This window comes from Molothrus aeneus, unplaced genomic scaffold (genome assembly GCF_037042795.1).
Source record: "Molothrus aeneus isolate 106 unplaced genomic scaffold, BPBGC_Maene_1.0 scaffold_265, whole genome shotgun sequence".
Classification (NCBI taxonomy): Eukaryota; Metazoa; Chordata; class Aves; order Passeriformes; family Icteridae; genus Molothrus; species Molothrus aeneus.
In genome coordinates this window covers 1-137,925 of record NW_027098929.1, presented here as the reverse complement: position 1 = coordinate 137,925, position 137,925 = coordinate 1, and the positions used below count along the sequence as shown (strand labels likewise).

The following is a 137,925-nucleotide window of genomic DNA, read 5'->3' as shown; positions in this document are numbered from 1 at the left end:
GGTTTTTTGGGATTTTGGGGAAAAAAAATGAAAATTCTGGGAGAAAACCCCAAAATCCTGGAAAAAACCCAGGGAAATTGGACAAAAACCACCCAAATGAGAGGGAAAAACGGGAATTTTTGGGGATTTTGGGGAAAGATCAGCAGCTCCTTCCAGCCTGGAATGGGGCAAAATTTGGGGTTTTTTGGGAAAAAATGAAAATTCTGGAGAAAACCCCAAAATCCTGCAAAAACCCCGCGAAAATCGGAGGAAAAACAACCAAATTTGAGCAAAAAATCTGAATTTTTGGGGTGGGAGAACAACGCGATCAGCAGCTCCTTCCAGCCCAGAACGGGGCCAAATTCGGGGATTTTGGGATTTTCGGGGGAAAAAAATGAAAATTCTGGGAGAAAACCCCAAAATCCTGGAAAAAACCCCGCGAAAATCGGAGGAAAAACACCCAAATGAGAGGGAAAAATGGGAATTTTTGGGGATTTTGGGGAAAGATCAGCAGCTCCTTCCAGCCTGGAATGGGGCAAAATTTGGGGTTTTTTGGGATTTTGGGAAAAAAAAAATCAAAATTCTGGGAGAAAACCCCAAATCCTGGAAAAAACCCAGGGAAAATCGGAGGAAAAACACCCAAATGAGAGGGAAAATGGGAATTTTTGGGGTGGGAGAACAACGCGATCAGCAGCTCCTTCCAGCCTGGAGGACCCAAAATTTGGGGTTTTTTGGGATTTTGGGGGAAAAAATCAAAATTCTGGGAGAAAACCCCAAAATCCTGGAAAAAACCCCGCGAAAATCGGACAAAAAACACCCAAATTTGAGCGAAAAATGGGAATTTTTGGGGATTTTGGGGAAAGATCAGCAGCTCCTTCCAGCCTGGAATGGGGCAAAATTTGGGTTTTTTGGGAAAAAATGAAAATTCTGGGAGAAAACCCCAAAATCCTGCAAAAAACCCCGCGAAAATCGGAGGAAAAACAACCAAATTTGAGCAAAAAATCTGAATTTTTGGGGTGGGAGAACAACGCGATCAGCAGCTCCTTCCAGCCCAGAACGGGGCAAAATTCGGGGATTTTGGGAAAAAAATCAAAATTCTGGGAGAAAAACCCCAAAATCCGGCAAAAAACCCCGCGAAAATCGGACAAAAAACACCCAAATGAGAGGGAAAAATCTGAATTTTTGGGGATTTTGGGGGAAAAAAATCTGAAAATCCCATTGAAAACCCCAAAATCCCAGAGAAAATCCATTGAATTTAAGGGGAAAAACCCAAATTTGAGGGGAAAATCGGAATTTTTGAGTTATGATTGGATGAGCAGCCTGGGATTCCCAAATTTCCTGGGATTTTGGGATTTTTGGGCAAAAAACCCTCAAAATTCAGGGAAAAAACCCCAAAATTCCTGAGAAAATCCATTGAATTTAAGGGAAAAAACCCAAATTTGAGAGGAAAAATCCGAATTTTTGGGGTGGGAGAGAGAGGGATGAGCAGCTCCTGCCAGGCTGGAAGGACCCAAAATTTGGGGTTTTTTGGGATTTTGGGGGGAAAAAATGAAAATTCTGGGAGAAAACCCCAAAAATCCTGGAAAAACCCCACGAAAATCGGACAAAAACCCACCCAAATGAGAGGGAAAATCTGAATTTTTGGGGATTTTGGGGAAAGATCAGCAGCTCCTTCCAGCCTGGAATGGGGCAAAATTTGGGGTTTTTTGGGAAAAAATGAAAATTCTGGGAGAAAACCCCAAAATCCTGCAAAAAACCCCGCAAAAATCGGAGGAAAAACAACCAAATTTGAGCAAAAATCTGAATTTTTGGGGTGGGAGAACAACGCGATCAGCAGCTCCTTCCAGCCCAGAACGGGGCAAAATTCGGGGATTTTGGGAAAAAAATGAAAATTCTGGGAGAAAAACCCCAAAATCCGGCAAAAAACCCCGCGAAAATTGGACAAAAAACACCCAAATGAGAGGGAAAATGGGAATTTTTGGGGATTTTGGGGAAAGATCAGCAGCTCCTTCCAGCCTGGAATGGGGCAAAATTCACAAAAAATTTGGGGATTTTGGGATTTTGGGGGGAAAAAAAATCAAAATTCTGGGAGAAAACCCCAAAATCCTGGAAAAAACCCAGGGAAATTGGACAAAAAACACCCAAATGAGAGGGAAAAATCTGAATTTTTGGGGATTTTGGGGGAAAAAAATCTGAAAATCCCATTAAAAACCCCAAAATCCCAGAGAAAATCCATTGAATTTACGGGAAAAAACCCAAATTTGAGGGGAAAATCAGAATTTCTGGGGTGGGAGAGAGAGGATGAGCAGCTCCTGCCAGGCTGGAAGGACCCAAAATTTGGGTTTTTTTCGGATTTTGGGAAAAAAAAATCAAAATTCTGGGAGAAAACCCCAAAATCTGGGAAAAAACCCCGCGAAAATCGGAGGAAAAACAACCAAATTTGAGCAAAAAATCTGAATTTTTGGGATGGGAGAGAGAGGATCAGCAGCTCCTTCCAGCCTGGAGGGACCCAAAATTTGGGGTTTTTTGGGGATTTTGGGGAAAAAAAATCAAAATTCTGGGAGAAAACCCCCAAAATCCTGAAAAAACCCCACGAAAATTGGACAAAAAACACCCAAATTTGAGCGAAAAATGGGAATTTTTGGGGATTTTGGGGAAAGATCAGCAGCGCGTTCCAGGCTGGAATTTTCCAGGAATTTTTGGGAATCCCTTCCAGACCCTCCCAAAAACCCCCAAACCCCCCAAATTCCATTAGAACCCCTCAAAACCACCCCAAAGTGGCCCAAAAGCCTCCACATTCTTCCCAAATTCCTCCAAATTCCCAAATCCAGCCCAAAATTCCCAAATCCCACCCCAAAATTCTCAAATCCACCCCCAAATCCCCTCCAAAGCCCCCTAAATCCCCATTATACCACCCCAAAATTGCCCCAAACCCCCTCGAATCCACACCAAAAAATCCCAAATTTTGGCCCAAAATCCCCCAAATTTTCCCCCCAAAATTCCCAAATCCACCCCAAAATTCCCAAATTCCCAAATCCACCCCCAAATCCCCTCCAAAAATCCCCTAAATCCCCTTTATACCACCCCAAAACTGCCCCAAACCCCCTCGAATCCACACCAAAAAATCCCAAATTTTGGCCCAAAATCCCCCAAATTTTCCCCCAAATCCCCCAAATTCTTCCCCCAAAATTTCCAAATTCCCTCCAACCCCTCCAAGCCCCCCATTCCAACCCCCTCAAACCACCCAAAACTTGCTCCAAACTCCCTCAAGTCCACCCCAAAAAGCCCCAAATTTTGCCAAAAATCCCCCAATTTTTGCCCAAAATCCCCCAAATTTTTCCCAAATTTCCCAAATCCACCCCCAAATCCCCTCCAAAACCCCCTAAATCCCCTTTATGCCACCCCAAAACTGCCCCAAACACCGTCGAATCCACCCCAAAAAGCCCCAAATTTTGGCCCAAAAATTCCCAAATTTTTCCCCCAAAATCCCCCAAATTTCGGCCCAAAATCCCCAAATTTTTCCCAAATTTCCCAAATCCACCCCCAAATCCCCTCCAAAATCCCCTAAATCCCCTTTATGCCACCCCAAAACTGCCCCAAACCCCCTCGAATCCACACCAAAAATTCCCAAATTTTGGCCCAAAATCCCCCAAATTTTTGGCCCAAATCCCCCAAATTTTGCCCCAAATCCCCCAAATTTTCCCAAAATTCCAAATCCCCTCCAAACCCCAAACCCCCCATTCCAACCCCCTCAAACCACCCAAAACTTGCTCCAAACCCCCTCAAACCCAACCCAAAAAATCCCAAATTTTGCCCCAAATCCCCCAAATTTTGCCCCAAATCACCCAAATTCTTCCCCCAAAATTCCCAAATCCACCCCAAAATTCCCAAATCCCCTCCAACCCCTCCAAAATCTCCATTCCAACCCCCTCAAACCACCCAAAACTTGCTCCAAACCCCCTCAAACCCAACCCAAAAAAACCCAAATTTTGCCCCAAATCCCCCAAATCCACCCCAAAATTCCCAAATCCACCCCAAATCCCCTCCAAAACCCCCTAAATCCCCTTTATGCCACCCCAAAACTGCCCCAAACCCCCTCGAATCCACCCCGAAAAACCCCAAATTTCAGCCCAAAATCCCCCAAATTTTCCCCCAAATCCCCCAAATTTTGCCCAAAATTCCCAAATCCACCCCCAAATCCCCTCCAAGCCCCCCATTCCAAGCCCCTCAAACCACCCAAAACTTGCTCCAAACCCCCTCAAATCCACCCCGAAAACCCCCAAATTTTGCCCAAAATCCCCCAAATTTTGGCCCAAAATCCCCCAGATTTTGCCCCAAATCTCCCGAATTTTGCCCCAAATCCCCCAAATCCACCCCAAAACTCGCAAATCCATCCCCAAATCCCCTCCAAAATCCCCTAAATCCCCTTTATGCCACCCCAAAACTGCCCCAAAACCCCTCAAATCCACCCCCAAAATTCCCAAATTTTTCCCCCAAAATCCCCCAAATTTCGCCCAAAATCCCCCAAATTTTTCCCCAAATCCCCCAAATCCACCCCAAAATTCCCAAATCCACCCCCAAATCCCCTCCAAGCCCCCCATTCCAAGCCCCTCAAACCACCCAAAACCTGCTCCAAACTCCCTCAAACCCACCCCAAAAAACCCCAAATTTCGGCCCAAAATCCCCCAAATTTTGCCCCAAATCCCCCAAATTTTGCCCAAAATCGCCCAAATTTCCCCCAAATTTCGCCCCGAGTCCCGGCTGACCTGCCCTGAGCAGGATGACCTGGTCGTCCAAGGGGAGCCCCGAGAAGTGGGGGACCCTCTTGGCCCACTCCACCAGGGTGAAGAGCTGCTTGTCGGCCGCCTGGCAGATGTTGGTCACCGGGTCATTGGGCTGAATTTGGGGCGATTTCGGGGCAAATTGAGACCCCCCCCGAGACTCCCACCGTCCCAAACCCAGCCCACAGTTCCTGAAGGGGAGAATTCCGGAAAAAACCCGGCGGGAATCGGCCCAAAAATGGGGAAAAACGGCCCAAAAATGGGGAAAAACGGCCCAAAAATCGGACTGAAAATCGGCTCAGAAATGGGGAAAATTGGGGGGAAATCCCAAATTTTGGGGTAAATTGAGACCCCTCCTGACACTCCCACGATCCCAAACCCAGCCCACAGTTCCTAAAGGGGAAAATTCTGGAAAAAACCCGGCGGGAATCGGCCCAAAAATGGGGAAAAACGGCCCAAAAATGGGGAAAATCGGCCAAAAATTGGCCAAGACATGGGGAAAGAACAGCCCAGAAATGGGGAATATTGGGGAAAAATCCCAAATTTTGGGGTAAATTGAGACCCCCCCCGAGACTCCCACCATCCCAAACCCAGCCCACAGTTCCTGAAGGGGAGAATTCCGGAAAAAACCCGGCGGGAATCGGCCCAAAAATGGGGAAAAAACGGCCCAAAAATGGGGAAAAACGGCCCAAAAATCGGACTGAAAATCGGCTCAGAAATGGGGAAAATTGGGGGGAAATCCCAAATTTTGGGGTAAATTGAGACCCCCCCCTGACATTCCCAGAATTCCAAACCCAGCCCACAGTTCCTAAAGGGGAAAATTCTGGAAAAAACCCGGCGGGAATCGGCCCAAAAATGGGGAAAAACGGCCCAAAAATGGGGAAAATCGGCCAAAAATTGGCCAAGACATGGGGAAAGAACAGCCCAGAAATGGGGAAAATTGGGGAAAAATCCCAAATTTTGGGGTAAATTGAGACCCCCACCGAGACTCCCACCATCCCAAACCCAGCCCACAGTTCCTGAAGGGGAGAATTCCGGAAAAAACCCGGAGGGAATCGGCCCAAAAATGGGGAAAAAACGGCCCAAAAATGGGGAAAACCGGCCCAAAAATTGGCCAAGACATGGGGAAAGAACAGCCCAGAAATGGGGAATATTGGGGAAAAATCCCAAATTTTGGGGTAAATTGAGACCCCCCCCGAGACTCCCACCGTCCCAAACCCAGCCCACAGTTCCTGAAGGGGAAAATTCCGGAAAAAACCCGGCGGGAATTGGAGGAAAAATGGGGAAAAACGGCCCAAAAATGGGGAAAATCGGCCCAAAAATGGGGAAAATTGAGGGGAAAATCCCAAATTTTGGGGTAAATTGAGACCCCCCAACATTCCCAGAATTCCAAACCCAGCCCACAACTCCTACAGGGGAAAATTCCGGAAAAAACCCGGCGGGAATTGGAGGAAAAATGGGGAAAATCGGCCCAAAAATGGGGAAAAACGGCCTAAAAATTGGCCCAGAAATGGGGAAAAATCAGCCCAGAAATGGGGAAAATTGGGGGAAAATCCCAAATTTTGGGTAAATTGAGACCCCCCCCTGACATTCCCAGAATTCCAAACCCAGCCCAGAATTCCTAAGGGGAAAATTCCAGAAAAAACCCAGCGGGAATTGGCCCAAAAATGGGGAAAAACGGCCCAAAAATGGGGAAAATACACCCAAATATTGGTCAAGACATGGGTGAAAACTTGGGGGAAAATCCCAAATTTTGGGGTAAATTGAGACCCTCCGAGACTCCCACCATCCCAAACCCAGCCCAGAATTCCTAAGGGGAAAATTCCAGAAAAAACCCAGCGGGAATCGGCCCAAAAATGGGGAAAAACGGCCCAAAAATGGGGAAAATCGGCCCAAAAATGGGGAAAATTGAGGGGAAAATCCCAAATTTTGGGGTAAATTGAGACCCCCCCCCTGACATTCCCACCATCCCAAACCCAGCTCAGAATTCCTAAGGGGAAAATTCCAGAAAAAACCCGGCGGGAATCGGAGGAAAAATGGGGAAAAACGGCCCAAAAATGGGGAAAAATGGGAAAATCTGCACCAAAAACAGGGAAAATTCACCCAAAAATGGGGAAAATTGGGGTGAAATCCCAAATTTTGGGTTAATTGAGACCCCCCCCCGACATTCCCAGAATCCCAAACCCTGCCCAGAATTCCTAAGGGGAAAATTCCGGAAAAAACCCGGCGGGAATTGGAGGAAAAATGGGGAAAAACGGCCAAAAATTGGCCCAGAAATGGGGAAAAATCAGCCCAAAAATGGGGAAAATTGGAGAAAAAAAGGGGAAAATTGGGGGGAAATCCCAAATTTTGGGATCCTCTGAGAGGATTCAGGGAATTCCCAAAATTTTGGGACCCTCCGGAGGCCGAAATTAAAAAAAGAATCGCCCCAAAAAGTCCAAAAATTGGAATTCCCAAAAGATTTTGGCAAAATTTTCAAGGATTCGGGAGGAAATTTTTGAGGCTTTTTGGGAGAATTTTGAGAATTTGGGGAAGATTTTGGAGAAATTTCCAAATTTTCAGGGGATTTTTGGGATTTCAGTGGAAATTTGAGGGAATTTTTGCCAAAATTTTGAAATATTTTGGGGAAAATTTTCAAGGATTTTTTGCCAGAATTTTTTGGGAATTTTTGAGGATTTTTGGGGAATTTTGGAGGAAATTTTGGAGGAGTTTTCCCAGAATTTTCAAGGATTTTTTAGGGAATTTTCAAGGATTTTTTGCTGGAATTTTTGAGGGATTTTTGGGAAAATTTTCAAGGATTTTTGCCCAAATTTTTGAGGATTTGGGGGGATTTTTGGAGGAAATTTTTGAGGATTTTGGACAGAATTTTGAAGGATTTTTGGGGACTTTTTGAGGAATTTTTTGAGGATTTTTGCCGGAATTTTGGAGGATTTTTTGCCAGAATTTTGAGAGATTTTTGGGACAATTTTGCTGATTCTAATGGGAATTTTGGCTGATTTTACTGGGAATTTTCCCCAATTTCTGTGGGAATTCCTGGGGATTTGGGGATTCCCAAGCCCTCCTTTCACCCTGGGCTTCCTCCCCTCTCCCAAAATCCCCCAAAATGCCCCAAAATTCCCCAAATTTTGCACTCACGGAGGCTCCCCCGGGGCCGGCGCCGTCGTCGCTCTTGGGCTCCACGGCGAGCTCGGCTTCCAGAAGTTTCTCCACCGGCATCTCCTCGTTGGGGGCCACCCCGAAATCGGCGTCGCCCTCCTTGTCCTTGCCCCGCTGGCGCTCCTCCTGCACCGCTGGGGAGGGGAAATAATGGGGGAATGATGGGGGATAATGGGGGGGAATGGGGGAAATAATGGGGGAAAAATGGGGGAAATAATGGGGGAATGATGGGGGATAATGGGGAAATAATGGGGGGAATAAGGGGGGAATGATGGGGGAATGATGGGGAGAATGATGGGGGAAATAATGGGGGAATGATGGGGAATAATGGGGGAAATAATGGGGAATGATGGGGAAATAATGGGGGAATGATGGGGAATAATGGGGGAAATAATGGGGGAAATAATGGGGAAATAATGGGGGAAATAATGGGGAAATAATGGGGGAATGATGGGGGAATGATGGGGGAAATAATGGGGGAATAATGGGAAAATAATGGGGGAATGATGGGGAAATAATGGGGGAATGATGGGGAATAATGGGGGAATGATGGGGGAATAATGGGGGAATAATGGGGGATTGATGGGGAATAATGGGGGATAATGGGGGAATGATGGGGGAATAATGGGGAATGATGGGGGAATAATGGGGAAATAATGGGGGAATGATGGGGGAAATAAGGGGGGGAAATGGGGAATAATGGGGGAATGATGGGGGAATAATGGGGGAAATAATGGGGGAATAATGGGGGGGAAATGGGGAATAATGGGGGAATGATGGGGGAATAATGGGGGAAATAATGGAATAATGGGGAAAATGGGGGAAATAATGGGGGAATAATGGGGAAATAATGGGGGAAATAATGGGGGGAAATGGAGGAAATGATGGGGGGAATAATGGGGAAATAATGGGGGAAATAATGGGGGGAAATGGGGGAATGATGGGGGAATAATGGGGGAAATAATGGGGAAATAATGGGGGAAATAATGGGGGGGAAATTGGGAATAATGGGGTGAGATAATGGGGGAATAATGGGGGAATAATGGTGGAAATAATGGGGGATAATGGGGAAATAATGGGGGAAATGGGGAAGAATGGGGGAGAAATGGAGGGAAAAATGGGGGAAAATGGGGGGGAAATGGTGAGAAAATGGGGGGGAAATGGCAAAAAATGGGGGGTAAGGGTGAAAAAGTGGCCTCCCAGTTTATCCCAGTCCCTCCCAGTCCATCCCAGTATCCCCAAATCCCCATTTCCCACCCATTTCACCCCCAAAACCCCCAATTTTTGGCCGATTTTTTCCCCGTTTTTTGCCCTTTTCCCCCCGTTTTTTCGCCCAGACCCCTCTCCCAGTCCCTCCCAGTTTGCCCCAGTCCGTCCCAGTCTCACCCTCGCGCTTCATGCCCGTGGCCAGGCACTTCTGGTAGCGGCAGTACTGGCAGCGGTTGCGCTGCCGTTTGTCCACCACGCACTCGCGGTTGTCGCGGCACGTGTACGTCAGGTCCTTGCGGATCGTGCGCTTGAAGAAGCCCTTGCAGCCCTCACAGCTCGACACGCCGTAGTGCTTGCCTGCAATTGGGGAGTTTTGGGGGAATTTGGGGTGAAATCCAAAAAAAACGGGGTCAAAATCGGCCAAAAAATGGCGAAAAACGGCCCCAAAATGGCGAAAATCGGCCCCAAAATGGAGCAAGATCCACCCAAAAGGACCCAAAATTGCCTAAAGTGCCCTTGAAGAGCCCTTGCTGCGCTCACAGCTCAACACGCCGTAGTGCTTGCCTGAAATTGGGGAGTTGTGGGAATTTGGGGTGAAATCCAAAAAAAACGGGGTCAAAATCGGCCCAGAAACGGCGAAAATCGGCTCAAAATGGAGCAAGATCCACCCAAAAGGACCCAGAGTTGCCCAAAGTGCCCTTGAAGAGCCCTTGCTGCGCTCACAGCTCGACACGCCGTAGTGCTTGCCTGAAATTGGGGAGTTTTTAGGGAATTTGGGGTAAAATCCAAAAAAAACGGGGTCAAAATCGGCCCAGAAATGGAGAAAATCGGCCCCAAAATGGAGCAAGATCCACCCGAAATCCACCCAGAATTGCCCAAAGTGCCCTTGAAGAGCCCTTGCAGCCCTCACAGCTCGACACGCCGTAGTGCTTGCCTGAAATTGGGGATTTGGGGAAATTTGGGGTGAAATCCAAAAAAATCGGGGTCAAAATCGGCCAAAAAATGGCGAAAATCGGCCCCAAAATGGAGCAAGATCCACCCAAAAGGACCCAAAATTGCCCAAAGTGCCCTTGAAGAGCCCTTGCAGCCCTCACAGCTCGACACGCCGTAGTGCTTGCCTGAAATTGGGGAGTTTTTGGGGAATTTGGGGTGAAATTAAAAAAAAACGGGGTCAAAAACGGCCAAAAAATGGCGAAAAACGGCCCCAAAATGGCGAAAATCGGCTCAAAATGGAGCAAGATCCACCCAAAAGGACCCAGAGTTGCCCAAAGTGCCCTTGAAGAGCCCTTGCAGCCCTCACAGCTCGACACGCCGCAGTGCTTGCCTGAAATTGGGGAGTTTTTAGGGAATTTGGGGTGAAATCCAAAAAAAACGGGGTCAAAATCGACCCAGAAATGGCGAAAATCGGCCCCAAAATGGCCAAAATCGGCCCCAAAATGGAGCAAGATCCACCCAAAAGGACCCAGAATGGCCCAAAGTGCCCTTGAAGAGCCCTTGCTGCCCTCACAGCTCGACACGCCGCAGTGCTTGCCTGCAGTAGGGGAGTTGTGGGAATTTGGGGTGAAATCCAAAAAAATCGGGGTCAAAATCGGCCAAAAAATGGCGAAAAACGGCCCCAAAATGGCGAAAATCGGCCCCAAAATGGAGCAAGATCCACCCAAAAGGACCCAAAATTGCCCAAAGTGCCCTTGAAGAGCCCATGCTGCCCTCACAGCTCGACACGCCGTAGTGCTTGCCTGAAATTGGGGAGTTGTGGGAATTTGGGGTGAAATCCAAAAAAAACGGGGTCAAAATCGGCCCCAAAATGGTGAAAAACGGCCCCAAAATGGCGAAAATCGGCCCCAAAATGGAGCAAGAGCCACCCAAAAGGACCCAGAATGGCCCAAAGTGCCCTTGAAGAGCCCTTGCTGCGCTCACAGCTCGACACGCCGTAGTGCTTGCCTGAAATTGGGGAGTTTTGGGGGAATTTGGGGTGAAATCCAAAAAAAACGGGGTCAAAATCGGCCCAGAAATGGCGAAAATCGGCCCCAAAATGGCCAAAATCGGCCCCAAAATGGAGCAAGATCCACCCAAAATCCACCCAGAATGGCCCCAAAGTGCCCTTGAAGAGCCCTTGCAGCCCTCACAGCTCGACACGCCGCAGTGCTTGCCTGAAATTGGGGATTTGTGGGAATTTGGGGTGAAATTCAAAAAAAACGGGGTCAAAATCGGCCCCAAAATGGCGAAAATCGGCTCAAAATGGAGCAAGATCCACCCAAAAGGACCCAAAATGGCCCCAAAGTGCCCTTGAAGAGCCCATGCTGCCCTCACAGCTCGACACGCCGCAGTGCTTGCCTGCAGTTGGGGATTTGTGGGAATTTGGGGTGAAATCCAAAAAACCGGGGTCAAAATCGGCCCAGAAACGGCGAAAATCGGCCCAAAAATGGCGAAAATCGGCTCAAAATGGAGCAAGATCCACCCGAAATCCACCCAGAATTGCCCAAAGTGCTCTTGAAGAAGCCCTTGCAGCCCTCACAGCTCGACACGCCGTAGTGCTTGCCTGAAATTGGGGAGTTTTGGGAATTTGGGGTGAAATCCAAAAAAATCGGGGTCAAAATCGGCCCCAAAATGGCGAAAAACGGCTCAAAATGGAGCAAGATCCACCCAAAAGGACCCGGAATTGACCCAAAATCCACCTGGCCGAGCCCTCAGAGCCAAATCCCTGGAATGGTTTCCTGGAATTGGGAATTTTCATGGAATTTGTGGGAAATCCCAAAAAATTGGGGTGAAAATGGGAAAAATTGGCCAAAAGTTGGCCAAGAATGGACAAAAATCGGCCAAGAATGGAACAAAATCCACCCAAAATTGACCCAAAATCCACCTGACAAAGCCCTCACAGCCAAATCCCTGGAATGGTTTCCTGGAATTGGGAATTTTTAGGGAATTTGGGGTGAAATCCCAAAAAATCTGCACCAAAATTGGCCAAAAAATTGTGAAAATCTGCCCCAAAATGGCGAAAATCGGCCCCAAAATGGAGCAAGATCCACCCAAAATGACCCAGAATTGACCCAAAATCCACCTGGCCGAGCCCTCAGAGCTGGAAACCCTGGAATGGTTTCCTGGAATTGGGAATTTTCATGGAATCTGTGGGAAATCCCAAAAAATCAGAACGAAAATGGGAAAAATTGGCCAAAAATCGGCCAAGAATGGACAAAAATCGGCCAAGAATGGAACGAAATCCACCCAAAATGGACCCAAACTGAAGCTGAAGCTCAAAACTCTGGAATGTTTTCCTGGAATTGGGAATTCCGATGGGATTTGGGTGAAATCCCAAAAAATCAGGGGAAAATGGGAAAAATTGGGGTAAAAATGGCAAAAATCGGCCCAGAATCGACAGAATTTGGCCCAAAACCGACCCAGAGTTGACCCAAAATGCAGCTGCAGCTCAAAATCCCTGGAATGGTTTCCTGGAATTGGGAATTTTGATGGAATTTGTGGGAAATCCCAAAAAATTGGGACAAAAATGGGAAAAATTGGTCAAAAATCGGCCAAGAATGGACAAAAATCCACCCAAAATTGACCCAAAATTGACCCAAAATCCACCTGACAAAGCCCTCACAGCCAAATCCCTGGAATGGTTTCCTGGAACTGGGAATTTTCATGGAATTTGTGGGAAATCCCAAAAAATTGGGGTGAAAATGGGAAAAATTGGTCAAAAATCGGCCAAAAATGGACAAAAATCGGCCAAGAATGGAACAAAATCCACCCAAAATTGACCCAAAATCCACCTGACAAAGCCCTCACAGCCAAATCCCCGGAATGGTTTCCTGGAATTGGGAATTTTTAGGGAATTTGGGGTGAAATCCAAAAAAATCTGCACCAAAATTGGCCCAGAAATGGCGAAAATCGGCCCAAAAACGGCGAAAATCGGCCCCAAAATGGGGCAAAATCCACCCAAAAGGACCCAAAATTGACCCAAAATCCACCTGGCCGAGCCCTCAGAGCTGGAAACCCTGGAATGGTTTCCTGGAATTGGGAATTTTCATGGAATCTGTGGGAAATCCCAAAAAATTGGGGTGAAAATGGGAAAAATTGGCCAAAAGTTGGCCAAGAATGGAGAAAAATCGGCCAAGAATGGAACGAAATCCACCCAAAATGGACCCAAACTGAAGCTGAAGCTCAAAACTCTGGAATGTTTTCCTGGAATTGGGAATTCCGATGGGATTTGGGTGAAATCCCAAAAAATCAGGGGAAAATGGGAAAAATTGGGGTAAAAATGGCAAAAATCGGCCCAGAATCGACAGAATTTGGCCCAAAACCGACCCAGAGTTGACCCAAAATGCAGCTGCGGCTCAAAATCCCTGGAATGGTTTCCTGGAATTGGGAATTTTGATGGAATTTGTGGGAAATCCCAAAAAATTGGGACAAAAATGGGAAAAATTGGTCAAAAATCGGCCAAGAATGGACAAAAATCCACCCAAAATTGACCCAAAATTGACCCAAAATCCACCTGGCCGAGCCCTCAGAGCCAAAATCCCGGAATGGTTCCCTGGAATTGGGAATTTTCATGGAATTTGTGGGAAATCCCAAAAAATCAGAACGAAAATGGGAAAAATTGGCCAAAAATCGGCCAAGAATGGACAAAAATCGGCCAAGAATGGAACAAAATCCACCCAAAATGGACCCAAACTGAAGCTGAAGCTCAAAACTCTGGAATGTTTTCCTGGAATTGGGAATTCCGATGGGATTTGGGTGAAATCCCAAAAAATCAGGGGAAAATGGGAAAAATTGGGGTAAAAATGGCAAAAATCGGCCCAGAATCGACAGAATTTGGCCCAAAACCGACCCAGAGTTGACCCAAAATGCAGCTGCGGCTCAAAATCCCTGGAATGGTTTCCTGGAATTTGGAATTTTCATGGAATTTGTGGGAAATCCCAAAAAATTGGGACAAAAATGGGAAAAATTGGTCAAAAATCGGCCAAGAATGGACAAAAATCCACCCAAAATTGACCCAAAATTGACCCAAAATCCACCTGGCCGAGCCCTCAGAGCCAAAATCCCGGAATGGTTCCCTGGAATTGGGAATTTTCATGGAATTTGTGGGAAATCCCAAAAAATTGGGACAAAAATGCGAAAAATCGGCGCAAAAATAAAAAAAATGGCTGCAAAAATCGGCCCAAAATGGAGCAAAATCCACCCAAAAATGGACCCAGAATTGACTCCAAACCCACCTGGCCAAACCCTCACAGCCAAAAGCCCAAAATGTTTCCCTGGAATTTGGAATTCCCACAGGATTTGGGACAAAATCCCCAAAATTCGGCACCAAAATCAAAAAATTGGCACAAAAATGGGCCCAGGATGGAGCAAAATGCACCCAAAATTCCCCAAATTGACCCAAAATCCACCAGGCAAATCCCAGCTCTTCTCCCCACCTCCCATGCTTCACCCAAATTCTCTTTTTTATTCCTCAAATTCCCATTTTTCCACCAAAATTCCCATTTTTTTCACAAAAATTCCAATTTTTTCCCCGTTTTTGCCCAAAATCTCCATTTTTCTCCCCAAACCTGAGCTCCTGTCCCCGCAAATGGCCTCAGATGCTTCCTTTGCCTCAAATTCCCATTTTTACCCCCAAATTCCCTTTTTTTGCTCCATTTCCACCATTTTTTCCCATTTCTTCCCCATTTTTCCACCAAAATTCCCATTTTTTCCCCATTTTTGCCCAAAATCCGGGTTTTTCACCCCAAATTTCTGTCACCTGAGCTCCTGTCCCCGCAGATGTTGCACAGGCGTTTCCTTTACCCCAAATCCCCATTTCCCCCCCAAAATATTCCCATTTTTTCCCCATTTTTCCCCCAAATTCCCATTTTTTCCCCGTTTTTGCCCAAAATCCCGGTTTTTCTCCCCAAACCTGAGCTCCTGTCCCCGCAGATGGCTCACAGGCGTTTCCTTTACCCCAAATCCCCAATTTTTGCCCAATAAATCCCATTTTTCCCCATTTTTTCCCCATTTTTTGCTGTAAATTCCATTTTTTCCCCGTTTTTGCCCAAAATCCCGTGTTTTCTCCCCAAACCTGAGCTCCTGTCCCCGCAGATGGCTCACAGGCGTTTCCTTTACCCCAAATCCCCATTTTCCCCCCAAAAATTCCCATTTTTCCCCATTTTTTCCCCAAAATTTCCCATTTTTTCACCAAAATTGACGATTTTTTCCCGGTTTTTGCCCAAAATCCCGTGTTTTCACCCCAAATTTCTGTCACCTGAGCTCCTGTCCCCGCAGATGGCTCACAGGCGTTTCCTTTACCCCAAATCCCCATTTTCCCCATTTTTTCCCCATTTTTCCCCCATTTTCCCCCATTTTTTCCCCCAAAATCCCCATTTTTCCCCATTTTTTCCCGGTTTTTGCCCAAAATCCCCATTTTTCACCCCAAACCTGAGCTCCTGTCCCCGCAGATGGCGCACAGGCGTTTCCTTTGCCCCAAATCCCCATTTTCCCCAAAAAAATTCCCATTTTTTCCCCATTTTCCCCCATTTTTTCCCCCAAAATCCCCATTTTTCCCCATTTTTCCCCGTTTTTGCCCAAAATCCAGTGTTTTCTCCCCAAACCTGAGCTCCTGTCCCCGCAGATGGCGCACAAGCGTTTCCTTTACCCCAAATCCCCAATTTTTTCCCCATTTTTCCCCCAAAATCCCCATTTTTTTGCTGTAATTCCCATTTTTTCTTCATTTTTGCCCAAAATCCCGGTTTTTCCCCCCAAACCTGAGCTCCTGTCCCCGCAGATGTTGCACAGGCGTTTCCTTTGCCCTGAATCCCCATTTTTTCCCCAATAAATCCCATTTTTTCCCCATTTTCCCCCATTTTTTCCCCCAAATTCCCATTTTTTTCCCGGTTTTTGCCCAAAATCCCCATTTTTCTCCCCAAACCTGAGCTCCTGTCCCCGCAGATGTTGCACAGGCGTTTCCTTTACCCCATTTTCCCCATTTCCCCCCCCAAAATTCCCATTTTTCCCCAAAATCCCCATTTTTTTGCTGTAATTCCCATTTTTTCCCCGTTTTTGCCCAAAATCCCAGTTTTACACCCCAAATTTCTGTCACCTGAGCTCCTGTCCCTGCAGATGTTGCACAGGCGTTTCCTTTGCCCCAAATCCCCAATTTTTGCCCAATAAATCCCATTTTTCCCCATTTTTTCCCCCATTTTTTGCTGTAAATTCCATTTTTTCCCCGTTTTTGCCCAAAATCCCCATTTTTCTCCCCAAACCTGAGCTCCTGTCCCCGCAGATGGCGCACAGGCGTTTCCCGGCCCCAAATCCCCATTTTCCCCATTTTTCCCCCATTTTCCCCATTTTTTCCCCCATTTTTTTGCTGTAATTCCCATTTTTTCCCCGTTTTTGCCCAAAATCCCGTGTTTTCACCCCAAACCTGAGCTCCTGTCCCCGCAGATGGCGCACAGGCGTTTCCTTTGCCCTGAATCCCCATTTTTCCCCAATAAATCCCATTTTTCCCCATTTTTTCCCCCATTTTTTGCTGTAAATTCCATTTTTTCCCCGTTTTTGCCCAAAATCCGGGTTTTTCTCCCCAAACCTGAGCTCCTGTCCCCGCAGATGGCTCACAGGCGTTTCCTTTACCCCAAATCCCCATTTTCCCCAAAAAAATTCCCATTTTTTCCCCATTTTTCCCCATTTTTCCCCCAAAATCCCCATTTTTTTGCTGTAATTCCCATTTTTTCCCCGTTTTTGCCCAAAATCCCGTGTTTTCTCCCCAAACCTGAGCTCCTGTCCCCGCAGATGTTGCACATGCGTTTCCCAGCCCCAAATCCCCATTTTCCCCCAATAAATCCCATTTTTCCCCCATTTTTTCCCCCATTTTCCCCCATTTTTTTGCTGTAATTCCCATTTTTTCCCCGTTTTTGCCCAAAATCCCGGTTTTTCACCCCAAATTTCTGTCACCTGAGCTCCTGTCCCCGCAGATGTTGCACAGGCGTTTCCTTTACCCCAAATCCCCATTTTCCCCATTTTCCCCCATTTTTTCCCCCAAAATCCCCATTTTTCCCCATTTTTCCCCGTTTTTGCCCAAAATCCGGGTTTTTCACCCCAAACCTGAGCTCCTGTCCCCGCAGATGGCTCACAGGCGTTTCCTTTGCCCCAAATCCCCATTTTCCCCCAAAAAATTCCCATTTTTTCCCCATTTTCCCCCATTTTTTTGCTGTAATTCCCATTTTTTCCCCGTTTTTGCCCAAAATCCCAGTTTTACACCCCAAATTTCTGTCACCTGAGCTCCTGTCCCTGCAGATGGCGCGCAGGCGTTTCCTTTACCCCAAATCCCCAATTTTTGCCCAATAAATCCCATTTTTCCCCATTTTTCCCCATTTTCCCCCATTTTTTGCTGTAATTCCCATTTTTTCCCCGTTTTTGCCCAAAATCCCGTGTTTTCTCCCCAAACCTGAGCTCCTGTCCCCGCAGATGGCGCACAGGCGTTTCCTTTACCCCAAATCCCCATTTTCCCCATTTTTCCCCATTTTCCCCCCATTTTCCCCCATTTTTTCCCCCAAAATCCCCATTTTTCCCCATTTTTTCCCCGTTTTTGCCCAAAATCCCGTGTTTTCTCCCCAAACCTGAGCTCCTGTCCCCGCAGATGGCGCACAAGCGTTTCCTTTACCCCAAATCCCCAATTTTTTCCCCATTTTTCCCCCAAAATCCCCATTTTTTTGCTGTAATTCCCATTTTTCCCCATTTTTGCCCAAAATCCCGTGTTTTCTCCCCAAACCTGAGCTCCTGTCCCTGCAGATGGCGCGCAGGCGTTTCCCAGCCCCAAATCCCCATTTTCCCCCAATAAATCCCATTTTTCCCCCATTTTTTCCCCCATTTTCCCCCATTTTTTGCTGTAATTCCCATTTTTTCCCCGTTTTTGCCCAAAATCCCGGTTTTTCACCCCAAATTTCTGTCACCTGAGCTCCTGTCCCCGCAGATGTTGCACAGGCGTTTCCTTTGCCCCAAATCCCCAATTTTTGCCCAATAAATCCCATTTTTCCCCATTTTTTCCCCCATTTTTTGCTGTAAATTCCATTTTTTCCCCGTTTTTGCCCAAAATCCCGTGTTTTCTCCCCAAACCTGAGCTCCTGTCCCCGCAGATGGCTCACAGGCGTTTCCTTTACCCCAAATCCCCATTTTCCCCCCAAAAATTCCCATTTTTCCCCATTTTTTTCCCCAAAATTTCCCATTTTTTCACCAAAATTGACGATTTTTTCCCGGTTTTTGCCCAAAATCCCGTGTTTTCACCCCAAATTTCTGTCACCTGAGCTCCTGTCCCCGCAGATGGCTCACAGGCGTTTCCTTTACCCCAAATCCCCATTTTCCCCATTTTTTCCCCATTTTTCCCCCATTTTCCCCCATTTTTTCCCCCAAAATCCCCATTTTTCCCCATTTTTTCCCGGTTTTTGCCCAAAATCCCCATTTTTCACCCCAAACCTGAGCTCCTGTCCCCGCAGATGGCGCACAGGCGTTTCCTTTGCCCCAAATCCCCATTTTCCCCAAAAAAATTCCCATTTTTTCCCCATTTTCCCCCATTTTTTCCCCCAAAATCCCCATTTTTCCCCATTTTTCCCCGTTTTTGCCCAAAATCCAGTGTTTTCTCCCCAAACCTGAGCTCCTGTCCCCGCAGATGGCGCACAAGCGTTTCCTTTACCCCAAATCCCCAATTTTTTCCCCATTTTTCCCCCAAAATCCCCATTTTTTTGCTGTAATTCCCATTTTTTCTTCATTTTTGCCCAAAATCCCGGTTTTTCCCCCCAAACCTGAGCTCCTGTCCCCGCAGATGTTGCACAGGCGTTTCCTTTGCCCTGAATCCCCATTTTTTCCCCAATAAATCCCATTTTTTCCCCATTTTCCCCCATTTTTTCCCCCAAATTCCCATTTTTTTCCCGGTTTTTGCCCAAAATCCCCATTTTTCTCCCCAAACCTGAGCTCCTGTCCCCGCAGATGTTGCACAGGCGTTTCCTTTACCCCATTTTCCCCATTTCCCCCCCCAAAATTCCCATTTTTCCCCAAAATCCCCATTTTTTTGCTGTAATTCCCATTTTTTCCCCGTTTTTGCCCAAAATCCCAGTTTTACACCCCAAATTTCTGTCACCTGAGCTCCTGTCCCTGCAGATGTTGCACAGGCGTTTCCTTTGCCCCAAATCCCCAATTTTTGCCCAATAAATCCCATTTTTCCCCATTTTTTCCCCCATTTTTTGCTGTAAATTCCATTTTTTCCCCGTTTTTGCCCAAAATCCCGTGTTTTCTCCCCAAACCTGAGCTCCTGTCCCCGCAGATGGCGCACAGGCGTTTCCCGGCCCCAAATCCCCATTTTCCCCATTTTTCCCCCATTTTCCCCATTTTTTCCCCCATTTTTTTGCTGTAATTCCCATTTTTTCCCCGTTTTTGCCCAAAATCCCGTGTTTTCACCCCAAACCTGAGCTCCTGTCCCCGCAGATGGCGCACAGGCATTTCCTTTGCCCTGAATCCCCATTTTTCCCCAATAAATCCCATTTTTCCCCATTTTTTCCCCCATTTTTTGCTGTAAATTCCATTTTTTCCCCGTTTTTGCCCAAAATCCGGGTTTTTCTCCCCAAACCTGAGCTCCTGTCCCCGCAGATGGCTCACAGGCGTTTCCTTTACCCCAAATCCCCATTTTCCCCAAAAAAATTCCCATTTTTTCCCCATTTTTCCCCATTTTTCCCCCAAAATCCCCATTTTTTTGCTGTAATTCCCATTTTTTCCCCGTTTTTGCCCAAAATCCCGTGTTTTCTCCCCAAACCTGAGCTCCTGTCCCCGCAGATGTTGCACATGCGTTTCCCAGCCCCAAATCCCCATTTTCCCCCAATAAATCCCATTTTTCCCCCATTTTTTCCCCCATTTTCCCCCATTTTTTTGCTGTAATTCCCATTTTTTCCCCGTTTTTGCCCAAAATCCCGGTTTTTCACCCCAAATTTCTGTCACCTGAGCTCCTGTCCCCGCAGATGTTGCACAGGCGTTTCCTTTACCCCAAATCCCCATTTTCCCCATTTTCCCCCATTTTTTCCCCCAAAATCCCCATTTTTCCCCATTTTTCCCCGTTTTTGCCCAAAATCCGGGTTTTTCACCCCAAACCTGAGCTCCTGTCCCCGCAGATGGCTCACAGGCGTTTCCTTTGCCCCAAATCCCCATTTTCCCCCAAAAAATTCCCATTTTTTCCCCATTTTCCCCCATTTTTTTGCTGTAATTCCCATTTTTTCCCCGTTTTTGCCCAAAATCCCAGTTTTACACCCCAAATTTCTGTCACCTGAGCTCCTGTCCCTGCAGATGGCGCGCAGGCGTTTCCTTTACCCCAAATCCCCAATTTTTGCCCAATAAATCCCATTTTTCCCCATTTTTCCCCATTTTCCCCCATTTTTTGCTGTAATTCCCATTTTTTCCCCGTTTTTGCCCAAAATCCCGTGTTTTCTCCCCAAACCTGAGCTCCTGTCCCCGCAGATGGCGCACAGGCGTTTCCTTTACCCCAAATCCCCATTTTCCCCATTTTTCCCCATTTTCCCCCCATTTTCCCCCATTTTTTCCCCCAAAATCCCCATTTTTCCCCATTTTTTCCCCGTTTTTGCCCAAAATCCCGTGTTTTCTCCCCAAACCTGAGCTCCTGTCCCCGCAGATGGCGCACAAGCGTTTCCTTTACCCCAAATCCCCAATTTTTTCCCCATTTTTCCCCCAAAATCCCCATTTTTTTGCTGTAATTCCCATTTTTCCCCATTTTTGCCCAAAATCCCGTGTTTTCTCCCCAAACCTGAGCTCCTGTCCCTGCAGATGGCGCGCAGGCGTTTCCCAGCCCCAAATCCCCATTTTCCCCCAATAAATCCCATTTTTCCCCCATTTTTTCCCCCATTTTCCCCCATTTTTTGCTGTAATTCCCATTTTTTCCCCGTTTTTGCCCAAAATCCCGGTTTTTCACCCCAAATTTCTGTCACCTGAGCTCCTGTCCCCGCAGATGTTGCACAGGCGTTTCCTTTGCCCCAAATCCCCAATTTTTGCCCAATAAATCCCATTTTTCCCCATTTTTTCCCCCATTTTTTGCTGTAAATTCCATTTTTCCCCGTTTTTGCCCAAAATCCCGTGTTTTCTCCCCAAACCTGAGCTCCTGTCCCCGCAGATGGCGCACAGGTGTTTCCTTTACCCCAAATCCCCATTTTCCCCCAAAAATTCCCATTTTTCCCCATTTTTTTCCCCAAAATTTCCCATTTTTTCACCAAAATTGACGATTTTTTCCCGGTTTTTGCCCAAAATCCCGTGTTTTCACCCCAAATTTCTGTCACCTGAGCTCCTGTCCCCGCAGATGGCTCACAGGCGTTTCCTTTGCCCCAAATCCCCATTTTCCCCATTTTTTCCCCATTTTTCCCCCATTTTTTCCCCCAAAATCCCCATTTTTCCCCATTTTTTCCCGGTTTTTGCCCAAAATCCCCATTTTTCACCCCAAACCTGAGCTCCTGTCCCCGCAGATGGCTCACAGGCGTTTCCTTTGCCCCAAATCCCCATTTTCCCCCAAAAAATTCCCATTTTTTCCCCATTTTCCCCCATTTTTTTCCCCAAATTCCCATTTTTCCCCGTTTTTGCCCAAAATCCCCATTTTTCTCCCCAAACCTGAGCTCCTGTCCCCGCAGATGGCGCACAGGCGTTTCCTTTGCCCCAAATCCCCAATTTTTCCCCAATAAATCCCATTTTTTCCCCATTTTTTCCCCCATTTTTTGCTGTAAATTCCATTTTTTCCCCGTTTTTGCCCAAAATCCCCATTTTTCTCCCCAAACCTGAGCTCCTGTCCCCGCAGATGGCTCACAGGCGTTTCCTTTACCCCAAATCCCCATTTTTTCCCCATTTTCCCCATTTTTTCCCCCATTTTTTTGCTGTAATTCCCATTTTTTCCCCGTTTTTGCCCAAAATCCGGGTTTTTCACCCCAAACCTGAGCTCCTGTCCCCGCAGATGTTGCACAGGTGTTTCCTTTGCCCCAAATCCCCATTTTCCCCCCAAAATTCCCATTTTTTCCCCATTTTTCCCCATTTTTTCCCCATTTTTTTGCTGTAATTCCCATTTTTCCCCCGTTTTTGCCCAAAATCCCGGTTTTTCTCCCCAAACCTGAGCTCCTGTCCCCGCAGATGGCGCACAGGCGTTTCCCGGCCCCGTGGGGGTTGCAGTTTTGGCCTCCCCGGATTCCCAGCGGGGGCTTCACGTCCTCGGGGCCGCCCCCGGGGGGCAGCGCCAGCCCCACGGCCGGGGGCAGCTGGGGAGGGGGGGAAACACCAAATTTAGGGCAAAAAACACCGAGTTTGGGCAAAACCCACAAACAGCACTTTTCATCCAAAGCCCCGGGGGTTTTCCCCCTGAAATCCCCAATTTTCCCCCCAAAATCCACTTTTTTCACCCCCCAAAAAAATCTTATTTTTCTCCCCCCCAAAAAATCCCATTTCCACCCAAAATCCCCAGCGTTTGCCCCAAAATTCCCATTTTTCACCCAAACCCCCATTTCTCCATACAAATCCCATTATTTTCCACCCAAATCCTCCCATTTTTCCCTCCCCAAAACTCCTCAAAATCCCAATTTTCCCCCCAAACCCCTTTATTGCCCCCAATCCCCATTTTTTTCCCCCTTTTTCCCCCATTCCCCCCCAAATTCCCATTTTCCCCCACCCCCATTATTCCCCACCATTTCCCCATTTTCCCCATTATTTCCCCATTATTCCCCATTACTTCCCCATTATTCCCCATTATTTCCCCAATATTCCCACCATTATTTCCCCATTATTCCCCCTCAATCCCCATAATCTCCCCCATTAACCCCCATTATTTCCCTCATCATTCCCCCATTATCCCCCCATTATTTCCCCCATTATTCCCCCATCATTCCCCATTATTTCCCCATCATTCCCCATAATTTTCCCCCATAATTTTCCCCCATAATTTTTCCCCATTATTCCCCCATTATTTCCCCCATTATTTCCCCCATCATTCCCCCATCATTTCCCCCATCAATCCCCCATCATTCCCCCAGTAATTTCCCCCATTAATCCCCATTATTCCCCCATTATTCCCCCCATTATTTCCCCCATTATTCCCCATCAATCCCCCATTATCTCCCCCCATCATTCCCCCCATTAATCCCCCATTATTTCCCCCATCATTTCCCCCATCAATCCCCCATCATTCCCCATCATTCCCCCATTATTCCCCATTAATCCCCATTAATCCCCCATTAATCCCCATTATTTCCCCATTATCTCCCCCATATTTCCCCCATTATTTCCCCCATTTATCCCCCATCAATCCCCCATTATTTCCCCATTATTCCCCCATTAATCCCCATTATTTCCCCCATTATTCCCCCATTATTCCCCCATTATTTTCCCCATCATTCCCCCATCATTCCCCCATCATTCCCCCATTAATCCCCCATTATTCCCCCATCATTCCCCATCATTCCCCCATTATTCCCCCATCATTCCCCCATTATCTCCCCCATATTTCCCCCATCATTCCCCCATCATTCCCCCATCATTCCCCCATCATTCCCCCATCATTCCCCCATCATTCCCCCATCATTCCCCCCATTATTCCCCCATCATTCCCCCATTATTCCCCCATCATTCCCCCATCATTCCCCCATTATCTCCCCATTAATCCCCCCATCATCATTCTCACCTGTGCGCCGCTGCCGCTGCCGCTGCCGTAGCCGAGGCCCTGGGGGGACCCCATGGAGGAGCTGATCACGGGGAACGGGGACCCCAACCCCAACGCCCCCCCCAGGGCGGGGGAGGGGCCCAGGGGCGGGGACCCCATGGGGGGAGGGGCGGGGGGGGGAGGGGAGGCGGCGCTGGAGCTGTCGGGGCTGCGGCAGTCTGCAACGAGAGGGGGAGGGGAGGGACCCCAAAATGTCAGGGGGGACCCCGGGACCGGGACAGAGCTGCAGCACAGTGACCCAAATTGTGTCAAAATAACCCCAAGGGACAGCGAAACAGCCCCAAAACTGCATGGAAATAGCCCCAAACTGCGTGAAAATAGCCCAAAACTGCATGGAAATAGCCCAAAACTGCACCAAAATAGCCCAAAACTGCGTGAAAATAGCCCAAAACTGCAGCAAAATGACCCAAATTGTGTCACATCGACCCCAAGGGACAGCAAAATACCCAAAATTGCATGGAAATAGCCCAAAACTGCGTGAAAATAGCCCAAAACTGCATGGAAATACCCCAAAACTGCATGAAAATAGCCCAAAACTGTGACAGAGCTGCAGCAAAGTGGCCCCAAACTGCATCAAAACAACCCCAAGGGACAGCGAAACAGCCAAAATTGCATGGAAATAGCCCAAAATTGCGTGAAAATAGCCCAAAATGCATGAAAATAGCCCCAAACTGCAGCAAAATAGCCCAAAATTGCGACAGAGCTGCAGCAAAGTGACCCAAATTGTGTCAAAATAACCCCAAGGGACAGCGAAACAGCCCCAAAACTGCATGGAAATGGACCAAAACTGCACCAAATTAGCCCAAAACTGCGTGAAAATGGACCAAAACTGCACCAAATTAGCCGAAAACTGCAGCAAAATGGCCCAAATTCTGTCACATCGACCCCAGGGACAGCGAAACAGCCCCAAACTGCACCAAAATAGCCCAAAACTGCATGGAAATAGCCCAAAACTGCATGGAAATAGCCCAAAATGCATGGAAATAGCCCAAAACTGCATGAAAATGGACCAAAAATGCATGAAAATAGCCCAAAACTGCAGCAAACTGCCCCAAATTGTGTCACATCGACACCAGGGACAGCAAAATACCCAAAATTGCATGGAAATAGCCCAAAACTGTGACAGAACTGCAGCAAAGTGACCCAAATTGTGTCAAAATAACCCCAGGGGACAGCAAAACAGCCAAAATTGCATGGAAATGGACCAAAACTGCATCAAAATCACCCAAAATTGCAGCAAATCAGCCCAAAATTACAGCAAAACACAACAAAATTGCATCAAAATAGCCCAAAATGGAACCAAAATAATCCAAAATTGCAGCAAAATAGCCCAAAATTGAACCTAAATAGCCCAAAAATTACCTAAAAATAGCCCAAAATTGAATCAAAATAGCCCCAAAATTGCAGCAAAAAGCCCAAAATTGCACCCCTGAAATTGCACCAACTTATATCAAAATAGCCCAAAATTGCAGCAAAATCACCCAAAATTGCAGCAAATCAGCCCAAAATCACAGCAAAATAGCCCAAAATTGCAGCAAATCAGCCCAAAATTACAGCAAAACACAACAAAATTGCATCAAAATAGCCCAAAATGGAACCAAAATAATCCAAAATTGCAGCAAAATAGCCCAAAATTGAACCTAAATAGCCCAAAATTGCCTAAAAATAGCCCCAAATTGAACCTAAATACACCAAAATTACCTAAAAATAGCCCAAAATAGAATCAAATAGCCCAAAAATTACCTAAAAATAGCCCAAAATTGCACCAAAATAGCCCCAAAATTGCATTAAAATAGCCCAAAATTGCACCAAAATTGCACCAAAATAGCCCAAAATTACCTAAAAATAGCCCAAAATTGCACCAAAATAGCCCAAAATTGCATTAAAATAGCCCCAAATTGCTCCAAAATAGCCCAAAATTACAACAAAATAGCCCAAAATTACAGCAAAATAGCCCAAAAATTACCTGAAAATAGCCCAAAATTGCATTAAAATAGCCCAAAATTGCACCAAAAGAGCCCCAAAATTGCAGTAAAATACCCAAAATTGCACCAAAATAGCCCAAAATTGCAGCAAAATAGCCCCAAATTGCTCCAAAATAGCCCAAAATTGCATTAAAATAGCCCCAAATGGAATCAAATTGCCCCAAAATTGCATTAAAATAGCCCCAAAATTGCATCAAATTGCCCCAAAATTGCATTAAAATAGCCCAAAATCCCATCAGGGACCCCCAAATTACAACAAAATGCAGCGAAATTGCATCAAAATACCCCAAAATAGCCCCAAATATTGTCAGAGACCCCAAAATTACAAATAATTACATCAAAATGCCCCAAAATTGGACCAAAATACCCCAAAATTGCACCAAAACACCCCAAAATCCCATCATGGACCCCCAAAATCCTTTCAGGGACCCTGAAATTGCACTAAAATACCCCAAAATTGCAGCAAAATACCCCAAAAATCTCATCAGGAACCCCAAAATTGCACCAAAATACCCCAAAATTGCACCAAAATACCCCAAAATCTGCTCAGGGACCCCCGAAATCCCATCTGAGACCCCCAAATTACCCCAAAATCCCATCAGGAATCCTCAAAATCAGGGCAGGGACCCCAAAATTACCCAAAATCCCCAAAAAACCCAAACTCCAGTCAGGGACCCTGAAATGACCTGAAAATACCCCAAAAATACCCCAAAAATACCCCAAAAATACCCCAAAAATACCCAATAATCCCCCAAAATCAGGGCAGGGACCCCAAAATTACCCCAAAATCCCATCAGGGACCCCAAAATTACCCCAAATCCCCCAAAATCCAGTCGGGGACCCCAAAATGATCCCAAATCCCCCCAAAATCGCCTCAAATCCACTCAGGATGCCCCAAAATCCCCCCCAAAATTCAGTAACGAACCCACAAATCCAGCCAAGGGTCCCCCAAAATCCCATCAGGACCCCAGAAATCCCCTCAGGACTCCCCAAATCTGCTCAGGACCCCCCCAAATCCGCTCAGGATCCCCCAAATCTCCTCAGGACCCCCGAAATCCCCTCAGGACCCCCAAATCCCCTCAGGATTCCCCAGATCCCTTCAGGACCCCCCAAATCCCCTGAGGACCCCCAAATCCCCTCAGGAACCCCCAAATCCCCTCAGGACCCCCAAAATCCCCACAGGATCCCCGAAATCTCCTCTGGACCCCCCCAAATCCCCTCAGGACCCCCCAAATCCCCTCAGGACACCCAAAATCCCCACAGGATCCCCGAAATCTCCTCTGGACCCCCCAAATCCCCTCAGGACACCCCAAATCCCCTGAGGACCCCCAAAATCCCCTCAGGATCCCCGAAATCTCCTCTGGACCCCCCCAAATCTCCTCAGGACCGCCCCTAAATCCCCTCAGGACCCCTAAAATCCCCTGAGGACTCCCTAAATCCCCTCAGGATTCCCCAGATCCCCTCAGGACGCCCCCCCTAAATCCCCTCAGGACTCCCCCAAATCCCTTCAGGATTCCCCAAAATCCCCTCAGGACCCCCAAAATCCCCTCAGGATTCCCCAAATCCCCTCAGGACCCCCCCAAATCCCCCTCAGGATTCCCCAAATCCCCTCAGGATTCCCCAAAATCCCCTCAGGATTCCCCAAATCCCCTCAGGACCCCCAAAATCCCCTCAGGAGCTCCCCTAAACCCACTCAGGACACCCCAGTCCCCCTCAGGAACCCCCCAGATCCACTCAGGACGCCCCAAACCTCCTCAAGACTTCCAGTTCTCCCTCACAACCCCCCCAAACCCCCTCAGGACCCCCAGTTCTCCCTCAGTTCCCCCTCAGGAACCCCCAAAACCCCTCAGGATCCCCCACATCTCCTCATGACCCCTCACACCCACTCAGATCCCCCCAGATCCCCTCAGGGACCCCCAATTCTCCCACAGGACCCCCAGTTCTCCCTCACACCCGCCCGAACCCCCTCACGATCCCCCCCAAACCACCTCAGGAGCCTCAGTTCTCCCTCAGGAACCCCCCAAACCGCCTCAGGACCCTCCACATCCCCTCACGACCCCCAAACACCCTCAGGAGCCTCAGTTCCCCCTCAGGAACCCCCAAAACCCTTCAGGATTCCCCCAGTCCCCTCATGATCCCTCACACCCACTCAGAACCCCCCCAGACCCCCTCAGGACCCCCAGTTCTCCCTCACAACACCCCCAAACCCCTTCAGGACCATCCGCATCCCCTCAGAGCCCCCAAACCCCCTCAGGACCGCCAATTCTCCCTCACACCCCCCCAAACCCGCTCACGATCCCCCCAAACATCCTCAGGACCCTCAGTTCTCCCTCAGGAACCCCCCAAACCGCCGCAGGACCCCCCACATCCCCTCACGACCCCCAAACACCCTCAGGACCTTCAATTCTCCCTCACGAACCCCCCAAATCCCCTCACGACCCCCAGTTCCCCCTCAGGACGCTCAGTTCTCCCTCAGGACCCTCAGTTCCCCCTCAGGAACCCCGAAAACCCCTCATGACCCCTCACATCCCCTCATGACCCCTCACACCCACTCAAGACCCCCCAAACCTCCTCAGAACCCTCCAAAACCTCCCAAATCCTCTCAGGAGCTTCCCCAACCCCCTCCGCACCGCCCTCCCGCCCCTCCCCGCTCCCGGTGCTGACCGCGGTCGCTGTCGCCCATCCCGCGCTGCCGGGGGGGGTCCCGGGGCTCCCTCGGCGCCCCCAAATTCCCGCCCCGCCCCCCCCCGGGGCCGCGCCCCCCCCCCGCGGCCTCGGCCCCGCTCCGCCGCCGCTGGGCCCCACCGGGACCACAATGCACAGCGTTTCCTCCGGAAGCGGCCGCCGACGCCGCCGTGAGGGGAACTTCCGCCAGTACTTCTGCCAGGCGCGGCTTCTGATTGGTCCGCGCTGCAGGACAGGGCAGCTGAGCCGCCATCTTTCTTGAGGGCAATTCTGTGGGCTTCTCAGAGAGCTCCGCGTTCCCTCATAAATCCGGCCGGTAACAGCGGAATCCGCCTGGAAATGCCGGGACTGAGCCTAAATCGCCTGGGATTCAGCCAAAGCGCCCAAATCCACCCAGCAGCGTCCCCCAGGCTCAACCAGCGCAAACTGTCCGTCTCTGGTGTGAGGCGTCGCCGCCATCCTGGGTGAGGGCAGTTCTGCCCTCCCCTCAGAGCGCTCCACGTTCCCTCATAAATCCAACCAGGAACGGCGGAATCCGCCTGGGAATGGCGGGACTGAGCCTAAATCCCCTGGGATTCAACCAAAGCGCCCAAATCCACCCAGCAACGTCCCCCAGGAGCGCTTCCCAGGCTCAACCAGCGCAAATTGCCCGTCTCTGGCGTGAGGCATCGCCGCCATTTTGAGTGAGGGCACTTCCGTCCGGTCATGGATGTGCTCCCACAGGCGGGCGGAGCAACGGGGATTACAAATTAAGACTAAACCCCCCAAATTCAGCCTAAATCCCACCAAAATTCCGACGAAATCCCCCCCCAAACTCGACCTAAAACCCTGCAGGACCCCTGGGGCCTCTAAAGAGAGCCAGGACAGCTCCCGCTCTTTCCCTGAAGCAGCGCCGCCATCTTGCGTGAGGGCAGTTCCGCCCGCTCCTCAGAGCGCTCCAAGTTCCCTCATAAATCCTGCTGGGAACGGCGGAATCCGCCTGGAAATGGCGGGATGGGGCCTAAATCCCCTGGGATTCAATCAAAGCGCCCAAATCCACCCAGCAGCGTCCCCCAGGAGCGCTCCTTAGGCTCAACCAGCGCAAACTGTCCGTCTCCAGCGTGAGGCATCGCCGCCATCTTGCTTGAGGGCAATTCCGCCCGCTCCTCAGAGCGCGCCGCGTCCCCTCATAAATCCCGCCGGGAACAGCGGAATCCGCCTGGAAATGACGGGACTGAGCCTACATCCCCTGGGGATGGTTCCTAAACCCCCTGGGATGGAGCCTAAACCCCCTGGGATTCAGCCAAAGCGCCCAAATCTTGGAGCTTCCCATGGATAGGGGCGGTACTGGAAAGGCGGGCTGTGACGTCACGTCGCCCCGCCCCTTTCCAGCCCCTCCTGAGGCGGCTCCGCCATTTTCTCGGCGCCGTCCCCGGAGTCGGTTCTGGGCCGGGACCGGAGCCCGTCCCGGGGCTCCTTCGCCAGCGGAGCGCCCCTAAGGTGTCCCCAAGGTGTCACCAGTGACCATGGTGCCCAAAGAGGTGCGATGGGAAGGGAGAGGAAGGGGAAAATGGGAGGGAGACGGCGGGGGAGGGGACTCGGGGACTGGTTCGGGGTCGCAGAGGGGACAGCAGAGGGGACAGGAGGGTGGCAGAGGGAACTGCAGGGGGGTGGCAGAGTGTCGGAACTCAGGACATCCCTCTGGGTGTCCAGAACGGCTAAGACCCCTGCCAGGGCGCTCAGAAGCCCTGGCGCAGAGCCCAGAACTGTGGGAAATTAGGGACAGGCGATCGGAAGACAGCGCGTTGTACGGGCAGACAGAACCCCTCCCCTCAGCAGTTAAAGTCAGCAGTTAAAGCTGCTTAACCCGCAGCAATGCCCCGTCTGTGCCGTAAGCAGAGCTGAGGTTATATAACCCCATGTAACCGGTTAATAAACGCCATTTTGCCGTCCCCCACACCGGTGTCTGTGAGCTTATGGCCCGAGCGGCCGGGGATTGCTGCTGTGCCGTTCCTGAACCAGGTCACCACGCCTCAGCAGAGGCAGCAAAGCGGTGCCGAAACCCGGGACGCTGCCCGGGGAATGGGAATCGCCTGGACGGGTGAACGGCGGCCGAAGCGGCTGTGCCAGCTGGGCGGGGAGGATGGGAGCTCTCGCGGAGGTCGTATTTCAGATTCATAGGCAATGGGGCATTGATTGTAAACCCAAAGATTTTACCCTCGCAGCATCGAGGCTGTTGCAAACTGGGGTCATTGACCGGGCGGTGGACGTATCCACCCAGAAATATGGGACAAGTGTACCCAGGCTCTGGCCGAGGAAACAATGCCCTCAGGTTCAGGGAGGTATCTTAAATCATGGGGAAGAGTCATGCAGGCTCTGCAAAAGGCTCAGCAGGAGACCTGGAAAGCTGCACAAGACTGTCTAAGGGCAGTACCCGGCTGGGGTTGGGGCGACTACGCAGACTATGGATGATCTGGGTGATTGCAGCCTTGCTGAGTGCAAAGATTTGCAGCCACAGGACCCTGTGCACAGCCCCCGAGCCCAGACCCACCAAGTGAGGGCAAAGGGCACAATCATTTTGGGACGGGGGAGCAGAGGAGGCCAGGGGCGCTGCTGTTGATTCTGGGGGGGCCTGGGAGAGGCCTCTGCCCCATGCGCCACAAGATGGGGCTGAGCCCCGCAGAGATGGTGGGGACAGGGAAGCTCTGCTGGATAACGCGGGCGCGCACGAGCGGGAAAGAGAGGGGAGACCTGGAGGGGGAGTCAGGGCCAGCCAGAGCGCTTGTCCGAAAACAAATCCTCCTCAAAAAACAAGAGCCTCCCCCAGCAGGAGATGGGGCGAGCCGAGGGGGAAGGAGCGGCCCAATCCTAAGAGAAAGGGACGGGGTCGGAGCCTGCTGGATCGGCGGAAGAAATGCGGCGCACAATATGAGTGATCAGCAAGTCTCCAACTTTATTGATAGTCACACATATTTATATTGGTGTTAATGTGGCTTATACATATTGCAAAGCTGAGCTCATTATTGGTTAATTACTTATCGGCCAACCACGCCTACTTCTGTATTCTTATGGTTATTTTGTTACTACTTCTACATTCTTGTGGTTATTCTGCTGAAACTATCCTCATATTTTTGGCAAGAGATCCTCTCCTCTATCCTGTTGTTGCACCGAGGGCACAATGTCCTTGTCAGTGGTTGGACACTGACTGCTGAATCCTAGACTTGCCTCCTTCTAACTCAACCAACGCTATTATGTCGACGTGACCATCGAGTATCCAGTCAGTCGACTTCCGGACCCGAGCCAGACTCGAGCTGGGATCGAGTGGTTTGACGACTCCGACTCCGACAAAGGGGAAGCGAGGGAATACAAGATCAGTAATCACAACGCTCCTGCTTGGGTCAAGGGGAAGTTAGGAAAGGAACGAACCCCGCTCACAGACTGGAGGAGAATAAAAATAGCATGCGCCAATTGGGCCCCATCAGCCACGCCGGCGTTCCCGGTCCGAGCGGGAGGGCAGGGCGGAAACCAGAGAACCCACTCGCCGGTAAACCCCAAGGATGTGCAAACAATTGTTAAAGCAGTCGTGGACAGAGGGATTAATTCAGCTATGGTTTCCACCCTCATTGGTAGCGTTTTTGGAGGAGATGACACGCTCCCGTTTGACATCAACCAAACCTGCAGATTAACCAAACCAGTGTCGTGGTTTAGGGCAAATTTGGAGGAGAATTTCCAAATTAGGGCCCCTCCATTAAGCAAACCCACACGGCCCCTCCCCTCAACCGGTTTGGGAAGGATTCCTCGGAGAGGAGTGGAAAGAACCTGTTTATTTAACAGGCACAGCACCCCCAGCACACAGAATGAACAATACCGGATGACACCGCTCTGAAAAAGATGACAAATTCAGAAAGTCTCTCTTGGGGGTGGTCACTCTGTTCTCAGTCCCTCCGGCGCTGGGGCAGCTGCTGCAGGCCAGAAGGTGCAAACTCTCAGTGTTCCCAGGTCCCAGTCCGGAGCAGGCTCCAAATGGTCAGAAAAAGGAAAGGAGAAACAGTCCAGGAAGAAATTGGACAGTTTAGCTAAACTAGCTAATGAGCAAAGCAAGCAGAAGCGTAGCAAGCAAGAGCGAGAGAGAGCAAAGCGAAAAGCAAAAGCCGAAAAAGCAAAAGCTGCAGTCTCTGTGCCCCGCCAGGCTGATAAGAAAACCAAAACAAAACTTTCCCTCTTCAGAGCCGGTCTTAAAGGCCCAGAACATAATATCCAGCATTAACAGAACAGGTGGATGGGGATACAAGCATCATAACGTCACCCTGGGACATTTTACGGTCATTACCGCCCGGGTCTGGCATCGCGGGCGTGGTCGGGCGTGTCACAAAAGAAGAGCATGCAGCCCCGATCCAGGCAGCTGCTCACACTGCAGTAACCAGTGTGATAGAGCATGCTTTACGTGTGGCCAGCCCACGTTGGAATGAGCTGCCCCCAGCCAGGGCATCCACCAACAGCCGCTCCCCCGTGCCAGACGAGACCACGGGGGCCACGCTGGGCGTGTGGCAAAAAGGGACATTTCACCAAAGAGCGCAGATCTAAACATCAGGGAAACGGGAAGGGGAGTGTTAAATATTAAGCCGCGAATGTTTCGGGGTGTGTCCTGCCTGGCTTCGTCTGGCCTCGCTGCTGGACCAAAGGCGGCAGCTGTGGCGTTTTTCACCCCAGAGATGCCTTTGGCTGGCTGGGTGCTGCAGCTGGGCGCTCAGGACAAGTCCAGGCAAAATAGGAACTCAGTTACCTTTGGTGGAAAAGATTCAGACGACGGTGAAGAGAAAAGGAAAAGGTTCAGATGACAGTGAAAAGGAGCAGGTTCTGCCGTGTAGCTTAGATCCAGAGTTTTATTGTAGCATGGTAGATTTCTGAATGTGGTAACAGCTCCAGACAGGCAGACAGAGACCAAACCACGGCAGAGACCCCGGCCGCATGGTCTCGTGTCCTTTTAAGCCCCGGGGACAGCGGGAGGGGAGGGACAGGTGAGGGCCAACCAGGTGTGAGCAGGGGAAGGGTCAGGGGATGTGGACGCCAGGACAAACCAATGAGCCCAGGCCTGGGGGGGTCTGCCAATCACACGACGCCTTGCTGGAAGGTGCCAGGCAGGAGGGCACAGGGGGAGGGGGAAAGGTTGGCACACCTGAGGGGGATGGCATAGGTGAGACAGGAAATGGCGACACACTGCAACAGGGGAGGGGGCTGTGCCCGGGCTGCTCACAGCTCCCTCCCACCTGGGACATGAAACGGCCCAGTTGTGCCAGTTCTCAATGGGCGCGGAGCTCCCGCACCTATAGTAGAGGAAATGTATTTGAGTTTCTGTCTAGAGGCTTTGCCCCAGAGGTCCCGGTTGCCCTTGATGGGCTGCAGCTGCCATGTCCTTAATTGGGCTGCAGCTGTGACCAATGAAGATGACTGGGATAAAAGGGGGCGGGTCAGCCAGTCAGGAGAGCCTTGGAGGAGCCCTGACCTGGGAGAGAACAGCGTGCAGAAGAAAGCGTCTGCGCTGTGAAGATCTGCAGCCACGAGAACACGCCGGGCAGGTGGGGACTTTAGAGATCTGATAACAGCAGCAGTATGGGACTGTTAGAAATAAAACAGCAACACGCACCCACTGCCCCCTCCAATGACCAGTTTAGCAACTCAACCAACGGCCCAGCCAAACCCATCGACACCCCAGGAATGCCAGGAACGGCTCCCCGGGGGCGAGGCCCCTGCGTGGCCCTGGCCATGAAGGCGTGGGGGCGGGACCCCTGGGTGGCCTTTGCCGTGGAGGTGGGCAGGCACCGGCTGATAGCGAGGGCAGTTTGCCGTCTCTATAACACCCCTGATGACTCTGCTGTCTGCCTCCCCGTTTGGGTCGATACGGGATCAGACATTACCATCATCCCCAGCATACGCTGGCCTTCACAGTGGAAACTGGAAGAAGCCCCCATGGTGGGCAGGGCTGGGGGGCCGTCCCGGGCCTGAAAAAGCACCCAACCGGTAGCGATAACGCTCTGCACCGAAAGAGGACTGGGGAGAACTATCACCCCTTCCCCATATGTCAGAATGCCCACCCTTGCTGGGGAGGGATGCCCTAGCCCTGCTGGATGTCAGGGTGATAAATTTATGCTAAGGGCCACTGCTGCATACCCGCTGCTACCTATCAAACTCACATGGAAATCAGCGGACCCAGTGTGGGTGGAGCTGTGGCCCTTGCCAAAGCCTCGAATGATTGCCCTTCTTGAGCTAATGGGCCATGAGCTACAGCAGAACCACGTAGAGCCCTCCGCAAGCCCGTGGAACGTCCCAATCTTTGTGATACCCAAACGATCCGGTGAGGGCTTCCGCCTCCTGCATGACCTGCGAGAGGTGAACAAAAGAATTCAACCAATGGGTCCCGTACAAACTTTGCTGCCCGTGAACTTGGTGATGCCAAGAACAGCCCTGTGCAGTGCTCGACATCAAAGACTGCTTCTTTTCCACTCCCCTGCACGATGAAGACAAAGAGCAGCTTGCCTTTTCCGTCACCTTCCCGAGCAGCCAGCGGCCCAACCTGTGCTTCCAGTGGAGAGTTTGCCCCAGGGAACGGTCAACTCCCCAACCATTTGTCAAATCACGGTGTGTCGGGTCCGGCTGTCTGTCTCTGCCCGGACACGGGTAGGGTGGTTCTTGGGTGGCACGCGTTTCAAAGGACGAGTCTGGACTCTTCAGCTTTTCGGTCTTCAGATTGTTTATTGTTTCTTATCTACAAAATGTTCTGTCTGCCCAACAGAGGTCTGATCTGCAAGGCAGCCAAGGGCACTCGTGACCACCCACGGGGCGGTCATGTCTTTTTATACTAAAATCTACGTACATGATATTTACCTTTATTTTCCAATGCTTTTCACCCGTGTTGGCAAGTGCACCTTCACCATGAACCAATCCCCAAGTGCCAACATCACCACAGGAGATGGAGGACAAGAAGAAAGAAGAAGGACGAGACACGCCCTGATCCCTCCATCTTGTCTCCATAACCCCCCTGTACCAAAAACCTTAAAGTCTATATTTCACCCTCTAAATGTGTCCCTTTTGCACCCTTCACTCTAAAGTGATTCTCATGTCCTCAAACTGCTGTCACTTCTGTGGATGGATCAAAATCAAGCCACCAAGCACTCTTGGCAACATTCCAGGGTTTCCGAGACCCCCGAGGGTTCTCCTGGCATCTCTGGACATCGGGAGCGATGTGCTGAGTTCCCACAACAGTGGACCGAGCACTAGCGCCAGCCCGGCAGAGCGATCCGACCGTGACCACCATTCAGTACATGGATGACATCAGGATCATGACTCTACTTCGAGCCAGGTAGACCAGCTAGTGTCGACAGTCTTGGAGACCTTGAAAATAAATGGGTTCAGAATCGCGAGTGCAAAAATAAAAAGGGACCGTGCGTCACCTTTTTAGGGGTGGGAATTTCGAACTCCTATATAACCCCTCCCCAAATAAAAATTCAATGAGACATCAAGGCACTCCATGGCATGCAGCAGCTGGTGGGATCCCTACAATGGCTCCGCAGCATCATCCTGATCCCTCCCGAGGTCATGGACCCCCCAAACGACCTCCTGAGAGGGAGAAACCCATGGGAGCAGAAAACTCTGACACCGAAGCGATGAGCTCGCTCAGTTTTATCGAACATCAGATGCCGCTGATCACACTCACCAGATGGGAGTCGGGAGCACCGATTGACCTGTATGTCCACTTCACAAAGAAAGGGGAGTAGGAGCGCTAGCCCAAGGCCCCCCGACAAAGCCCAACCAATACAATGGGTGGTGTTGGGAAAACCATCACACGTTCACACATAGGAGCCCTAGCCCAAGGGCTCCCGACAAAGCCCAACCATACAATGGGTACTCTTAGGAAAACCATCACACGTAGGAGCCCTAGCCCAAGGGCTCCCGACAAAGCCCAACCATACAATGGGTGGTGTTGGGAAAACCATCACATATAGGAGCCCTAGCCCAAGGGCTCCTGACAAAGCCCAACCATACAATGGGTGGTGTTGGGAAAACCATCACACGTAGGAGCCCTAGCCCAAGGGCTCCCGACAAAGCCCAGCCATACAATGGGTACTCTTAGGAAAACCATCACACGTAGGAGCACTAGCCCAAGGGCTCCTGACAAAGCCCAACCGATACAATGGGTACTCTTAGGAAAACCATCACGCATAGGAGCCCTAGCCCAAGGGCTCCCGACAAAGCCCAACCAATACAATGGGTGGTGTTGGGAAAACCATCACACGTTCACACGTAGGAGCCCTAGCCCAAGGGCTCCCGACAAAGCCCAACCATACAATGGGTACTCTTAGGAAAACCATCACGCGCTTTTTCCCCAGGAGTTGAGCGTTTTAGCACCCTTACCATGAAAGGCAGGAAGCTCGCCCTAAGGCATTTGGGCATTGAACGCGCCAGGATAGATCTGCCCATCCGCACGCAGCTTTCCACGCAGTCAGCGCCAATATCAGAGCATCCAGCCATAGCCCTCGCTGGGTTTGGAGGAGAGATTCGCTACGCAGCAAAACCCGCTTGGACTCGGCTGCTCGCGATTGATCTCCCGCCAAAAATAATGGATCGGCCGCGAGCAGGACCCACGGCCTTCACAGACGCATCTTGGCCAACCTCCACTGCAGCAGCGGGATGGCAGTCAGGAGAGCAGTGGCAATGCATCAAACACCGACCCCACGCTTCCAGTCCAGCAGCTCGAATGCCAGGGGCAATGCATCAAACACCAACCCTACACTTTCAGTCCAGCAGCTCGAATGCCAGGGGCAATGCATCAAACACCGACCCCACGCTTTCAGTCCAGCAGCTCGAATGCCAGTGGCAGTGCATCAAACACCGACCCCACGCTTTCAGTCCAGCAGCTCGAATGCCAGTGGCAGTGCATCAAAACAACCAATCCTACGCTTCCAGTCCAGCAGCTCGAATGCCAGGGGCAATGCATCAAACACCGACCCTACACTTCCAGTCCAGCAGCTCGAATGCCAGTGGCAGTGCATCAAACACCGACCCCACACTTTCAGTCCAGCAGCTCGAATGCCAGTGGCAATGCATCAAACACTGACCCCACACTTCCAGTCCAGCAGCTCGAATGCCAGGGGCAGTGCATCAAACACCGACCCCACGCTTTCAGTCCAGCAGCTCGAATGCCAGTGGCAATGCATCAAAACAACCAATCCTATGCTTCCAGTCCAGCAGCTCGAATGCCAGTGGCAGTGCATCAAAACAACCAATCCAATGCTTTCAGTCCAGCAGCTCGAATGCCAGTGGCAATGCATCAAAACACCGACTCCACACCTCCAGTCCAGCAGCTCGAATGCCAGGGGCAATGCATCAAAACAACCAATCCTGTGCTTCCAGTCCAGCAGCTCGAATGCCAGTGGCAATGCATCAAACACCGACCCTATGCTTTCAGTCCAGCAGCTCGAATGCCAGTGGCAATGCATCAAACACCGACCCCACGCTTTCGGTCCAGCAGCTCGAATGCCAGGGGCAATGCATCAAACACCGACCCCACGCTTCCAGTCCAGCAGCTCGAATGCCAGGGGCAGTGCATCAAAACAACCAATCCTGTGCTTCCAGTCCAGCAGCTCGAATGCCAGGGGCAGTGCATCAAAACACCGACCCCACGCTTTCAGTCCAGCAGCTCGAATGCCAGTGGCAATGCATCAAACACCGACCCCACGCTTCCAGTCCAGCAGCTCGAATGCCAGTGGCAATGCATCAAACACCGACCCCACGCTTCCGGTCCAGCAGCTCGAATGCCAGGGGCAATGCATCAAAACAACCAATCCTACGCTTCCAGTCCAGCAGCTCGAATGCCAGTGGCAATGCATCAAAACCACCAATCCTGTGCTTCCAGTCCAGCAGCTCGAATGCCAGGGGCAATGCATCAAACACCAACCCTACACTTCCAGTCCAGCAGCTCGAATGCCAGGGGCAATGCATCAAACACCGACCCCACGCTTCCGGTCCAGCAGCTCAAAGCAGCCGCTGTGGCCCTAGCTTGTGGGCTGTTCCCAGAAGAGCACCTCAGCGTCGTAACCAACTCTGTGTTTGTGGCTAAACTCTGCCTTAGCCATGGCTGGACCTGGCGTGGCAGTGTCCACAGTGGCGATGATGCTGGAAGAGGCGCTTTTTTCACAAAAAGGCACCGTGTCTATCATCCACGTTAACTGTGGAGAGCTTTGTGGACAGCTGGCCAGCTGAGAAAGGTCACGTCGACATAATAGCGTTGGTTGAGTTAGAAGGAGACAAGTCTAGGATTCAGCAGTCAGTGTCCAACCACTGACAAGGACATTGTGCCCTTGGTGCAACAACAGGATAGAGGAGAGGAACTCTTGCCAAAAATATGAGGATAGTTTCAGCAGAATAACCACAAGAATGTAGAAGCAGTAACAAAATAACCATAAGAATACAGAAGTAGGCGTGGTTGGCCGATAAGTAATTAACCAATAATGAGCTCAGCTTTGCAATATGTATAAGCCACATTAACACCAATATATATATGTGTGAACTGTCAATAACATTTGAGATTTGCTGATTGCTCATATTGAGCGCTGCATTTCTTCCGCCGATCCAGCCGTTAACAGCCATAATCCAGTTATGGGATTCTCTCAAATCAGCAACGGCGACAAGGCAGACGCTGCCCCAAGAGGGCTCTGGGCGCTGAGAGGTGCCCGTCAACCACACGAGTCCCTTCATCATAGGGGAGCTAAAGCACTCGTGAAAAAACGCAGGATTTGGGCCGCTGGCGTGAAACACGTCACCATCGCCACTGCCAGAAATCACCACTGTGCGCCAGCAGAGTCAACCCCAGAGGCCTCAAAGCCGCAGAGATACGGCAGACAGACTTTGGATAAAACAGACTTTTATGTAAATAAAACACGACGTATTATGTCGACGTGTCAGCTGCTAAGGGCCCGAGCGTCACAGAATCACAGTCACAGAATCACAGTCACAGAATCACAGAATCACAGACTCACAGAATCACAGAGTCACAGAGTCACAGAATCACAGAATCACAGAGTCACAGAGTCACAGAATCACAGTCACAGAATCACATAATCACAGAGTCACAGAGTCACAGAATCACAGAGTCACAGAGTCACAGAGTCACAGAATCACAGAATCACAGAGTCACAGAATCACATAATCACAGTCACAGAGTCACAGAATCACAGAATCACAGAGTCACAGAGTCACAGAGTCAGAGAATCACAGTCACAGAATCACGGAGTCACAGAGTCACAGAATCACAGAATCACAGAGTCACAGAGTCACAGAATCACAGAGTCACAGAGTCACAGAGTCACAGAATCACAGAGTCACAGAGTCACAGAGTCACATAATCACATAATCACAGTCACAGAGTCACAGAGTCACAGAATCACATAATCACAGTCACAGAGTCACAGAGTCAGAGAATCACAGAATCACAGTCACAGAATCACAGTCACAGAGTCACGGAGTCACAGAGTCAGAGAATCACAGAGTCACAGAGTCACAGAGTCACAGTCACAGAATCACAGAATCACAGAGTCACAGAGTCACAGAGTCAGAGAATCACAGTCACAGAATCACGGAGTCACAGAGTCACAGAATCACAGAATCACAGAGTCACAGAGTCACAGAATCACAGTCACAGAGTCACAGAGTCACAGAATCACATAATCACAGTCACAGAGTCACAGAGTCAGAGAATCACAGTCACAGAATCACAGAGTCACAGAGTCACAGAGTCACAGAGTCACAGAGTCACAGAATCACAGTCACAGAGTCACGGAGTCACAGAGTCAGAGAATCACAGAGTCACAGAGTCACAGAGTCACAGAATCACAGTCACAGAATCACAGAGTCACAGAATCACAGAGTCATAGAGTCACAGAATCACAGTCACAGAGTCACGGAGTCACAGAGTCAGAGAATCACAGAATCACAGAATCACAGTCACAGAGTCACAGTCACAGAATCACGGAGTCACAGAATCACGGAGTCACAGAATCACAGAGTCACAGAATCACAGAGTCAGAGAATCACAGAATCACAGAGTCACAGAGTCACAGTCACAGAGTCACAGAGTCACAGAATCACAGTCACACAGTCACAGAGTCACAGTCACAGAGTCACAGAGTCACAGTCACAGAATCACAGAGTCACAGAGTCACAGAATCACAGAGTCACAGAATCACAGAGTCACAGAGTCACAGAGTCACAGTCACAGAGTCACAGAATCACAGAATCACATAATCACAGAGTCACAGAATCACAGAGTCACAGAATCACAGAGTCACAGAGTCACAGAGTCACAGAGTCACAGTCACAGAGTCACGGAGTCACAGAGTCACAGAATCACAGTCACAGAGTCACAGAGTCACAGTCACAGAATCACATAATCACAGAATCACAGAGTCACAGAATCACGGAGTCACAGAATCACAGAGTCACAGAGTCACAGAATCACAGAATCAGAGTCACAGAATCAGAGAATCACAGAGTCACAGTCACAGAATCACAGAATCACAGAGTCACAGAATCACAGAGTCACAGAATCACAGAATCACAGAGTCACAGAATCACAGAATTACTGAATCAGAATCACAGAATCACAGAATTTCTAGGTTGGAAGAGCCCTTCAAGATCATCGAGTCCAACCCATGTTCAAGCACCTCTGCTAGATCATGGCACCCAGTGCCACATCCAGTCTGTTTTTAAGCACATCGAGGGATGGTGACTCCACCGCCTCCCTGGGTAGATGATTCCAGTATTTGGTCACTCTTTCTGTGAAAAACTTCCTCCTCAATTCCAGCCTGTGTCTCCCTTGGCGCAGCTCGTGTCCTCTTGTTCTGTCTGTTGTTTCCTGGAGAAAGAGACCGACCCCAGCTCAGCACAGCCACCCTTCAGGACGCTGAGGAGCGTGATGAGGTCACGTCTGAGCCTCCTTTCCTCCAGGCTGAGCAGCCCCAGCTCCCTCGGTCGTTCCTCACAGGGTTTGTGTCCAAGCCCCTCACCAACCTCATCGCTCTCCTCTGGACACGCTCAAGCCTCTCAATGTCCCTCCTGACCTGAGGGGCCAGAACCGTGGCCACAGGGGTTTTGAGGATGAAGAAGAGACGAGAATGTTGACTCCATGATCACAAGGCTTGATTTATTATTTTATGATATATGTTACGTTAAGACTATACTAAAAAGCAATAGAAAGGAAAAGGCTTCTTCAGCAGCTAGCTAAGCTAAGAATAGAAAAGAATGAATAACAAAGATCTGTGTCTCAGACAGAGAGCAAGAGCCAGCTCTGCCATGAGTGGTCAGTAAATCCAAACACCCACAGGAGACCAATCACGGCTCTGCCTGTTGCATTCCACAGCAGCAGATAACCACTGTTTACTTTTGGTTGCTGAAACTGCAGCTTCTCACAAGGAAAAATCCTAAGGGAGGATTTTTCATGGAAGATGTCTGCGACAGTGGGCAATAATCAGGGGGCCGAATCAGCCCAGGAACTCTCTCAGTGATATTTTGTACCCGGGCCCCAGGGAGGCAACAGGCCTGGTCCACATGTGGGGCCCTCGGTTCCCTTCAGAAGGGAAGCACCTTCCACGATCACCCTACCACGATTGCCCTACCACGATTATTACCCTACCACAATTACCCTACCACAATCACCCTACCACGATCGCCCTACCACGATTATTACCCTACCACAATTACCCTACCACGATTACCCTACCACGATAACCCTACCACGATCACCCTACCACGATCACCCTACCACGATCACCCTACCACGATTGCCCTACCACAATTACCACGATTACCACGATCACCCTACCACGATAACCCTACCACGATCGCCCTACCACGATCACCCTACCACGATTACCCTACCACGATTACCACGATTACCCTTCCACGATTGCCCTACCACGATTACCACGATAACCCTACCACGATCACCCTACCACGATTATTACCCTACCACGATTATTACCCTACCACGATTGCCCTACCACGATTGCTCTACCACGATAACCCTACCACGATCACCCTACCACGATCACCCTACCACGATCGCCCTACCACGATTGCCCTACCACGATTGCCCTACCACGATTACCACGATAACCCTACCACGATCACCCTACCACGATCGCCCTACCACAATCACCCTACCACGATTGCCCTACCACAATTGCCCTACCACGATTGCCCTACCACGATTGCCCTACCACGATTACCCTACCACGATCGCCCTACCACGATCACCCTACCACGATAACCCTACCACGATCACCCTACCACGATTGCCCTCCTTCTCCTCTTGCTGTTGGCGGCAGTGACCCATCTGACAGACGAATCACACCTGGGGCGTTCGGGGCAGGCAATTTTCCCCTAAACCGTCCAGCTGGGTCTCTAGACCCAGGACCTCGTACCCGTTCTGGAGCGGCCCCTGGCTGCCTGACGGGGATGGGGAGGAGTTTTTGTTGTTGCCTCCCCGAACGGGGACCCATCCCCGCTCCCGCTCCCCTCCCGGGTGCCCTCCCACTGCCTGGGAGCGGGAGGCGCGCGAGCGCTGAGCCTCGGGTCAGGGGCGCCCTTGAGGGTGGGAGGGCTGAGCTCCAACAGTCGATTCCCCTTTCATTTCCCTTTCACTTTCTATTTCCCTTTTCCCCTTTCTATTTCCCTTTCATTTCCCTTTCCCTTTCTATTTCCCTTTCACTTTCTATTCACCTTTCATTTCCCTTTCACTTTCTATTTCCCTTTCACTTTCTATTCCCCTTTCATTTCCCTTTCACTTTCTATTTCCCTTTTTCCCTTTCTATTTCCCTTTCTATTTCACTCTCACTTTTCCCTTTCACTTTCTATTTCCCTTTCACTTTCTATTTCCCTTTCATTTCCCTTTCACTTTCTATTTCCCTTTCACTTTCTATTTCCCTTTCACTTTCTATTTCCCTTTCTATTTCCCTTTCACTTTCTCTTTCCCTTTCACTTTCTATTTCCCTTTCCCCCTTTCTATTTCCCTTTCTATTTCCCTTTCACTTTCTCTTTCCCTTTCACTTTCTATTTCCCTTTCATTTCCCTTTCACTTTCTATTTCCCTTTTCCCCTTTCTATTTCCCTTTCTATTTCCCTTTCACTTTCTCTTTCCCTTTCACTTTCTATTTCACTTTCATTTCCCTTTTCCCCTTTCTATTTCCCTTTCATTTCCCTTTCACTTTCTATTTCCCTTTCACCTTCTATTTCCCTTTCACCTTCTATTTCCCTTTCACTTTCTATTTCACTTTCTATTTCCCTTTCACTTTTCCCCTTTCCCTTTCTATTCCACTTTCATTTCCCCCTTTCACTTTCTATCTCCCATTCACTTTTCCCCTTTCAGTTTCTATTTCCCTTTCACTTTTCCTTTTCACTTTTCCCCTATTTCCCTTTCACTTTTCCCTTTCACTTTCTATTTCACTTTCATTTTTCCCCTTTCAATTTCTATTTCCCTTTCATTTCCCTTTCACTTTCTATTCCCCTTTCATTTCTCTTTCACTTTCTATTCCACTTTCATTTTTCCCTTTCACTTTCTATTCCCATTTCTATTTCCCTTTCACTTTCCCTTTCTATTCCCTTTCACTTCCCCTGATACTCCTTAACCTTTCCACTTCCTCCCGAAGCCACCAGTGAAAGGAGGTCGTTCACTGTGACCCGTGGCCACAGGGGTTTTGAGGATGAGGAAGAGACGAGAATGTTGACTCCATGATCACAAGGCTTGATTTATTATTTTATGATATATGTTACATGAAGACTATACTAAAAAGAAATAGAAAGGAAAAGGTTTCTTGAGAAGCTAGCTAAGCTAAGAATAGAAAAGAATGAAGAACAAAGGTCTGTGTCTCAGACAGAGCAAGAGCCAGCTCTGCCATGAGTGGTCAGGAAATCCAAACACCCACAGGAGACCAATCACGGCTCTGCCTGTTGCATTCCACAGCAGCAGATAACCATTGTTCACTTTTGGTTGCTGAAACTGCAGCTTCTCACAAGGAAAAATCCTAAGGGAGGATTTTTCATGGAAGATGTCTGCGACAAGCACTAACGAAGAAACCAGCGAGGACGGGACAGCGGCAGCGCAGCTCTGAGCAGGGCAGGGAGAGGCGAAGCTCAGGATTCCCAAGGCACAAGGAAGTTCAGGATTCCCAGGGCACAAGGAAGTTCAGGATTCCCAGGGCACAAGGAAGTTCAGGATTCCCAGGGCACAAGGAAGTTCAGGATTCCCGGTCCACACGAGGTTCAGGATTCCCAAGTCCCATGGAAGTTCAGGATTCCTGGCGCACACAAAGTTCAGAATTCCCAGGGCACATGAAATTCAGGATTCCTGGCGCACACAAAGTTCAGGATTCCTGGGATATGCAAAGCTCAGAATTCCCAGAGCAAAGGAAGCTCAGGATTCCCAGAGCACAGGAGATTCAGGATTCCAAGAGCACACAAACAGATCAATTCCCAGGGCACACGAAATTCAGGATTCCCAGGGCACACGAAATTCAGGATTCCCAGGGCACACAACATTCAGGATTCCTGGGGCACGCGAAGCTCACGGTTCCCGGAGCACATGAGGTTCAGGATTCCCAATCAAGCGCCTTAAACCTTCATGCAAATGAAGGATCCCAAAAGAATCCAATCCCAAGGGACAAGAAACAGGATAGAGAGGGGATTCTGACCCTCTGGATCTGCGCTGCCCCACCCGGGCCCGCGGGGCCATGGCTGCTGAGCAGCCCCCGCGCCGGCGCTGCTCCATCCCCGACGGGAACGCCCCTGCTGGGCTGGGGCCCTGCTTTGGGCCTTGCTTTTGTTGGAATAAACGCTGAAATCGCTTCAGCACCGGGAGCCTGCTCCAGTGTTTAACAACGGGGAATTCAGGATTCCCGGGGCACACGGAATTCAGGATTCCCGGAGCACACGGAATTCAGGATTCCAGGGGCACACGGAATTCAGGATTCCCAGGGCACACGGAATTCAGGATTCCTGGGCACACAGAATTCAGGATTCCTGGAGCACACAGAATTCAGGATTCCAGGGCACACGGAATTCAGGATTCCTGGAGCACAGGGAATTCAGGATTCCCTGGGTACACGAAGTTCAGGATTCCAGGGGCACACGGAATTCGGGATTCCCAGAGCACACGGAATTCGGGATTCCCAGGGCACAGGAAATTCAGGATTCCCTGGGTACACGAAATTCAGGATTCCCGGGGCACACGGAATTCAGGATTCCCAAAGCACACCAAGTTCAGGATTCCCGGGGCACACGGAATTCAGGAATCCCAGGGCACACGAAGTTCAGGATTTCCAGTGCGCACAAAATTCAGGATTCCCGGGGCACAGGAAATTCAGGATTCCCAGAGCACACGGAATTCAGGATTCCCAGAGCACACAGAATTCAGGATTCCCGGGGCACAGGAAGTTCAGGATTCCCAGAGCACAGGAAATTCAGGATTCCCGGGGCACACGGAATTCCAGATTCCCGGGGCACACGGAATTCAGGATTCCTGGGGTACACCGAATTCAGGATTCCCAGAGCACAGGAAGTTCAGGATTCCCAGGGCACACGGAATTCAGGATTCCCAGAATTTCAGAAACAAGATTCAGGATTCAGAAACAGGATTCCCAGAATTTCCAGAACAAGAAATTCAAGATTCCGGGGGCACAGGAAATTCAGGATTCCCCGGGCACACGGAATTCAGGATTCCCAGAGCACAGGAAATTCAGGATTCCCGGGCCACACAAAATTCAGAATTCGCAGAGCACAAAAAGTTCAGGACTCCCGCGGCACACAGAATTCAGGATTCCCAGGGCACACGGAATTCAGGATTCCCGGGGCACACAAAGTTCAGGACTCCCAGAGCACACGAAGTTCAGGATTCCCAGGGCACACGGAATTCAGGATTCCCGGGGCACAGGAAATTCAGTACTCCCGGGACACACGAAGTTCAGGATTCCCAGAGCACACGGAATTCAGGATTCCCAGAGCACACAGAATTCAGGATTCCCAGGGCACAGGAAATTCAGGATTCCCGGGGCACAGGAAATTCAGGATTGCTGGGGCACACGGAATTCAGGATTGCCGGGGCACAGGAAGTTCAGGATTCCCGGGGCACAGGAAATTCAGGATTGCCGGGGCACAGGAAGTTCAGGATTCCTGGGGCACACAAAGTTCAGGATTCCCGGAGCACAGGAAATTCAGGTTTCCCGGGGCACAGGAAGTTCAGGATTCCCGGGGCACAGGAAGTTCAGGACTCCCGGGGCACAGGAGCGGACGGTGATCGGTCCCTCAGGGCTGAGCTCCAGCGGTGCCAGTGAATTCTCTCTGCAGTGACAGCCCGGCCGCCCTCCTCCCATGCCCAAAGCCACAGAGAGACGCTGCCCCCAACCCCTGCCCCCCATCCTCCCGCTGTCTCTGCTCCCCCCTCCCGGAGAAACTCCCAAAAACCAGAGGAGTTCCCCCTCCCCGCCTTCTCAGCCATCAGAGCCTCTCAGCAACGCAATGGGGAAAAAACCCCACAAGTAACAAGGAGAGAACAGAAAATCCCAACCCCCATCAGGGCGGGGGTGGCTGCGGTTTTTGGGGGTCCCAGCGACGCCCGGGGCGGGCTCAGTGCTCAGCACCCCCCGAACCACAGCCGGGTGTGAGAAACAAAGTTCACTCCTCGGAAATTGCCAGCGTTTAATGGGGGCTATAAAAGGACTTCAGCAAAAGAAGTCGCCTCTGACTTAACCCATCGTTCTCCAGAGCCGGTCCCGCGGCGGGGCTGCAAACACATTCCTGAGTCCGGACATTGCGCAAACATTCCCGGGAGGTTTGGATGCTCCGGGAGCTCCTGTTGGCTTTGAACCTCTGGCCTGTCTGCAGGACACTCTGTGGATTGGGTCCATGTATTTGATTTCTTCTCCTGGTTCCATCCTGTTGTCTCGCACCCCCTGATTGATTCATGAATTCTCCTCAGGTTTGTGTCGCTGCTGTCATCACCTGGAGAGGCCGGGTCCAGGTGTGAGAAACAAGGGAATTGTTTTACACCACTGAGTCAGTTACACAAAAGCATTTTAACATGTACAGTCCCTATTTCAATATTTATTATTTGTCTATTTAATTTTTTTAAAATATTTTAATGCCTGTGGTATATTGATTCATTACTTTTATTTATTATTTATTATTTTTACATGTAAAAATATGTTACTGCAGAAGTGACTGCGCGAGTTGGGATTTTCAACAACCAAATTGTGAAATTGCAGCTCTCAACCCTTCTGAAATCTTCCGGTGGAAAGGTTCCCAAACTCTCCCAGCAGCCTCGGTCACCACGGGAAAAGCCCCTGCATCATTTCAGAGAAAAGTCCCTTCCCCAGCAGCTTCCGTAATAACTCCCTTCCACTTTCGTTTCTGAGCTGCTTCTGTTTCAGGGCCTCATTCCAGCTCCGATTCCTCATTCTCTACAGCCTGAGAGGGAGGGTTTCGTTCAGCCGGCTCCGGCGCTGGCTCAGAGACAAACTGAGAGGGCGCTGGCCGCTTTCCTGGCTCTCTGTCTGAGCCCACTGTCACTGGCAAGCCCGTTTTCTCAAAAGAAAAGTCTCTTTTGGGGACAGCCGAATCCTTTTGTCGAATTCCCAGTTTTTGCAAATTGTCCACCAAAGATTTTAAACCCTCTTCGATAGCAGTATTGTTCACAATAACATCTCCTTCCTTATCCTTTTCACTTACAGCAGGTTTAGTTTCTAAATTACTGTCACCGACAGTTTCTTCACTCCGAGTGCAACTGTGCTGTGTCTGACAGCCCAATCCCCAGAGAGGTTTTTCACTCCCATTACAGCTTTGTCCTGTGCTCTGCAGCCCAATCCCCAGAGAGGTTTTTCACTCCGATTACAGCTTTGTCCTGTGTCCTGCACACCAATCCCCAGAGAGGTTTTTCACTCCCATTACAGCTGCCCTGTGCTCTGCAGCCCAATCCCCAGAGAGGTTTTTCACTCCCATTACAGCTGTGCTGTGTCCTGCACACCAATCCCCAGAGAGGTTTTTTATTCCGATTACAGCTTTGTCCTGTGCTCTGCACACCAATCCCCAGAGAGGTTTTTCGCTCCCATTACAGCTTTGCCCTGTGTCTGACAGCCCAGAGAGGTTTTTCACTCCCATTACAGCTTTGTCCTGTGTCTGACAGCCCAATCCCCAGAGAGGTTTTTCGCTCCCATTACAGCTTTGCCCTGTGTCTGACAGCCCGGCCCCCCCAAGGGGCAGCAGCTTCCTCATTCCCGCTCGGAGCTGGAGGAGCTCTCGGCCCAACGCTCGATTCTGAGCTCAGGGGCCCTGGGCTGCCTGCGGGGATATCTGAGGCGGCAGGAAACAGCTGCTGAGCTGAAGTTGCTGGGAATGCCTGAGGCTGTTCTGACTCGGAGGCAAGGGCTGCACGAGCCCCAGCAGCAGCAGCAGCTGCTTTCCTCTCTGCCTTTAGGGCTTGCAGCACCTCTATGCTAATTTCCCACAAAGCAGCAGATTTAGGCGCCTCTTTGGCCTCACTCCGGCCAGATGCAACAGAGTCCCACACCATCCGCCCCACAGCTTCCCACGCTGAAATCTCAAAGGCGACCGCTGCTCCTGCTGTGAGATCGCGGTGCCAAGCCCAATAGTCCCTTCCCGCTGGAAGCATCGCACTTTTGTTCTCTCTTGGAGAGGATGTGTTGGAGGAGTTTCTGAACACCTTCCCTTCCATGTCCAGACCCCATCTCCTGCCCGGCCGCTCACCTTGATCAGGGTGAGATTCAAGTCGTTTACGATTGGGGCTCCAGGACCCTTTCCCTCTCCCCAGGGCAGTGAGGAGACTTTAGAGCGGTTTCTCCGCTCCTCGAGGGTTGGCTCCGATGCCCTGCGCAGCAGCCGAATCGCCGACCTCGAGTCCCTTTCGTGCTACGACCTTGGGCCTGCCCGCGTTCCCCACCAGAAACGCGGGGCGCGGAGGTTCAGGGCCATCACCCCGTGACCACCAGGATCCAGTGGAGCCAAATTTCTCATCCCTAAAAGGACCTTATTGATCACAAATCCCCGCTGTCCGCGCGTCTCTGGCTAACACACGATTGGTCAATCCCAGCTGTTCATGCGTCTAAGTTAGAATGCTGATGGGATCTCCTGATTTTTCGTGTCTTGCTGTGGTCGTCTGGCCCACCCGTGGCTCACTTTTTTCTCACTTTCCCAAGCCTGCTGAGTCCTGATTGTTCTTCTTCTTGTCTCTCTTTCCAGGCTACGCCGACCCCATTTCTGACCACGTCCATTATTCATTGCTGGTGCCCGTTGTCCATTGGTCCCAGCAGGCTGGATTGTGCATCGGCTGAGTGCGGCCATCGTCCGGCAAGAACTCCTCTGTCTGCAAAAGACTCCCAACATGGATCAGTGAAAATTCCCAGAAAATTCCCCAGATTCGTCTCAAATCCCATGTGGGGAGGGGACAGGTGACAGCAGTGATGTCCCTGATGCTGTCATGGCCCTCAATGATGTCACAGCGGTGACATCACTGACCCCGCAGCAGCCTCAGGATGTCCTCGATTGCTTTTTGGCACCGCTCGGCCACCGTGCGGCCATCGGAGCCACCAGGGCCCCCAGAGCCGTCAGGGCCCTTTGTGAGGAGCCTGCAGATGTCCCCAAGTGTCCCCAGCAGGTGACGCGTGGCCAGGCGGGCGCTGGCCTCCCACAGCCGCTCAGCCTCGGCCACCGTGGCCACCGAGGCCTCGGGGACACCAGGGGACGCCTCCTTTGTCCCCTGCAGGGTGGCCTCGATGGCCTCGAGCGGGTGCCACCTCTCAAAGACGAAACACCCGGCTCTTGGACACGCGGCCGCCACCAAGCGCTCCAGCGGCCCCAGGGCCACCGGCCAGCGCTGTCCCCTCCTGGTGGCCGCCTCCTCCTCTCTGGCTGCCTCTTCCTCCTCTCTGGCAGCCTCTTCCTCCTCTCTGGCTGCCTCCGCCTCCTCTTCCTCCTCCTCTGTGGCTGCCTCCTCCTCCTCTTCTCTGGCAGCCTCTTCCTCCTCTCTGGCTGCCTCTTCCTCCTCTCTGGCAGCCTCTTCCTCCTCTCTGGCAGCCTCCTCCTCTTCTCTGGCAGCCTCTTCTTCCTCACTGGCTGCCTCCTCCTCCTCCTCACTGGCTGCCTCCTCCTCCTCTTCCTCCTCCTCTGTGGCTGCCTCCTCCTCCTCTTCTCTGGCTGCCTCCTCCTCCTCTTCCTCCTCCTCTCTGGCTGCCTCCTCCTCCTCTTCCTCCTCCTCTCTGGCTGCCTCTTCCTCCTCTTCTCTGGCAGCCTCTTCCTCCTCTCTGGCAGCCTCTTCTTCCTCTCTGGCTGCCTCTTCCTCCTCCTCACTGGCAGCCTCTTCCCTGGCAGCCTCTTCCTCCTCTCTGGCTGCCTCCTCCTCCTCTTCCTCCTCCTCTGTGGCTGCCTCCTCCTCCTCTTTGGCTGCCTCTTCCTCCTCACTGGCTGCCTCTTCCTCCTGCTCCTCCTCCTCAGTGCCCAGTACCCGGGCTTTGAGCACGGTCCCGGCCGAGGCCACCTCCTCCCTGTCCAGGGCCACCGGTGGCTGCTGGGCCATGGCCGCCGTGTTGTCCCCACCGTGTCCCTGCGGGTGGCCTCACCCTGCAGGTCCCCAGCCCGGGCGGTGGCCTTGGTGGTGGCCTCGGTGGTGGCCTCGGTGGTGGCCTCAGTGGTGGCCTCGGTGGTGGCCTCAGTGGTGGCCTCATCCTCACTGGCCTCATCCCCACGGGCCCCGCAGAGCTCGGAGGTGCCCCGGGCCAGCTGGTACCGGCTCTGGGCCAGCACCTGCCAGGCCCAGGCTGAGGCTCCCACCTTGGCCCAGCTGGCCCAGGGTGGGCCTGAGGGTGGCCAGGGCCTGGCGCAGGGAGGGGACATTGCCCTGGAGGGGACAAAGGAGGCGTCCCCTGATGTCCCCGAGGCCTCGGTGGCCGCGGTGGCCAAGGCTGAGCGGCTGTGGGAGGCCGGCGCCCGCCTGTTCAAGCGTCACCTGCTGGGGACACTTGGGGACATCCACGACCTCCTCTTGAGTCCCTATGATGGTCGCGGTGGCCCTGGCAGCCGCGCGGTGGCCGAGCGGTGCCAAAAAGCCATCGAGGCCATCCCAAGGCTGCTTCAGGACAGTGACGTCACTGCTGCGACGTCATCACGGCAGTGACATCATTGGGGACATCGCTGCTGTCACCAGTGCCCTCCCCGTGCAGTCTTTGAGGCAGATTTGGGGAATTTCCTGGGAATTTTCAATGATACTGTCCCAAATCCTGCTGGGAATCACTGGGGTGACGTCACTGGGGACACTCAGGGGGGACACTCGGGGACAGGGGTGAATGAGTCCCCTCAAGAGCGTCCAGCTTTCCACTGCACAGCAGAGCCAGGCCAGGAATTGCAGTTTTATAATTGGCTTCTGCAATTCTGCATTGGCTTCTGCAATTCTGCCTTGCCTTTTGCACTTTTGTGTTGCATTTTGCACTTTTGTGTTGCATTTTGCACATTGTTATTGATCACCAGCGATTTGGCACGGTATCTGATACTGATATTGGTTATCGATGATTCCTTGTAGCTGCTGGTTGGTGCAATACAATCTCTCCGTTCACGTGTGCACCGTGCAGCCTATTAATTAATTAAGGATCTTGTCAGATTCTTAATTAATTAATTAAAGATCTGGCAGCTCTTGTCCTCTGGGAACCAGGGCTGCCTGTTCTGTGCCAAAGCCCAGGTGATATCCAGGTGGGAGTGCTCAGCTCCTCCCCCTGGGCGGGGCATCTCCCAATGGCTGATGTGGTTCTGAGTCATGATTGGTCCCTGATTGCCCATCAAACGGAAATGGCCGCTGGTGGGAGTCATCTCTGAGTCATGGGCAAGGCATTGATGGGCCCATTAAAAGGACATAAGGAAGATACAATGCACTATCACCCTGATTTTTTAAGTTTTTCTCAGCCTTCTGATGTTTACATTCTTGTTAGGAACTTTCTCACACACTTTATGTAAATAACTTTTTGTTTTGCATTCTTTTGAGGAGGAGGAGGAGAAATTTGATGGACTGCTGGATTGCCCGGTGCCATTGGAGAGGCAGCACTGTCACCCTCCAATCCACCGTGACTTCCAGAAATCTATAAACGTTGGAGTCGGAAATTAAAAGTGCTCTTTTTTAGTCAGAAATTAAAAGTGTTCTTTTTTAGTCGGAAATTAAAAGTGTTCTTTTTTACCTTGGGAGCGTTATCATCGTGTTATTTCCCGTCCCGTAGCAACATCTGGCGGCCGCCATGCGTGGAACAGCCATGGGTGAGGTCCAATGGTTTAACTCCCCCTCCTTGTTTTGGCGCGGTGACTCTGAGCCCTTTGGCACTTCGGCTGCCGCTCTTGTGATAATGGCAAATCCCGGGGGGTTCATGGAGGAGTCTCTGGTTTTGGGCCTCTGGAAGGGTCTCCTGGAGCGGAAACGGGTTTCCGTTTCCTGGAGTGATTTTGAGAGATTGTTTCTGTGGGCCAGAGAGCGAGGGGGTTTTTTCCAACCCTGCAGAGCCATTCCCTAGGGAGGCGTGGCCTCTCCTGGGAGGCCAAGCTCTTTTTGATGATTGCACGATGGACGTGGGATCACTGCTGGTGCAGTGGAAAACGTTTCACGCGATTTGGTGCAGGTCTGGGTTTTGTGGCTCTCGGCGTTCCCAGGGGGACCCTTCTGTCTCAGATGTGGATGAGGGCGTGTAAGAGCCTAAATGAGAGATGCGGGACTCCAGGCGGCTCTACAAAATGCAGTTTATTACATCCAAGGTGTCACAGCTGCCCAGGGTCATGGCCGACAGAGGCTGCACCTACAGCTGTCAGCTCCAGCTGCGGGCAGGCCTGGACACCCGCATCCCTCACTCAGGCTCTTACTAATGGGGGTGCCCCACATTGGGCGCCACCGTAAGAGCGGAAATGAGGGACGTGGGACTCCCCATGTGCCTCTTCAAAGTGCAGTTCATGGTTTCCAAGGTGTCACAGCTGCCCAGGGTCATGGCCGACAGAGCTGTGCCCACATCTGTCAGCTCCAGCTGCAGGCAGCCCTGGAGTTCCACATCCCTCACTCAGGCTCTCAGTAATGGTGCCGCACGTTGGGCGCCACCGTAAGAGCCTGAATGAGGGATGTGGGATTCCATGTGCCTCTTCAAAGTGCAGTTCATTCCATCCAAGATGTTACAACTGCCCTGGGGTCATGGGTGACAGAGCTGTGCCCACAGCTGTCAGCTCCAGCTGCAGGCAGGCCTGGAGACCCGCATCCCTCACTCAGGCTCTCACTAACAGTGCCCCGTGTTGGGCGCCACCGTAAGAGCGGAAATGAGGGACGTGGGACTCCCCATGTGGCTCTTCAAAGTGCAGTTCATTGTTTCCAAGGTGTCACAGCTGCCCAGGGTCATGGGTGACAGAGCTGTGCCCACAGCTGTCAGCTCCAGCTGCAGGCAGCCCTGGCGTTCCACATCCCTCACTCAGACTCTGACTAACGGTGCCTCACGTTGGGCGCCACCGTAAGAGCCTGAATGAGGGATGTGGGATTCCATGTGCCTCTTCAAAGTGCAGTTTATTACATCCAAGAGGTTACAGCATTCCAGGGTTGTGGGCGACCGGAACCCACAGCTGTGTGCCCACAGCTGTCAGCTCCTGCTGCAGGCAGCCCTGGAGTTCCACATCCCTCACTCAGGGTCTGACTAACAGTGCCCCACGTTGGGCGCCACCGTAAGAGCCTGAATGAGGGATGTGGGATTCCATGTGGCTCTTCAAAGTGCAGTTCATTACATCCAAGGTGTCACAGCTGCCCAGGGTCATGGGTGACAGAGGCTGTGCCCACAGCTGTCAGCTCCAGCTGCGGGCAGGCCTGCAGACCCGCATCCCTCACTCAGGCTCTCACTAACAGTGCCCCGTGTTGGGCGCCACCATAAGAGCGGAAATGAGGGACGTGGGACTCCCCATGTGGCTCTTCAAAGTGCAGTTCATTGTTTCCAAGGTGTCACAGCTGCCCAGGGTCATGGGTGACAGAGCTGTGCCCACATCTGTCAGCTCCAGCTGCAGGCAGCCCTGGAGTTCCACATCCCTCACTCAGACTGTTACTAATGGTGGCGCCTCACGTTGGGCACCACTGTAAGAGCAGAAATGAGGGATGTGGGATTCCAGGCAGCTCTTCACAATGCAGTTTATTCCATCCAAGGTGTTACAGCAGTCCAGGGTCATGGCCGACAGAGCTGTGCCCACATCTGTCAGCTCCAGCTGCAGGCAGCCCTGCAGACCCGCATCCCTCACTCAGGCTCCCACAGGACCCCTTCTCTCTGGACAGAAATCCTGTCCTTGACCCCAGTTTCTGTCACGATCCCTGGGGCAGGTGGGGTTGTGATGGTTCAGTTTCCAGACCCCAGACGTGCAAAAGGCAAACAGCAGGGGCTCTCGGTTTAATCGCAAACCCCGGGCACCGCAGGGGATATTCCTGTGTCTGCTCCGGGGTGCCCTGGCCCCCAGGGCAGCACTGACTCTGACCCTCATGCGTGGAGGAATTTTCCCAGACTTCAGGATAGACCGGAACCCACAAAAGTGTGAAATAGGTTATAGAGAGCGGTGCAGGTGCATCACTGGGTGAGAAATTGAGGTTTTGGGATTTTTAGTGTGTTGTGGATGGCAGCAAGATGGAGGGCACAGGGTGTTGTCCTGGGTTTCTTCTTTGTGCTGCTTCTTCCCTCTTCTCCATGGGTTTGGGAGGCGTTTTGTAATTGGGCAGAGAATTCCCCGTTGGGGGCTCTGTGGGATCAGTGATTGGGTTAAAAGGGGAAATAACCCAGGTGTCAGCTCTCAGTTGGACACTTTAGTCTCAAAGGGCCTTGTGACGAGAGACTGTCGCCATTTTGTGCCTGGTCAATGACAGGCTGCGGATTGTAACGAAGATAAGAAGATAAGATAAGAAGATAAGATAAGAAATCATGAACACCGGACCCCAAACATGAGTTACCACCTCCAGTGCCTCCAGGCCACACCCACGCCCTTCCCATTGGCCACCGCCCCCTGGGCCCCGCCCATTTTCCCGCACATCATTCATTTCCCTCCAGACCCGACTCCTTTCCCACGCGTCATTCATTCATTCCCCTCCAGGCCCCGCCCCTCTCTCACACTTCATTCATTTCCCTCCAGGCCCCGCCCCTTTCCACACCCCATTCATTGCCCGCCCCTTCCTGCACTCCCAGGCCACTCCCCTCCTTTTCCTATTGGCCGCCAGTCCCTGGGCCCCACCCATTTTCCCCACACATCATTAATGTCCCCCAGACCACGCCCCTTTCTCCACACATCACTCATTCATTTCCCTCCAGGCCCCGCCCTTTTCCACACCCCATTCATTGCCCACCCCTTCCTGAACTCACAGACCACGCCCCTCCTCTCCCCATTGGCTGCCCCGCGGGGCCCCGCCCCACTGTGGGCGTGGCTACAAGTCTGATCGGCGTTGATTGACAGGCTCTGGGGGTGGAGCCAGCCTGGCCCCACAGGGAGGGGGAGGGGTGTCCCAGGGAAGAGGGGGAGGGGGAGGGGTCACAACGACCCTCCAGGTGTTGGTCCCCACCCCTTCAGGCCCCGCCCCTCCCAATTCCCAGTTCCGCCTTCTGGCCCCACCCCCTCCCGAAGCCCCACCCCAAATGAGCTTTGGCCACACCCTCTGTTTGATTTTTATCAATGGAAACCAAAAATCGTCACAAATTGTCCCAAAATTACAATGTCCCGAGGGGGGCGGGGCACGGACACACCTGTGGGGGCATGGACACACCTGTGACGTCACAGGGGAGGGGCCAGGTGGGATTTTGGGGGTCCCAGGTGGGGTCTGGGGTGTCCAGGTGTTCCTGGGTGGATCCAGGGGTTTTTTTGGGGGTCCCAGGTGGATTTTGGGGTGTCCAGGTGAGACTGGGGGGTCCCAGGTATATTTTGAGTGAGTCCGGGTGAGTTTTTGGGGTGTCCCAGGTGTTCCTGGGTGTGTCCAGGTTGTTTTTGGATGGTGCAGGTGAGTTTGGGGTGTCCCAGGTGTTTTTGGGGTGTCCCAGGTGTTCCTGAGGGCTCCAGGTGTGCTCAGGAGGCATCCAGGTGTTCCTGGGAGGGTTTCAGGTGTCCCTGGGGCAGTTCCAGGTGTTCCTGGGTGGGTCCAGGTGGGTTTTGGGGTGTCCCAGGTGTCCCTGTGGCGTTTCCAGGTGTTTTTGGGGGTGTCCCAGGTGTTTTTTGGAGGGTTCCAGGTATTTTGGGGGTGTCCCAGGTGTCCTTGAGGGAGGTTCAGGTGTCCCTGTGGCATTTCCAGGTGTTTTTGGGGGTGTCCCCAGAGCAGTTCCAGGGGTTCCTCTGTGGATCCAGGTGTTTTTGGGGTTCCAGGTGTTTTTGGGGTTCCAGGTGTTTTTGGGGTTCCAGGTGTGAGGGTTCCAGGTGCCCAGGTGTGGGTGGGACCCGGTTATCCAGGTGTGTCGTCACCTGGTTATGACATCACCCACCCATCCAGGTGTGACGTCACCAGCTCACCTAGGGATGACGTCACCTGCCCAGGTGTGACATCACCTCTCCACCACCCCCACCAGGTGTGACGTCACCTGGTTATGACATCACCCACCCACCCACCCAGGTGTGATGTCACCAGCTCACCTGGCCATGACGTCACCTGCCCACACCCCCCCTCCTGCCCTGGTGTGACGTGACCCCGCCTGGTGTGACATCACCCAGGTGTGTGACCGCCAGGCTCACCTGGGTGTGACATCACCGGCGTACCCAGCTGTCCCCGCCCCCCTCACCTGTCCAGCCCACCAGGTGTGATGTCACCAACCCCACCAGGTGTGACATCACCTGCCCCCAGGTGTGACTTCACCTGTCCAGGTGTGCCAGGTGTCCCTCAGGTGTCCCTCAGGTGTCACCCAGGTGTCCCTCAGGGGTCACTCAGGTGTCACAGGTGTCACTCAGGTGTGCCAAGTGTGACAGTATCTGTACCCAGGTGTCGCTCAGGTGTGCCAGGTGTGACCATACCTGTACCCAGGTGTCGCTCAGGTGTGCCAAGTGTCACTCAGGTGTCACTCAGGTGTGCCAGGTGTGACCATACCTGTACCCAGGTGTCGCTCAGGTGTCACAGGTGTGACAGTATCTGTGCCAGGTGTGACTGTACCTATGCCCAGGTGTCAGTCAGGTGTATCGGATGTCACAGGTGTGACAGTATCTGTATTCAGGTGTCACTCAGGTGTCACAGGGCTCACTCAGGTGTGCCAGGTGTGACAGAATCTGTACCCAGGTGTGACAGGTGTGACATTATCTGTGTCCAGGTGTCACTCAGGTGTCACAGGTGTCCCCGCACAGGTGCCCCAGTGCCTGACGAAGCTGTCCCTCCACATGAAGGACCTGTCGCAGGTATGGCAGGTGTCACTCAGGTGTCACAGGTGTGCCACTCAGGTGTGCCAGGTGTCACTCAGGTGTGGCAGGTGTCACAGGTGTCACTCAGGTATCACAGGTGTGTCACTCAGGTGTGTCACTCAGGTGTCACAGGTGTGGCAGGTGTCACAGGTGTGTCACTCGTGTCACAGGTGTGTCACTCAGGTGTCACAGGTGTGTAACATGTCACAGGTGTGTCACTCAGGTGTCGCAGGTGTGTCACTCAGGTGTCACAGGTGTGTCACTCAGGTGTCCCAGGTGCGTCACATGTCCCAGGTGCGTCACTCAGGTGTGCCAGGTGTCCCCGCACAGGCGCCCCGGTGCCTGACGAAGCTGTCCCTCCACATGAAGGACCTGTCGCAGGTGTGTCAGCTGTCACAGGTGTCACTCAGGTGTGCCAGGTGTCACTCAGGTGTCACTCAGGTGTCGCAGGTGTGTCACATGTCCCAGGTGCGTCACTCAGGTGTCGCGGGTGTGTCAGGTGTCACAGGTGTGTCACTCAGGTGTCGCAGGTGTGTCATTCAGGTGTGGCAGGTGTCCCCGCACAGGTGCCCCAGTGTCACGAAGCTGTCCCTCCACATGAAGGACCTGTCACAGGTATGGCAGGTGTCACATGTATGTCACTCAGGTGTCGCAGGTGTATCACTCAGGTGTCCCAGATGTGTCACTCAGGTGTCGCAGGTGTCACTCAGGTGTCACAGGTGTCACTCAGGTGTGGCAGGTGTCCCCGCACAGGCGCCCCGGTGCCTGACGAAGCTGTCCCTCCACATGAAGGACCTGTGGCAGGTGTGGCAGGTGTCACTCAGGTGTGTCACTCAGGTGTCACAGGTGTGTCACTCACATGTCCCAGGTGTGTCACATGTCCCAGGTGTGTCACTCAGGTGTGGCAGGTGTCACTCAGGTGTCACTCAGGTGTGGCAGGTGTCACTCAGGTGTCCCAGGTGTGTCACTCAGGTGTGGCAGGTGTCCCTGCACAGGCGCCCCGGTGCCTGACGAAGCTGTCCCTCCACATGAAGGACCTGTGGCAGGTGTGGCAGGTGTCACAGGTGTGTCACTCAGGTGTGTCACATGTCCCAGGTGTGTCACTCAGGTGTGGCAGGTGTCCCAGGTGTGTCACTCAGGTGTTGCAGGTGTCACTCAGGTGTCACTCAGGTGTCCCAGGTGTGTCACATGTCCCAGGTGCGTCACTCAGGTGTGTCACATGTCCCAGGTGTGTCACTCAGGTGTTGCAGGTGTCACTCAGGTGTCCCAGGTGTGTCACTCAGGTGTGCCAGGTGTCCCCGCACAGGCGCCCCGGTGCCTGACGAAGCTGTCCCTCCACATGAAGGACCTGTGGCAGGTGTGGCAGGTGTCACAGGTGTGTCACTCAGGTGTCACAGGTGTGTCACTCACATGTCCCAGGTGTGTCACTCAGGTGTGGCAGGTGTCACTCAGGTGTCACTCAGGTGTCCCAGGTGTGTCACATGTCCCAGGTGTGTCACTCAGGTGTCACAGGTGTGTCACTCAGGTGTGGCAGGTGTCACAGGTGTGTCAGCTGTCACAGGTGTGTCACTCAGGTGTCCCAGGTGTGTCACTCAGGTGTGGCAGGTGTCCCCGCACAGGCGCCCCGGTGCCTGACGAAGCTGTCCCTCCACATGAAGGACCTGTGGCAGGTGTGGCAGGTGTAGGGCCGCAGCCCCGTGTGCGTTTTCATGTGCTCCGTCAGGTGATGTTTCATCTTGAAGCGCTTGCGGCACAGGGCGCAGGTGAAGGGCCGCAGCCCCAGGTGCATGTTCACGTGCCGCTGCCGCATGCTGCGGTGCGAGAACGCCTTCCCGCAGTGGCACACGAACACCTGCCCGGCCTTGCCCGCCTTCCCCGCGCTCACCTGGCGCCCAGGTAACGCCGGGGCGGGGCCGGGGGCGGGGCCGGGGGCGGGGCCGGCCCGGGCCGCTCTGCGGGCGGCGCCGGGGGCGGCGATCCGGGCGCTTCTGGGCGGGATTCCCGCGGTTCCCTCTGGAATTCCGGCGATTCCGTCCCGAATTCTGCCGGTTCTGCCCAAAATTCCCGCGGTTCCCTCTGGAATTCTGCCCGTTCTGCCCAAAATTCCCGCGGTTCCCTCTGGAATTCCGGCGGTTCCGTCCCGAATTCTGCCGGTTCTGCCCAAAATTCCCGCAGTTCCCTCTGGAATTCTGCCCGTTCTGCCCAAAATTCCCGCGTTTTCCTGTGGAATTCCAGCGGTTCCATCCCGAATTCTGCCGGTTCTGCCCAAAATTCCCGCGTTTTCCTGTGGAATTCCGGCGGTTCCATCCCGAATTCTGCCGGTTCTACCCGAAATTCCCTCGTTTTCCTGCGGAATTCTGCCCGTTCTGCTCGAAATTCCCACATTTTCCTCCGGAATTCCGGCGGTTCCGTCCCGAATTCTGCCCGTTCTGCCCAAAATTCCCGCATTTTCCTCCGGAATTCTGCCCGTTCTGATCGAAATTCCCGCGTTTTCCTCTGGAATTCCCGCGGTTCCGTCCCGAATTCTGCCGGTCCTGCTCAAGATTCCCGAATTCTCCTGCGAAATTCCCGAGCTTCTGTGCGGAATTCCGTGCGGGATTCCTTTCATTCCCGTTGAAATTTCTTCCTTTTCGCGCGGAATTTCGCCGGTCCCGGTCAAAATTCCCTCGGTTCCGTGCCGGATTCTGCCCGTTCTCTGCGAGATTTTGTGCGGGATTCCTTTGATTCCGGTGAAAATTTCCTCGTTCTCGAGCGGAATTCCGCTGGTTCTGTGCGAAATTCCCGCGGTTCCCTCCCGAATTCTGCCGGTTTTGGTCAAAATTCCCGAATTTTCCTGCGAAATTCCCAAAGTTCTGTGCGAAATTCCTCCGATTCCGGTTAAAATTCTTTCATTTTCGTGCGGAATTTCGCCGGTTCCCATCAAAATTCCCACGGTTCCGTCCCGAATTCTGGCGGTTCTGCTCAAAATTCCCGAACTTTCGTGCGGAATTCGGCTGATTCCAGTTAAAATTCCCTCGTTCTCATGCAAAATTCCAGCGGTTCCAGTTAAAATTCCCTCGTTCTCGTGCGAAATTACGATTCCGGTCAAAATTTCCTCGTTTTCGTGCAAAATTCTGCCGGTTCTGTGCAAAATTCCTTCGTTTTCACGCAAAATTCTGCCGGTTCTGTGCACGATTCCCTCGGTTCCGTGCAGAATTCCCTCGTTTCTTTGTGACATTCCAGCGTTTCCGAGCAAAATTTCCTCATTTCCGAGCGAAATCCCCTCATTTCCGTGCGGAATTCCGTGGATCCCCTCGCTGCCCCTGGAGGCCCGGCTCCTCCCGGATCCCATTCCCGAATTTTCCCGGCTATTCCCAAACCCCATTCCCGAATTTCCCCGGAACCCCATTCCCAGAATTTCCTGGTTCCTCCCGGATCCCATTCCCGAATTTTCCCAGCCATTCCCGGTTCCCATTCCCGATTTTTCCCGGGACCCCATCCCCAAATTTTCCCGTGACCCCATTCCCGATTTTTCCCGCGATCCCATTCCCGAATTTTCCCGGGACCCCATTCCCGAATTTTCCCTCCCCTCCCCGCCATTCCCGCCCGCAATTCCCGAATTTTCCTCCCCTGCCGGGGGCTCCTCCTCATCCTCCTCGCAGGTGAGCACCAGGTCCTGCTGCAGCCAGCGCCGCTTGACCAAAACGCGGCGGTTTTGGGCCAAAACGGGGCCGGGATCCGGGAACGGCCCCTCGGGAATGGGATCCGGGGGGAACGGACCTTCCTCGCTCCCCTCCTCCTCCTCCTCCTCCTCCTCCTCCTGTCCCCTCCCCGTGTCCCCTGCCCTGTCCCCATGTCCCCCTCCCGTGTCCCCTGCCCGCGTCCCCTCCCACGCCCCCTCCCCTGTCCCCATGTCCCCTGCCCACGTCCCCTCCCATGTCCCCGTGTCCCCCTCCCCTGTCCCTGCCCGTGTCCCCTCCCATGTCCCCGTGTCCCCCTCCCCTGTCCCTGCCCGTGTCCCCTCCCATGTCCCCGTGTCCCCTCTGCTCTCCCCGTGTCCCCTCCCCGTGTCCCCTCCCCTGGCCCCATGCTCCCATCCCCTGTCCCCGTCCCCTGTCCCGTGTCCCCCTCCCCGTGTCCCCTCCCGTGTCCCCATGTCCCCGTGTCCCCATGCCCTGTCCCCTCCCCTGTCCTTGTCCCTGTCCCCCTCCCCTGTCCCGTGTCCCCCTCCCTGTGTCCCCTCCCGTGTCCCCATGTCCCCATGTCCCCATCTCCTGTCCTTGTCCCCTCCCCTGGCCCTGTCCCCATGTCCCCATGCCCTGTCCCTGTCCCGTGTCCCCTCTCCATGTCCCCTCCCCGTGTCCCCTCCCCTGCCCCTGTCCCCCTCCCCTGTCCCGCGTCCCTGTGTCCCCTCCTGTGTCTCCATGTCCCCATGTCCCCTCCCGTGTCCCTGTGTCCCCTCCTGTGTCCCCATGTCCCCGTGTCCCCTCCCGTGTCCCTGTCCCTGTGTCCCTCCGTCCCCTGTCCCCGTGTCCCCCTCCCCTGTCCCGTGTCCCCGTCCCTGTGTCCCTCCGTCCCCTGTCCCCGTGTCCCCTCTCCTCTCCCCGTGTCCCTGTCCCTGTGTCCCTCCGTCCCCTGTCCCCGTGTCCCCCTCCCCTGTCCCGTGTCCCCGTCCCTGTGTCCCTCCATCCCCTGTCCCCGTGTCCCCTCTCCTCTCCCCGTGTCCCCGTCCCTGTGTCCCCTCCCACGCCCCCTCCCCTGTCCCCATGTCCCCTCCCCACGTGCGCGATGACGATGACGATAATGACGATAATGACGATAATGACGATGATGACGATGACGCCGACGCCGATGCCGAAGGCTCGCGCAGCAGCTCGGCGCACTTGTCCACGATGTGCCACATCTGCAGCGCGCTGCCCACGGTCAGCAGCCCCAGCAGCTCGGCGCGGCACAGCGAGAGCCGCCCGGTGTAGGCGCAGCCCAGGACGCCCGCGAAGGCCGCGGGGTCCATGGCGCCGGGCAGCTCGATGGAGTCCAGGTTCTTCAGCAGCAGCTGGTCGTGGAAGAAGGGCGAGGACGCGGCCAGGACGGCGCGGTGTGCGCGGAACTCGCGGCCCTGGACGCGGATGGAGACGTCGCAGAGCTTCCCCTCCAGGCGCTGCCGGTTGAGGCCCGAGAGCAGCGCCCGAGGCACCTGCGGGAACTCCACCTGCAGCAGCGGGGACGCGGGGGAGGAGGAGGAGGAGGAGGAGGAGGAGGAGGAAGGAGCGGGGGGAGGGGGGGAGCAGGGCCGGGGCATGGCGGAGGAGAGGGGGAGGGGCTGGGGGGAGGGGGAGGGGTCAGGCATTGGTTCCGTGCCCGGCTCCAGGTTCTGACACAAACGCTCCCAATTCGGGGCCGAAGCTCCTGGGTGCTGTGATAAAATCACCCAGTTCCGGCCCAAATCCCACTAATTCCAACCAAAATCCCATCAATTCCGGCCCAAATCCCACTAATTCCAACCAAAATCCCATCAATTCCGGCCCGAATCCCACTAATTCCAACCAAAATCCCATCAATTCCGGCCCGAATCCCACTAATTCCAACCAAAATCCCATCAATTCCGGCCCGAATCCCACTAATTCCAACCAAAATCCCATCAATTCCGGCCCGAATCCATCAATCTCAACCAAAATCCCATCAATTCCAGCTCCAATCCCATTAATTCCAACCAAAATCCCATCAATTCCGGCCCGAATCCCACTAATTCCAACCAAAATCCCATTAATTCCAGCTCCAATCCCACTAATTCCAACCAAAATCCCATTAATTCCAGCTCAAAACCCATTAATTCCAAACAAAATCCCATTAATTACAGCTCAAATCCCTTTAATTCCAACCAAAATCCCTTTAATTCCAGCTCGAATCCCTTTAATTCCAACCAAAATCCCTTTAATTACAGCTCAAATCCCTTTAATTCCAGCTCAAATCCATTAATCTCAACCAAAATCCCATTAATTCCAGCTCAAAACCCATTAATTCCAACCAAAATCCCATTAATCTCAACCAAAATCCCATTAATCTCAACCAAAATCCCATTAATTCCAGCTCAAATCCCTTTAATTCCGACCAAAATCCCATTAATTCCAGCTCAAATCCATTAATCTCAACCAAAATCCCATTAATTCTGGCCCAAATTCCGGCTCAAATCCCATTAATTCCAACCAAAATCCCATTAATTCCAGCTCAAAACCCATTAATTCCAGCCCAAATCCCTTTAATTCCAGCTCAAATCCATCAATCTCAACCACAATCCCCCTGATTTTGTATCAGATCCCTTAATTCCGACCCAAATCCAATTAATTCCAGCTCAAACCCCATTAATTCAGCAATCAAATCCAATTAATTCCAACAAAAACCTCATCATTCCAACACAAATCCCTTAATTCTACCCCGAATCCCTTAATTCCGACCAAAATCCCACCGATTCTGTATCAAATCCCATTAATTCCAGCCAAAATCCCACTGATTTCAAACAAAATCCCACTCACTTCCTACCAAATCCCCCAATTCTGGCTCAAAGCTCGTTGGCTCTGCGATAAAATCCCAAAATTCCGACCCAAATCCCATAAATTCCGACCCAAATCCCGTGAATTCCAACCCAAATCCCATTAATTCCGGCTCCAATCCCTTAATTCTGTTTCAAATCCCCCAATTCTGGTTTGAAGCTCATTAAATCCGTGATAAAACCCCCAAATTCCGGCTCCAACCCCATTAATTCCAGCCAAAACCCCACCAATTTCAACCAAAATCCCACAAATTTTTGTATCAGATCCCTTAACTCCGACCCAAATCCCACTAATTCCAGCTCAAATCCCATTAATTCTGACCCAAATCCCCCAATTCTGGCTCAAAGCTCGTTGGTTCTGTGATGAAATCCCATTAATTCCGCCTCCAATCCCATTAATTCCAACCAAAATCCCATTAATTCCAACCAAAATCCCATTAATTCCAACCGAAATCTCACTACTTCCAACCCCAATCCCTTAATTCTACCCCAAATCCTTTAATTCCATCTCCAATCCCATTAATTCCAACCAAAATCCCACTAATTCCAGCTCCAATCCCACTAATTTCAACCAAAATCCCACTAATTCTGCCTCCAATCCCATTAATTCCAACCAAAATCCCATTAATTCCAACCAAAATCTCATTACTTCCAACCCCAATCCCTTAATTCCAACGCCAAATCCTTTAATTCCATCTCCAATCCCATTAATTCCAACCAAAATCCCATTAATTCCAACGCCAAATCCCATTAATTCTACTCCAAATCCCTGAATTCTGGTTTAAATCCTTTAATTCTGATTAAAATCCCACCCATTTTGTATCGAATCCCATTAATTCCAACCGAAAATCCCTAATTTTGCCCCAAATCCCATTAATTCCGACCCAAATCCCACTAATTCCAACCGAAAATTCCTAATTTTGCCCCAAATCCCATTAATTCCGGCCCAAATCCCATTAATTCATTGTAATCCCAATCCCCCAAATTTGGCCCAAATCCTTCAATTCTGCCCTAAATCCCATTAAATTCCGCCTCAAATTCCCAAAATTCTGCCCCAAACCCCTTAATTCCGACCAAAATCCCAATAATTTGACCCAAATCCCATAAATTTGGCCCAAATCCCAATAATTCTCCCTCAAGTCCCCAAATTCTGACCAAAATCTCCATCCCAAACCCCTGAAATTTTGCCTCAAATTCCTTCAAATCTTCCCGGATTTGTTAATTCCCACCCAAATTCCCTTAAATCCCCCCCAAATTTCAATTTTTGGTCCTAAATTTTGCCTAAATCCCGGAAAATTCCAATAAATCCTCCAAATCCTGACTGAAATCCCATAAAATTTAAAAAAAAATAAATCCTTTAATCCTGACCCAAATCCCCCAAAATTCCCATAAAATCCCAGGAAATTCTCACCCCAAAATCCCAAAATCTCCCCCAAATTTTCCCCCAAATCCCCCAAAATTCCTCCCCGGAATCCCTCAAGGATGCCCCAAATCCCCCCAAAATCCCCTCAGGACCCCCCAAAACCCCCCAGAGCCCCCCAAAATTCCCCCAAATTTCCCCCAAACCGCAAAATTTCCCCAAATCCCCCAAATCCTCCCCAAAATCCCCTCAGGACCCCCCAAAAAATCTCTCCAAATCCCCCAAAATCCCCCAAATCCTCCCCAAAATCCCCTCAGGACCCCCCAAAACCCCCCAGAGCCCCCCAAAATCCCCCAAATTTCCCCCAAACCCCAAAATCTCCCGAAATCTTCTCCAGGACCCCCCCAAATTTTCCCCCCAGATTCCCCCCAAAATTCCCCCAAATCCCCCCCAGGTCCCCCTAAAACCGAGCCCAGACCCCAAAAAATTCCCCAAATTCCCCCTCAGGACCCCCCAAAATCCCCCAAATCCTCCCCAGGACCCCCCAAAATCCCCCAAATTCCCCCCAAATTCCCCCCAGGACCCCCCAAAATCCCTCAAGGATCCCCCAAATCTTCCCCAAATTCCCCCTCGGACCCTCTCAGGACCCCCCCAAAATCCCCCCCAGGACCCCCCAAAATCTCCCAAATCCCCCCCAGGTGCCCCAAACCCGAGCCCAGACCCCACAAAATCCCCCCAAATCCCCCTCAGGACCCCCCAAAATCCCCCAAATTCTCCCTAAAATCCCTCCCCAGATCCCCCCCCAGGTGCCCCAAAACCGAACCCAAATTCCCCCCAGGACCCCCCAAAATCCCCCCAAGATCCCCCCTGGGACCCCCCAAATCCGAACCCAAACCCCTCAAAATCCCCCCAGGACCCCCCAAAATCCCCCAAATTCCTCATGGACCCCTCAACCCCCCCCCCCCAGGACCCCCAAAATTCCCCCAATTCCCACCAAAATCCCCCAAATTCGACCCCCCCAGACCTCAGGATGCCTCAAATCCTCCCAAACCCCCCCAAATTCCCCCCAAATCCCTCATGGACCCCTCAAACCCCCCCCAGGTGCCCCCAAAACCCCCTCCGGACCCCCCAAAATCCCCCCAAGCCCCCCCAGGATCCTCCGGGACCCCCCAAATCCCTCTCAGACCCCCCCAAATCTCCCCTCAATCCCCCCCTTTGCCACCCGGGACCCCCAAATTCCACCCATGACTCCCAAAATCCCCCCAAGATTCTCCCAAAATCCCTCCCAGAACCCCCAAATCCACCCCAAATCCCCCCAGACCTCCCCCAAAAATCCCTCCCAGACCTCCCAAATCCCCCCCAAATCCACCCCAGACCCCCCAAATCCCCCCAAATCCATTCCAGACCCCCCAAATCCCTCCCAAATCCACCCCAGACCCCCCAAATCCCCCCCAAATCCATCCCAGACCCCCCGAATCCATCCCAGACCCCCCGAATCCCTCCCAAATCCCCCAAAAATCCCTCCAGGACCCCCCAAATCCCCCAAAAATCCCTCCAGGACCCCCCAAATTCCCCCCCAAATTCCCCCCCATTTCCCCCCCTCACCCCCCGCGCTGCCCCTCCCCTCCCAGGCCCCGCCCCCTCCCGCTCCAGCCCCGCCCCCCGCGCGCAGGCCCCGCCCCCTGCCCGCGTTACCCGCGCTCGGCCCTCACGGCGCCGCCGCCGCCATCTTGGACCCGCCGGCCACGCCCCCCGCCCCGGCCACGCCCCCTTAAAGGCGCCGCGACGCTTTCCCCGCACAGACCACACCCCCCCTCCCTGACGTCATATCGCGATAGAAGAGGCGTGGTCACTGCAGGCCGCGCCCACAAAGAGGCGGGGCTGAGCGGGTAAAACAAAAGGCGGGGTTTATTGAGGGGGAGGAGCCGGAGGGGCGGGGTTTGAGTGCAAAGGGGGCGGGGTTTGAGAGCAAAGGGGCGTGGTCAGAGTCGGTGGGCGGGGCTAATCCGAGTCCGAGAGCACGATGATCTCCTCGGGGTCGCACTGGGTTCCCACGCTCGTCTGGAATTGGGGGGAATTTGGGGTTTTTGGGGGGTCTGGGAACCCTCTGGGGTCACCCCAAGGGGATTTGGGGGAAATCTGGGGGGAATTTGGGGTTTTTGGGGGGTCTGGGGTCCCCCTGGTGTCACCCCAAGGGAATTTGGGGGAAATTTCGGGGGAATTTGGGGTTTTGGGGGGTCTGGGGTCCCCCTGGGGTCACTCCAAGGGGATTTGGGGGGAATTTGGGGTTTTTGGGGGGTCTGGGACCCCTCTGGGGTCACCCCACGGTCAATCTTGGGGGGTCTGGGGCCTCTCCATGGAGATTTGGGCGGAAATTTGGGGGATTTTGGGGGGGGGTCCTGTGCCCCTCAGGGGTCACCCCAGGGGGATTTTGGGGGGAATTTGGGGGGGTCTGGGGTCACCCCACAGGAATCTGGGGGATTTTGGGGCCTCTCTGGGGTCACCCCACAGAAATTGGGGGATTTTGGGGCCTCTCTGGGGTCACTCCATGGAGATTTTGGGGGAATTTGGGGGGTCTGGGACCCCTCTGGGGTCACCCACGGGGATTTTTGGGCTCCCCAGGACTCCCCAAAGATGCCCCAGATTCAGCCTGGGGACCCCAAAATCCCCTCGGGACCCCCCCAAACCCCTCAGGACCCCCTCGAAACACCCCCAGGATCCCCAAAATCCCCCCCAAAATTCCCTCAAACCCCCCCTAGGACCCTCAAAATCCCCCCTAAATCCCCTCCCAACACCCCCAGGAGCCCCCAAACCCCCTCAAATCCCACCCAGGACCCCCGAAACTCCCCCAAATCCCCTCCCAGACCCCCCCATATCTCAACCAAACCCCCCAGGACAGGCCCAGGACCCCCAAATTCCCCCCAGGATCCCCCAGACCCCCACAGGACCCCCCAAATTCACGCCAGGACCCCCTCAGGACCTCCCAGGACCCCCCTAAATCCTCTCAAATTTCCCCCCAGACACCCCAGGACCCCCCAAAATCCCCTCAGGACCCCCCTAAATCCTCTCAAATACCCCCAGATCCCCTCCCAGACACCCCAGGACCCCCCAGATTCCCCCCAAGATCCCCCAAAATCCCCTCAGGACCCCCCAAATCCCCCTCAGGACCCCCCAAATCCCCTCCCCAACACCCCCAAAAATCCCCCCAGGACCCCCCAAACCCCCTCCCAGACACCCCAGGACCCCCCAATCCCCCCCAATCCCACTTTGCAGGTTTTGGGGTCCCCGCCGGGGGACTCCCCTGGGAGGAGCTGACCAGGAGTCCCCTGGGGACCCCCAAATCCCCCCAAGACCCCCCAAATCCCCCCCAAATCCCCTCCCAACAGCCCCAAAATCCCCTCAGGACCCCCCAAAATCCCCTCAGGACCCCCCTAAATCCCCTCAGGACCCCCCTAAATCCTCTCAAACCCCCCAGTCCCCCCGTGCTCACCTTGCAGGTTTTGGGGTCCCCTCCGGGGGGGCTCCCCTGGGAGGAGCTCACCAGGTCCCCCCCGGGGACCCCCAAATCCCCCTCAAACCCCTCCCAGACACCCCCAGGAACCCCAAAATCCCCTCAGGACCCCCCAAATCCCCCCCAGGACCCCCAAATCCCCTCCCCAACACCCCCAAAATCCCCCCCAAATCCCCTCAGGACCCCCAAAATCCCCCCCAAGACCCCCAAAATCCCCCCCAAATCCCCTCAGGACCCCCCAAATCCCCCCCAAATCCCCCCCAGGACCCCCCAAAATCCCCCCCAAATCCCCTCAGGACCCCCCAAAATCCCCTCAGGACCCCCCAAAATCCCCCCCAAATCCCCTCAGCACCCCCCAAATCCCCCCCAAATCCCCCCAGGAGCCCCAAAATCCCCCCCAAATCCCCTCAGGACCCCCCCAAAATCCCCCCAAAATCCCCCCGCGCTCACCTTGCAGGTTTTGGGGTCCCCTCCGGGGGGGCTCCCCTGGGAGGAGCTCACCAGGTCCCCCCCGGGGGAGTCGGCGCGGGTGGAGTCGGGCAGGGGGGAGGGGGGGGCGCCCCCCACATCCGGCCCCTCCCCCACATCCGAGACCCCCTCGGGCAGGGCCAGGCTGGGGGGGGGAGGGGAGCGGGGTCAGAGACACCCCCGGAACCCCCAAAATTCACCCGGGAACCCCCAAAAACTGACCTGGGACCCCCCCGGAACCCACCCGGGACCCCCAAAATTCACCCGGGACCCCCAAAATCCCAACGGGAACCCCCAAAAACTGACCCGAGACCCCCCCCCCAAAATTCACCTGGGAACCCCAAAATTCACCCGGGAACCCCGAAAAATCTGACCTGAGACCCCCCCCAAAATTCACCTGGGAACCCCCCAAAAAAACTGAACCGAGACCCCCCCAAAATTCACCCGGGAACCCCAAAATTCACCCGGGAACCCCCCAAAAAACTGACCTGAGACCCCCCCCAGTTCACCTGGGATCCCCCCAAAATCCCAACGGGAACCCCCAAAATTCACCCAAGGAAACCCCCAAAATCCACCCGGGACCCCAAAAATCCCAACGGGACCCCAAAATTCACCCGGGACCCCCCAAAAAACTGACCTGAGACCCCCCCCAAAATCCCAACGGGAACCCCAAAAACTGACCTGAGACCCCCCCCCCCAAATTCATCTGGGACCCCAAAATATTCACCCGGGATCCCCCAAAAATCCCAACGGGAACCCCAAAAATGCCCCCCAGGACCCCCCAAAAAGCCCCTCAAGCTCCCCAGAGCCCCCAGATTCCCCCAAATTCTCCTCAACCGCCCCCAGAACCCCCAAGGGTCCCCAAAATCCCCCCCCACACCCCAGGATGCCCCCAAATCCCTCCAGGACCCCCCCAAAATCCTCCCCAAACCCCCCCTGGGTACCCCCAAACCTCCCCAGATCCCCCCCAGGACCCCCCAGAATCCCCTCCAGACCCCCTCAAACCCCCCAAAATCCCCCCAGGACCCCCCCAAACCCCCCTAAATCCCCTCAAACCCCCCCCAAACCCCCCTAAATCCCCCCAGGACCCCCCCCAAACCCCCCTAAATCCCCTCAACCCCCCCTAAATCCCCCCAGGACCCCCTCAAACCTCCCCAGTTCCCCCCCCCAGGACCCCCAAAATCCCCCTGGGACCACCCCCCCCACATCCCCTCAAACCCCCCCCCAAAATCGCCCCAAACTCCCCCCAGGACCCCCCAAACCCCCCCACATTCCCTCAAACCGCCCCAGGACCCCCCCAAATCCCTCCCAAACCCCCCCGAAAATCTCCCCAGGACCCCCCGAAATCCCCCCAAAATCCCCTGCGCCCCAAACCTCCCCAGGACCCCCCAAAATCCCCCCCAAATCCCCCCCTTTCCCCCCCCCCTTTCCCCCCTCACCTTCCCGGCTCCGTCCGGTTCCGTTTCCTGGGGGGGGGTCCCTGGGTGGGGGTGGGCGGGGTCGCGGCCCCTCCCCCCCCCGCCCCTCCCCCCCCGTTGAGGGAGGTGGAGCTGATGGGCCTGGGGGGGGAGGGGGAGGGGCGCCTGCGAGCCCCGCCCAGATCCGGCGGGAGCTGGGGAGGGGCGTGGCCTCGGGGGGAGGGGGGCGTGGCTTTGGGCGTGGCCTCGGAGCCGCCCAGGGCGGGGGGCGGGGAGGGGGGCGGGGAAGGGGGCGGGGTCTCGCCGGGCTCCAATGGGAAAGTTTCGATTTCCAGCAAGAACAGCTCGGGCTTGGGGGGGGGGAGGGGCTCGGGACCCCCCCCCTCCCCCTCGGCCGCGGGGGGGGGGAGGGGCAGCGCCGGGACCCCCGGATCGGCCGCACCTGGAGGGGGGGGGGAGGGGCGGGGTTAGAGAGGGGGGAGGGGCGGGGACACACCCGAGACCCCCCCCTCCCCCCGAGAATTCCCTCCAGGACCCCCAAAAGTTCCCCAAAAATCCCCCCAAAATTCCTCCCAAAACCCCCCCAAAATCCCCCCCAAAATTCTCACCCGGACCCCCTAAAATTACCCCCAGGACCCCCCCAAAATTCCCTCCAAGACCCCCAAAATCCTTCTCAAAAATACCCCACAAAATTCCCACCAGAGCCCCCCAAAATTCCCACAAGGATCCCCAAAATTCCTCCCAAAATCCCCCCCCCAAAATCTCCCCCAGAACCCCCAAAATCCTCCTCAAAATTCTCCCCAAGGATCCCCTAAAATTCACCCTGGAGAGCCCCAAAATCCCCCCAAAATTCCCCCCCAGGACCTCAGAATTCCCTACTCCAAAATTCCCCCCAAAATCTCCCACAAATTCCCCCCAGGGTCCCCCAAAATCCTCCCCAAAATCCTCCCCAAGGATCCCCCGAATTTCACCCCGGATAGCCCCAAAATTCCCCCCAAATTCTCCCCAGGATCCCCAAAATTCCTCCCAAAATTCCCCCAAAATCCCACCCAAGGACCTCAAAATTCCCTCCCTCAAAATCGTCCCCAAAATTCCCCCCAGGAACCCCCAAAATCCCTCCCAAATTTCCCCCCCAAATCCTTCCCTGGACCTCAGAATTCTCTTCCCCTGAAATTCCCCCCAAAATTCCCCCCCAGGATCCCCAAAATTCCTCCCAGGACCGCCCAAAACCCCCCCCCGAAAATTCCTCCCAAAATCCTCCCCAAAATTCCCCCCAAATCCCCCCGAAATTCCCAAAATCTCCCCAAAATTTGCCCTAAATCCTCACAGAATTCCCTAAATTTCCCCAGAATTGCCAAAATTCTCCAAAAAAAATCCCCCAGAATTGCCAAATTCCCCTCAGAATTCCCAAAATCCCCCCCCCAAAATCCCCCCCCAAAATCCCCCCGAAATTCGAGGATTCTCCCAAAAATCCTCCCAGAATTTCCAAATTCCCCCCAAATTTCCTCAAAATTTCCCCCCTAAACGCTCCCAGAATTCCCAAAACTGCCCCGAAAAAATCCTCCCAGAATTCCCAAAATCCCCCGAATTCCCCCCAAAATCCTCCCAGAATTCCCAAAATCCCCCAAATTCCCCCCAAAATCCTCCCAGAATTCCCAAAATCCCCCGAATTCCCCCCAAAATCCTCCCAGAATTCCCAAAATCCCCCGAATTCCCCCCAAAATCCTCCCAGAATTCCCAAAATCCCCCGAATTCCCCCCAAAATCCTCCCAGAATTCCCAAATCCCCCCCCCAGCCCCACCCTGTGCCGCCGCCGTGGCTTCTCTTCCTTCCTCCTCCTCTTCCTCCTCCTCCTCCGTCTCCTCCTCCTCCTTGACCTTCACCCGCCCTTCGGCCTCGGAGGATTCTCCTTCCTCTTCCTCTTCCTCCTCCTCCTCCTCCTCTTCCTCCTCCTCTTCCTCCTCATCTTCTTCCTCTTCCTCCTCCTCCTCTTCCTCGTCTTCCTCTTCTTCTTCCTCCTCCTCCTCCTCCTCTTCCTCCTCCTCTTCCTCTTTCTTTTTCTGTGGATGAAGAATTTTTACCAGGGGGTGGGGGGGTGTTCCTTTCCCAGCCTTCCTCTTCCTCTTCTTCCTCTTCCTCCTCCCACTTCCCATTCCTGGTTCCCGTTTCCCATTTCCTGTTTCCCGTTTCCCCCATTATCCCCGTTCCCGTTACCCGGTTCCCCCCTGGCCGTTTACGGGGCCGGTTCCCGTTTCCCATTTCCCGTTCTCCCCGTTTTTTCCCCGTTTCCCATTTCCCATTCTCCCCATTTTTTTTCCCCGTTTTTTTTCCCCGTTCTTTTCCCGTTTCCCATTTCCCGTGTACCCGGTTCCCCCATGGCCATTTCCGGGGCCGTTCCCCATTTCCCATTTCCCATCCCCATTTCCCATTTCCCAGTTCCCATTTCCCCGGTTCCCCTGTGTCCATTCCCCTGTCCCCATTTCCCATTTTCCCTGTTTCCCCGGTTCCCTCGTGGCTGTTTCCCATCCCCATTTCCTGTTTCCCATTTCCCCCGTTCCCCGGTTCCCCCCTGGCCGTTTATGGGGTGGTTCCCGTTTCCCATTTCCCATTCTCCCCGTTTTTCCCCATTTCCCATTTCCCATTCTCCCCGTTCTTTCCCTGTTTCCCATTTCCCATTCTCCCCATTTTTTCCCCGTTTCCCATTTCCCGTGTACCCGGTTCCCCCATGGCCATTTCCGGGGCCGTTCCCCATTCCCATTTCCCATCCCCATTTCCCAGTTCCCATTTCCCCGCCTCCCCCATGTCCATTTCCTGTCCCCATTCCCCTGTCCCCATTTCCCATTTTTCCTGTTTCCCATCCCCATTTCCCGTTTCCCATTTCCCCCATTTCCCCCGTTCCTGTTACCCACTTCCCCCGTGTCCATTTCCTGTCCCCATTCCCCATTTCCCATTTTCCCTGTTTCCCATCCCCATTTCCCAGTTCCCATTTCCCCACCTCCCCCATGTCCATTTCCTGTCCCCATTCCCCTTTTCCCATTTCCCATTTTTCCTGTTTCCCCATTTCCCCATTTCCCTCGTGGCTGTTTCCCATCCCCATTTCCCATTTCCCCCATTTTCCCTGTTCCCGTTACCCATTTCCCATTCTCCCCGTTTTTTCCCCGTTTCCCATTTCCCATTTCCCGTTCCCCGCTTCTCCCATTGCCGTTTCTGGCCCATTTCCCGTTTCCCATTTTCCCCATTTTCCCTTTCCCGTTTCCCCCATGTCCGTTTCCTGTCCCCATTCCTCATTTCCTGTTCCCCATTTCCCATTTTTCCCATTGTTTCCCCCATGTTGCCATTTCCGGGGCCGTTTCCCATTTCCCATTCCCCATTCCCTGTTTTTCCCCCATTACCCCATTCCCGTTTCCATGGCCATTTCCCATCCCCATTTCCCATTCCCAATTCCCCGTTTTTCCCCCATTTTTCTCCCAATTCCCCGTTTTTCCCCCGTGTCCGTTTCCAGGGCCATTTCCCATTTCCCATTCCTCATTACCCATTTTTCTCCCTTTTCCCCATTTTCCCCCATTTCCTGTTTTACCCTGTTTCCCCGTGTCCGTTTCCTGTCCCCGTTTCCCATTCCCCAGTTCCCCCATGGCCATTTCCAGGGCTGGTTCCCATTCCCATTTCCCATTTCCCGTTTTCTCCCATTTCCCATTTTCCCCCATTTTCCCCCATTTCCCCGTTTCCCTGTTTCCAGGGCTGGTTCCCATTCCCGTTTCCCGTTTCCCGTTTTCCCCTGGTCCCATTTCCCCCGTTCATGCGTGTCCATTTCTGGGGCCATTCCCTGTTCCCATTTCCCCATTTTTCCCCCCGTTTTCCCCCATTTTCCCCATTGTTTTCCCCCATATCCTCGGTTCCCCTGTGTCCATTTCCTGGTCCCGTTTCCCTGGTTTTCCCCGTTGTTTCCCCCATGTCCCCGGTTCCCCCGTGTCCATTTCCTGTTCCCGTTTCCCCCATTTTCCCCATTGTTTCCCCCATATCCCTGGTTCCCCCGTGTCCATTTCCTGTTCCCGTTTCCCCCATTTTCCCCATTGTTTCCCCCATATCCCTGGTTCCCCCGTGTCCATTTCCTGTTCCCGTTTCCCTGGTTTTCCCCGTTGTTTCCCCCGTTACCCGGTTCCCCCGTTGCCGTTTCTGGGGCCGGTTCCGTTTCCCATTCTCCATTCTCCATTTCCCATTCCCCATTTTCCCCTGTTTCCCCCATTTCCCGTTACCCTGTTCCCCCGTGTCCGTTTCCATGGCCATTTCTCATCCCTGTCCCCATTTCCCATTCCTGTTTTTCCCCCATTTCCCGTTACCCTATTTCCCATTCCCCATTTCCCCTGGTTTTCCCCCATTTTCCCCATTGTTTCCCCGTGTACCCGGTTTCCCCATGGCCGTTTCCCATTCCTCATTTCCTCATTTCCCATTTTTCCCCATTTCCTGTTCCCGTTCCCCGGTTTCCCCATGTCCATTTCCCATTTCCCGTTTCCCCATTTGCCGTTTTTCCCTGTTTTTCCCCTGTTTTTTCCCCGTTTCTCCATTTCCCATTACCCGGTTTCCTTGTGTCCATTCCCCATTTTCCCCATTCCCCATTTTCCCCATTTCCCATTTCCCCTGTTGTTTCCCCCCAGTTTCCCCGTGTCCATCTCCGTGCCCCGGTGCCATCTCTGTCCCCATTTCCCATTCCCGTTTTTCCCCGTTTTCCCCCCGTTCTACCCTGTTCCCCCGTGCCCATTTCCTGTTCCCATTTCCCATTTCCCATTTCCCCCGTTGTTTCCCCGTTTTTCCCCCATTTTCCCCCCTGTGTTTACCCTGTTCCCCCGTGTCCATTTCTGTTCCCTGGTGTTCCCAGTCCCGGTGCCGTCTCTGTCCCCTTTTTCCCCATTTTTTCCCCATTTTTTCCCCATTTTTTCCCCATTTTTTCCCCATGTTTACCCTGCTCCCCCGTGTCCGTCTCCCCCCGGTTCCCAGTGCCGTCTCTGTCCCCATTTTCCCCGTTTTTCCCCGTTTTTCCCCCATTTTTTGTGTTTACCCTGTTCCCCCGTGTCCGTCTCTGCTCTGCCCTGTTCCCGGTGCCGTCTGTCCCCATTTTCCCCGTTTTTCCCCCATTTTTTCCCCCCGTGTCTGTCTCCGTTCCCCCCTGTTCCCGGTGCTGTCCCCTCACTCTCGGTGCCGTCTCTGTCCCCATTTTCCCCATTTTTTCCTCGTTTTTCCCCCATTTTTTCCCCGTTTTTTCCCCATTTCTCCCATGTTTACCCTGTCTCCCCATGTCCTTTTCTGCTCCGCCTGGTTCCCGGTGCCGTCCCCTCGCTCCTGGTGCCGTCTCTGTCCCCATTTTCCCCGTTTTTCCCCCTTTTTCCCCATTTTTTGTGCTTACCCTGTTCCCCCATGTCCGTCTCCGCTCTGCCCTGTTCCCGGTGCCATCTCTGTCCCCATTTTCCCCGTTTTTTCCCCATTTTTTGTGTTTACCCTGTTTCCCCGTGTCCATCTCCGTTCCGCCCGGTTCCCGGTGCCGTCCCCTCGCTCCCGGTGCCGTCTCTGTCCCCATTTTCCCCGTTTTTTCTCCATTTTTCCCCGTTTTTCCCCCATTTTCCCCCTGTGTTTACCCTGTTCCCCCGTGTCCGTTTCTGTTCCCCGGTGTTCCCGGTCCCGGTGCCGTCTTTGTCCCCGTTTTTTCCCCGTTTTTCCCCCATTTTTTCCCCCCGTGTCTGTCTCCGTTCCCCCCTGTTCCCGGTGCTGTCCCCTCGCTCTCGGTGCCGTCTCTGTCCCCATTTTCCCCATTTTTTCCCCCATTTCTCCCATGTTTACCCTGTTCCCCCGTGTCCGTCTCCGCTCCGCCCAGTTCCCGGTGCCGTCTCTGTCCCCATTTTCCCCGTTTTTTCCCCCATTTTCCCTCTTTTTCCCCGTTTTTCCCCGTTTTTTGTGCTTACCCTGTTTCCCCGTGTCCGTTTCCGCTCCGCGCGGTTCCCGGTGCCGTCTCTGTCCCCATTTCCCCCGTTTTTCCCCGTTTTTCCCCGTTTCTTCCCCATGCTTACCCTGTTTCCCCGTGTCCTTTTCCGCTCCGCGCGGTTCCCGGTGCCGTCTCTGTCCCCATTTTCCCCATTTTTTCCCCCATTTTTCCCCGTTTCTTCCCCGTGCTTACCCTGTTTCCCCGTGTCCGTTTCCGCTCTGCCTGGTTCCCAGTGCCATCTCTGTCCCCATTTTCCCCATTTTTCCCCGTTTTTTCCCCGTTTTTTGTGCTTACCCTGTTTCCCCGTGTCCGTTTCCGCTCCGCGCGGTTCCCGGTGCCGTCTCTGTCCCCATTTCCCCCATTTTTCCCCGTTTTTTCCCCGTTTTTTGTGCTTACCCTGTTTCCCCGTGTCCGTTTCCGCTCCGCGCGGTTCCCGGTGCCGTCCCCTCGCTCCCGGTGCCGCTCCTGGCGCTGGGCGAACCGGGCGATGACGTCGTCCAGCCGGGCCAGGGCCAGGCGCCGGTTCCGCCGCAGCCGCTGCGCCAGCTCGGGGTCCGACAGCGCCGGGTCCGTGCCTGCGTGGGCGGGGGGGGCACACGGAATCACTGAGCGGCCCCAAAATCCCCAAATCCCTGAAATCCCAAACCCTGAAATTCCCAAAGCCCGGAATCCCTGATTGGCCAAAATCCCCAAATCCCGAAATGCCAGACTGCCCGAAATCCCAAATCCCCAAATCACGGATTGGCCAAAATCCCCGAATTCCTGAAATCCCAAATTCCCAAATCATGGATTGCCCAAAATCCCCAAATCAGAGATTGCCCGAAATCCCAAATCCCCAAATCACGGATTGGCCAAAATCCCCGAATCCCTGAAATCCCCAAATCCTGAAATTCCCAAACCCTGGAATCCCTGATTGGCCAAAATCCCCAAATCCCTGAAATTCCCAAATTCCCAAATCACTGATTGGCCAAAATCCCCAAATCAGAGATTGCCCGAAATCCCAAATCCCCAAATCACGGATTGGCCAAAATCCCCGAATTCCTGAAATCCCCAAATCCTGAAATTCCCAAAGCCTGAAATCCCTGATTGGCCAAAATGCCCGAATCCCTGAAATTCCAAATTCCCAAATCCCTGATTGGCCAAAATCCCCAAATCCCTGAAATCCCAAATTCCCAAATCATGGATTGCCCAAAATCCCCAAATCAGAGATTGCCCGAAATCCCAAATCCCCAAATCACGGATTGGCCAAAATCCCCAAATCCCTGAAATTCCAAATTCCCAAATCACTGATTGGCCAAAATCCCCAAATCCCTGAAATTCCCAAATCCCAGACTGCCCAAAATCCCCAAAACCCCAAATCCCAGATTGCCCAAAATCACAAATCCCCAAATCACTGATTGGCCAAAATCCCCAAATTCCGGAAATCTCAAATCCTGAAATTCCCAAAGCCTGAAATCCCAGACTGCCCAAAATCCTCAAAAATTCCTGAAATCCCAGATTGCCCAAAATCCCTAAATCACAAAATTCCAAATTGCCCAAAATCCCAAATCCTGAAATTCTAAAATCCTGAAATCCTTGATTGCCCAAAATCCCCAAATCCCGAAATGCCAGACTGCCTGAAATCCCAAATCCCCAAATCACTGATTGGCCAAAATCCCAGAATTCCTGAAATTCCAAATCCTGAAATTCCCAAACCCTGAAATCCCTGATTGGCCAAAATCCCCGAATCCCTGAAATTCCCAAATTCCCAAATCACTGATTGGCCAAAATCCCCAAATCCCTGAAATTCCCAAATCCCAGACTGCCCGAAATCCCAGATTGCCCAAAATCGCAAATCCCCAAATCACTGATTGGCCAAAATCCCCGAATTCCTGAAATTCCAAATCCCAAAATCACTGATTGCCCAAAATCCCCAAATTCCGGAAATCTCAAATCCTGAAATTCCCAAAGCCTGAAATCCCAGACTGCCCAAAATCCTCAAAAATTCCTGAAATCCCAGATTGCCCAAAATCCCTAAACCACAAAACTCCAAATTGCCCAAAATCCCAGACTGCCCAAAACCCCCAAATTCCTGAAATCCCAGATTGCCCAAAATCCCTAAATCACAAAACTCCAAATTGCCCAAAATCCCAAATCCTGAAATTCTAAAATCCTGAAATCCTTGATTGCCCAAAATCCCCAAATCCCGAAATGCCAGACTGCCTGAAATCCCAAATCCCCAAATCACTGACTGGCCAAAATCCCAGAATTCCTGAAATTCCAAATCCTGAAATTCCCAAACCCTGAAATCCCAGATTGCCCAAAATCCCTAAATCACAAAATCCCAAATCCTGAAATTCCAAAATCCTGAAATCCTTGATTGCACAAAATCCCAAATCCCCAAATCCCAGATTGCCCGAAATTCCAAATCCCCAAATCACCGATTGGTCAAAATCCCCGAATCCCTGAAATTCCAAATTCCCAAATCATGGATTGCCCAAAATCCCCAAATCAGAGATTGCCCGAAATCCCAAATCCCCAAATCCCAGATTGCCCAAAATCCCCGAATCCCTTCAATCCCAAATCCTGAAATCCCAGATTGCCCAAAATCCCCAAATTCCTGAAATCACACATTGCCCAAAATCCCCGATTGCCCCAAAATCCCCAGATCAAAAATTCCAAATTGCCCAAAATCCCAAATCCTGAAATTCCCAAATCCTGAAATCCCAGATTGGCCAAAACCCCCAAATTCCTGAAATCCCAGATTGCCCAAAATCCCCAATTTCAAAATCCCCGATTGCCCAAAATCCCTAAATCACAAAATTCCAAATTGCCCAAAATAATAAATCCTGAAATTCCAAAATCCTGAAATCCTTGATTGCCCAAAATCTCAGATTGCCCAAAATTCCAAAATCCTGAAATTCCCAAAACCCAAAAATCACAGATTTCCCAAAATCCCAAATCCCGAAATTCCCAAAATTCCAACTCCCAAGATTGCCATCCCCAAATTTCCAAATTCCAAATGCTGAAATCCCAAATCCCCAAAATCCCAAACCCCAAATCCTGAAATCCCCAAATTCCTGAAATCCCAACCCGCAAAATTCCAAACCCCCCAAAAATTCCCAAATCAAAAATTCCAAACCCTAAAAACTCCAAAATTCCAAACCCTAAAATCCCAAAATTCCAAACCCTTAAAACCCCAAAATTCCAAACCCTAAAATCCCAAACCCCAAAATTCCAAACCCCAAAATCCCAAAAATTCCAAACCCTAAAATCCCAAAAATTCCAAACCCTAAAAACCCCAAAATTCCAAACCCTAAAATCCCAAACCCCAAAATTCCAAATCCTAAAACCCCAAAATTCCAAACCCTAAAATCCCAAACCCCAAAATTCCAAACCCTAAAACCCCAAAATTCCAAACCCTAAAATCCCAAACCCCAAAATTCCAAACCCTAAAATCCCAAAAATTCCAAACCCTAAAATCCCAAAATTCCAAACCCTAAAATCCCAAACCCCAAAATCCCAAAAATTCCAAACCCTAAAATCCCAAAAATTCCAAACCCTAAAAACCCCAAAATTCCAAACCCTAAAATCCCAAACCCCAAAATTCCAAACCCTAAAACCCCAAAATTCCAAACCCTAAAATCCCAAACCCCAAAATTCCAAACCCCAAAATCCCAAAAATTCCAAACCCTAAAATCCCAAAAATTCCAAACCCTAAAAACCCCAAAACTCCAAACCCTAAAATCCCAAACCCCAAAATTCCAAACCCTAAAACCCCAAAATTCCAAACCCTAAAATCCCAAAAATTCCAAACCCTAAAAACCCCAAAATTCCAAACCCTAAAATCCCAAACCCCAAAATTCCAAATCCTAAAACCCCAAAATTCCAAACCCTAAAATCCCAAACCCCAAAATTCCAAACCCTAAAACCCCAAAATTCCAAACCCTAAAATCCCAAACCCCAAAATTCCAAACCCTAAAACCCCAAAATTCCAAACCCTAAAATCCCAAACCCCAAAATTCCAAACCCTAAAATCCCAAAAATTCCAAACCCTAAAACCCCAAAATTCCAAACCCTAAAATCCCAAACCCCAAAATCCCAAACCCCAAAATCCCAAAAATTCCAAACCCTAAAATCCCAAAAATTCCAAACCCTAAAAACCCCAAAATTCCAAACCCTAAAATCCCAAAAATTCCAAACCCTGAAATCCCAAAAATTCCAAACCCTGAAATCCCAAAAATTCCAAACCCCAAAATCCCAAAATTCCAAACCCTAAAATCCCAAACCCCAAAATTCCAAACCCTAAAACCCCAAAATTCCAAACCCTAAAATCCCAAACCCCAAAATCCCAAAAATCCCAAACCCTAAAATCCCAAAAATTCCAAACCCTAAAAACCCCAAAATTCCAAACCCTAAAATCCCAAACCCCAAAATTCCAAACCCTAAAATCCCAAAATCCCAAACCCTAAAATCCCAAACCCCAAAATTCCAAACCCTAAAATCCCAAAATTCCAAACCCTAAAATCCCAAAAATTCCAAACCCTAAAATCCCAAAAATTCCAAACCCTAAAAACCCCAAAATTCCAAACCCTAAAATCCCAAACCCCAAAATTCCAAACCCTAAAACCCCAAAAATTCCAAACCCTAAAATCCCAAAATTCCAAACCCTAAAATCCCCAAAATTCCAAACCCTAAAATCCCAAACCCCAAAATTCCAAACCCTAAAAACCCCAAATTCCAAACCCTAAAACCCCAAAATTCCAAACCCTAAAATCCCCAAAATTCCAAACCCTAAAATCCCAAACCCCAAAATTCCCATTTCCAGCCCCACCCCTCCCCATTTTCTCACTTTTTTCCCATTTTCTCCCCCGGTTTTTGCCCCTTCTCCCGTTTTTCCCCCATTTTCCATCTCTACCCCGCAGTTTCTCCATCTTCTGCCCCAATTTTCCTCCTTTCAGCCCGTTTGCCCCATTTCCCCTCAATTTTCCTCCCATTTCCCTCCCGTTTCTCCTGGTATTTCCCCATTTCCCCCCTATTTCCCTTGTCCCATCCCATTTTTTCCCATTTTCCTTCATTTTTTCCCCATTTTCCCCACTTTCCCCACTCCCCCTCCCTTAGCACCCGGTCCCATCCCATTTCCCCTTCCACTTTTCCCCATTTCCCCCAATTTCCCCTCTCATTTTTCCCTTTTTCCCCCATTTCCAATTTCCCCCAATTTCCCCTCTCATTTTTCCCATTTTCCCCCATTTCCCATTTTCCCAATTTCCCCTCTCATTTTTCCCATTTTCCCACAATTTCCCTCTCATTTTTCCAATTTCCCCCAATTTCCCCTCTCATTTTTCCCTTTTCCCCCATTTCCCCTTTTCCCAATTTCCCCCAATTTCCCCTCATTTTTCCCATTTCCCCCCAATTTCCTCACATTTTTCCCCTTTTCCCTCCCATTTCCCCACCATTTCCCCACCATTTCCCCTCTCATTTCCCCTCATTCCCCTCATTTCCCCCAATTTCCTCTCCCATTTCCCCCCATGCCCCTCTCCCATTTTTTCCCCTTTCCCCTCTCATTTCCCATTTTTCCCCATTTCCCATTTCCCTCCCATTTCTCCTCTTATTTCCCCATTTCTCCCCTATTTCCCTTGTCCCATCCCATTTTTCCCCATTTTCCCCACTTTCCATCCCATTTTTCCCCATTTTCCTTCATTTTTTCCCATTTTCCCCACTCCCCCTCCCTTAGCACCGGGTCCCATCCCATTTCCGCTTCCACTTTTCCCCATTTCCCCTCTCATTTTTCCCATTTCCCCCCAATTTCCCCTCATTTTTCCCCTTTTCCCTCCCATTTCCCATTTCCCCACCATTTCCCTCTCATTTTCCTCATTTTCCCCTCTCATTTTTTCCCCTTTCCCCTCTCATTTCCCATTTTTCCTCCCATTTCCCATTTCCCTCATTTCCCCTCCCATTTCCCATTTCCCTCCTATTTCCCTTGTCCCATCCCATTTTTTCCCATTTTCCTTCATTTTTCCCCATTTTTCCCCACTTTCCACCCATTTTTTCCCACTTTCCCCACTCCCCCTCCCTTAGCACCGGGTCCCATCCCATTTCCGCTTCCACTTTTCCCCATTTCCCCTCCCATTTTCCCCCATTTCCCACAATTTCCCTCTCATTTTTCCCTTTTCCCAATTTCCCCCCATTTTTCCCATTTTCCCCTAATTTCCCCTAATTTTCCCCATTTTCCCTCCCATTTCCCATTTTCCCCATTTCCCCACCATTTCCCCACCATTTCCCCTCTCATTTTCCCCATTTTCCCCTCTCATTTCCCATTTTTCCCCATTTCCCCACCATTTCCCCTCTCATTTTTCCCATTTTCCCCCATTTCCCCACCATTTCCCCTCTCATTTTCCCATTCGTTCCCATTTTCCCTCATTCCCCTCATTTCCCCCAATTTCCCCTCCCATTTCTCCCCATGCCCCTCTCCCATTTTTTCCCATTTCCCTCTCATTTCCCATTTTCCCCATTTCCCATTTTCCCCATTTTTCCCCATTCCCCTCCCGTTTCCCCTCTCCTTTTCCCCATTTCCCCCCATCTCCCCCAATTTCCCCTCCCATTTCCCTCCATGCCCCTCTCCCATTTTCCCATTTCCCATTTCCTCTGTCATTTCCCATTGCCCCCATTTCCCATTTTCCCTCCCATTTCCCATTTTTTCCCATTTTTTCCCATTTTCCTCCATTTCCCTCCCATTTCCCCTCTCATTTTCCCCATTTCCCCTCATTCCCCTCTCATTTCCCATTCCCCTCTCATTTCCCATTTCCCCTGTAATTTCCCATTTTCCCCATTTCCCTCTCATTTTCCCCTCTCATTTTCCCCTTTTCCCCTCTCATTTCCCATTTCCCCCATTTCCCCACCATTTCCCCTCTCATTTTCCCATTTTTTTCGACTTTCCCTCATTCCCCTCATTTCCCCCAATTTCCCCTCCCATTTCCCCCCATGCCCCTCTCCCATTTTTTCCCATTTCCCATTTTTCCCCATTTCCATCTCATTTCCCATTTTTCCCCATTCCCCTCCCGTTTCCCCTCTCATTTTCCCCATTTTCCCCCATCTCCACCAATTTCCCCTCCCATTTCCCTCCATGCCCCTCTCCCATTTTTCCCATTTCCCCTCTCATTTCCCATTTCCATCTCATTTCCCATTTTTCCCCATTCCCCTCTCATTTCCGTTTCCCCTCTCATTTCCCATTTTCCCCATTCCCCTCTCATTCCCCATTTCCCATTTTTTCCCATTTCCATCTCATTTCCCATTTCCCCCATTTCCCCACCATTTCCCCTCTCATTTTCCCCATTTTCCCCTCTCATTTTTCCCATTTTCCCTCCCATTTCCCATTTCCCCCATTTCCCCACCATTTCCCCTCTCATTTCCCCTCATTCCCCTCATTTCCGCCAATTTCCTCTCCCATTTCCCCCCATGCCCCTCTCCCATTTTTTCCCCTTTCCCCTCTCATTTCCCATTTTTCCTCCCATTTCCCATTTTTCCTCTTATTTCCCCATTTCTCCCCTATTTCCCTTGTCCCATCCCATTTTTCCCATTTTCCTTCATTTTTCCCCATTTTCCCCACTTTCCACCCATTTTTTCCCATTTTCCTTCATTTTTTCCCATTTTCCCCACTCCCCCTCCCTTAGCACCGGGTCCCATCCCATTTCCGCTTCCACTTTTCCCTATTTCCCCTCTCATTTTCCCCAATTTCCCTCTCATTTTTCCCATTTTCCCCCATTTCCCATTTTCCCAATTTCCCCTCTCATTTTCCCCATTTCCCCCCAATTTCCCCTCATTTTTCCCCTTTTCCCTCCCATTTCCCATTTCCCCCATTTCCCCTCTCATTTTCCCTCATTCCCCTCATTTTCCCCAATTTCCTCTCCCATTTCCCCCCATGCCCCTCTCCCATTTTTTCCCCTTTCCCATCTCATTTCCCATTTTTCCCCATTTCCCATTTCCCTCCCATTTCTCCTCTTATTTCCCCATTTCCCCCCATTTCCCTTGTCCCATCCCATTTTTTCCCATTTTCCTTCATTTTTCCCCATTTCCCCACCATTTCCCCTCTCATTTTCCCCTCTCATTTTCCCCAATTTCCCCTCTCATTTTTCCCCTTTTCCCCCATTTCCCATTTTTCCCCATTTTCCCCAATTTCCCCTCCCATTTCCCTCCATGCCCCTCTCCCATTTTCCCATTTCCCATTTCCTCTGTCATTTCCCATTGCCCCCATTTCCCATTTCCCCTCTAATTTCCTATTTTTTCCCATTTCCCTCTCATTTCCCATTTTCCTCCATTTTTTCCCATTTCCCTCTCATTTTCCCCATTTCCCCTGTAATTTCCCATTTCCCCTGTAATTTCCCATTTTCCCCATTTTCCCCTCTCATTTTCCCCATTTTCCCCTCTCATTTTCCCCATTTCCCCCCATTTCCCATTTCCCCCATTTCCCCACCATTTCCCCTCTCATTTTCCCCATTTGTTCCCATTTTCCCTCATTCCCCTCATTTTCCCCAATTTCCCCTCCCATTTCCCCCCATGCCCCTCTCCCATTTCCCCTCTCATTTCCCATTTTCCCCATTTCCCTCCCATTTCCCCTCTTATTTTCGCCATTTCCCCCATTTTCCCTCATTCCCCTCATTTTCCCCAATTTCCTCTCCCATTTCCCCCCATGCCCCTCTCCCATTTCCCCCATTTCCCCTCTCATTTCCCATTTTTCCCCATTTCCCTCCCATTTCCCCATTTCCCCCATTTTCCCTCATTCCCCTCATTTCCCCCAATTTCCCCTCCCATTTCTCCCCATACCCCTCTCCCATTTTTCCCATTTCCCCTCTAATTTCCCATTTCCTCTGTCATTTCCCATTTCCATCTCATTTCCCATTTTTCCCCATTCCCCTCTCATTCCCCATTTCCCATTTTTTCCCATTTCCCCTCTCATTTCCCATTTCCCCCATTTTCCCCATTTCCCCTCTCATTTTCCCCATTTTTCTCACTTTCCCTCATTCCCCTCATTTTCCCCAATTTCCCCTCCCATTTCCCCCCATGCCCCTCTCCCATTTCCCCCATTTCCCCTCTCATTTCCCATTTTTCCCCATTTCCCTCCCATTTCCCCTCTTATTTTCCCATTTCCCCTCTTATTTTCCCCATTTCCCTCCCATTTCCCCTCTTATTTTCCCATTTCCCCTCTTATTTTCCCCATTTCCCCACCATTTCCCCTCTCATTTTCCCCTATTTCCCCTCATTCCCCTCTCATTTCCCATTTCCCCACCATTTCCCCTCTCATTTTCCCCATTTTCCCCTCATTTTTCCCAATTTCCTCTCCCATTTCCCCCCATGCCCCTCTCCCATTTTTCCCATTTTCCCATTGCCCCCACTTCCCTTTTTCTCCATCTTCCCCATTCCCATTTTCCTCTAATTCCCCTTTTTTCCCCATTTCCCAGTTTCCCATTTTCCCCCATTTTTCCCCATTTTTCCCCATTTTCCCCCATTTTCCCCTCGTACCTGGCCTGTACTCATCAGTGAGGTGACCCCTGAAGTTGAACCCCATTTTTTCCTGTTTTTCCCCATTTTTACCCCATTTATTCCCCATTACTCGGCCTGTACTCATCGGTGAGGTGACCCCTGAAGTTGAACCCCATTTTTTCCCGTTTTTACCCCATTTTACCCCATTTTCACCCCGTTTTTTCTGCATTCCCCATGCCATACCCGGCCTGTGTGGTGCCTGCCAAAGTTGTACCCCAGTTTTTCCCATTTTTACCCCATTTTTCCCCATTTCTCCCCTCTTACCTGGCCTACACTCATCAGTGAGATGGCTCCCAAAGTTGTACCCCAGTTTTTCCCCATTTTTTCCCATTTTTACCCCAATTTTTGCCCTTTACCCGGCCTGCGCTCATTGGTGACGTGGCTCCCAAAATTGTACTCTTTTTTTCCCCATTTTTTTCCCTATTTTTTCCCATTTTTTCCCATTTTTACCCCAATTTTTGCCCTTTACCCAGCCTGCACTCATTGGTGAGGTGGCTCCCGAAGTTGAACCCCATTTTTTCCTGTTTTTACCCCATTTTCACCCCGTTTTTTCTGCATTCCCCGTGCCATACCCAGCCTGTACTCGTTGGTGAGATGGCTCCCAAAGTTGTGCCCCATTTTTTCCCATTTTTTGCTGTTTTTACCCGGTTTTTACCCCCTTACCTGGCCTGTACTCATCAGTGAGGTGCCTCCCAAAGCTCTACCCCATTTTTTTGGTGTTTTTACCCCATTTTCCCCATTTTTCCCTCTGTCTCACCTGGCCTATACTCGTCAGTGAGGTGACCCCTGAAGTTGAACCCCATTTTTCCCCATTTTTTTGTGTTTTTACCCCATTTTCCCCCATTTCCCCATCTCACCTGGCCGGTACTCGTCAGTGAGGTGCCTCCCGAAGTTGTACCCCATTTTTTTGTGGTTTTACCCCATTTTTCCCCATTTTCACCCCATTTTCACCCTGTACCTGGCCGGTACTCGTTGGTGAGGTGCCTCCCGAAGCTGTACCCCATTTTTCCCCATTTTCCCCCATTTTCACCCCATTTTCCCCCATCTCACCTGGCCGGTACTCGTCGGTGAGGTGCCTGCCGAAGCTGTACCCCATTTTTTTGTGTTTTTCCCCCATTTTTCCCCATTTTCACCCCATTTTCCCCCTGTACCTGGCCGGTACTCGTCAGTGAGGTGCCTCCCGAAGCTGTCCCCCATTTTTTTGGTGTTTTTAATCCCCTTTTTCCCCATTTTTCCCCATTTTCACCCCATTTTCCCCCTGTACCTGGCCTGTACTCGTCGGTGAGGTGCCTCCCCAAGCTGTGCCCCATTTTTCCCCATTTTTCCCCATTTTCACCCCATTTCCCCTGTCTCACCTGGCCGGTACTCGTTGGTGAGATGGCTGCTGAAGCTGTCCCCCATTTTTTTGGTGGTTTTTTCCCCATTTTCCCCCATTTTCACCCCATTTCCCCCGTCTCACCTGGCCAGTACTCGTCGGTGAGGTGCCTGCCGAAGCTGTACCCCATTTTTTTGTGGTTTTACCCCATTTTTCCCCATTTTCACCCCATTTTCACCCTGTACCTGGCCGGTACTCGTCGGTGAGGTGCCTCCCGAAGCTGTACCCCATTTTTTTGGTGGTTTTTTCCCCATTTTCCCCCATTTTCACCCCATTTCCCCCATCTCACCTGGCCGGTACTCGTCGGTGAGGTGCCTCCCGAAGCTGTACCCCATTTTTTTGTGTTTTTCCCCTATTTTCACCCCATTTCCCCCATCTCACCTGGCTGGTACTCGTTGGTGAGGTGCCTCCCGAAGCTGTACCCCATTTTTCCCCATTTTCCCCCATTTTCACCCCATTTTCCCCGTCTCACCTGGCCGGTACTCGTCGGTGAGGTGCCTCCCGAAGCTGTCCCCCATTTTTTTGGTGTTTTTAATCCCCTTTTTCCCCATTTTTCCCCATTTTCACCCCATTTCCCCCGTCTCACCTGGCCGGTACTCGTCGGTGAGGTGCCTCCCGAAGCTGTACCCCATTTTTTTGGTGGTTTTTTCCCCATTTTCCCCATTTTCACCCCATTTCCCCTGTCTCACCTGGCCGGTACTCGTCGCTGAGGTGCCTCCCGAAGCTGTACCCCATTTTTTTGTGTTTTTTCCCCATTTTCACCCCATTTCCCCCGTCTCACCTGGCCGGTACTCGTCGCTGAGGTGCCTCCCGAAGCTGTACCCCATTTTTCCCCATTTTCCCCCCATTTCCCCCGTCTCACCTGGCCGGTACTCGTCGGTGAGGTGGCTGCCGAAGTTGTAGACGAGGTCGAGGTGGCGCCGCTCCTGCAGGCGGTTCCCCACCTCCCTGAAGGCCTCCTGGGCCATGTTCTCCATCTGCCGCCGGCCCAGCCCCAGGCGGTGCCGCGCGCTGGCGCCGCGGATCTCGCGCAGGATGTCCGAGTAGTCGGGGAAGGCGTCGGGCCGGTTGATGAAGCGCTCGATGCTGCGGTTCACCTCGGGGTACCGCGTGCCCCGGAAGCGGATCCGCTGCTCCAGCACCCTGCCCGTGAGGCTGCTGCAGTCCTTGAGCTGGCAGAGGCGGCGGAAGATCCTCATCATCCTCCTCTTGAGGCGGTTCTCCTGCAGGTACGGCGAGTCGGCGCTGTCCAGCTCGGCCAGGTCCAGCTCGCGCTCCTGCAGCCGCCGGATCTCGCCCGCGTAGACGCGCAGCAGGTGCTCCAGGTGCCGGATCTGCCGCCGCGAGCCGCCCGCGCGACGGCCCCCGCCGGGCTCCGGCTGCTGGGACTGGGCGCCGGGATACTGGGATTGGGGGCTGGGATACTGGGATTGGGTGCTGGGGTGCTGGGATTGGGTGCTGGGGTGCTGGGATGGAGCGTTGGGATACTGGGATGGAGCACTGGGATACTGGGATGGAGCGTTGGGGTGCTGGGATGGAGCACTGGGGTGCTGGGATGGAGCGTTGGGGTGCTGGGATGGAGCGTTGGGATACTGGGATGGAGCGTTGGGGTGCTGGGATGGAGCACTGGGATACTGGGATGGAGCGTTGGGGTGCTGGGATGGAGCGTTGGGATACTGGGATGGAGCATTGGGGTGCTGGGATGGAGCACTGGGATTGCTGGGTGCGCCCTCGGGACGCTGGGATGGGGCACTGGGATTGCTGGGCGGACCCCCAGGATACTGGGAAGGACCCCCAGGATAGTGGGATGAAGCACTGGGACACGGGGAGGAGCTGCTGGGACGCTGGGATGAGTTGCTGGGATGCTGGGGCGAGGCGCTGGGATCGGCGGGTGAAGCGCTGGGATACTGGGAGGAGGTTTTGGGATACTGGGGTGAGGCGCTGGAGCACCAGGGGGAACCATTGGGATACTGGGAGGGAGCGCTGGGATCGCTGGAGGGAGCGCTGGGACGCCGGGAGGGATCCCCAGCGGGACACTGGGATGAACTGGGGGCGCACTGGGACGGCTCAGCTCCCTCGGGGTGCTGGGACGAGCCGGGCGGGCACGGGGATGAACTGGGCGGGTTCTGGAAGGTTCCATCAGGGTGCCGGGCCGCTCCCTGGGGACACTGGGCCGAGCGATGGGGGTTCTGGAAGGTTCCGTCGGGACACGGGCGGGCGCCGGGCAGGGCGCGCAGGGGCAGGCGGCGGCGCAGCGCCCGCGCCTTGAGCACGGTGCACAGCTCGTTGATGTACACGTAGACCTTGCGGCGCCGGCCCCGCACGCGCCGCAGCAGCCGCCCCAGAATGTTCCGGAACTCGGCCGAGCCCCGGAAGTCGGGGTGGGCGCGCAGGTGGCGCGAGCTCAGGAAGGGCAGCACCTCGGGGTGCTCCTGCGTCAGCGGCGCGCACACGGACAGGAACTGGGAGAGAGCAGAGAGGAGAGCACCTGAGCACACCTGGGCACAGCCGGGGTACACCTGGGCACACCTGGGCACACCCACAGTACACCTGGGGTACACCCAGGGTACACCTGAGCACACCCACAGTACACCTGGACACACCCGGGCACACCCGGGGTACACCTGAGTTACACCCGAGCACACCTGGGCACACCTGGGCACAGCCGGGGTACACCTGAGCACACCCACAGTACACCTGAACACACCCGAGCACACCCGGGGTACACCTGAGTTACACCCGAGCACACCTGGGCACACCTGGGCACAGCCGGGGTACACCTGAACACACCTGGGCACACCCGGGGTACACCTGAGCACACCTGGGCACAGCCGGGGTACACCTGGGGTACACCTGAGCACACCTGGGCACACCTGGGCACAGCCGGGGTACACCTGGGCACACCCACAGTACACCTGGACACACCCGGGCACACCCGGGGTACACCTGAGTTACACCCGAGCACACCTGGGCACACCTGGGCACACCTGAACACACCTGAGCACACCTGGGATACACCTGGGCACAGCCGGGGTACACCCAGGGTACACCTGAGCACACCTGGGCACAGCCGGGGTACACCTGAACACACCTGGGCACACCTGGGCACACCCGGGGTACACCCAGGGTACACCTGGGGTACACCTGAGCACACCTGGGCACAGCCGGGGTACACCTGGGCACACCCACAGTACACCTGGACACACCCGGGCACACCCAGGGTACACCTGAGTTACACCCGAGCACACCTGGGTTACACCTGGGCACACCTGGGTTACACCTGGGCACACCCAGCGTACACCTGGGCACACTTGTGTTACACCTGAGCACACCTGGATAGAACTGACATACACCTGAGCACAACTGGGTACACCTGAGCACAACTGGGCGCACCCGGGGTAACCTGAGCAAGGGTGGGTAGAACTGATGCACACCTGAGTTGCACTTGAATACACCTGAGCGCGCCTGGGTTACACCTGAACACACCTGGGTTACAACTGAGCACACCTGGATAGAACTGAGATACACCTGAGCACACCTGGGTATACCCGAGCACACCTGAGCACACTTGGACAGAACTCAGATACAGCTGAGCACACCTGGGTTACACCTGGGCACATCTGGGTACACCTGGGATACACCTGAGTTACACCTGGATAGAACTGAGATACACCTGAGTTACACCTGAGCACAGCTGGGTTACACCTGAGCACACCTGGATGCACCTGGGATACACCTGAGTTACACCTGGATAGAACTGAGATACACCTGGGTTACACCTGGATAGAACTGAGATACACCTGAGTTACACCTGGGCACACCTGAGCACAGCAGAGCACAAGTGGATACACCTGGGTACACCTGAATTACACCTGAACACAGCAGAGCACACCTGGGTTACACCTGGGTTACACCTGGATACACCTGGGTTACACCTGGGTTACACCTGGGCACGCCTTGGCATACATGGGTAGAACCGAGATACACCTGGGGTACACCTGGGGTACACCTGGGGTACAGCTGGATAGAACTGGGCACACCCGGATACACCTGAGCACACCGGGACACACCCAGGACACACCTGGGGTAACACTGGGCACACCTGAGAAAGCCTCGGACACCTGGGGACACCTGGGGACACTTTGAACACCCCCAGGATACACCTGGGCACACCTGGGATCACCTTGGACACACCCAGGGCACACCTGAACACACCTGGGATTGCTTTCCACACACCTGGGCCCACTTTGGACACACCCTGATGTACCTGGACACACCCAGGACACACCCGGGACACACCTGGCCATATCCAGGGCACACCTGAACACACCTGGGATTGCTTTCCACACACCCAGGGCACACCGGGGCACACCTGGGGCACACCTGGCCACACCCACACACATTTGAGACCACACCTGGGCTCACCTGGAACACACCTGAGACCACTTTGGCCACACCTCAGACCACACCTGCGCACACTTGGGCCCACCTGAGACCACAGCTGGGCACACCCAGACACACCTGGGCCAACCATGGGCACACCTGAGAGAGCACCTGGGCACACCTGGGCACACCCAGACACACCTGGACCCACTCTGGGCACACCTGAGCCAACCATGGGCACGCCTGAAACCTCACCCTGGACCACACCCATAAACCTGGGCACACCTGGGAGCACTTTGGCCACACCCAGACACACCTGAGACCACACCCAGACACACTTGGGGACACCTAGGTCACACCTGGGCACACCCAGACACACCTGAGACCACACCCAGACACACTTGGGGACACCTAGGTCACACTTGGGCACACTCAGACACACCTGAGACCACACCCAGACACACCTGGGAGCACTTTGGCCACACCCCCAATCACCAGGGACACACCTGGGACACACCTGGGGCACAGCCACACCCACCTGAGACCACACCCAGACACACCTGGGCACATCCGGGACCACTTTGGCCACCTCCCCCACACCTGGGCACACCTGGGCACATCCGGGACCACTTTGGCCACCCCCCCCCCCCCCCCCCCCCCCCACACCTGGGCCACACCTCAGACTACACCCACACACCTGGGTCACACCTGGGCCACACCCAGGACCACACCCACACACCTGGGCCACACCCAGGCACACCTGGAACACACCTGAGACCACTTGGGCCACACCTCAGACCACACCCAGACACACCTGGGCACACCTGGGACAAACCCGGACACACCTGAGGCCACACCCAGCCACACCTGGGCCACGCCCCCCCAGCCGTTGCCCCGCCCCCTTTGCTCACCTGCTGGAAGAGCCGCTCGTTCTCCTCCCAGAAGGCCCCGCCCCTCCCGCCCCCAGCCCCGTTCGGGGGGGGCGTGGCCATGCCGGGCGGTGGGGGAGGGGCGGGGCTGGGGGCGGGGCTTGGGGAAGGGGAGGGGCCTGGCGGGGAGGGGGCGGGGCCTCGCTCCTCCTCGTCGTCATCCAGGACGATGATTGGCTGAGGGGGCGCGGCCATGGCGGGGAGAGGGGCGTGGTCAGCGGGAGGGCCTGGGGGGAGGGGGGGGCGGGGTCAGTGCAGGGACCCCAAAAATCACCCAAAATTCCCCTCCCCCACCCCAAAATCGCCCCAAATTCCCCGCCCCCACCCCAAAATTCCCCTCCCCCACTCCTCAGAGTTCCCCTCCCCCCCTTCCCAAACTCTGCCCCTCCCCCACCCGCACCCCAAAATTCCCCTCCGGCCCCAACTTCCGCCTTCCCCTCCCCCACCCTGCTCCCCTCGCCTCCCCCGGATTCCGCCGCCCCTCCCCCTCCCCCCATCCCTCAGGGCCCCCCCAAAAATCTCAAAAATCCCCAAAATTGCCCCAAATTCCCCTCAGCCCAGTCGGCCTCCCCTCCCCCTCTCAGCCCCTCCCCGCGCCCCCCTCTCGCCCCTCCCCCCCCGGGCACCCCGCCCCTCCCCCTCTCCCTTCCCGCCGCTTCTCCCCGCTCCGGGACCCCCCGAATTTGCCCAAATTCCGCCGAATTCGCCCCAAACCCCCCCCCCGGTTCCCCCACTCCCCTCACGACTTTGGCCCCGCCCCCTCCCGCGCAGGCCCCGCCCTCGGCCCCGCCCCTCGGGCAGGCCCCGCCCCCCCCCGTGCTCACCGGGGCCGCGCGGCTCCGCCGGCGCCGCCGCCACCGAGCGGCCGCGGCCGCGCACTGCGCAGGACCGGAAGTGCCGCCCCGCGCCGGCCCGGCCGAGCGGGCGCCGCCATGACACCGTACAAAGAAAGGGGCGTGGTCACCCCCGCCTGCCAATCGCGGCTCGCCGCCTCATCCGGGAATCCGCGCCGCCGAGCCGGGCGCCGCCATCTTAACGTGAGGCGCGGCCCGAGACCCCGCCCCTTTAACCCCGTTGTTGCCGCGCGGGTTCCCGGGCTGTTCGCGGGGCTCTCGGTGTCGCTGCCGGGGCAGGGAAGCGGCCGCTGCTGCCGCGCCATGGCTGGGACCGCCGGGGAGGCGGAGCCGCGCAGGCGCAGGGGTGGAGCACAAGATGGCGGCGGTACGGTGGCCGCGAGGAGCCCCGCCCCGTAAAGCGAAGGCGCGGCAAGATGGCGGCCGGCAGGTGCCGTACGGGCTCAGCCAATCAGAGCGCGGCGTTCCGCCAGCAAGGCGGCGCCATTACTGTTAAACACGTGACAGCGGCAGCCAATCAGCTCCGTGGAAATTTGAATCTTTATTGGTTGAGGCGTTAAAAAGGCGGAAAAGAGCGGTTGCGTCACTTCCGGTTGGCCTGGGCGGTGCCGATCATGCACTCGTTCACCTGGGGGCAAGGGGCGGGGTTGGAGCCAGGGACACAAAAACCCCAAAATCACCCCAAAAATCAACCCCAAAATCTGCCCAAAACCTCCCAAAGTACCCCCAAATCATCCCAAAATCACACCCGGGAACCCCAAAATCACCCCCAAACTCCAAAATCAATCCAAAAACTCCAAAATCAGCCCAAACCACCCCAAAACCCCCAAAATCTGCCCCAAACCCACACCCCGGACACTCGAAAACTACCCCAAAACTCCCAAAATCAGTCCAAAAACCGCCCAGGGAACCCCAAAACCACCCCTAAAACCCCAAAATCTGCTCAAAAACCCCGGAACCCCAAAAATCAACCCAAACACCCCAAAATCTGCTCCAAAACCGCCTGAGAACCCTAAAACCACCCCAAAACCCCCAAAAACTGCCCAAAACCAGCTCAGGGAACCCCAAAATCACCCCCAAAACCCCCAAATGACCCCAAAAACCACCACCGGGAACCCTCAAAACCCCCAAATGACCCCAAAATCCGAAAACCACCCCCCCCCATCAGCCCAAACTCACTCGGGAACTCCAAAACCACCCCTGGGAACCCCAAAATTGCCCCAAAACCTTTGCAGAACCCCAAATCCTCCAGAATTCCCCAAAGTTCCCCCCAAAACTCCGCCTTGGAACCCCCAAAAATCCCCTTGGGCCCCCCAAAACCAACCCAGAGTCCCCCAAAACCCCTTTGGAAGCCCCAAAATTCCCCTCCTAGAACCCCCAAATCTCCCCAGGGACCCCCAAAATCCCCCATGGGCCTCCCCAAATCCCCCCTGGACCCCCCCAAAATCCCCTTGGGTCCCCCCAAAAACCCCAAAATCCCCAAGGAGTCTCCAAAATGCCCCCAAAACCCCCCAAAAATCCCCCCGGGACCCCCAAATTTCACCCCAGGATCGCTCAACCCTCCCAGGACCCCCCAAAAATCCCTACAGGACCCCCAAAATTCCCCCCTGGTCCCCACCAAACCAACCCGGGACCCCCAAAAACCAACCCAGAACCCCCAAAATCCCCTTGGGCCTCCCCAGATCCCCCCTGGACCCCCCAAATCTCCCCTAAGATCCCCAAAAATCGCCAAGCACCCCCCAAATGCCCCCCAGAAGCCCCCAAAAATCCCTTGGGACACCTCAGATTGACCCCAGGACCCCCCAATCCCCCCCAGGACCCCTAAACTCCCCCAGAACCCCCCAAAAATCCCTTGGGACCCCCCAAAAATCCCCCCCAGGGACCCCTAAACCCTCCTGGGACCCCCAAAATTCCCCAAATTTCCCCTGGGCTCCCCCAAACCCTTCCAGGACCCCCCAAAATCCCCTTGGGGCTCCCCCAAAATCCCCCCAGAACCCCCCAAAAATCCCTCGGGACCCCCCAAATTGATCCCAGGACCCCCAAATTCCCCTTGGGACCCCCCAAAATCCCTCAGGACCCCCCCAAAATCCCCTTGGGACCCCCAAAATCCCCTTGGGACCCCCCAAATTCCCCCCAGGACCCCCAAAATCCCCTTGGGACCCCCCAAAATCGCCTTGGGGCTCCCCCAAATTCCCCCAGGACCCCCAAATTCCCCTTGGGACCCCCCAAACCCCCCAGGACCCCCCAAATTCCCCCTTTTTCCCCCACCTTGCTGGCGAAGCGCAGCGAGTTCAGCGACTCCGCAAAGTTCTCCTCCAGGGGGGAGATGGTCACAATCATCAGCCTGGAAATGGGGGAAAATGGGGTCAAACACCCCAAAAATAACCCCAAAAGAACCCCAAAAGAACCCCAAAAAAAACTAAAAAAAAAGGACAAAAAATCCCAAAAATATCCCCCCAAAAATGACCCCAAATTCTCCTCCAGGGGGGAGATGGACACAATCATCAGCCTGGAAATGGGGGGAAAATGGGGTTAAACACCCCAAAAATAACCCCAAAAGAACCCCAAAAGAACCTCAAAAAATCCCCCCAAAAAAACCGACAAAAATCCCCAAAACTCCCCCCAAAAATGACCCCAAATTCTCCTTCAGGGGGAGATGGTCACAATCATCAGCCTGGAAATGGGGGGAAAATGGGGTTAAACACCCCAAAAATAACCCCAAAAGAACCCCAAAAATACCCCAAAAAATGCCCCCAAAATAACCTAAAAACAAACAAAAAAAATCCCAAAAAAATCCCCCCAAAAATGACCCCAAATTCTCCTCCAGGGGGGAGATGGTCACAATCATCAGCCCAAAAATAGGGGGAAAATGGGGTTAAACACCCCAAAAATAACCCCCAAAATAACCCCAAAAATACCCCAAAATAACCCCAAAAATAACCTAAAAACCCAAAAAAAAAAAATCCCAAAAAATTCCCCTGAGAAATCCCCCCAAATTCTCCTCCAGGGGGGAGATGGTCACAATCATCGGCCCGAAAATAGGGGGAAAATGGGGTCAAACACCCCAAAAATAACCCCAAAAGAACCCCAAAATAACCCCAAAAAAAAACTAAAAAAAAAGGACAAAAAATCCCAAAAAAATCCCCCCAAAAATGACCCCAAATTCTCCTCCAGGGGGGAGATGGACACAATCATCAGCCTGGAAATGGGGGGAAAATGGGGTTAAACACCCCAAAAATAACCCCAAAATAACCCCAAAATAACCCCAAAACAGCCCAAAAACAGCACCATAAAAACCTAAAAAAAACGACAAAAAAATCCCAAAAAATTCCCTGAAAAATGACCCCAAAAGAACCCCAAAAGAGCCCCAAAAAACCCCAAAAACCCTGAGAAAAAGAAACCCCAAAATCGCCCCAAAAAAACCTGAAAAAAACCCCAAAAACCCCGAGAAAAAGAAACCCAAAATGCCCCGAAAAAACCCCAAAAAAACCCAAAAACCCTGAGAAACAGAAACCCCAAAATCCCCCAAAAACCCCGAAAACCTTGAGAAAAAGAAATCCTAAATCCCCCCCCAAAAAAACCAAAAAAACCCTCAGAAAAAGAAACCCCAAAAATCCCAAAAAATCCCCCAAAAAACCTGAAAAAAACCCCAAAAACCCCGAGAAAAAGAAACCCAAAATCGCCCCAAAAAACCCAAAAAACCCCCAAAAACCTGAGAAAAAGAAACCCAAAATCCCCCAAAAACCCAAAAAACCATGAGAAAAAGAAACCCCAAAAATCCCAAAAAATCCCCCTAAAAACCTGAAAAAAACCCCAAAACCCCGAGAAAAAGAAATCCCAAAATCCCCCAAAAAACCCAAAAACCTGAGAAAAAGAAACCCCAAATCCCCCCCAAAAAACCCTGAGAAAAAGAAACCCCAAAAATCCCAAAAAATCCCCCAAAAAACCTGAAAAAAACCCCAAAAACCCCAAGAAAAAGAAACCCAAAATCCCCCAAAAAACCCCAAAAAACACCCCAAAAACCCCGAGATAAAGAAACCCCAAATCCCCCCCAAAAAAACCCCAAAAACCCCAAGAAAAAGAAACCCCAAATCACCCCAAAAAACCCTGAAAAAACCCCAAAAACCCCGAGAAAAAGAAACCCCAAATCCCCCAAAAAACCCAAAAAACCCCAAAAACTCTAAGAAAAAGAAACCCCAAAATCCCCCAAAAACCCTGAGAAACAGAAACCCCAAATCCCCCCAAAAACCCCGAAAACCTTGAGAAAAAGAAACCCCAAATCCCCCCCAAAAAACCCCAAAAAACCCTGAGAAAAAGAAACCCCAAAAATCCCAAAAAATCCCCCAAAAAACCTGAAACAAACCCCAAAAACCCCGAGAAAAAGAAACCCCAAATCACCCCAAAAAACCCTGAAAAAACCCCAAAAACCCTGAGAAAAAGAAACCCCAAAATCCCCCAAAAAACCCAAAAACCCCGAGAAAAAGAAATCCCAAATCTCCCCCAAAAAACCCCAAAAAAACCCTGAGAAAAAGAAACCCCAAAAATCCAAAAAAAATCCCCCCAAAAACCCCGAAAAAACCCCAAAAAACCTGAGAAAAAGAAACCCCAAATCCCCCCCAAAAACCCCAAAAAAACCCCGAGAAAAAGAAACCCAAAATCGCCCCAAAACTTTATGGATTTTATGGGGTTTTTATGGGATTTTTATGGGATTTGGGGACTTTGGATGGATTTGGGGTGGATTTGGAATGGGATTTATGGGGTTTTATGGGGTTTTATGGGGTTTTGGTAATTTGGATGGATTTTTATGGGGTTTTTATGGGATTTGGGGAGTTTGGATGGATTTGGGATGGATTTATGGGGTTTCTATGGGGTTTTGGGGGAAATTTTGTGAATTTGGATGATTTAGGATGGATTTTATGGGATTTTATGGGATTTATGGGATTTTTATGGGATTTTGATAATTTGGATGGATTTAGGATGGATGTTATGGGGTTTTTATGGGATTTGGGGAATTTGGATGGATTTGGGGTGGATTTTATGGGGTTTTATGGGATTCATAGGGTTTTATGGGGTTTTGGGAATTTGGATGGATTTTTATGGGGTTTTTATGGGATTTTGGGAATTTGGATGGATTTAGGATGGATTTAATAGGATTTTTATGGGTTTTATGGGATTTAAGGGGGTTTTTGTGGGATTTTGGGAATTTGGATGGATTTGGGACGGATTTATGGGGGTTTTATGGGGGTTTTATGGGGTTTTGGTAATTTGGATGGATTTTTATGGGGTTTTTATGGGATTTATGGGGTTTTATGGGATTTGGGGAATTTGGATGGATTTAGGATGGATTTTTTGGGGTTTTTATGGGATTTATGGGGTTTTTATGGGATTTGGGGAATTTGGATGGATTTGGGGTGGATTTAATAGGATTTTTATGGGTTTTATGGGATTTAAAGGGGTTTTTGTGGGATTTTGGGAATTTGGATGGATTTGGGGTGGATTTTATGGGGTTTTATGGGATTCATAGGTTTTTATGGGGTTTTGGGAATTTGGATGGATTTGGGGTGGATTTTATGGGGTTTTATGGGATTCATAGGGTTTTATGGGGTTTTGGGAATTTGGATGGATTTTTATGGGGTTTTTATGGGATTTGGGGAATTTGGATGGATTTGGGGTGGATTTAATAGGATTTTTATGGGTTTTATGGGATTTAAGGGGGTTTTTGTGGGATTTTGGGAATTTGGATGGATTTGGGACGGATTTATGGGGCTTTTATGGGGGTTTTATGGGGTTTTGGTAATTTGGATGGATTTTTATGGGGTTTTTATGGGATTTATGGGGTTTTATGGGATTTGGGGAATTTGGATGGACTTGGGATGGATTTTATGGGGTTTTATGGGATTTATGGGGTTTTATGGGATTTTGAGAATTTGGATGGATTTAGGATGGATTTAGAATGGATTTTATGGGGTTTTTATGGGATTTTGAGAATTTGGATGGATTTGGGATGGATTTTATGGGTTTTATGGGATTTATGGGGTTTTGAGAATTTGGATGGATTTAGGATGGATTTTTTGGGGTTTTTATGGGTTTTTTGGGGGGTTTTATGGGGTTTTTATGGGATTTTGGGAATTTGGATGATTTAGGATGGATTTATGGGGTTTTTATGGGGTTTCTATGGGGTTTTGATAATTTGGATGGATTTAGGATGGATGTTATGGGGATGTTATGGGGATTTTATGGGATTTATGGGGTTTTTATGGGCTTTTGGGAACTTGGATGGATTTGGGTTGGATTTAGGATGGATTTTATGGGGTTTTTATGGGGTTTATGGGATTTTTATGGAGTCTTGGGAATTTGGATGGATTTGTGGTAGATTTATGGGGTTTTTTTGGGGTTTTTGGGGGGTTTTTATGGGTTTTTTTGGGGGTTTTTGGGGGGTTTTTATGGGGTTTTTTTGGGGTTTTTGGGGGGTTTTTATGGGGGTTTTGGGGTGGTTTTTTGGGGGTTTTGGGGTGTTTTTGGGGTGTTTTTATGGGATTTTTTGGGGTTTCCCTCACTCACACTTTGGCGTGTCCCCCCAGGCAGTTCTGCAGCAGGAATGTCAGTTTGGGATGGGGTTTTTGGGGTGTTTTTATGGGGTTTTTGGGGTGTTTTTGGGGTGTTTTTGGGGTGTTTTTGGGGTTTTCCCTCACTCACACTTTGGCATGTCCTCCCAGGCAGTTCTGCAGCAGAAATGTCAGTTTGGGATGGGGTTTTGGGGTGTTTTTATGGGGTTTTTGGGGTGTTTTTATGGGATTTTTGGGGTTTTTGGGGTGTTTTTATGGGGTTTTTTTGGGGTTTTCCCTCACTCACACTTTGGCATGCCCTCCCAGGCAGTTCTGCAGCAGCAATGTCAGTTTGGGATGGGGTTTTGGGGTGTTTTTATGGGGTTTTTGGGGTTTTTGGGGTGTTTTTATGGGGTTTTTTGGGGTTTTATGGGGTGTTTTATGGGGTGTTTTTGGGGTTTCCCTCACTCACACTTTGGCGTGTCCCCCCAGGCAGTTCTGCAGCAGAAATGTCAGTTTGGGATGGGGTTTTTGGGGTGTTTTTGGGGTGTTTTATGGGGTGTTTTTGGGGTGTTTTTTTGGGGTGTTTTTGGGGTTTTTTTGGGGTGTTTTTATGGGGTTTTTTTGGGGGTTTCCCTCACTCACACTTTGGCGTGTCCTCCCAGGCAGTTCTGCAGCAGGAATGTCAGTTTGCTGTTCCGGTACGGGACGTGCGACTCCTGGGGGATTTGGGGAATTTCAGGAATTTTGGGGAGATCCCAAACCCCAAATCCCCCCCCAAACCCCAAACCCTGGGCTCCCCAATCCCACTTTTCCCTCTCCCATCCCATTTTCCCCACCCCAATCCCACATTTTCCTGATTTATCCCATTTTCCCCTCTCCAATCTCCTTTTACCCATCCCAGTCCCCATTTTCCCCTTTTTTGTCCCATTTCCCACCCCAATTCCCATTTTCCATCCTTTTTTGTCCCATTTTCCCACCCCAATTCCCATTTTCCCACCTCCAATCCCATCTTCCCCACTCCAATTCCCATTTTTCCCGTTTTTTATCCCATTTTCCCACCCCAATCCCCATTTTTCCCATTTTTTCTCCCATTTTACCCATCCCAGTCCCCATTTTCCCCCTTTTTAACCCTTTTTTCCGCAATTCCCATTTTCAATCCCACTTTCCCACCTTGATTCCCATTTTTTATCCCATTTTCCCACCCCAATTCCCATTTTCCCATTTTTATCCCATTTTCCCATCCCATCCCATTTCCCCCATCCCAATTCCATTTTTCCATCCCAATTCCCACTTCCCTGTTCCCAGTCCCCCCAAAATCCCATCAAAATCCCCAAAACCCCACAATGACCCCATAAATATTTTTGGAAATCCCAAATTTGGAGTTTTTCACCCCAAACCTTGCAGAGGCTGGAGCTGATGGATTCTCCCATTTCCCCTTTCCCAAACCCCACAAATCCCATAAAAATCCCATAAATGATCCCATAAATCCCATAAAAATCCCCTAAACCCCACAATGACCCCATAAGCCCCACAATAACCCCATAAATAATTTTGGAAACCCCAAATTTGGAGTTTTTCACCCCAAACCTTGCAGAGGGCTCAGAGGCTGGAGCTGATGGATTCTCCCAGTTCCCCTTTCCCAAACCCCACAAATCCCATAAAAATCCCATAAATCCCATAAATAATCCCATAAATCCCATAAAGAATCCTCTAAACCCCACAATGACCCCATAAAGAATTCTGGAAACCGCAAATTTCTCTTTTTTCACCCCAAACCTTGCAGAGGCTGGAGCTGATGCATTCCCCATTTCCCCTTTCCCAAACCCCATAAAAATCCCATCAATAATCCCCTAAATCCCATAAAGAATCCCCTAAACCCCACAATGACCCCATAAATAATTCTGGAATCCCCACATTTGGAGTTTCTCACCCCAAACCTTGCAGACGCTGGAGCTGATGGATTCCCCAGTTCCCCTTTCCCAAACCCCACAAATCCCATAAAAATCCCATAAATAATCCCATAAATCCCATCAATAACCCCATAAACCCCACAATGACCCCATCAATGATGCCAAATGACCCAAAATTCCCATTTTTAGCCCCAAACCTTGGTGCAGAGGGCGCTGATGCCCAGCCCAGGGTGCTCAGGCTGGAGCTGATGGATTCCTCAGTTCCCAGTTCACTGTTCCCATTCCCATTCCCATTCCCATTCCCTGTTCCCATTCCCATTCCCATTCCCATTCCCATTCCCTGTTCCCATTCCCTGTTCCCATTCCCATTCCCCATTCCCCATTCCCATTCCCATTCCCATTCCCATTCCCTGTTCCCATTCCCATTCCCTGTTCCCATTCCCATTCCCATTCCCATTCCCTGTTCCCATTCCCATTCCCATTCCCCATTCCCATTCCCCATTCCCCGTTCCCCATTCCCCATTCCCATTCCCTGTTCCCATTCCCATTCCCATTCCCATTCCCCATTCCCATTCCCCATTCCCATTCCCATTCCCATTCCCATTCCCCATTCCCATTCCCATTCCCATTCCCATTCCCATTCCCCATTCCCATTCCCATTCCCATTCCCATTCCCATTCCCATTCCCCATTCCCATTCCCCATTCCCATTCCCATTCCCCATTCCCATTCCCCATTCCCCATTCCCATTCCCATTCCCTGTTCCCAAACCCCACAAACACCCCATAAACCCCACAATGACCCCATCAATGACCCAAAATTCCCATTTTTTGCCCCAAACCTTGTTGCAGAGGGCGCTGATGCCCAGCCCAGGGTGCTCAGGCTGGAGTTGATGGATTCCCCATTTCCCAGTTCACTGTTCCCATTCCCCGTTCCCATTCCCCATTCCCCATTCCCTGTTCCCAAACCCCACAAACACCCCACAATAACCCCACAATGACCCCATAAGTGACCCAAAATCGGGGTTTTTTGCCCCAAACCTTGTTGCAGAGGGCGCTGATGACCAGCCCCAGGGCGCTCAGGCTGGAGTTGATGCTCTGGGTCTCCCTGAGCCGGTTCCCAACCGACCCCGACTTCTCCAAACGCTCGGAACCGGCCAGGTCCACCAGGGTGAGAGAGGCTGGGAATGAACGGGAAATAATGGGGAAAAATGGGGGAAATAATGGGGGGAAATAATGGGGAAATAATGGGGGGAAAATGGAGAAATAATGGGGTAATAATGGGGGGAATGATGGGGGATAATGGGGGGATAATGGGAGGAAAAAAATGGGGAATGATGGGGGAAAATGGGAAAATAATGGGGGGGAAATAATGGGGGAAATAATGGGGGAAAATGGGAAAATAATGGGGGGATAATGGGGGGAAAATAATGGGGGAATGATGGGGGGGAAATAATGGGGAATAATGGGGGATAATGGGGGAATAATGGGGGGAAATAATGGGGAATAATGGGGGAATAATGGGGAATAATGGGGGAATAATGGGGGGGAAATAATGGGGAATAATGGGGGAATAATGGGGGAATAATGGGGGGGGAAATAATGGGGAATAATGGGGGAATAATGGGGGAAAAATGGGGGAAAATAATGGGGAATAATGGGGGAATAATGGGGGGAAATTGGGGAAACAATGGGGGGAAAATGGGGAAATAATGGGGGAATAATGGGGGAAAATGGGGAATTAATGGGGAAAAATGGGGGAATAATGGGGGAATAATGGGGAAAAATGCGGGAATAATGGGGGAAATAATGGGGAAATAATGGGGGAATGATGGGGGAATAATGGGGAAATGATGGGGAAAAATGGGGGAAATAATGGGGGAATAATGGGGGAAAATTGGGGAAATAATGGGGAAAATGGGGAATTATAACAGGAAATAATTGGAAAAATGGGAATTATAACAGGAAAAATGGGGGAATAAAGGGAAAAAAGGGGGGAAATATAATGGGGAATAATGGGGGGAAATAGGAAAAAATGGAGGGGAATGATGGGGTGATAATGGGGGAAAATTGGGGGTAAAAGCTGGAAAACTGGGGGGAAAGCGGGGAAATTCAGGAATTCCGTGGGGATTTTGGGAATTTTGGGGATTTCCGGGGCTCTCACAGGCGCAGCGCAGGTCCCGGGCTGGGAAAAGTGGGGTAAAAGCTGGAAAATTGGGGGGAAAGCGGGGAAATTCAGGAGTTCCGTGGGGATTTTGGGGATTTTGGGGATTTCCGGGGCTCTCACAGGCGCAGCGCAGGTCCCGGGCTGCGTGGTGGCCCTGGATGCGCAGCTGGAACACGGAGTGGGAGCGGGACGAGCGCTCATTGAGCCCCGTGCGGGCAACGGAGCGCTGGGAACCGGCACGGAGCAGCAGCTCCAGAACCTGGGGAATAATGGGGGAATAATGGGGGATTAATGGGGGAATAATGGGGGAATGATGGGGAATAATGGGGGGAATAATGGGGGAATGATGGGGGAATAATGGGGGATTAATGGGGGAATAATGGGGGAAATAATGGGGGAATGATGGGGAATAATGGGGGAAATAATGGGGGAATGATGGGGGAATAATGGGGGATTAATGGGGGAATAATGGGGGAATGATGGGGGAAATTATGGGGAATTAATGGGGGAATAATGGGGGAATGATGGGGAATAATGGGGAATAATGGGGGAAATAATGGGGGAATGATGGGGAATAATGGGGGAAATAATGGGGGAATAATGGGGGAAATAATGGGGAAAATAATGGGGGAATAATGGGGGAATTTGGGGGAAATAATGGGGGAAAGATGGGGGAAATAATGGGGGAAATGATGGGGGAATGATGGGGAAAAATGGGGGAAATGATGGGGGAAATAATGGGGGAATAATGGGGGAAAGATGGGGGAATGATGGGGGAATAATGGGGAAAATAATGGGGAAATAATGGGGGAATAATGGGGGAATAATAGGGAAATTATGGTGGAAAACCAGGGGAAACACATGGGGGGGAAAGGGAAAAAAAGGGGGAAAACGTGGGGGGAAAATAAGGGGAAAATATGGGGAGAAATAATGGGGGGAAATCACGGGGGGAAATGGGGAAAAAAAGGTAAAAAATGAGGAAAAATGAGGAAAAACAGGGAGAAATGGAGAGAAAATGGGGAAAAACATGGGGGGAAAATGGGGGGAAAACATGGGGGGAAAATAGAGGGGAAAAGGGGGGAAAAATAGAGAAAAAAGGGGGGAAAACCAGGGGGAAATGGGGGGAAACAGGAGAAAAATGGGGAAAAAAGGGGGAAAATGGGGAAAAACAGGGAACAAACAGGGAATAAATGGGGAAAACAGGGAACAAATGGGGAACAAATGGGGAAAAACAGGGAATAAACAGGGGGGACATGGGGAAAATGGGAATGGGTGACACAGGGTGGGGAAATGGGGAAATGTGGGAGGGAATCGGGGGAAAATGGGAAAAATCAGGTGGAAAACAGGAAAATTGGGGGGAAAAGGGAAAAATCGGGGGGAAATGGGAAAATCAGGGGGAAAAGGGAAAAAATCGGGGGGGAATAGAGAGAAATGAATCAAAACAGAGAGAAATGAAGGAAAAACTGATTAAAAACTGAAATTATCGCCTTGAAATTACAAATTCAGCACTGAAAGGGTCCCAGAAATGCAAAAGTTCTGGGAAAATGAACCCAAAACTGGCCTTGAATTCCCAAATTTCCACCTAAAATCCCAAATCCCGGGATCCTGATCTCCCCTCGCTCTCCATGGGCACCCAGGTGAGGTTGGGCACCTGCAGCTCCACATTCCCCACCCAGAATGCCCCAATTTCCTCCTAAACCCCCCAAATTTTCACCTCAAACCCCCAAATATCCCCACAAAAAAACCCCCAGTTTTCCCCTAAAACCCCCCAAATTTCCCCCTAAAACCCCCAAATTTTCCCCTAAAACCCCCAAATTTTCCCCTAAAATCTCCAAATTTCCCCCTAAAACCCACAAATTCACCCCTAAAACCCCCAAATTTCCCCCTAAAACCCCCAAATTTCCCCAAATCCCAGCTCCCCACCTGCTCCTCGCTCTCCACGGGCACCCAGGTGAGGTTGGGCACCTGCAGCTCCACATTCCCCACTCACAATGCCCCAATTTCCCCCTAAAACCCCCAAACTTTCACCTAAAACCCCCAAATTTTCACCTAAAACCCCCAAATTTCCCCCTAAAACCCTCAAAAAATTCACCCCTAAAACCCCCAAACTCTCACCTAAAATCCCCAAATTTCCCCCTCAAACAATCAAATTTCCCTCTAAAACCCCCAAATTTCCCCCTAAAATCCCCAAATGTCCCCCAAATCCCGGTTCCCCACCTGCTCCTCGCTCTCCACAGGTACCCAGGTGAGGTTGGGCACCTGCAGCTCCACATTCCCCACTCTGAATCCCCAAATTTCCCCCTAAAACCCCCAAATTTTCTCCTAAACCTCCCAACTTTCCCCCTAAAATCCCCAAATTTCCACCCAAAACCCCCAAATTTCCCCCTAATCCCAGCTCCCCACCTGCTCCTCGCTCTCCACGGGCACCCAGGTGAGGTTGGGCACGTGCAGCTCCACATTCCTCACTCACAATGCCCCAATCTCCCCCTAAAACCCCCAAATTTCCCCCAAATCCTGGTTCCCCACCTGCTCCTCGCTCTCCACGGGTACCCAGGTGAGGTTGGGCACCTGCAGCTCCACATTCCCCACTCTGAATCCCCAGAATTCCCGGTTCCCCACCTGCTCCTCGCTCTCCACGGGCACCCAGGTGAGGTTGGGCACCTGCAGCTCCACATTCCCCACTCACAATGCCCCAATCTCCCCCTAAAACCCCCAAATTTCCCCCAAATCCTGGTTCCCCACCTGCTCCTCGCTCTCCACGGGCACCCAGGTGAGGTTGGGCACGTGCACCTCCACATTCCCCATTTAGAACCCCAGAATTCCCAGTCCCCACCTGCTCCTCGCTCTCCACGGGCACCCAGGTGAGGTTGGGCACCTGCAGCTCCACATTCCCCACTCACAATGCCCCAAATTTCCCCCTAAAACCCCCAAATTTCCCCCAAATCCTGGTTCCCCACAGTGCCCAATCCCCACCTGCTCCTCGCTCTCCACGGGCACCCAGGTAAGGTTGGGCACGTGCAGCTCCACATTCCCCACTCACAATGCCCCAATCTCCCCCTAAAACCCCCAAATTTCCCCCAAATCCCGGTTCCCCACCTGCTCCTCGCTCTCCACAGGTACCCAGGTAAGGTTGGGCACGTGCAGCTCCACATTCCCCACTCTGAATGCCCCAATTTCCCCAGAATTCCCGGTTCCCCACCTGCTCCTCGCTCTCCACAGGTACCCAGGTGAGGTTGGGCACGTGCACCTCCACATTCCCCATTTAGAATCCCCAAATCTCCCCAGAATTCCCGGTTCCCCACCTGCTCCTCGCTCTCCACGGGCACCCAGGTGAGGTTGGGCACGTGCAGCTCGTCGCTGTCGGGTGCCAGCCTGCGGATCTCCAGCTCGGAGCCGCGCTCGCCCTTGGCCAGCAGCAGGTCCCGCAGGCCCTCGTTGTAGATCTCCAGGAAGCTGGCGGAGAAGCCGTACTGAGGGCAGGGCCGTGCCCGCCGTGCCCGCCCCGCGCCCGCCCCGCGCCCGCCCCGGGCCCCGGGCTGGGGGTACCTGCCAGCCCTTGCCCGCCAGGTCCTGGGCGCCGCGGAACAGGTGGCGCACGGCCCGCGGGATCATCCCCCGCGACTCGGGGGCGCCCGGCGGAGCCGGACCCTCCATGGTGAAGGTCTTGCCGCTGCCCGTCTGCCCGTAGGCGAAGATGCACACGGGGTACCCGTCCAGGGCCGACTGGGAAAGAAAATTCCAGAATTCAGGGGGGTTGGGAATGGCAATTGCAGAATTGGGAATGGGCACAGGGAACATTGACACGTCCAGGGCTGAATGGGAAAGAAAATTCCGGAATTCAGGGGGTTTGGGAATGGGAATTGCAGAATTGGGAATGGGCACAGGGAACATTGACATGTCCAGGGCTGAATGGGAAAGAAAATTCCAGAATTCAGAGGGATTGGGAATGGGAATTGCAGAATTGGGAATGGGCACAGGGAACATTGACCCGTCCAGGGCCGACTGGAATGAGGATTTAGGGGATTTAGGAACACTCAGAGGGCTTTGGGAATGGTCAAAGGGAACATTGACACGTCCAGGGCTGACTGGGAAAGAAAATTCCGGAATTCAGGGGGTTTGGGAATGGCAATTGCAGAATTGGGAATGGGCACAGGGAACATTGACACGTCCAGGGCCGACTGGGAAAGAAAATTCCGGAATTCAGAGGGGTTGGGAATGGCAATTGCAGAATTGGGAATCGTCAAAGGGAACATTGACACGTCCAGGGCTGAATGGGAAAGAAAATTCCGGAATTCAGAGGGGTTGGGGAATGGGAATTGCAGAATTGGGAATGGGCACAGGGAACATTGACACGTCCAGGGCCAGCTGGGAACAGGATTTTGGGAATTCAGGGGCTTTGGGATGGTCAGGGGGGTTTGGGAGCGCTCCAAGGGCTTTGGGAAGGCTCAGAGGGGTTTGGGAATTCGGGATTCAGGGGTTTGGGAGCGCTCAGGCCATTCATTGCCAGGGATCATCCCCCAGAATTCGGGGGTGCCAGGGGCACAGGACCCTCCATGGTGAAGGTCTTGCCGCTGCCCGTCTGCCCGTAGGCGAAGATGCACACGGGGTACCCGTCCAGGGCCGACTGGGAAAGAAAATTCCGGAATTCAGGGGGGTTGGGAATGGGAATTGCAGAATTGGGAATGGGCACAGGGAACATTGACACGTCCAGGGCCAGCTGGGAAAGAAAATTCCAGAATTCAGGGGGTTTGGGAATGGGAATTGCAGAATTGGGAATGGGCACAGGGAACATTGACACGTCCAGGGCTGAATGGGAAAGAAAATTCCGGAATTCAGAGGGGTTGGGAATGGGAATTGCAGAATTGGGAATGGGCACAGGGAACATTGACCCGTCCAGGGCCAGCTGGAATGGGGATTTAGGGGATTTAGGAACACTCAGAGGGCTTTGGGAATGGTCAAAGGGAACATTGACACATCCAGGACCAGCTGGGAAAGAAAATTCCAGAATTCAGAGGGGTTGGGAATGGGAATTGCAGAATTGGGAATGGGCACAGAGAACATTGACACATCCAGGGCTGACTGGAATGGGGATTTAGGGGATTTAGGAACACTCAGAGGGCTTTGGGATGGGCACAGGGAACATTGACACATCCAGGACCAGCTGGGAAAGAAAATTCCAGAATTCAGAGGGGTTGGGAATGGGAATTGCAGAATTGGGAATGGGCACAGGGAACATTGACACGTCCAGGGCCGACTGGGAAAGAAAATTCCGGAATTCAGGGGGGTTTGGGATGGCCAGGGGGGGTTTGGGAATGGGCACAGAGAACATTGACCTGTCCAGGGCTGACTGGGAAAGAAAATTCTGGAATTCAGGGGGGTTTGGGAATGGTTCAGAGGGATTTGGGAACGGTCAGGGAGGTTTGGGATGGGCACAGGGAACATTGACCCGTCCAGGGCCAGCTGGAATGGGGATTTAGGGGATTTAGGAACACTCAGAGGGGTTTGGGAATGGGCACAGGGAACATTGACACGTCCAGGGCTGAATGGGAAAGAAAATTCCAGAATTCAGAGGGGTTGGGGAATGGGAATTGCAGAATTGGGAATGGGCACAGGGAACATTGACCCGTCCAGGGCTGACTGGAATGGGGATTTAGGGGATTTAGGAACACTCAGAGGGCTTTGGGAATGGTCAAAGGGAACATTGACACGTCCAGGACCAGCTGGGAAAGAAAATTCCGGAATTCAGGGGGTTTGGGAATGGCAATTGCAGAATTGGGAATGGGCACAGAGAACATTGACACGTCCAGGGCCGACTGGGAAAGAAAATTCCGGAATTCAGGGGGATTTGGGAATGGTTCAGAGGGATTTGGGAACGGTCAGGGAGGTTTGGGATGGGCACAGGGAACATTGACCCATCCAGGGCCGACTGGAATGGGGATTTAGGGGATTTAGGAACACTCAGAGGGGTTTGGGAATGGGCACAGGGAACATTGACATGTCCAGGACCAGCTGGGAAAGAAAATTCCAGAATTCAGAGGGGTTGGGAATGGGAATTGCAGAATTGGGAATGGGCACAGGGAACATTGACACGTCCAGGGCCGACTGGGAAAGAAAATTCCGGAATTCAGGGGGTTTGGGATGGCCAGGGGGGGTTTGGGAATGGGCACAGAGAACATTGACCTGTCCAGGGCTGAATGGGAAAGAAAATTCTGGAATTCAGAGGGGTTTGGGAATGGGAATTGCAGAATTGGGAATGGGCACAGGGAACATTGACCTGTCCAGGGCTGAATGGGAAAGAAAATTCCGGAATTCAGAGGGGTTGGGAATGGGAATTGCAGAATTGGGAATGGGCACAGGGGACATTGACACGTCCAGGGCCAGCTGGGAACAGGATTTTGGGAATTCAGGGGCTTTGGGATGGTCAGGGGGGTTTGGGAGCGCTCCAAGGGCTTTGGGAAGGCTCAGAGGGGTTTGGGAATTCGGGATTCAGGGGTTTGGGAGCGCTCAGGCCATTCATTGCCAGGGATCATCCCCCAGAATTCGGGGGTGCCAGGGGCACAGGACCCTCCATGGTGAAGGTCTTGCCGCTGCCCGTCTGCCCGTAGGCGAAGATGCACACGGGGTACCCGTCCAGGGCCGACTGGGAAAGAAAATTCCGGAATTCAGGGGGGTTGGGAATGGGAATTACAGAATTGGGAATGGGCACAGGGAACATTGACACGTCCAGGGCTGAATGGGAAAGAAAATTCCAGAATTCAGAGGGGTTGGGAATGGGAATTGCAGAATTGGGAATGGGCACAGGGAACATTGACACGTCCAGGGCTGACTGGGAAAGAAAATTCCAGAATTCAGAGGGGTTGGGGAATGGGAATTGCAGAATTGGGAATGGGCACAGGGAACATTGACCTGTCCAGGGCTGAATGGGAAAGAAAATTCCAGAATTCAGAGGGGTTGGGAATGGTTCAGAGGGATTTGGGAACGGTCAGGGAGGTTTGGGATGGGCACAGGGAACATTGACACGTCCAGGGAAAGAAAATTCCAGAATTTAGGGGGATTTGGGATGAGCAGGAGGGGTTTGGGAATGGGCACAGGGAACATTGACCCGTCCAGGGCCAGCTGGGAAAGAAAATTCCGGAATTCAGAGGGGTTGGGAATGGTTCAGAGGGATTTGGGAACGCTCAAGAGGGTTTGGGATGGGCACAGGGAACATTGACCCGTCCAGGGATTTGGGTGGGATTTGGGTGGGATTTGGGTGGGATTTTGGGTGGGATTTTGGGGTTTTTGGGGCACACACCTGCACCAGCAGCTGGATCTCCCTGAACTCTCCTGTTGTGAGGCCCTGGGTGGGATTTGGGTGGGATTTTGGGATTTTTGGGATTTCTGGGATGCACCCACCTGCACCAGCAGCTGGATCTCCCTGAACTCTCCTGTTGGGAGGCTCCGGGTGGGATTTGGGGTTGGATTTGGGGAAAATTGAGCTGGATTTGGGTGGAATTTTGGGGATTTTGGGATCCAGGTGGAGATTTTGGGATTTTTGGGATCCAGGTGGAGATTTTTGGCATTTCTGGGATGCACCCACCTGCACCAGCAGCTGGATCTGCCTGAAGCTCTCCTGTTGTGAGGCCCTGGGTGGGATTTGGGTGGGATTTGGGTGGGATTTGGGTGGGATTTTGGGTGGGATTTTGGGGTTTTTGGGATGCACACACCTGCACCAGCAGCTGGATCTGCCTGAAGCTCTCCTGTTGTGAGGCCCTGGGTGGGATTTTGGGTGGGATTTGGGTGGGATTTTGGGGCACCCACCTGCACCAGCAGCTGGATCTCCCTGAACTCTCCTGTTGGGAGGCTCCGGGTGGGATTTGGGGTTGGATTTGGGGAAAATTGAGCTGGATTTGGGTGGAATTTTGGGGATTTTGGGATCCAGGTGGAGATTTTGGGATTTTTGGGATCCAGGTGGAGATTTTTGGCATTTCTGGGATGCACCCACCTGCACCAGCAGCTGGATCTGCCTGAAGCTCTCCTGTTGTGAGGCCCTGGGTGGGATTTGGGTGGGATTTGGGTGGGATTTGGGTGGGATTTTGGGTGGGATTTTGGGGATTTTGGGATGCACACACCTGCACCAGCAGCGGAATCTCCCGGAAGCTCCCCTGTTGTGAGGCCCTGGGTGGGATTTGGGTGGGATTTGGGTGGGATTTTGGGGATTTTGGGGCACTGACTTGCACCAGCAGCTGGATCTGCCTGAAGCTCTCCTGTTGTGAGGCCTTGGGTGGGATTTGGGTGGGATTTGGGTGGGATTTTGGGATTTTTGGGATTTTTGGGATGCACACACCTGCACCAGCAGCTGGATCTCCTTGAAGATCTGCTGGGATGCTCTGGGTGGGATTTTGGGTGGGATTTTGGGTGGGATTTGGGGTTTTTGGGGCACACACCTGCACCAGCAGCTGGATCTCCCTGAGGCTCTCCTGTTGTGGAGCCACTGGTGGGATTTGGGTGGGATTTTGGGATTTTTGGGATTTCTGGGATGCACCCACCTGCACCAGCAGCTGGATCTCCCTGAACTCTCCTGTTGTGAGGCCCTGGCTGGGATTTTGGGTGTGATTTTGGGTGGGATTTTGGGTGGGATTTTGGGGTTTTTGGGATGCACACACCTGCACCAGCAGCTGGATCTCCTTGAAGATCTGCTGGGACGCTCTGGGTGGGATTTGGGTGGGATTTGGGTGGGATTTTGGGATTTCTGGGATGCACACACCTGCACCAGCAGCTGCATCTCCCTGAAGCTCTCCTGTTGTGAGGCCCTGGGTGGGATTTGGGTGGGATTTGGGTGGGATTTTGGGATTTTTGGGATTTATGGGATGCACACACCTGCACCAGGAGCTGGATCTGCCTGAACTCTCCTGTTGTGAGGCCTTGGGTGGGATTTTGGGTGGGATTTGGGTGGGATTTGGGTGGGATTTTGGGTGGGATTTGGGGTTTTTGGGGCACACACCTGCACCAGCAGCTGGATCTGCCTGAAGCTCCCCTGTTGTGAGGCCCTGGGTGGGATTTGGGTGGGATTTTGGGGTTTTTGGGGGATTTTTGGGGCACTGACTTGCACCAGCAGCTGGATCTCCCTGAAGCTCTCCTGTTGTGAACTCACTGGTGGGATTTGGGTGGGATTTGGGTGGGATTTTGGGATTTTTGGGATTTATGGGATGCACACACCTGCACCAGGAGCTGGATCTCCCTGAAGATCTGCTGGGATGCTCTGGGTGGGATTTTGGGTGGGATTTGGGTGGGATTTGGGGTTTTTGGGATGCACACACCTGCACCAGCAGCTGGATCTGCCTGAACTCTCCTGCTGCGAGGCCCTGGGTGGGATTTTGGGTGGGATTTGGGTGGGATTTTGGGATTTTTGGGATGCACACACCTGCACCAGCAGCTGGATCTCCCTGAAGATCTCCTGTTGTGAGGCCCTGGGTGGGATTTTGGGTGGGATTTGGGTGGGATTTGGGTGGGATTTTGGGTGGGATTTGGGGTTTTTGGGGCACACACCTGCACCAGCAGCTGGATCTCCCTGAAGCTCTCCTGTTGTGAGGCCCTGGGTGGGATTTGGGTGGGATTTTGGGGTTTTTGGGGCACACACCTGCACCAGCAGCTGGATCTCCTGGAATATCTCCTGTTGTGAGGCCCTGGGTGGGATTTTGGGTGGGATTTTGGGGTTTCTGGGATGCACACACCTGCACCAGCAGCTGGATCTCCCTGAAGATCTCCTGTTGTGAGGCCCTGGCTGGGATTTTGGGTGGGATTTTGGGTGGGATTTTGGGATTTTGGGGTTTTTGGGATGCACACACCTGCACCAGGAGCTGGATCTGCCTGAACTCTTCTGTTGTGAGGCCTTGGGTGGGATTTTGGGTGGGATTTGGGTGGGATTTTGGGTGGGATTTGGGGATTTTGGGATGCACACACCTGCACCAGCAGCTGGATCTCCCTGAAGCTCCCCTGTTGTGAGGCCCTGGGTGGGATTTGGGTGGGATTTTGGGTGGGATTTGGGGTTTTTGGGGCACACACCTGCACCAGCAGCTGGATCTCCTGGAATATCTCCTGTTGTGAGGCCCTGGGTGTGATTTTGGGTGGGATTTGGGTGGGATTTTGGGGTTTTTGGGGCACACACCTGCACCAGCAGCTGGATCTCCTGGAATATCTCCTGTTGTGAGGCCCTGGCTGGGATTTTGGGTGGGATTTGGGTGGGATTTTGGGGTTTTTGGGATGCACACACCTGCACCAGGAGCTGGATCTCCCTGAAGCTCTCCTGTTGTGAGGCCCTGGGTGGGATTTTGGGTGTGATTTTGGGTGGGATTTTGGGGATTTTGGGGTTTCTGGGATGCACACACCTGCACCAGGAGCTGGATCTCCTTGAAGATCTGCTGGGATGCTCTGGGTGGGATTTGGGTGGGATTTGGGTGGGATTTTGGGGATTTTGGGATGCACACACCTGCACCAGCAGCTGGATCTCCCTGAAGCTCTCCTGTTGGGAGGCCCTGGGTGGGATTTGGGTGGGATTTTGGGATTTTTGGGATTTCTGGGATGCACACACCTGCACCAGGAGCTGGATCTCCCTGAAGCTCCCCTGTTGTGAGGCCCTGGCTGGGATTTTGGGTGGGATTTGGGTGGGATTTTGGGGATTTTGGGATGCACACACCTGCACCAGCAGCTGGATCTGCCTGAAGCTCTCCTTTTGTGAGGCCCTGGGTGGGATTTTGGGTGGGATTTTGGGGTTTTTGGGATGCACACACCTGCACCAGCAGCTGCATCTCCCTGAAGATCTCCTGTTGTGAACCCACTGGCGGGATTTGGGTGGGATTTGGGTGGGATTTTGGGTGGGATTTTTGGGATTTCTGGGATGCACACACCTGCACCAGCAGCTGGATCTGCCTGAAGATCTGCTGGGATGCTCTGGGTGGGATTTTGGGTGGGATTTTGGGTGGGATTTTGGGTGGGATTTTGGGGATTTTGGGATGCACACACCTGCACCAGCAGCTGGATCTCCCTGAAGATCTCCTGCTGCGAGGCCCCGGGCGGGAAGACGCGGTCGAAGCTGAAGTCGTAGCGCAGCTCCGCCCGCCGCTCCCGGCCCACCTGAGACTGCGGGGGAAACGGAACATTTGGGGCGAAAAAACGGGAAATTGGGCAAAAAATGGAGATTTGGGGCAAACAAATGGGGAATTGGGCAAAGAAATGGAGATTTGGGGCAAAATAATGGGGAATTGGGGCAAAATAATGGAGATTTGGGGCAAAAAAATGGGGAATTGGGCAAAGAAATGGAGATTTGGGGCAAAAAATTGGGGATTGGGGCAAAATAATGGAGATTTGGGGCAAAAAATTGGGGATTGGGGCAAAATAATGGAGATTTGGGGAAAAAAACAGGAAATTGGGCAAACAAATAGAGATTTGGGGCAAAAAACCGGGGAATTGGGCAAAACCAGGGAGATTTGGGGCAAAAAAATGGGGAATTGGGCAAACAAATGGAGATTTGGGGAAAAAAAATAGGAAATTGGGCAAACAAATGGAGATTTGGGGCAAAAAACCAGGAAATTGGGCAAACAAATAGAGATTTGGGGCAAAAAAATGGGGTTTGGGGCAAAATAATGGAGATTTGGGGCAAAAAAACAGGAAATTGGGCAAACAAATGAAGATTTGGGGTAAAAAATGGGGAATTGGGCAAAAACAGGGAGATTTGGGGCAAAAAAATGGGGAATTGGGCAAAAACAGGGAGATTTGGGGCAAAAAAATGGGAAATTGGGCAAAAAATGGAGATTTGGGGCAAAAAACCAGGAAATTGGGCAAAACCAGGGAGATTTGGGGCAAAAAATGGGGAATTGGGTAAAAACAGGGAGATTTGGAGCAAAAAAATGGGAAATTGGGCAAAAAAATGGAGATTTGGGGCAAAAAAACGGGAAATTGGGCAAAACCAGGGAGATTTGGGGCAAAATAATGGGGTTTGGGGCAAACAAATGGAGATTTGGGGCAAAAAACCAGCAAATTGGGTAAAAACAGGGAGATTTGGGGCAAAAAAATGGGGAATTGGGCAAACAAATGGAGATTTGGGGAAAAAAATAGGAAATTGGGCAAACAAATAGAGATTTGGGGCAAAAAAATGGGTTTGGGGCAAAATAATGGAGATTTGGGGCAAAAAACCAGCAAATTGGGTAAAAACAGGGAGATTTGGGGCAAAAAATGGGGAATTGGGCAAAAAAATGGAGATTTGGGGCAAAAAAACAGGAAATTGGGCAAACAAATAGAGATTTGGGGCAAAAAAAATGGGTTTGGGGCAAAATAATGGAGATTTGGGGCAAAAAAACAGGAAATTGGGTAAAAACAGGGAGATTTGGGGCAAAAAAATGGGGAATTGGGCAAAAAAACAGGGAGATTTGGGCAAACAAATGGAGATTTGGGGCAAAAAAATGGAGATATGGGGCAAAAAAATGGGGAATTGGGCAAACAAATGGAGATATGGGGAAAAATAATGGGGTTTGTGGCAAAGAAATGGAGATTTGGGGCAAAATAATGGGGTTTGGGCAAAGAAATGGAGATTTGGGGCAAAAAAACGGGAAATTGGGCAAAACCAGGGAGATTTGGGGCAAAAAAAATGGGTTTGGGGCAAAATAATGGAGATTTGGGGCAAAAATAATGGGGTTTGGGAAGAGAAAAAGGGGTTTTGAGGAGGGGAAAAGGGGTTTTGGGAAGACAAAAGGGGTTTTGGGAAGACAAAAGGGGTTTTGGGAAGACAAAAGGGGTTTTGGGAGGCAAAAGGGGTTTTGGGAAGAGAAAAAGGGGTTTTGGGAGGGGGAAAAGGGGTTTTGGGAAGAGAAAAAGGGGTTTTGGAAGGCAAAAGGGGTTTTGGGAAGGCAAAATGGGTTTTGGGAGGCAAAAGGGGTTTTGGGAAGGCAAAAGGGGTTTTGGGAGGCAAAAGGGGTTTTGGAAGGCAAAAGGGGTTTGGGAAGGCAAAAGGGGTTTTGGGAGAGGGAAAAGGGGTTTTGGGAAGGCAAAAGGGGTTTTGGGAGGCCAAAGGGGTTTTGGGAAGACAAAAGGGGTTTTGGGAAGAGAAAAAGGGGTTTTGGGAAGAGAAAAAGGGGTTTTGGGAAGAGGCCAAAGGGGTTTTGGGAAGAGGCCAAAGGGGTTTGGGAAGAGGCCAAAGGGGTTTGGGAAGGGGCCAGAGCCGTTCTGGGGTGCAGAGGGGCGCGCTCGGAGCCGGGCACTGACGTCGTCGGGCCGGGTGAGCACCAGGCTGCGCGCGTCCTGCGGGGGGAAGTGCAGGTGGGGCAGCCCCCGCTGGCGCTCGCGCTCCTCGGGCAGCAGCGGCCGCACGCGGCAGAACACGCGGATGTTCCCCTGGGAATGAAACAACAGCGCGGGAGTGAGGGCTGGGATTGCTGGGAGAGCAAATAACAGCGGGAATGAGGGGTGGGATTGGTGGGGAACCACAATAACAACGGGATTGAGGGCTGGGATTGGTGGGGAACCACAATAACAACGGGATTGAGGGCTGGGATTGGTGGGGAAACAAAAATATAAATGGGATTGAGGGGTGGGATTGGTGGGAAATCAAATAACAGCAAGGGAATGAGGCACTGGATTCAGGGGTGTGACCCTGGGAAATCAAAATAACAACGGGAATGAGGGCTGGGGTTGGTGGAAAAGCAAATAACAGCACGGGAATGAGGGGTGGGATTGGTGGGAAAGCAAATAACAACGGGAATGAGGGGTGGGATTGGTGGGGAAACAAAAATATAAATGGGAATGAGGGCTGGGATTGGTGGGGAACCACAATAACAGCACGGGAATGAGGGGTGGGATTGGTGGGAAAGCAAAATAACAGCAAGGGAATGAGGGGTGGGATTGCTGGGAAAGCAAATAACAGCAAGGGAATGAGGGCTGGGATTGGTGGGAGATCAAAATAACAGCAAGGGAATGAGGGGTGGGATTGGTGGGAGATCAAAATAACAGCAAGGGAATGAGGGGTGGGATTGGTGGGAGAGCAAAATAACAACGGGAATGAGGGGTGGGATTGGTGGGAAAGCAAAATAACAACAAGGGAATGAGGGGTGGGATTGGTGGGTGTGACCCTGGGAATCAAAATAACAGCAGGAATGAGGGGTGGGATTGGTGGGAAAGCAAAATAACAACGGGAATGAGGGCTGGGATTGGTGGGGAAACAAAAATATAAATGGGATTGAGGAGTGGGATTGGTGGGAAAGCAAATAACAACAAGGGAATGAGGGGTGGGATTGGTGGGAAAGCAAAATAACAGCACGGGAATGAGGGGTGGGATTGGTGGGAAAGCAAATAACAGCACGGGAATGAGGGGTGGGATTGGTGGGTGTGACCCTGGGAATCAAAATAACAGCAGGAATTAGGGGTGGGATTGGTGGGAAACCAAAATAACAACGGGATTGAGGCACTGGATTCAGGGGTGTGACCCTGGGAAATCAAAATAACAACGGGAATGAGGGCTGGGGTTGGTGGGAAACCAAAATATAAATGGGATTGAGGGATGGGATTGGTGGGAAAAGAAAAATGTAAATGGGATTGAGGGGTGGGATTAATGGGTGTGACCCTGGGAAATAAAAAATAAATGGGATTGAGGCGTGGTATTAATGGGTGTTCCCCTGGAAAACCCCAAAAAATTGGGATTCAGACATTGGGCCTGGTCCAGGGGGTCTGTCTGCCCTCAGGAACAGGGGATCTCCCCTCACACAGAACAGGCAGATATTCCCCTGAGAAAACCCCACAGAAATGGGATTCAGCCCTCAGGGACAGTCCCAGGGTCTCCCCTCACACAGAACACACAGACATTCCCCTGGAAAACCCCAAAAAACGTGATTTAGTCATTGGCCCTGGTTCCAGGGTGTCTCCCCACTCAGGAACCAGTGGTCTCCCCTCACACAGAACACGCAGACGTTTTCCTGGAAAAACCCCACAAAAATGGGATTCAGCCCTCAAGGGTAGTCCCAGGGTCTCCCCTCACACAGAACACACAGACATTTCCCTGAAAAACCCCTAAAAACTTGGGGTTCAGTCATTGGGCCTGATCCCAGGTGTCTCCCCCCCCATGAACCGAGGGTCTCCCCTCATGCAGAACACGCAGATATTTCCCTGAGAAAACTCCACAAAAATGGGATTCAGCCCTTGGGAGCAGCCCCAGGGTTTCCCCTCACACAGAACACACAGATATTCCCCTGAAAAACCCCAAAAAACATGAATCAGTCGTTGGGCCTGGTCCATGGTGTCTCCCTGCTCAGGAACAGGGGGACTCCCCTCACACAGAACACGCAGATATTTCCCTGAGAAAACTCCACAAAAATGGGATTCAGCCCTTGGGAGCAGTCCCAGGGTCTCCCCTCACACAGAACACACAGACATTTCCCTGAAAAACCCCTAAAAACTTGGGGTTCAGTCATTGGGCCTGGTCCATGGTGTCTCCCCCCTCATGAACTGAGGGTTTCCCCTCATGCAGAACACGCAGATATTTCCCTGAGAAAACTCCACAAAAATGGGATTCAGCCCTTGGTAGCAGTCCCAGGGTCTCCCCTCACACAGAACACACAGACATTTCCCTGAAAAACCCCAAAAAACATGAATCAGTCGTTGGGCCTGATCCCAGGTGTCTCCCCCCTCATGAACCGAGGGTCTCCCCTCAGGCAGAACACGCAGATATTTCCCTGAGAAAACTCCACAAAAATGGGATTCAGCCCTTGGGAGCAGTCCCAGGGTCTCCCCTCACACAGAACACACAGACATTTCCCTGAAAAACCCCTAAAAACTTGGGGTTCAGTCATTGGGCCTGGTCCATGGTGTCTCCCCCCTCATGAACTGAGGGTTTCCCCTCATGCAGAACACGCAGATATTTCCCTGAGAAAACTCCACAAAAATGGGATTCAGCCCTTGGTAGCAGTCCCAGGGTCTCCCCTCACACAGAACACACAGACATTTCCCTGAAAAACCCCTAAAAACTTGGGGTTCAGTCATTGGGCCTGGTCCATGGTGTCTCCCTGCTCAGGAACAGGGGGACTCCCCTCACACAGAACACGCAGACGTTTTCCTGGAAAAACCCCACAAAAATGGGATTCAGCCCTCAGGGACAGTCCCTGGGTCTCCCTTCACACAGAACACACAGATATTCCCCTGGAAAATCCCAAAATATTTGGATTCAGTCAATTGGGCCTGATCCTGGGGTCTCTCCCCTCAGGAACTGGGGCTCTGCCCTCACACAGAACACGCAGATATGTCCCCGACAAAACTCCACAAAAATGGGATTCAGCCCTCAGGGGCAGTCCCAGGGTCTCCCCTCACAGAGATCATGTGGATATTTCCTTGGAAAACCCCCAAAAAATTGGGATTCAGTCACTGGGCCTGATCGCAGGTGTCTCCCCCCTCAGGAACAGGGGATCTCCCCTCACACAGAACACGCAGATGTTTTCCTGGAAAAACCCCACAAAAATGGGATTCAGCCCTTGGGAGCAGCCCCAGGGTCTCCCCTCACACAGAACACACAGATATTCCCCTGGAAAAACCCAAAAAACATGATTTAGTCATTGGGCCTGGTTCTGGGGGTCTCCCCCCTCAGGAACCAGTGGTCTCTCCTCACACAGAATGTGCAGTTGTTTTCCTGAAAAACCCCACAAAATCCGGATTCAGCCCTCAAGGGTAATCCCAGGGTCTCCCCTCACAGAGAACATGCAGACATTTCCCTGAAAAACCCTTAAAAACTTGGGGTTCAGTCATTGGGCCTGGTCCATGGTGTCTCCCCCCTCATGAACTGAGGGTTTCCCCTCATGCAGAACACGCAGATATTTCCCTGAGAAAACTCCACAAAAATGGGATTCAGCCCTTGGGAGCAGTCCCAGGGTCTCCCCTCACACAGAACACACAGACATTTCCCTGAAAAACCCCTAAAAACTTGGGGTTCAGTCATTGGGCCTGGTCCATGGTGTCTCCCTGCTCAGGAACAGGGGGACTCCCCTCACACAGAACACGCAGACGTTTTCCTGGAAAAACCCCACAAAAATGGGATTCAGCCCTCAAGGGTAGTCTCAGGGTCTCCCTTCACACAAAACATGCAGATATTCCCCTGGAAAAACCCAAAAAAAATCGTGATTCACTCATTGGACCTGATCCCAGGTGTCTCCCCCCTCATGAACTGAGGGTCTCCCCTCACACAGAACAGGCAGATATTCTCCTGGAAAAACCCCACAAAAATGGGATTCAGCCCTCAGGGACAGTCCTGGGGGTCTCCTCTCACACAGAACACACAGATATTCCCCTGGAAAAACCCCAAAAAATCGTGATTCAGTCATTGGGCCTGATCCCAGGTGTCTCCCCCCTCATGAACTGAGGGTTTCCCCTCACACAGAACACGCAGATATTCTCTTGGAAAAACCCCACAAAAATGGGATTCAGCCCTCAGGGACAGTCCTGGGGGTCTCCTCTCACACAGAACACACAGATATTCCCCTGGAAAAACCCAAAAAATCGTGATTCAGTCATTGAGCCTGATCCCAGGTGTCTCCCCCCTCATGAACTGAGGGTCTCCCCTCACACAGAACACGCAGATATTTCCCTGAGAAAACCCCACAAAAATGGGATTCAGCCCTCAGGGACAGTCCTGGGGGTCTCCTCTCACACAGAACACACAGATATTCCCCTGGAAAAACCCCAAAAAATCGTGATTCAGTCATTGGGCCTGATCCCAGGTGTCTCCCCCCTCATGAACTGAGGGTTTCCTCTCACGCAGAACACGCAGATATTCCCAAACAGGAAAACCCCCCAAAAAAAAGGGATTCCCCCATTGAGGCCTCCCCCCTCAGTCCCTCCCCTCCCAGAACACAACACCCCAAGCCGTACCCGGAGCTCCTGGATGTCGTTGTGCAGGCGGCGCCGCTCCATCTCCAGCAGGTGGATGCGCTCCTCGTGCTCGGCCAGCAGCGCCCGCTGCGAGGCCTCGAGCTCGCGCAGCGCCGCCACCTGCTCCAGCTGCTCCTGCAGCTGCTGCTGCGCCTGCTGCAGCTGGGCCTGCGGGGAAAGGCAAAGAAACTCAGAATCACCCCCAGTTCCACAAAGCTTCTGAGCATTCTGCCAAAAACCCTCAGAATCCCCAATTCCCCCTTGCTTCTGAGCCTTTGGCAAAAAACCCTCAAAATCCCCCCCAGTACCCCCAAGCTTCTGAGCCTTCTGCAGAAAACCCTCAGAATCCCCCCCCCAGTTCCACAAAGATCCTGAGCATTCTGCAAAAAAACCTCAAAATCCCCCCCAATACCCCCTCGATTCTGAGCATTCTGAAAAAAACCCTCAAAATCCCCCCCAATTCCCCCAAGCTTCTGAGCCTTCAGCAAAAAAACCCCAAAATCCTCAGAACCCCCCTTGCTTCTGAGCCTTTGGCAAAAAAACCTCAGAATCCCCCCCAATACCCCCAAGCTTCTGAGCCTTTGGCAAAAAACCCTCAAAATCCCCCCCAATTCCCCCAAGCTTCTGAGCCTTCTACAGAAAACCCTCAGAATCCCCCCCAATTCCCCCAAGCTTCTGAGCATTCTACAGAAAACCCTCAGAATCCCCCCCAGTTCCACAAAGATTCTGAGCATTCTGCAGAAAACCCTTAAAATCCCCCCCAATTCCCCCAAGCTTCTGAGCCTTCTGCAAAAAAACCCTCAAAATCCCCGCCAATTCCACAAAGCTTCTGAGCATTCTGCAGAAAACCCTCAGAATCCCCAATACCCCAAAGCTCCTGAGCCTTCTGCAAAAAACCCTCAAAATCCCCAGATCCCCCCTCACTTCTGAGCATTCTGAAAAAAACCCTCAGAATCCCCCCCAAGTCCACAAAGCTTCTGAGCCTTCAGCAAAAAACCCTCAAAATCCCCAATTCTCCCTCCCATCTGAGCCTTCTGCCAAAAACCCTCAAAATCCCCAATTCCCCCAAGCTTCTGAGCCTTCAGCAAAAAAAAAACCAAAATCCTCAGAACCCCCCTTGCTTCTGAGCCATCTGCAAAAAACCCTCAAAATCCCCCCCAATTCCACAAAGCTTCTGAGCCTTCTGCAAAAAACCCTCAAAATCCCCCCCAATTCCACAAAGCTTCTGAGCATTCTGCAAAAAATCCTCACAATCCCCAATTCCCCCCTCGATTCTGAACCTTCTGCAAAAAACCCTCAGAATCCCCAATTCCCCCAAGCTTCTGAGCCTTCAGCCAAAAACCCTCAAAATCCCCAATTCCCCCCAGGCTTCTGAGCCTTTTCAGCCGCTCAGGAGAGAAACTCACAAAAAAAAAATCCCGGTTTTCCTCATATTTTGCAGATTTTCTGATATTCTCTGTGAAAAGTGCATGTTATATGGCTCTACACAATTATTTACCATCTGTATTTTGATGTATTGATTAGTAGTACTGTATTAAAATTTTAATAATATGATAAATGTAGTTTTGTAATTCAAAGGTAACTTTTGTAGTTAAAATAAGAACTATGTTAGCGGGATTTTTTGAAGAAAGGAATGAGGCACTCGCACCAGAGAGCAGCCCCAGGACACCTGAATCTTTCAGAGAAAAAGAATTTATGGCCCTCTTATCAGAAGAAATGAACTTCTTCCCATCTTGAAGGCACTGTTAGGATTCACAGAAGAAGTTGATGATGACCAGAATACAGAATCCTGTATTTGAATGGAATTTATGCATCATGTATGAAGTGCATGAATATGCAACAGGCTGTTGTTTATAAGGGTTAATCCTCTGTTAATGTGGGTCCTTTATCGGGCTCGTGCTGCCCAGAGAAAGATACCCGGACATCTGTAACTCTTTGTCTTTATTGTCTCATATTGTCCTAATTAAAATTGCCCAAATTATTATTACTCTAATTGTATTACAATTTTTATAACCATTTTATTACTGTTAAACTTTTAAAAATTTAAAAGCAAGTGATTGGCTTTTTTCACATTCCCCAAGGAATTTGGGGTTAAAATTCCCATATTCTGAGGCGTTTTCTGAGGGGTTTTGCCACAATCCAGGCAAAGCCCTCGTTTCCCGCCTTTTTTGGCGTCCCCTAGCGGATTTTGAGTTGAAACACAGCAAAAATGATTCAAATTCCCTTTTTTCCCAACATTTGGCACCCACATTTGCCCATTGTTTCTGAGCCTTTTCAGCTGCTCAGGAGAGAAACTCGCCAAAAAGCCCCGGTTTTCCTCATATTTTGCAGATTTTCTGACATTCCCCAAGGAATTTGGGGTTAAAATTCCCATATTTTGAGGCGTTTTCTGGTGCTCAGTAGAGAAACTCGCAATAAAATCCCAGTTTTCCTCATATTTTGCAGATTTTCTGGCATTCCCCAAGGAATTTGGGGTTAAAATTCCCATATTTGGAGGCGTTTTCTGAGGGATTTTGCCACAATCCAGGCAAAGCCCTCGTTTCCCGCCTTTTTTGGCGCCCCCTAGCGGATTTTGAGTTGAAACACAGCAAAAATGATTCAAATTCCCTTTTTTCCCCCACATTTTGAACACCTTGAGGATTTCGGGTGCAAAATTCTCATTTTTTCACGATTTTCCCCACATTTTTCCCTGAGAAATTCTGACACCAAAAAATCCGGAATTGACCCAAATCCCTCATTTTTTCAACCTTTTCTGGCACTCGTGGTGGCTTTCAGCCTGGAGAGTGACTGAACAGCTCTAAAATCCCAATTTTTCATTAATTTTGAAGCACCCAGAAGGATTTTGGTTGCAAAAGCAGCTGAATTGGTGAAAATTCCTATTTTCCCCACATTGTGAGGGGTACCTCTGAAGAATTTCTGACACCAAAAAGCCGGAATTGCCACAAACCCTCATTTTCCTGCCACTTTCTGGGGCCTCTGGAACAACAAAACAGCTCCAAATTCCCGGGTTTTTTGTGGATTCTGAAGCACCCCCTGAGGGATTTTGGGTGCAAAAGCAGCTGAATTAGTGAAAATTCCCACCTTTGCCAAGTTTTGAGGTTCCCCTGAAGGATTCTGACCCCAAGAAAGCCGGAATTGGCGCAAACCCCACATTTCCCCTCCTTTTTTGGTGCCCCCTGGAGGATTTGAGGTCAGAGAGCAACAAAACAGCTCCAAAATCCCAGGGTTTTGCACATGTTCAGGAACCCTTGAGGGATTTTGGAGACAGAAGCAGCTGGATTGGTGAAAATTCCCATTTCCCCCACATTTCAAGGCACTTTCAGAGTGATTTTGGTGCAAAAAAAAACCCAAATTGGTGCCAACCCCTCATTTTCCCGCCCTTTTTGGCGCCCCCTGGCGGATTTTCCCCTCACAGCTTCCCGCCATTTTTTACCCCCCCCCAATGGATTCCAGATGGGAAAGCTCAAAACGGCTCCAAAATTCCCGTTTTTTCAGGGATTTCTCAGGAATTGGGGGCCCTACCCCAGTGTTCTCCAGCTGCTCCGACAGCGCCTGTGCCCGGCCCAGGGCCTCGTCCCTCTCCTGCCGCCGCTGCTGCTCCTGCTCCTGCAGCCGCCGCTCCTCGGCCTCCAGAGCCTCCACCCGGCCCCGGCTCTGCTCCAGCTCCTCACGGCACTGAGACACCTCCAGCTCCAGGGAGCTGTGGGAAACGGGGCAATCCCAGAAAATCGGGGATTTTAGGGCAGTTCGAGGCGTTTCAGGTGAGTTTCTTGAGGGATTTGGGGAGTTTTCAGGAGGGTTCTGAGGGACTTTTGGAGATCATGAGGGGATTCAGGAAATTTCGGGGATTTCCTGAAGGGTTCTGAGGGAATATTGGAGATCATGAGGGGATTCAGGAAATTTCGGGGATTTCCTGAAGGGTTCTGAGGGAAATATTGGGGATCTTGAGGGGATTCAGGAAATTTCAGGGATTTCCTGAAGGGTTCTGAGGGAATATTGGGGATCTTGAGGGGATTCAGGAAATTTCGGGGATTTCCTGAAGGGTTCTGAGGGAAATATTGGAGATCATGAGGGGATTCAGGAAATTTCAGGGATTTCCTGAAGGGTTCTGAGGGAATATTGGAGATCATGAGGGGATTCAGGAAATTTCAGGGATTTCCGGAAGGGTTCTGAGGGGAATATTGGGGATCTTGAGGGGATTCAGGAAATTTCGGGGATTTCCTGAAGGGTTCTGAGGGAATATTGGGGATCTTGAGGGGATTCAGGAAATTTCGGGGATTTCCTGAAGGGTTCTGAGGGAATATTGGAGATCATGAGGGGATTCAGGAAATTTCGGGGATTTCCTGAAGGGTTCTGAGGGAAATATTGGGGATCTTGAGGGGATTCAGGAAATTTCAGGGATTTCCTGAAGGGTTCTGAGGGAATATTGGAGATCATGAGGGGATTCAGGAAATTTCAGGGATTTCCTGAAGGGTTCTGAGGGAATATTGGAGATCATGAGGGGATTCAGGAAATTTCAGGGATTTCCTGAAGGGTTCTGAGGGAATATTGGAGATCATGAGGGGATTCAGGAAATTTCAGGGATTTCCTGAAGGGTTCTGAGGGAATATTGGGGATCTTGAGGGGATTCAGGAAATTTCAGGGATTTCCTGAAGGGTTCTGAGGGAAATATTGGGGATCTTGAGGGGATTCAGGAAATTTTGGGGATTTCCTGAAGGGTTCTGAGGGAATATTGGGGATCTTGAGGGGATTCAGGAAATTTCAGGGATTTCCTGAAGGGTTCTGAGGGAATATTGGGGATCCTGAGGGGTTTTGAGGATATTTGTGGAAATTTCAGGGATTTTCCAAAGAGTTCTGAGGGGATTTTGGGGATCTTCCGGGGTTTTGAGGGGATTTGGGGAATTTTCTGGGATTTCCCAAAGGGTTCTGAGGAAATTTTGGGGATCTTGAGGGAGTTTGGATCAATTTGTGGAAATTTCAGGAATTTCCAAAGGGTTCTGAGGGAATTATGGGGATTTTGGGAAATTTCAGGGATTTTCAGAAGTGTTCTGAGGAAATTTTGGGGATCTTGAGGCGTTTTAGAGCAATTCAGGGAAATTTCAGGGATTTCCAGAAGTGTTCTGAGGGGATTTTGGGGATCTTCAGGGGTTTTGAGGGGATTTGTGGAAATTTCAGGGATTTTCCAAAGGGTTCTGAGGGAATTTTGGGGATCTTGAGGGAGTTTGAAGCAGTTCAGGGAAATTTCAGGGATTTTCAAAATGGCTGAGGCAATTTTGGGGCTATTCAGGGATTTTCCAAAGGGTTCTGAAGGAATTTCGGGAATCTCAAATTTCAAAGGAAAATTTGGGGGAAATGTGGGATAATTTGGGGGACTTTTGGGGAATTCCAGGATCTTTTGAAGGCTTTTAGAGAAATTTTGAAGGGATCTTGAGTAGATCTAGGAAAAACCACCTTTTGAGGATTTTGGGTGAATTTGAGGTGAATTAGGAATTTCTCAGGAAGGTTTTAGGGAATATCAGGAGGGATCTTTAGAGGGATTTTAAGGGATTTTTATTTTCTCAGCATTCCCACTCCCTCCAGAGCAGGATTTTTAGGGATTTGGGACAGTTTTGATGGATTTTGGTGCATTTTTGATGGATTTGGGTGCATTTTTGATGGATTTTGGTGCATTCCTCACCCAACTCTGGAGCTGAGGCTGCTCTCACAGCACCTGTGCTCCCTCACGAGGGGAATTTGGGGCACTTTGGAGGGGTTTTGGTGGATTTTGGGGCACTTTGTAGGGGTTTTGGTGGATTTTGGGGCAGTTTGATGGATTTTAGGCAGGTTTGGATGATTTTGGGGCACTTTAGATGGATTTTAGTCAGGTTTTGGTGGATTTTGGGGCACTTTAGATGGATTTTGGTCAGGTTTGGATGATTTTGGGGCAGTTTAGATGGATTTTGGTCAGGTTTTGATGGATTTTGGGGCAGTTTGAGGGATTTTAGTCAGGTTTTGGTGGATTTTGGGGCAGTTTGATGGATTTTAGTCAGGTTTTGGTGGATTTTGGGGCAGTTTGATGGATTTTAGTCAGGTTTTGGTGGATTTTGGGGCACTTTGGATGGATTTTGGTCAGGTTTGGTGGATTTTGGGGCACTTTAGATGGATTTTGGTCAGGTTTGGATGATTTTGGGGCAGTTTAGATGGATTTTGGTCAGGTTTTGATGGATTTTGGGGCAGTTTGAGGGATTTTAGTCAGGTTTTGGTGGATTTTGGGGCAGTTTGATGGATTTTAGTCAGGTTTTGGTGGATTTTGGGGCAGTTTGATGGATTTTAGTCAGGTTTTGGTGGATTTTGGGGCACTTTGGATGGATTTTAGTCAGGTTTGGTGGATTTTGGGGCAGTTTATCAGGATTTCGGTCAGATTTGGAGGATTTTGGGGCAGTTTGATGGATTTTTGTCAAGTTTTGATGGATTTTGGGGTGGTTTGGGTGGATTTTGGTCAGGTTTGGAGGATTTTGGGACAGTTTGGATGGATTGTGAGGCAGTTTTAAGTGGATTTTTCCAGGTTTTGATGGATTTTGGGGCACTTTGGAGGGGTTTTAGTCAGGTTTTGGGGCACTTTGGATGGATTTTAGTCTGGTTTTAATTGATTTTGGGACAGTTTGGGTGGATTTTGGTCAGGTTTGGATGATTTTGGGGCAGTTTGGATGGATTGTGAGGCAGTTTTAAGTAGATTTTTCCAGGTTTTGATGGATTTTGGGGCAGTTTAGAGGGGTTTTAGTCAGGTTTTAATGGATTTTGGGGCACTTAAGATGGATTCTGGTCAGGTTTGGATGATTCTGGGGCAGTTTGGGTGGATTTTGGTCAGGTTTTGATTGATTTGGGGGCAGTTTGATGGATTTTGGGGCACTTTGGATGGATTGTGGAACGGTTTTAAGTGGATTTTTCCAGGTTTTGATGGATTTTGGGGCAGTTTGGATGGATTTTAGTCAGGTTTGGAGGATTTGGGGGCACTTTAGATGGATTTTGGTGCAGTTTGGAGGATTTGGGGGCACTTTCGATGGATTTTGGGGCAGTTTGGATGATTTTGGGGCAGTTTAGATGGATTTTGGTCAGGTTTTGATGGATTTTGGGGCAGTTTGATGGATTTTAGTCAGGTTTTGGTGGATTTTGGGGCACTTTGGATGGATTTTGGTCAGGTTTGGAGGATTTTGGGGCAGTTTGGATGGATTTTGGTCAGGTTTGGAGGATTTTGGGGCAGTTTGGATGGATTGTGAGGCAGTTTTAAGTGGATTTTTCCAGGTTTTGATGGATTTTGGGGCAGTTTGGATGGGTTTTGGGGCACTTAAGATGGATTTTGGTCAGGTTTTAGTGGATTTTGGGGCAGTTTGGATGGATTTTGGTCAGGTTTTAATGCATTGTGGGAGAATTTTAAGCATATTTTTTTCCAGGCTTTGATTTTGAGGTAGTTTTGAAGGATTTTGGTCAGGTTTTGATGAATTTTGGTGTAGTTTATCAGGATTTTGGTCAGGATTTGGAGGATTTTGGGGCAGTTTGATGGATTTTGGTCAGGTTTTGGAGGATTTTGGGGCAGTTTGATGGATTTTGGTCAGCTTTTGATTGATTTTGGGGCCATTTGGATGGATTTTGGTGCAGTTTGTCAGGATTTTGGTCAGGTTTTGATGGACTTGGGGCAGTCTGGATGGATTTAGAGCAGTTTTCAGTGGATTTTTAGCAGATTTAGGCACATTTCTCACCCGACCCTGGTGCACAGGCTGCTCTCCCTCAGCAGGGGGATGTGGGTGTGTTTGGGGCAGGTTTTGATGGATTTGGTGCAGGTTTTGATGGATTTTTGTGCAGGTTTTAGTGGATTTGGGGCAGGTTTGATGGATTTGGGGCAGGTTTTGATGGATTTAGGGCAGTTTCAGTGGATTTGGGGCAGGTTTTGATGGATTTGGGGCAGGTTTTGATGCATTTGGGGAAGTTTTGATGCATTTGGGGCAGGTTTCAGTGGATTTTTGTGCAGGTTTTGATGGATTTAGGTGCAGTTTTAAGCAGATTTAGGCGCGTTTCTCACCTGACCCTGGTGCAGAGGCTGCTCTCCCTCAGCAGGGGGATGTGGGTGCGTTTGGGGCAGGTTTGACGGATTTGGGGCAGGTTTTGATGGATTTAGGTGCAGGTTCCAGGGGATTTGGGGCAGTTTTTGATGGATTTGGGGCATTTTTTGATGGATTTTGGTGCAGGTTTCAGGGGATTTAGGTGCACAGGCTGCTCTCCCTGCTCTGCCTCTTGCCCAGCAGGGGGATGTGGGTGCGTTTGGGGCAGGTTTGATGCATTTGGGGCAGTTTTAAGCAGATTTAGGTGCAGTTTTTAGCAGATTTAGGCACATTTAGACCCATTTCTCACCCGACCCTGGGGCACAGGCTGCTCTCCCTCTCTCCCAGCTCCCTCTGCAGGGGGATGTGGGTGCGTTTGGGGCAGGTTTGATGGATTTGGGGCAGGTTTTGATGGATTTTTGTGCAGGTTTCAGTGGATTTGGGGCAGGTTTGATGGATTTGGGGCAGGTTTTGATGGATTTGGGGCAGGTTTGATGGGTTTTTGGGCAGGTTTCAGTGGATTTAGGTGCAGATTTAGGCACATTTAGGCCCATTTCTCACCCGACCCTGGTGCACAGGCTGCTCTCCCGGCTCTCCCTCTCACCCAGCAGGGGGATGTGGGTGCGTTTGGGGCAGGTTTTGATGCATTTGGGGCAGGTTTTGATGCATTTGGGGCAGGTTTTGATGGATTTGGGGCAGGTTTTGATGGATTTTGGTGCAGTTTTTGATGGATTTGGGGCAGGTTTGATGCATTTGGGGCAGGTTTGATGGGTTTTTGGGGCAGGTTTCAGTGGATTTAGGTGCAGTTTTTAGCAGATTTAGGCACATTTAGGCGTGTTTCTCACCCGACCCTGGTGCACAGGCTGCTCTCCCTCAGCAGGGGGATGTGGGTGTGTTTGGGGCAGGTTTGATGGATTTGGGGCAGGTTTGATGGATTTGGGGCAGGTTTGATGGATTTGGGGCAGGTTTTGATGGATTTGGGGCAGGTTTTGATGGATTTGGGGCAGGTTTCAGTGGACTTAGGTGCAGTTTTTACCAGATTTAGGTGCAGTTTTAAGCAGATTTAGGCACATTTAGGCCCATTTCTCACCCGACCCTGGTGCACAGGCTGCTCTCCCTCTCTCCCATCTCCCTCAGCAGGGGGATGTGGGTGCGTTTGGGGCAGTTTCTGATGCATTTGGGGCAGGTTTGATGGGTTTGGGGCAGGTTTGATGGATTTGGGGCAGGTTTGATGGGTTTTTGGGCAGGTTTCAGTGGATTTAGGTGCAGTTTTTAGCAGATTTAGGCGCGTTTCTCACCCGACCCTGGTGCACAGGCTGCTCTCCCGGCTCTCCCTCTCGCCCAGCTCCCTCTGCAGCTGCTGCAGCCGCTCTCTCAGGGCTCGGTTGCCGCTCTCCAGTTCCCTTTTCTCGCCGTCCAGGCCCTGCAGCCGCTCCTGGGCCCGGCCCAGCGCCTCCCGCAGGTCCCCGAGCTGCCCCCGCAGGTCCCAGGGCGGCCGCTTGGGGGCGCCCTTGGAGCTCGCCGTGCTCGTGGCTGAGCCTGGGGGGGACAAAGGGGATTGGGGACATTCTGAGGGGATTTGGGGACATTCTGAGGGGATTGGGGACATCCAGGGGGGATTGGGGACATTCTGAGGGGATTTGGGGACATTCTGAGGGGATTTGGGGACATTCTGAGGGGATTGGGGACATTCTGAGGGGATTGGGGACATCCAGAGGGGATTGGGGACATTCTGAGGGGATTGGGGACATCCAGGGGGGTTTGGGGACATCCAGGGGGGATTGGGGACATTCTGAGGGGATTGGGGACACCCAGAGGGGATTGGGGACACCCAGAGGGGATTGGGGACATCCAGAGGGGATTGGGGACATTCTGAGGGGATTGGGGACATCCAGGGGGGATTGGGGACATCCAGAGGGGATTGGGGACATTCTGAGGTGATTGGGGACATCCAGAGGGGAGTGGGGACATTGGAGAAGGGATTGGGGACATCCAGAGGGGATTGGGGACATCCAGGGGGGGTTGGGGACATTCTGAGGGGATTTGGGGACACCTGGAGGGGATCTGGGGACACGTGGAGGGGATTGGGGACATTCTGAGGGGTTTGGGGACATTGGAGAAGGGATTGGGGACGTCCAGAGGGGATTGGGGACATTCTGAGGTGATTGGGGACATCCAGAGGGGTTTGGGGACATCCAGGGGGGATTGGGGACATCCAGAGGGGATTGGGGACATTGGAGAAGGGACTTGGTGCCCTTGGAGCTCGCCGTGCTCGTGGCTGAGCCTGGGGGGCAACAAAGGGGATTGGGGACATCCAGAGGGGATTTGGGGACATCCAGAGGGGATTTGGGGACATTCTGAGGGGATTGGGGACATCCAGAGGGGAGTGGGGACATCCAGGGGGGATTGGGGACACCCAGAGGGGATTGGGGACACCCAGGGGGGATTGGGGACATTCTGAGGGGATTGGGGACATCCAGGGGGGATTGGGGACACCCAGAGGGGTTTGGGGACATTGGAGAAGGGACTTGGTGCCCTTGGAGCTCGCCGTGCTCGTGGCTGAGCCTGAGGAGGGACAAAGGGGATTGGGGACATTCTGAGGGGATTTGGGGACACCCAGAGGGGGTTGGGGACATCCAGGGGGGATTGGGGACATTCTGAGGGGATTTGGGGACATCCAGGGGGGTTTTGGGACACCTGGAGGGAATTGGGGACATTCAGGGGGGTTTGGGAACATCCAGAGGGGAGTGGGGACACCCAGAGGGGACTGGGGACATTGGGATGCAGAGTGGGGACATTGGGATGCAGAGTGGGGACATTGGAGGGGAGTTTGGGGACTTTGGGAGGGGCTTGGGGACACTGGGGACACTGGGAGGGGTCCTGGGGACACTGGGGACATTGGGGACATTGGGGAGGGGTCCTGGGGACACTGGGGACACTGGGGACACTGGGAGGGGTCCTGGGGACATTGGGAGGGGTCCTGGGGACATTGGGAGGGGTCCTGGGGACATTGGGAGGGGTCCTGGGGACACTGGGAGGGGTCCTGGGGACACTGGGGAGGGGTCCCGGGGACACCGGGGGCTCTCAGGTCTCACCTGCCCGAGGAGCAGCTGCCACTGACGCCGCCTTCCGAGGGCCATCTGGGGACATTGGGGACACATTGGGGACATTGGGGGGACATTGGGGACATTGGGGACACATTGGGGACACATTGGGGACATTGGGGACATTGGGGGACACTGGGGACATTGGGGACACATTGGGGACACATTGGGGACATTGGGGACACATTGGGGGGACATTGGGGGGACATTGGGGACACATTGGGGACATTGGGGACACATTGGGGGGACATTGGGGGGACATTGGGGACACTGAGGGGACATTGGGGACATTGGGGACATTGGGGACACATTGGGGACACATTGGGGACACATTGGGGACACATTGGGGACATTGGGGGGACATTGGGGACACATTGGGGACATTGGGGACATTGGGGACATTGGGGACACATTGGGGACACATTGGGGACATTGGGGGGACATTGGGGACACATTGGGGACATTGGGGACACATTGGGGACATTGGGGACATTGGGGGGACATTGGGGACACATTGGGGACATTGGGGACATTGGGGACATTGGGGACACATTGGGGACATTGGGGACACATTGGGGACACATTGGGGACATTGGGGACACATTGGGGACATTGGGGACATTGGGGGGACATTGGGAACATTGGGGACATTGGGGACATTGGGGGGGTTTGAACCCCCTGACACCCCCCAGGCCACACTGAGCCCCCTCCCCAAAGCCCCTTTAAATCCCCCAAATGTCCCCAAAGCCCCTTCAACTGCCCCAAATGCCCCCAGACCCCACTAAATCCCCCAAATCCCCTTGAACTGCCCCCAAAACCCCTCTAGAACCCCTGAATCCCCTTTACCTGCCCCAAATGTCCCTCTAAATCCCCTAAATCCCTTTCATCTGCCCCAAAATGCCCTCTAAATCCCCTAAATCCCCTTTACCTGCCCCAAAATGCCCTCTAAATCCCCCCAGGCCCCTTTTACCTGCCCCAGACCCCATTAAATGCCCCCAAATCCCCTTGAATTGCCCCAGACCTGCAATAAATGCCCCCAAAATCCCCTTTAACTGCCCCAAATCCCCTTTAAGTCCCCCAAATCCCCTAAAATCCCCTTTAACTGCACCATAGCCCCTCTCAATGCCCCCAAATCCCCTTTAACTGCCCCAGACCCCCATTAAATCCCCTAAGATCCCCTTTAACTGCCCCCAAAACCCCTCGAGAACCCCTAAATCCCCTTTAACTACCACAGACCCCATTAAATGCCCCCAAACCCCATTAAATGCCCCCAAATCCCCTTTAACCACCCTAGACCCCCATTAAATGCCCCCAAATCCCCTTTAAATGCCCCCAAACCCCATTAAATGCCCCCAAATCCCCTTTAACCACCCTAGACCCCCATTAAATGCCCCCAAATCCCCTTTACCTGCCCCAGACCCCCATTAAATGCCCCCGACCCCCATTAAACCCCCCCAGATCCCCATTAAATGCTCCCAAACCCCATTAAATGCCCCCAAACCCCATTAAATGCCCCCAAATCCCATTAAACCTCCCCAAATCCCCTCTACCTGCCCCCAAACCCCATTAGACCCCCCCAAACCCCATTAAATGCCCCCAAATCCCCTAAAATCCCCTTTAACTGCACCATAGCCCCTCTCAATTCCCCCAAATCCCCTTTACCTGCCCCCAAATCCCCTTTACCTGCCCCCAAACCCCATTAACTGCCCCCAAATCCCCTTGAACTGCCCCAGACCCCCATTAGACCCCCCAAATCCCCTTTAACTGCCCCAAATCCTCATTAACCCCCCCCAAATCCCCTTGAACTGCCCCAGAGCCCCATTAGACCCCCCCAGCTCCCCATTAACTGCCCCCAAACCCCATTAACTGCCCCCAAATCCCCTTTACCTGCCCCCAAATCCCCATTAACCCCCCCCAATCCCCTTGAACTGCCCCAGACCCCCATTAAACCCCCCCAGCTCCCCATTAAATGCCCCCAAACCCCATTAACTGCCCCCAAATCCCCTTTAGGAGCCCCGCTCTCCGCTCCGTGCCCCCGCTTCCCCCCGTACCGTTCTTCCCCGCGGCCGCGGCGGGGCCCAGCGTTCGCAGCGGGGCCCTGAGCGGGGCCTTGGGCGCGGCCTTGGCAGCTCCGGGCCCGAGCCCGGTCCGCGATCGTTTCTGTCAGGGGACAAACGGCGTCAGGCGCGGGCAGGGCCGGGCCGAGCCCGCGCGGGGAGCGCTCCCTCCGCACCTGCTGGGGAGGAGCGGCGGGCGGCCCCTCGGACGGGGCCCGCTTCTCCTTGCCCCGGGCCACCGGCAGCCGCGAGAGCCCCGGGCGCGGCCCCGGGAGCGCTGCGGGACCGGCCTGAGGCGGCGCCGCCATCTTGTCCCGCGCGCCTTCAAACCGCCGCGCGCACAGTGGGGCCAATGGCGGGGCGAGGTGGGAGGGGCGGGCCCGCCCCCCGTGGGGTTTGGCCAATGGGAAAGCGAGGCGGGAGCGGGGAGAGCCAATGGGAGCGCGGGGCGGGGTCAGGGAGGGTGGAGGTTCGCCCGCCAAGGGGTAACGGCTGAGGGGGCGGGGCTTGTGTGGTGGGAGAGGGCGGGGATTGGCTGAGAGGTGAGGGGGCGTGGTTTATACAATGGGCGTGGCCATGTAAGGCACGGAGTTGTTTTGGTTGTTGGGGAGGGGGCGTGGTCTGAGTCAAGCCCCGCCCACAGAGCCCGAACATCCCCAAATTTACCCAAGTATCCCCAAATCCATCTAAAATATCCCTAAATTCACCCAAACTATTCCCCAATTCACCAATAATATCCCCAAATCTATCTAAAATATTCCTAAATCCACTCAAATATTCGCAAATCCACCCAAAACATCACCAAATCCTCCCAAATATCCCTAAATTCTCCCAAAATACCCCCAAATCCACCAAAAACATCCCCAAATCTGCCCAAAATGTCCCCAAATCCATCTATAATATCCCCAAATCCACCAAAAATATCCCCAGATCCGCCCAAAACATTACCAAATCTGCCTTAAATATCCCTAAATCTGCTCAAAGCTCCCCAAATTCCCCCAAAATATCCCCAAATCCACCCAAACTATCCCTAAATCTACCCAAAATAACCCCCAATATCTTCAAATCCGCCCAAACCTTCTTAAATTCGCCCTAAACATCCCCCAATCCACCCAAACACCCCCAAATCTGCTCCAAAACATCCCTAAATTCACCCAAAACATCCCCAAATCCACTCAAAACCTCCCTAAATTCATCCAAAACATCCCAAAATCTGCCCTAAACATCCCCAAATCCGCTCAAACACCCAAAAATCCACCTAAACCATCCCCACATCTGCCCAAAACATCCCCAAATCCACCAAAAGCTCCCCAAATCCACCCAAACCTCTCTAAATCAACCCACAACATCCCAAATCCACCGCAAATCGCCCCAAGCATCCCAAAATCCACCCAAAACCTCCCTAAATTCACTCAAAACATCCCCAAATCCACCCAAATAACGCCCAAAACCTCCCCCAGACACCCCCAAAACTCCCCAAACTCACCCCAAACCCCCTCAGAAGCCCCCAGGCCCTCCCAAATCCCTCCTCAGGCTCCCCAAATTCCCCCAAACGCCCCAAAACCCCGAAATTCTCCCCCAAATCCCCGCGGGCCTCAGTCTGGTGGGCGTGGCCTCTGCGGCTGCCGGGCGCTTGCTTGTTAAGTGGGCGTGGCCATGGGCGCGGCCAAACACGTTGTGGGCGTGGCCCCACCCTCTGCAGCGCTCGCTGCGGGTGCGTCAAGGGGGCGTGGCCTGCGCCACAATGGGCGTGGCCTGAGCCCGGCGGGGCACCCCCGGCTGCGGGTGGTGGGGGGGGGGGTGGGGGAAGGGGGGGGGCGGATTTTGGGGGCGTTTTTGGGGTCTCGGCTTGGCCCCGCCCCCTCCCATCCCCGCGCGGGTCCCGGGGGGGTCCCGGGGGGGTCCCGGGGGGGTCCCCGGTGCCGCCGTCCCTCGTGTGCCCCCCCGGCC

General features: G+C 52.2%; 4 protein-coding genes across 4 annotated transcripts; all 4 read right to left on the bottom strand.

Annotated features, from left to right (window-relative positions):
- Nucleotides 1–4,745: 4,745 nt before the first annotated feature.
- On the bottom strand, nucleotides 4,746–28,555 carry LOC136569834 (retinoic acid receptor RXR-beta-like; the record flags this gene model as incomplete). Its single annotated transcript, XM_066570194.1, has 6 exons — nucleotides 28,479–28,555; nucleotides 23,791–23,987; nucleotides 22,231–22,375; nucleotides 9,303–9,482; nucleotides 7,896–8,050; nucleotides 4,746–4,875 (listed from the first exon to the last, which is right to left on the bottom strand). Coding segments are annotated over exons 1-6 (826 nt in total), but the record flags the coding sequence as incomplete, so codon positions are not given.
- A 27,656-nt stretch (nucleotides 28,556–56,211) lies between these two features.
- Nucleotides 56,212–63,206, bottom strand: LOC136569833 (zinc finger and BTB domain-containing protein 22-like). Its single transcript, XM_066570193.1, has 2 exons — nucleotides 62,689–63,206; nucleotides 56,212–61,752 (listed from the first exon to the last, which is right to left on the bottom strand). Exons 1-2 carry the CDS (start codon nucleotides 63,204–63,206, stop codon nucleotides 59,517–59,519), a joined length of 2,754 nt encoding a protein of 917 aa, XP_066426290.1. The 3' UTR covers nucleotides 56,212–59,516.
- Nucleotides 63,207–67,704: 4,498 nt separating this feature from the next.
- On the bottom strand, nucleotides 67,705–93,465 carry LOC136569831 (death domain-associated protein 6-like). The gene is made up of 7 exons (XM_066570192.1): nucleotides 93,368–93,465; nucleotides 88,936–90,535; nucleotides 77,579–77,757; nucleotides 73,013–73,271; nucleotides 71,233–71,653; nucleotides 69,776–69,938; nucleotides 67,705–67,875 (listed from the first exon to the last, which is right to left on the bottom strand). Exons 1-7 carry the CDS (start codon nucleotides 93,446–93,448, stop codon nucleotides 67,816–67,818), a joined length of 2,763 nt encoding a protein of 920 aa, XP_066426289.1. The 5' UTR covers nucleotides 93,449–93,465; the 3' UTR covers nucleotides 67,705–67,815.
- A 1,296-nt stretch (nucleotides 93,466–94,761) lies between these two features.
- LOC136569830 (kinesin-like protein KIFC1) lies at nucleotides 94,762–136,283 on the bottom strand. The gene is made up of 15 exons (XM_066570191.1): nucleotides 136,152–136,283; nucleotides 135,970–136,078; nucleotides 133,910–133,954; nucleotides 132,113–132,353; nucleotides 126,262–126,439; nucleotides 122,740–122,907; nucleotides 118,099–118,227; nucleotides 115,864–115,980; nucleotides 108,409–108,585; nucleotides 108,165–108,332; nucleotides 104,983–105,121; nucleotides 103,737–103,876; nucleotides 101,430–101,503; nucleotides 96,508–96,583; nucleotides 94,762–94,867 (listed from the first exon to the last, which is right to left on the bottom strand). The coding sequence occupies exons 1-15, from the start codon at nucleotides 136,281–136,283 to the stop codon at nucleotides 94,823–94,825; spliced, it is 1,938 nt and encodes a 645-aa protein (XP_066426288.1). The 3' UTR covers nucleotides 94,762–94,822.
- Nucleotides 136,284–137,925: the final 1,642 nt, after the last annotated feature.

Coding starts and splice junctions, on each gene's coding strand:
- LOC136569833 (XM_066570193.1), bottom strand. CDS start 63,206: ATGCCCCGGCCCTGCTCCCCCCCTCCCCCCGCTCCTTCCTCCTCCTCC. Junction 61,753..62,688: donor TCGTCATCGTCATCGCGCAC/GTGGGGAGGGGA, acceptor ACATGGGGACAG/GGCAGGGGACACGGGGAGGG.
- LOC136569831 (XM_066570192.1), bottom strand. CDS start 93,448: ATGGCCACGCCCCCCCCGAACGGGGCTGGGGGCGGGAGGGGCGGGGCC. Junction 73,272..77,578: donor AACGGACACGGGGAAACAGG/GTAAGCACAAAA, acceptor CTTCATCCACAG/AAAAAGAAAGAGGAAGAGGA. Junction 71,654..73,012: donor AGCCACGGCGGCGGCACAGG/GTGGGGCTGGGG, acceptor CCCCCCCTCCAG/GTGCGGCCGATCCGGGGGTC.
- LOC136569830 (XM_066570191.1), bottom strand. CDS start 136,283: ATGGCGGCGCCGCCTCAGGCCGGTCCCGCAGCGCTCCCGGGGCCGCGC. Junction 126,440..132,112: donor AGCCTGTGCACCAGGGTCGG/GTGAGAAACGCG, acceptor CGTTTCCCACAG/CTCCCTGGAGCTGGAGGTGT. Junction 118,228..122,739: donor ACGACATCCAGGAGCTCCGG/GTACGGCTTGGG, acceptor TTTCATTCCCAG/GGGAACATCCGCGTGTTCTG.